At 39.0% G+C, this 144,179-nt stretch overlaps 2 protein-coding genes across 2 annotated transcripts in view; both read right to left on the reverse strand.

Annotated features, from left to right (window-relative positions):
- Positions 1–13,560: 13,560 nt before the first annotated feature.
- Positions 13,561–86,831, reverse strand: DERA (deoxyribose-phosphate aldolase; the record flags this gene model as incomplete). The annotated part of the gene is made up of 8 exons (XM_079714976.1): positions 13,561–13,691; positions 13,998–14,147; positions 18,593–18,705; positions 76,484–76,618; positions 78,834–78,929; positions 82,425–82,572; positions 83,701–83,798; positions 86,705–86,831. 8 exons carry the CDS (start codon positions 86,829–86,831, stop codon positions 13,635–13,637), a joined length of 924 nt encoding a protein of 307 aa, XP_079571102.1. The 3' UTR covers positions 13,561–13,634.
- A 39,450-nt stretch (positions 86,832–126,281) lies between these two features.
- The window catches only part of STRAP (serine/threonine kinase receptor associated protein), an 18,798-nt gene continuing 900 nt past the window's right edge, over positions 126,282–144,179 (reverse strand). The window contains exons 2-9 of the mRNA XM_079715556.1: positions 144,092–144,179; positions 137,863–137,944; positions 136,982–137,054; positions 134,253–134,349; positions 133,441–133,578; positions 129,995–130,131; positions 128,182–128,331; positions 126,282–126,897 (exon numbers count right to left, since the gene is read on the reverse strand). The exon at positions 144,092–144,179 is cut by the window's right edge and continues 48 nt beyond it. Coding sequence (XP_079571682.1) covers positions 126,770–126,897; positions 128,182–128,331; positions 129,995–130,131; positions 133,441–133,578; positions 134,253–134,349; positions 136,982–137,054; positions 137,863–137,944; positions 144,092–144,179 — 893 coding nt within the window. The 3' untranslated portion in view covers positions 126,282–126,769. The remainder of the gene's footprint in view (positions 126,898–128,181; positions 128,332–129,994; positions 130,132–133,440; positions 133,579–134,252; positions 134,350–136,981; positions 137,055–137,862; positions 137,945–144,091) is intronic.

Consider the following 144,179-nt stretch of genomic DNA (forward strand, 5'->3'; position numbering starts at 1 on the left):
TCTCTTCCAAGAATGCCTGTCTCTGGTGGCTATATTGGGATTTGAGGGAGCTCAATAAATTATAACCTTATCCAAGTTCTGAATAAACTGAGAGACAAAACAAAAAAGCAAACAGAGAGAACCAAGTTACCACCTTTATTACCAATGCAGCTGATTTTGAAGAGTGTAATTTACTAGATGGCAACAGTGGGCTTTCCCATATTCCACCCCCAGAACTTTACAGACCCACCAGCCAGAGATACACGGTGCTGGACAACAGCAGCTCTTCCCATATAGAGCCCCCTGCTCCATTATTATATTCTGAGAATGGAGAAAGGGCTCACTCCCAAGAGGAGAGGAGGAATGACTGGAGCTACAGTCAAATCCCCAGTTCCTTATCCAATAACCAACAATCAGGTGAATCACTCCATGTTTGCTCAAGAGGGATGACTCAGACGAGAAACAACAAGTGGTAGGCTAGTGGCTTACTTTTATACAAAAGAAAACAGGAATGGGGATGAAGAGTATCTCCCACTCCACCTACACACACACACACACACACACACACACACACACACACCACAAAAACATTCTCTACCTATAAAATCCCTAGTCATACTCAAACATTACTGTATGAAGCTTTATGTAACTTCCTGACATAGTCTCCCCTCTGCTTACATAACATTTTGTACATATAAATAAATTCAACAAGTGATATTAAGACCATAACAGGCAAGGGACAAAGGATACAAATACAAACAAGGTACTATTTCTGCTTTCAAAAACTTGGGGAAACAATATCTACAAGAGCAGCTCCAATATACTCTCAGATTTTTATCCCCTACGTTCATTCTGTTGACAAATTTGGAAGCACAAAACACACAGGCACCCTTTTTCTATGGAATAATTTAGGCATGTCATCGCAGCATCTGAAATCTGTCTACATCATTTGACCCTCGCGAATCTGTACTTGACTTTCACGATGCCCCTGAAATCTTTCCAAACTACTTTCATTTCCTATCAAGATCAAGCCACACCAGTGCCACCAGTAATTATCCCCCAAACCTAACAATTCATTTTTTGTCCTTCCCATTTCCCTAGTAATTTTATACTTGGATGGATGCCTTTGTGTGTTTGTGGGTTTTGAATTTATAGCTATAATGGTAGAAATCTGCAGTAACACAGCTCGTTATATAAGGATTCGGAAACAACATGGGCCACATCCCAGATCTAAGACCCAGCAGTAAATATAATAAAAGCCTGATATAACATGTTTAACCTATAAGGAGGGCACTGTTTCTGTCCCTGAACAGCTCATTATAGAGATTCTACTGCCTTGCTATTCCTCCCCGTCCCCATGGCAGCTTGCAGACTGCTTGAGAGCACTGTCATTGGCTGGATGGTTAGATTAAATGACCTTTGGGGGTCTGTATTTATCCCCTGAAATTCTATAATTCTAGTGAGTTTCCTTTCCTTGGAAGTACGGCACAAAGTTAGCGTTTTACCAAAGTGCCTGGCACATACTCTGTCACTGTAGTTAAAAGTACAAAGCAGAAACTAACACACCATTGTATAGCAATTATACTCCAATAAAGATGTTAAAAAAAAAAGTACGGATGCTGGAGCCAAGAGTAACTGGCCTCCCATTCCAGCTCTGTGTGCGCCCTTGAAACAAATCACTTCATTTCTCTATGCCTCCATCAGCTAACTCATCGATACAATGATGAATATAACCACACCTATCGCATAGGCATATTGTGAGGATCAAATAGTTAATACATGTAAAGCACTTTAGAATAGTGCCTACCACATACTAAGTGTATAATCAACTGTCAATTACTGGTCCGTACCAGCGAATATGTGTTCAAAGAATTCTACAATTCCATGAATTCCCAGTAACTTAAAATATACATTTATTAGGCACTCGGGAAATGCTGGAGAGCGATCTTGGGTCTGAATTTTATAGATTTATCCAAATCCTTCTAAATGCCTGTCTCATTAAAATGAAAAGGTTTTAAATTAGAAAGGCAGTTAGTCTTTTTTGAAAACGAATTCTCAGCATATATACCAGGCATATACATACTGAATCTACCAATAAAATCCTATTATAAGACCATGTTTGCATAATTCTTTTATATTATATTAAAAATACACATATCCATTTTTTTACAGTAGAATCAAGCATCTACAAAACTGTACTATCTCTTCTTCACAAAATCTTGCTGTAGGTGTATCAAATGTTCTAATCAGTCCACCAGGTACAGACACTGACTGCAGTTTAAAAGACATAATCGAAGAGCATGTTAAATAGTTCCATAAAACATGGAAAGTGAAGCTAACTTTCAACCATGGAATGGCTAAAGCAGTAGGTAAACCTGGCACATTTGCTCTTAAGTCATTTTAAAAGCATTAAAACATATTTCAAAGATTTCAAACATGCAATTATTTTTGCTGCCACTCAAAACATGAAATAAACATTGCTTTAAAAAGATACGTGCTTTTTTAACCCATCAAAACAAACAACTTTGAATAAAAATTGCTTTCCCAAATGACTTTTCATACATTTGCAACTCATCCAGCCAGTTTTAAGTCTGAAATTACAGAAACCATTGGTAAAATGGATCACTGTTACAAAAAATTAAAATACATTAAACTCAAGGTGTGGTTATTCTATGAAAAACTCCCCTAAAAATATGTATCATGCATTTACTTTGGAATTTCAGTCACTAGCCAAGCTGTACTTTTGTCTACCTAATGGTACTGATTTTTTTTTATCTTGTGGATAAGCCTTATTTTATAATCATACCTTCCCTGTATTTATCCAAAGTGATAACTATCTTTTAAATTAATTTAACAGGGCTTCCCTGGTGGCACAGTGGTTAAGAATCTGCCTGCCAATGCAGGGGACACAGGTTCGATCCCTGGTCTGGGATGATCCCACATGCCGTGGGGCAACTAAGCCTGTGCGCCACAACTACTGAGACTGCGCTCTAGAGCCCGAGCTCTGCAACAAGAGAAGCCACTGCAATGAGAAACCCATGCACCGCAACAAAGAGTAGCCCCCGCTCGCTGCAACTAGAGAAAGCCCATGCAGCAACGAAGACACAACAGAACACAAAGAGAACACAAACAGAACACGACACAAAGCCTAAATAAATAAATAAACAAATAAATAAATGAAATACACTTACTAAAAAAAAATCTACAAAAAAAAATAAATAAAATAATTTAACAAATAAATCTGGAGCACCTACTCTGTGTAAGGTACTTTGTTGGATACTGTACGGGGTTTAAAGCTGGCTGCAACAGTGTTACCCCTGAGGGTTCCCACTCAGGGTGGGCAGAAAGGCAATGCTGACAAATAGACTGAATTCAAGACAGTCTGCTCTGTCCCCGTCACTTTACAAGTTCCAGGCCATGGGTCACCATGAGGAAGGGAGAACCCACAGGCTAACCACACTTCTGTCCTAGACCATCCCTGCTTGACCTGTTTGCCGCACACCCCCAATTTCTTATTCCGTGACCTCCTACTTTAAAATCTGGCTCCCTATACCCACCCTAGGCTTGTGTGTTTGGTGACACACACATTTAGAGCCTCTTCGCTCTGGTTTCTCTCCACTCTCAAGTCCCAGATTTGCAAAACTCCAGGTAAGAGACCTGCCAGTTCTGCTTTTTCCCTTGGTATCTACAGAGGATTGGTTCCCAGACCCCGCAGAATACCAAAATCCGAGGATATTCAAGTCCCTTATGTAAAATGGTGTCGTGTTTGCATATAACCTACACACATCCTCCCGTACATTTTAAATCAGCCCTAGACTACTTATAATACTGAATACAATGTAAATGCTATGTAAATACAGGTATACCTCAGGTACCGTGTGTTCAGTTCCAGACCACCACAATAAAGCAAACACTGCAGTAAAGTGGATCTCAAACATTTTTGGTTTCCCATTGCATGTAAGTTATATTTACACCACACCATATATTAAGTGTGCGATAATAGCATTAAGTCTAATATGGGGATATATGATATGTATAGCTGATTCACTTTGTTATAAAGCAGAAACTAACACACCACTGTGAAGCAACTGTACTCCAATAAAGATGTTTATAAATAAATAAAGTACATGCCTTAATTAAAAAATACTTTATTGCCAAACAATGCTAACCATCATCTGAGCCTTCAGCGAATCTTAATCTTTCTCTAGTGGAGGGTTTGAAATATTGCAAGAATTACCAAAATGTGACACAGAGACCCAAAGTGAGCAAAGGTTGTTGGAAAAATGGTGCTGAAAGACTCTCTTGATACAGAGTTGCCACAAACCTTCAATTTGTAAAAAACACAGTATCTTTGAAGCACAATAAAGTGAAGTGTAATAAAACAAGGTACACCTGTAGTTGCCAGTGCATGGCAAATCCAAGTTTTGCTTTTTGGAACTTTCTGGTCCTTTTTTTCCTAACATTTTTGACCCACAGTTGGTTGAATGCAGGGAGGCAGAGCCCCTGGACCCAGAGGACCAACTGTACTAGCCTAGACCCCTCCCCACCCCTTACTTCTCCCTCCCTGCAAAACCTGCCTGCCATAAAAGGAAAAATAAAAAGACACAAGGCAATAATTTTATTATAAGGATGACAGAAACCAGCCATTACAGTAGGTTATAAGAGTGAGACATGGCTTCTGATTTTGAATCTTCTGACGTTGCTTAGTGATGGTTTTCAAGGATCCCAGTAGGAGGAACTGGAGCAGAAGGGGCATGTTTATACTCAAAAAAGATCAGATTTGTATTTACCAAAATAGCATATTTTCACACATGTGATCTTCCACCTTTTTTTGTAGTGTCATCATGGTAACAGAGAACTAGAACTTTTTGAACGGCTTCTACATGCCAGGCACTTTCCAAGTTTGGTTTTATTATTCCCCTCCATCTTCTGATGGGGAAGATGTTTTATCTAAGGGTGAGATAGTGAATAATACTAGATGCCTCAGGTGCTACAACTTCAACTCCCATTTCCTAGCACTTTCAGTTTTAGAGTGCAGATTTTAAAGTGAACCAGAATGTGTATTCATCCCAAACACAATTAACAACTCTTCCTCTTCAAATGTAACAGTCATATATAAATTTCAGATCTTTGGCCTCAGACAAAGGCAGCAGATCAAAGAAGGTGGCATATCCATCCATAACTTCTATGGATCAACAGGGGTAGGTGCACAAACTGTCAGCAGGAGTTTTCCTGGACCCAGTTTGGCATAAAGAAAGCAGAGGAGATAGGGCTAAAAGAAAAATCACATAGCATCCCCATATTTGCAGGAAGCAGTCTGTTGTTGAAGCAGTGCCAGAGAACAAGAATGCAATGTGAGTAGCCCGGAAGTCATTGATCTCTGGTGGCTAGGGAGAGTTCAGGCCAAAAGAATTCAATCAAAAACACAATCTTGTGTCATGAAGAACTTATGTGTCTGTGAAGAACCTGGACATGACATCTCTCCCACACAAATCTCTTGCCAGTAGCTGGTCCAGGAAAAAAACCTCATCTCATTCAAAAATGAGCATCTCTGCATAGCTACTACAAGAAAATAAGAGAAGAAAACCATAAAAAGTGGAAGACAGGGGCTTCCCTGGTGGCGCAGTGGTTGAGAGTCTGCCTGCCGATGCAGGGGACACGGGTTCGTGTCCCGGTCCAGGAAGATCCCACATGCCATGGAGCGGCTGGGCCCGTGAGCCATGGCCACTGAGCCTGCGCATCTGGAGCCTGTGCTCCACAACGGGAGAGGCCACAACAGTGAGAGGCCCACGTACCACAAAAAAAAAAAAAAAAAAAAAAAAAAAAAGTAAGGTATGTACCAGGAAAAAATGTTTCCATACAGCAGATAAAAATTTGGGCCAAACATATTGCCATAAACTTTAAAACAAAGAAAAAGACCAAAATAAAGCTACCATATCTACAAAGCAAGAGATCATATCAAATATACAAGAGCTCAGGGAAGATGCGGCAAGATGACAGGAAGTGAAATGTGATTTGGCAGAGCCCAGGAAGCAAATATTTCACTGGCAGCAACCAGATTCTGCTAAAAACGTGGAAACAAGAATGTCAGAAATGGAAAAAGAAGAAGTAGAAAATTCAAAGAAGTAGAAAAAAGGAATCCAAAAGAATTAGAAAAAAGTAATAGTGAGACAGGACTATTAAAAAGGTCTTAACATATGCAATAACTGGTATCCTGAAGAATAGGTAAAAACATCACAAAACAGGAAAAAAGTTAAAGATATACTTCAGAGTAACTTTCCAGAAATATGTCACAGATCTACAGACTGAGAGGGCATGCTGAACCCTAGGAAAAATTGACACAAAACATTCAACACTGAATCACATTTTAGTAAAGTTACTGGAATTGAAAGAAAAAAAAAAAACTGTTATGCACTGAGGCAAAAAGTTTGAGTCAGAACGTTACTTTCCACAGCAACATTTAATGCCAGAAGACATTGGAGCAGTGGTACAAAGTCCTCGGGGATATAAAGCGCATGATTTAAGAACTGTGCACAGTCAAATAGTCATCAAAGAGTAATGAAAATGAACATTTTTGAACTTGCAAAACTCAGGGAATATACCCCAAACCCTTCCTGAAGAAACTACTACAAGCCAAACTTTGAAGAACAGAGGTAAATGGAATAATGGTCCTAAGTATTGACCTCATTTAACTGTAGGACTAAAACTAAAACAATTTTGGCGATTATGGTCACAGAACAGAATTTAAATGTTATAAATGCTAATGATGTAGAAATAATACAGCAAAGGTCTGGAGGGAAGAGGACAGATGGTGGGTAGTAATGTCAACGTGATGATTTTCTCGTCTGGTAGAGCAGGGGATTGAAAGATTATTGAAGCTGATAAATCACGTAATAGATCACGTACGTACATCTCAAAGTCTAAAGAATATGATATGAAAGATTATGTAATCATCAAGAATCAGGTGACTTTGGGAGAAAGTGGAAAAAACTAATTTTACCATTACTCATGTCAGGAAGTCAACAGACAGCTGTCTAAAGAAATACAGGTTTAAGTATTTGGGGAGAGGGGCACTGTCATATATTTATTGCTGGTGAGAAAGAGTGTGAAAAGGACATGATAGGACATCTCTAGACCTGTTGTATGGGCCCAACAGATAAGGGGCAACTTTGCAGGGTTTAGCTTTAGGGACTGACTGGAAGTGAAAATACAGTTGAGGAGAATGAGTCCTTCCCTACCACAAACCATCTCTCCAGTACCAACTTGTTATACTGTAGTTGACAACTATTATGACTAGTGACCATCCAACATCTTTTGAATACTATGTGCCACTTCTCCACAAAAAGGCCAAAGTTGCTTTCCCAGTTTCCTTTACAGCTAGAACAGGCATGTGACTGAGGCTCCAACCATCAGACACAACCACACCGGAGTCTGACAACCAAGAGTGCATCTTTGGCCACTGGGATAAATGAGGGTCTCAGCTTTCAGGGGTGGCAAAGGCAGAGGTTCTGGGTTCAAGTGCCCAGAGGTGGTAGGAGTGAGCCTCCACTGGAGCAGTTCTAAAGAATGTCTTGGGTGTTATTCCAAGCTGGCTGTCTCTGTGCCTATCTGGCCTTCCTAGATATTCTGTAAGGTACATGCTTTAAAAATACTTACTTTCTGGGCTTCCCTGGTGGCACAGTGGTTAAGAATCCACCTTCCAATGCAGGGAACATGGGTTTGAGCCCTGGTCCGGGAAGATCCCACATATTGCGGAGCGACTAAGCCCATGTGCCACAACTGCTGAGCCTGCGCTCTAGAGCCCGTCAGTCACAACTGCTGAAGCCCACGCGCTTAGAGCCTGTGCTCTGCAACAAGAGAAGCCACCGCAGTGAGAAACCCACGCACTGCAACGAAGAGTAGCCCTCGCTCGCCGCAACTAGAGAAAAGCCTGCACGCAGCAACAAAGACCCAACGCAGCCAAAAATAACATAAATAAAATAAATAAGTACAATTTAAAAAAAAACTTACTTTCTGTTCAATGTAGGTAGCAGGGAGTTCTGTTATTTACAACTAAGAACCATGCCTGACTATGTATAGTACTGGCAGAACACACATTTGAAAAACAAAACAAACAAGAAAAACCCAAAACCAAAAAAATTTAAAACACCTATTAACCTTGAAAAGACCAAGGACCTAATGTTTTCATTAGCTCCCAGTCTAGAGATCATGTATACACAGTAACTTCACACTAAGATACCAAGTATCTGTGATATGTCCCTCTCCTAGAACATTATATCTGTTTTAAATATAAGTTACAGAATGGGCTCTGTTAAAATAGGTCTTGGTTTTAAGTGCAGTTATACGAAAAGCATCAAAAGTTAAAGTATTCCGAAGAGGTAAAATCAAATACCGCTGAATCTTACTATCTAGACTTGCTGAAATCCTTTGGAAGATTTCATGGATGATGATTCTAAACTCATCTAAAATGTTTAATACTAATCTCCAAAGCTTGCTTTTAAGCCCAAAGTGCGGATCAAGTTCACTGCCTACTGTGAAAGGATTAAGGGATAATGTTACTTCCATTGTTCCCTCTCTTGTTCTTGGCTATGAAAAGCAATAAAATATACACATTTATCCTGGAGTTTCATGGTAAAGAAGGGCTGCTGCTGGTGGACTTCACCACTGAACGGATACAGTTACTTTGGAATCTAGGAGCTGCATACAGTGGTTCTCAAAGTGGGGTTCCTGAATCAGAGCATCGACATCACCTGGGAATTTCTTGGAAATGAAAATTTTACTGAATTGGAAGCTCTGGGGGTGGCGTCCAGAATTCTGTGTTATAAACTCTCCTGGTATTTCTTTTCTACGCTGGAGTTTGAGAACCACTTTCTTTGGCAGCACAACTAAACCACTCCAATCAAAGGAGAACTTACTTCTGAGGATGGAATAGCAAGATGTACCTTCTCAATTACACATTTCAGAGCACTAAAGGAGTTCCCTAGAACTAGCTTAACTTCACATGTAGCATAAACTCATTTCTTCTTCATTGAGGGGATACAGGACTCTTGCTTACTAAGATCCCATAGGGAAGTTTCTTTTCCTGGGGACTGTTAGACATCAAGTACCCTTCAGTCTTCTCCTCAGGCTAAAGAACCTCAGTCCCTTTTACCTTTATTTAAGACTTTTTAAAAACTCATCATCCTTGTCAACCTAGAGTAAAACATAACCTCATTTCACTGTTCAGTTTAATTGAAACACATTTTCTATCACGGAACCATAGAAATTAATGCCAAAAAACCTAGGTTTCTTATATTCTACCTATGTTTTACAGTATGAGATGTACTTCTTAAAATAAAATATCAAATTTTAGGTCCGTCCTTTCTACATATTCTGATTCCTCCTCTTCACCCCGTTCCTCTTAAAAAAAGTTTTAGTTCATCGTAAGGTCACTAAGTATTTCATATATATTGGATTAAACATTCTAATCCTCATTTGCCCCATTAAATAAGAACTGACCAGATGGACATTCCTCTCTCTCTCCTGAGCAGGGTTTAGTTAATTAAAAATGATTATTTTTACTATGTATTTTATATATCAGCCAGATGTTACCTGCGGTCATTTCTGGAAAGGATCATTTGGTGGCGGTTATAAAATATATATTTTCCTTTGGGAAGCAAGACTCTTGAGCATGATCAGGAAAACAAATGTAGAAATGGATTTCACCTCACACCTTTTCCCTAGTACCAAAATGGGCATAACGTTTCATTTCCTTTGAAAGTAGGATCTATTCAAATTCTTTCTTCCTCTAACTCTGCATCCTGGTCCTATTTATGTTGTGTCAAAAAAGGATCAAGTGGATGGAAGAAAAATTAGTGTTGGTTTTGTCTGTACTAGAAGTGTAAGTTGACTTTTCCAAAGAAACTGATTTGGTTTAAGACATATGTGTGTGACATAGCCACTGTTCTGCTCAATTAGGATGGAGACTCCATTGTGTCACTGTGAGGCTGCCCGTCCAGATAGATATTATAACAGTTCCTGCTTTTGCACAGGTCTCCTTAGGAGCTATAGTTCATGCAAACTAATTTGCCTATATTTCCCATTAGTGCTGAAACAATCCAGAATGAGGCAAAGATACTGTAATTACAAAATTGTTTTGTGATTACACTAGTCATTTTCTCTCCATTGGTAGACCAACTAGAATTCAAATAAGTGCTCCCTATTTTTTCTTAAAAACAAAACAAACAAAAATAACCCACAAAGGGACTTCCCTGGTGGCACAGTAGTTAGGAATCTGCCTGCCATTGCAGGGGACACAGGTTCGAGCCCTGGTCTGGGAAGATCCCACATGCCGTGGAGCAACTAAGCCCGTGCAACACGACTACTGGGCCTGAGCTCTGGAGCCCGTGAGCCACGGCTACTGAGCCCACGTGCCACAACTGCTGAAGCCCATGCACCTAGAGCCTGAGCTCTGCAACGAGAAGCCACCGCAATGAGAAGCACATGCGCCGCAACAAAGAATAGCCCTCACTCACTGCAACTAGAGAAAGCCCGCACGCAGCAACAAAGACCCAACGCAGCCAAAAATAAATAAAATTTAAAAAATAATAACTCACAAAGCAACATTCAACTCTCTTTAAAAAAAAAGTCAATTCTTGAGATCACCCAAAATTGTGAAAGTCTAACAGATTAAATTAGCCACACTATCGGTTAGATTTAGATTGTTGGTCTTCTCCAAGACACCATTTAGAAGATGACTAGAGACAAAAGTTGAGTCTTGAAAGTCTGAAATTCACATGACAACAAACATAATATTTGGTATGGCACAGTGTATGAACAAGTAAGACACTTTTAATTCCAAAGCCCTGGCTCTGTCTTGTAAAATATGTCATGGCATGAGGTGGATCTAGGTTCTGGGCTCGGCTCTGACTTTCTGTGTGACGTTGCATAAGCGACATCCCCACTTTGAGTTTCTTTTCTCATGAAAACATAGAACTAGATATTCTCTAAAGTCTCTTTAGACCCCTAAACTATATGATTGGTTGTTTAAAAACATCTTTAAGGCTTAAATATGCCTTATTGAACAACTGCAGTGATTTCTGTGAGAAGGGCTGGGGGTTGCTTTCATTAACTTAGAAACTTTAAACACAGAATAGGGTGACTCATCTCCTGATTGTATAAGGCATCTGGTCCCCGTGTCCTGAAGTATCCAAATCGGCTTGTAGTAAATCATGGTCACCTCAGAAATGACCTCTTCCTCTTATGTTTTCATAGCAACCAACATTTACTACTGTCTTCCTATTAAAGTCATCTGTGTTACACTTGATTTCAAGAGCCAGGTAAGGGGCAGACATTCCTGATGAAGTGTCTGATAGTCCTTGGAATAAACTGTCCTCCCAAATATATCATTACTTACCTTTAGATCAGGCCATGTTCATCAGCCTCTAATAGGTTTGAGGGGCTCACTGGTCTTAATTTCCTATGTGAATCTATAATTGTCCGCAGAGGTCAATTTCAGTGGATGCCTCATATAAATTAGAACTGAAGACAATGATGCCTGTTCACTTGATCAACTGAAATGACCAGCTGGGTTTAAAGGGAGGAAAACAGAAACCCCTGTGAAATTGGAATAGCTTCAAAGGTAATGGAATGTAATTACTTTTCTGAAAAGTTTCTTCTCCAAAGGTGACTGGCCATTGTGCTGGTGGACCAGCATGTTATGAAGGTGGAAATGGCATTCAGAGCCACTGACCACATCCAAAGGCCTAAGTCAAAAGTTCGCTTTCTGCTAGGGTGTTAGGGGAAAGCAGAATTCCTTTTCTGCTCTTATTTTTAATCATTTCACTCACAGTTAGAGAGGTGCTTTGAGGGATGTGCCTAATTGACTACTGAGAGGCAAATTCTAATTTAGATTGCTGCAAAGGTGTTTTCTCTTTAGAGCCATGTACCATTTTCTTGGATGTGTTATCATTATCTTTAGGGTAAAAAAAATTGAACTCTGAGTGAATCTTGATATCACCTGCATCAACCCCTTTATTTTACAGGTGAAGAAACTGAGGCCCAGAGATGTGAATAGACTGGACTAATGTCACAAAGCTAGAAAGAGGAAGAGGCTGGGCTAGAATTCAGCAGATGAGAAGATGAAACCAAAACCAACTCCTCAGTCCAGAGTTTTCCATTTATGAGTAGCTGGAGACTTATTCAGGGAGGAAAAAAAAGATGCTCTCCGTGAAAATCACCATTTAAGAACACTTAAGTCCTATAATGTGGGAGAAGTGCTAGCAAGCCAAAAAGGTGGAGGTGGGCAGTTGAGAGAGACAGTAAAGGAACCGGTAGCCCACAAAGCAGATGACCATTCCCCATAGCTGACCGGGGGCTCTGTCTACGTGTCTTTGGGTGCCGGGGGACAGTTTTACGTACCTGCGGTGACTGCACAGACTCAGGAGCCAGACTGCCTGCCTCAGCTTGATTCTTGACTCTGCTAATTTTGAGCTCTGTGACCTTTGGCAAGTTGCTTAAGCTCTCTGTGCCTCAGTCCCTCATCTGTATAAAAGGATGATAACATCAGTACTGACTGCTGTGAGGATTTAAAACCTTACTGTATTAACCTTACTGTAACAGAGATTAAATAAGGGTGAAATAAATTGATATACATAAGGAGCTTGGCACATACTAAGTGCTGTTAGTGTCTGCTGTTTCTCTTCTATTCACTCTATCAGAGAAAGTTTCAGAATATAGGCATAAGTTGTATTTATTAATAATGTACTGAGATGCTTTATCTGAGATAAATACCCAAGGACTCTACTAGAACGTCATTGATAAAACCTCTTTATATGTTTAATGGATTAACTTTTCAATATGTGTTATTACAATGGAAAGGTTTTTTAAAAATAAACAACTACAGGAATTTTTTTAATTAAAAAATTCAGTGATATCCATAGTTTCACATAACAATGACAGAAATTTCATTAGCAAAACAATTAGTAAAAGGGCGTATCTGCTGCAAAAATTAAAGACGGATTTTCAGGGCAGGAAATTAGTGCTGAGTAAGTGAATCCTGAAGTCAGTGGGAGAACAAGAGCAGTTCAGGGATGCTGCATTTTCTTTTGCTACAGCATGGTTCTTGGGCAAGTCAACATTTTGCTTCCTTAGAATTTAATGTTGTCAAAGCTATCATTAACAATTTACTCAGGGCTTCCCTGGTGGCGCAGTGGTTGAGAGTCCACCTGCTGATGCAGGGGACACAGGTTCGTGCCCCAGTCCGGGAAGATCCCACATGCCGCGGAGCGGCTGGGCCCGTGAGCCATGGCCGCTGAGCCTGCGCGTCTGGAGCCTGTGCTTCGCAACGCGAGAGGCCACAACAGTGAGAGGCCCGCATACCGCAAAAAAAAAAAAAAAAAAAAAAAATTTACTCAGAGTTCTTAAGAGAAAACCTTCACAAAATTAACAATGGAGATTTTCTAGTAATCAAGACCATTTCAGACATGGCTGAAACGGGGACCATGTGTGTACACACCATGTGTGTACCCGGCTTTTCCCTTTCATTCTTTGAGTTAAATTCAATGGAAATTTTAAGGGAAAAAAGTCAGTTACCTATTCCCTCATTTTTTTAATGAAATAATTTTAGCAATCACACAGAAAAATAGTAAAGGACTTTTCTGGAGTTGGTCACTGATTTAAGACATGGGAAGATCATGATAAGCTGCATATCTTCCAGTCACGTGATGGTATATCTGTGGGGAAAGCAGAGTTTAACTAGTCATTAATTATTGTATTACTATACGTATCAATTAATAATTACAGTATTACATAATAATTTTAGTTAACATTTCATTATAAAGCCCCACTGTTATGCACTCAGCAGAATCTCCATCCAACCTATTGAGGTGGAGGTTTGCTTGGAAGAAGGCAGAGGCTGTGTACAATGAGGTCATCAGATGAGTTTTCATCTCCAGTTCTCACAACCCAATAAGTGCTTTTTTATTTCTTTCTCAAAAATACTTGTCAGTTTGTTCCAAGGACAACGGGTTGCTCCTCACCTGCCTCTCGATGTCCGCGAGCAGAGTGCTGGCACCTATTCGAAAGACTTCTGGCTTCAGCCACTCATCCCCTAGCTCCTCCTTTATAAGAGAGAGCCATGCAAGGGAGTCCTTCGCGCTGCGGATGCCTCCTGCCGGCTTAAAGCCTATCTAAAAGGGGAGGTGGGAAAGAGAGCAATGCTTAGCATTGTTATTGGGTTGCTTTAAAAACTGGTCCTGTGTTGGGCTTCCCTGGTGGTGCAGTGGTTGAGGGTCCGCCTGCCGATGCAGGGGTCACGGGTTCGTGTCCTGGTCCGGGAGGATCCCACATGCCCCGGAGCGGCCGGGCCCGTGAGCCATGGCCGCTGAGCCTGCACGTCCAGAGCCTGTGCTCCGCAACGGGAGAGGCCACAACAGTGAGAGGCCCGCATACCACAAAAAAAAAAAACCAACTGGTCCGTGTTAATACGGGGTCTCCATCCTCTCTTTTCTAAAGCCTATTTTGCGTGTCCCCCCGCCCCGCAAAAGACCTTAGAGCACTGACTCATGCCCATTTACACTATAAAACGACTTTTCCAAGATTAATGGGAAGAATGTCACTGCCTCTGAGACACTAATGAGAGTTAATAACCCTCATTAACATTTCACTTACTGGAAAGTCATAAACCTCAACCATCTAGACCATAGCTGTGAACCTGGGATAAACAAGAGAGGTGTCAATAAACAGGAAAACATATCACAAAAGCCCATTCATTCTCCGTTTCTACCAGGAGGCCAGAAGAAATGTACACCTTTCAGCCCTCCATCCTGAGCTGCAAAAGAGACATATGTGGATTTAAAACAAGAGGAGAGACTCAGTGAGGCCACACTGAACAAACTAGCAGCAACCAGCAAGGAGAGGTGACAGTTACTTTAATCAACTTAACTGCAGGGACTCTCTTTCTAAGTTGTAAGTAGACCAAGTTACATAAAGCAGCCGAACAGTTAAAAAAGCACAGGTGAAAAAGACGGTGTAGGGGACCTTTACAGTTCAGTAGTCTCTGAAGGTGACCACAAAACCGCACAATTTGGCCAATATCTGATGTTTACAGATGATGTCCCTGGGTCCATTCGAAAATGATAAACGTGTCCTATATACAGTAAAACCTGCTTCTTTGGATATACTTGTCTCAAGAACTTGACTATCTGGTACAGTAAACACCCAAAGCCCAAGAACTAAAGCTCAGGCCTTCGACCACTCAGAGTCTGGCTGCTCTGACAGGTGGTACCAGCAGGGGGTGATTGCTAACAGAATGCCAGAGAAGCGACACGATAAATGAATGGTCCCATTATCAACTTGTAAAAAATGATTAAACAGAAACCTTAATTAAATAGAGTCGGGAGACCAGAAGCGGGGGGTTCTTACTCCTGGATAACAGAGCCTGACAGGAAGAAGAAAGACTCCTTTTCTGCAAAGGACTCAGCCAGTGAAAAGCCCCGGACTCCTTGCTTAGTATACGCTGTCTTCCTTTTCCTCTCTATAAAGCACGCTTCTTTCCTTGCCCTGCAGGGACTCGCATGTGGCTCACCATGGTGGCTGATCCAAAATAAGCCTATCTGTGGCGGAGAAATAGCTAGTGGTCTACTTGCTTTAGGTCAGCAAACCCAAGCCCGAAACTCCTAGATAACCGGGACTCCACCACCTCCCTCACATCACATCCAGTGACCCAAGTCAAATCTCACCGATCCCACCCTCTGACCTCGTCTATCTCCACACGTACCTTCCTCTCTACTCTCCCTTCCACTGTTTTAGTTTAGACCCTCATCAGCCCTCACTGGAACATTGGGAGAAGCCTCCTAACTGGTTTCCCTGCCTCGGTCACACGTCACACAGCTAAGCAACAGCCATGCAGAGATTCTAACCATATCTGCCTATCGCTCTGGAGCCCAAGTGACCCTGTAAGAGTGACGGGAGGGACTTCCCTGGTGGTGCAGTGGTTAAGAATCTGCCTGCCAGTGCAGGGGACATGGGTTCAAGCCCTGGTCCGGGAAGATCCCACATGCTGCGGAGCAACTAAGCCCATGCGCCACAACTACTGAGCCTGCGCTCTAGAGCCCGCGAGCCACAACTACTGAAGCCTGCGCGCCTGGAGCCTGTGCTCTGCAACAAGAGAAACCACCGCCATGAGAATCTCATGCATCACAGCAAAGAGTAGCCCCCGCTAGCCGCAACTAGAGAAAGCCTGCATGCAGCAACGAAGACCCAACGCAGCCAAAAATTAAATAAATAATAAAATAAAATAAAATGGAATTTCTTCAAAAGAACAATTAAAAAAAAAGAGTGAGGGGAGGTGTGGGGAGTAGGGGGAGATAGGTAGAGTCAGGTTATTTATTGAGATGAGGCAAAAAAAAAAGAATAAATTTTAGCTCATATTAGCATACATGTTAATCACAGGAGCATTTTCTGTCAATTAGGCAGTGCTGCATATAGATTTTTCTATACAATTCAGTTGTGTCAGCAAATCTATTTGGCAATGTTTCGAAAGACAGTTTCTAACGTAAGTTTATCCTTTTTTTTTTTAAGGGAGAGAATATGGAAAACATAAATCTGCAGTGAAATCAGCTATGAAATATCAAGTCTCTGCTTCTCAAGAGTGACACTAATCATGGTCTGGAAGGCGGCCTGTCACATTTTAAAACACCCCTTAAATCAATGATGTGGAAGCTTCACAGTCTAAGGGCTGCCCGGGCAGCTTGTCAACAATCCAAAAAAATGCCCCTGATTTGCAGATACACACACACAGGTCTTATGTGAAACCAAATGTGATCAAGATGAATATGAATTGACTTGTACCTGTTTCTCAATAAAACCAGGATGAACTTTATTTATTAGCTGAGGAAAGGGGGAATACAATTAAAACGAAAGTAATGAAAGACAGCAAAATGTTCCTCCCTCACTACCCTGATCTAGAACATTGAACACTTAAAACTTTTATTGAAATTCTTGTGTAAGGGCTCTTTTGAGAAGGGGCATGTTCACTTTTGTATAGGTTAACATAGCACACAGGTAACGACTCAATGAATGTTTACTGAAAACAAAACAGGACTGGGTCCCCACTGGAGAATTTTGGCCCCAACTATGGAGCTTATGAAACGCAGAGATGCCTGAAGACTGATCCAGGATTGCCGGGGTGAGGACCCAGGCATCTGGAAGTATAAAAAGCTTCACATCTATTGTGATGTTCTTTGGCTGAGAATAAGAACCACTGATCTAGGGAGTGGTGGTGGTCTCATGTGGGGGGCCAAAGCTGGAGTTCTCATTTTTACAGCTTTTCTTATATATATATATATATTTTTTAATTTGGACCATTGCAGAAAGGCTACCAAGTAGAGGTTACTCAAGTTGGGTTAACTTCCATATGTAGGTCACCGTGTAGATATTTATCCTATTTGTACTCTTCTAAGATATGAAGGTATTCTGAAGGAGCAAATGCTGCAAGGAGTTCATTTCCTCTCAAACCCAGGTACCTTCTTAAAAAGGTCTCCGATTCCAAAATAAACTGAAATACAGTCACATATAAAGTCATCACAACCAACTGGCAAAGGATTAAAGTTCTTTTTTGGGTTTCTATTCAGCAGAAATCAAGAGATTGGTTTTAAAAGATGCCTTTCAGGAAGGGAAAGTCTCATTTAAAAATAAAAATTACCTTTCTCGCCAATGATGTTAAAAAAAAAATCCTTTGAGATAATTTGCAGCTAAACAAGCAACTTGAAGTGAAAAGGAAAATCCAAACTCATTTAAAAAAAAACACCTCATACGCATTTTTCCTTTTAAATTCATGTTTCAAAAAATATGTATTATTTTTCGAAAAGCTGACAAAAGCGAGCATATACCCTCCTCAGCTTAACAGTCTTCCAAAGAGCACCTCCAGCTGCCATAAAACGCAAAAATGGATATTTAATTCAAGAGCTATATAACATCTAGCTACCTTTTCCCTGCTGTTTCACAGCATTTCATTATTTTGTTTAATAAGTTCATCTCCTCGAGAATTTTCTCTTCACCTCATATTATTAAAAGTAATAAGTTTTTCTGGACCGGGGGTTTCCCAACAGAAAAACCAATTTATGTGTGTCCTTCAATAATGACAGGAAAAGATTATTTCCCATTATATTGCATACTTTTCATATCACCACCACAGCTTATCATTCAATAAATGTTACTCTGCAATTCTTTCCATTCCTCAGAAAGTTTAATTTCTGCATTAACCTGTTTTCTCTGGCCAACGCCTTACCAGAAAGCTTCTGTGTTGCAGCAGAATTAGTTCGTTAAGGAACCCATTTAGGAATCTCTCGTCAGTGATAAAACTGTCTTCGGTTAATAAAAGGACACAAAGTGAGTTTACACCTTGATCACACATCCTAACGCCCACACTCATACTCACTTTCTGTGAATCGCACAGTTTCCCCCCGAATGTATTCTTTTGTAGTGAAAGGTAAATTAAACGTTTATCTTAATACAGGTAACACACTCACACCATCTGCCTATAATGCCTATCAAGACAGTTATCATGGCTGTGACAAGTATTGTAAATAAAATTATCTTTACTCCAAAGAAAGATTTGCTGGCAATAATATACCTTGTTTCCAGTTTTCCAGAAGAAATCCCTAATGGCCCGTAGCATGACTATAGCTACTGGGAAGGTGGCATTTACTGTTTCTTTTCCAGTAGAGGTCTTAATAAAATCTGATCCTAAAACAAAAGGAAGAAAAAACTCCATGTTAATTAAAAAACTTATTTTTTACACTTTTGAGTCGGTGGAAGAAATGAGTTGTGTAAATTCTTTTTCCTGAGGAACACGACTTTATTTTTCATCAATTATTTGAAAAACTAAAACCAAATCTCTCTTTAAAATCATTCTGTCCACACTTTTTTCCCCCTGACCATACGATGGATTAAATTAGGCACCAAATGGATTCTCACTGATCCCTGGATCTCTTGTCTCTATATTTCCATATCAGCAATTAAAACCAAGTTGGTTTATTTAATGCAAAACTGAGAGAAATAGAAACAATTTCATGCCCTGTGCTTAGCATCATATATCATAACATTTTACGACAAAACCGGAGGGCCTACTCATATTCTTACGTGTGATAGAAAGTTCACAGTACAGCTGTGACAACACAAGGAGAACCACCATTAGCTGATTCCTATTGCATTGTTCGTTAACGAAAGCTCTGTCTTCCAACCAGTTGTGATTTTCATGAAAGACACCATGCATTTTCAACTTGCAAATATCTTAAACACTTCCTGTCTCTCAAATGTATCTTAAACCTATAGATGTAGGTTTCTGCTGAATAGAAACCCAAAACAAAATAGCACAAGGAGACAAAGAGAGGATAATGATAGTTAAGAGTTACTGAGTGCTGTGCACTATGCACTAATCTAGGTGCTTTATAAGTACTGACTCAATTGATCCTCACAATAACTGTATAAGTACTAATATGATCCCCATTTTTAAAGAGGAAATGAAGGCACAGAAATATAAAGTAACTTGCTTGAGGTCACACAGCAAGGGCAGGGGGTAGGCAGAATTCTAACCAAAGCAATATAGCTTAACCCATGTGCTATAGAGTCTCTAAGAAACTTACTGAGGGTCACACAGTCAGACAGCCAAACACAGACTCCATCCTTCAGGTGGTGAACCATCCTCGCAATGCTCCATGCAGACCACAGATCAGCAGCACAGGCACTACCAGGGAACGTGTTTAAAACGTAGACTCTCGGACTTCCCTGGTGGCACAGTGGTTAAGAATCCACCTGCCAATGCAGGGGACACAGGTTCAATCCCTGGTCCAGGAAGATCCCACGTGCCGCAGAGCAACTAAGCCCGTGCGCCACAACTACTGAAGCCCGCGTGCCTAGAGCCCATGCTCGGCAACGAGAAGGCACTGCTATGAGAAGCCCGTGCACTGCATTGACGAGTAGCCCTCGCTCGCTGCAACTAGAGAAAGCCTGTGCACAGCAACGAAGACCCATCGCAGCCAAAAATTAATAAGTAAATTAAATTAAATAATTTTTTTTTAAAAAGTTTGTTTAAAAAATAAAAAAAAAATAAAATGTAGACTCTCAGGCCCTACACCAGACCACCTGAATCATAATCTTAATAGAAACAAGGTTCTTAGGTGATTCCTGGGCCAGTGCATGGCCCTCGCGCAAGGAATCTGTGGAACTCTATGTAAGGCTAATCTCTGAGATTCTCCCAGGTCTGCCAAAGAAATGGTCAAAAGAAGTGGAGACAAAAAGTGGCCAAAACTTTCCCCTCTGGTTTCAACTGCAAAAGACACGCCCAGGACTACCCTGTGGATAGAAAGGTTCAAATCAACACGCCTTCAGCAAGCACACTGTGTGAAAGGCACAGTGGGAAATATAAACACAAATCATTCAAGCCCTTTCCCTTAAAAGCATACATGCTATGAGCAGGTATAGAGGAAACATAAATCCTGGGTAATCACTTGATGAGCCAGAAGTCAGGAGATCTGGTTTCCAGCTCTGCCAGATACTGTATTTACCTTGCAAATTCCATCGCCTAACCTTTCTCATTTATAAAACATGTCTGGAAATTCTTACTTGCTTCATAGTGTTATATGAAGAATCAAAAGAGACAATCTCTGTGAAAAGACTGAAAACTGTCAAGTGTTATACAAACAGAAATGGAGCAAGGACCTAGGTAGGGTTGCAATCTGTGTAAGAACCACAGGAATTCTGACCTATCCAAGCACGTCATTGGAAGCCTTCTTTCCTTTGGGCCTGTAGGCCCATTTGGGGAAATGGAGATGTGCCTGTCGTGCCTGCATTCATTCAAGAAGTATTTACTGAGTGCTTACTATGTGCTGGATTCTGTACTACATGCTGGGAACAGATCATAACACAAAACAAAGTTCTTGCCCTTGTGACTAGATTCTCTAGAAGAAAAAGACAATAAGCAAAGAACTATATAACAAAGGCCAGGTGGAGTGAAGTGTGGTGAAGAAAAATAATGCAACATAATGAAAAAGAGAGCGACGGATTTAGGGAGAGGTAGCTGTATTTAAATAGTTATCATAAAGGCATCTCTGATGAGTAAAATTCAGAGACTGATGAAGGGAATCTGTGAAAAGAGCACCACAAGCAGGGAAAAAGCAAGTGCAAAGGCCCTGAAGTAGGCATGTGCTAAGTTGATGAATGAGTGAATAAATGGGACTCCACAACCAATGCCTGGTCCCTACAACATCAGAAATAACAAGCAAAGAGAAGAAATGAAAGCCCGCAAATAGATGTAAGAGGTGAGAGGAACATTACTAAACAAGTCACACTGAAACCATGATGTGTTTTCCTAATAGGTGACACTGTCTTCTGATTCACTAGAAGGCTTTTGGGTACAACACTGGATCTATCTGAATTCTTCTAAGCATCTCAGAAGAGAAGATCATTAAGACAAAAGACCAAGGCCATATTTAGAGGCCTAAAAAAAAGGTACGGTCACTTAAAAATCACACCATCTAAAGTTAACCAAAAGAGCCAAACTCCCTTGTGGAGGAGACTGTCTTCCTAATACACCTAGAAGAAAACACCTACCATGGTAGCAATAGCAGCCCAGGAGCTGTAATGGTGGCCTACACATTGTTTGTGCCCCTTTCTTGACTGTATTGTTTGAAGACAGGTGCTATACCTTTCTTGTGCACTTCTGTATCCCCAGAGCGTGACACACATGAGAAGCTTAATAAATTTCGGATGGGTGGATGGGTGGGTAGCCACAGTTACCAAGAAAAAGCAAATTATAATATTTTCCATGTTTAACTGACTAATGGGGAAAGGAAGACAGTTTGGGGTTTCATTCCAGTCCCAGTAACAAAATTGGGCAGGTGGCTTAGAAGAAAATATCATTTTATTTATTTATTTTAAGTTCAGAACAGATTTAGATCTACAGCAACATTACGAGGACATTACAGAGAGTTCCCACATACCCCACACTCAGTTTCCCCTATTATTAGCAACTTATATCAGTAAGGTACATTTGTTACAATTAATGAACCAATATTGATGTATTATTATAAACAAAATAATACTTTATTTAGATAAATAATACTTTATTTAGATTTCCTTAGTTTTACTCAGAATCCAATTACATCCAGGGTACTATAATACATTTGTCATGTTCCCATAGGTTTTCCTCCTGGCTGTGACAGCTTCTTAGACTTTCCTTATTTTGATGACCTTGACAATTTTAAGGAGTACTTGTCAGGTATTTCATAAAATTTCTGTCAACTGGTATTGTCTGACATTTTTCTCATGATTACACTGGGGTTACATGTTTTTTGGGGAAGAAAACCACAGAGGTAATGTGCCATTTTCATCACATCACATCAAGGGTACATATTAACAATATCACTTCCCACTGTTGAAGTTGACCTTGAACACTGGTGGAGGTGGTATTTGCTAGGTTTCTGAAGTGAAAAGTCACTCCTTTCCTATCTTCCATGCTGTACTCTTTGGAAAGAAGTCCTTAGTGTGTATCCCACACTTTAGGAATGGGAGCTGCAAGCCACTTCCTTCAGGGAGGAGCAGTTACATACATTCTTTGGATGTTTTTGCATGGGAGACTTGTCTCTTCTCCATTTATTCATTTATTTATATGAGTATAGACTCAAAGATATTGATTCTTTACTTGGGTTTATAATCCAATATTACTTAATTTATTTTGTTGCTCCAATGGCTCTAGGTTTGGCCATTGGGAGTTCTTTTCAGTTGCTTCCTGTTTTCCTTTGACACACCACCATAATGTGGATTTTTTGTTTTTTTAAGCACTTACTTTCTGGTACTACCAGATGCTCCAGGCTCGTCATATATGTTTTCCACCCCAGTCCAAGAATAAGCCATTTCTCCAAAGAGCCCTGGTTCCTTTTATTGGAAAACAGTGTTAGAAACTAAGATCTTGGTGGTGGGTGTACTCATTGCTATTGTAAGGATCTTGCTTTTAGGCCTTCTCAGCTGACTGAGCAAAGAAAAATGTGTGTGTATATTCTAACCCATTTATATACACATATATAGTTACAATTCCATATTTAACTATCTACGTTTATATTAAACTAAAGACGAGTTATACTGATGCCTCCAACTCTGACCCATTACAAGGATTGTTCTAGCCCTCTCCCCTTGCTTATCTGTAAACTCCCACCCCAACAGTGAGAACCTGGTACCCACCATCCATGATCCATTTATTTAATTGTGCACATCCAGTATGCATGTATCGTGTTCTCTGAATTGTTAACCACACCATTATGGAAAACCACTGCATCAACGACTGTCTAGTGCTAATGTGCAGTTTCATTGGCCTCTAAGCTTTACAGACTAAATTCATTTATAAAGATATGTAGCTCAGCACCTTTTCTCCCACCTCCTTCAGTGAGGCTGTTTTGTACATTTGTAATACAGTTTGATTCTTTGGCCACAGTGTACATTCCATCCTGGAATCCCCTGACCCCCTAAATGGCTGTGTTCATTTGCATACATTAAGGTTCACTCGTAGTGAATCTTCTAATGGTTTTGAAAAATGTATAGTGTTATATATCCATCTTTACAGTACCATACAGAATACTTCCACCACTCTAAAAAATCCCCTATGCTTCACATTTTCATTTCCCCCTTACTCCAGCAATCACTGAACTTTTTACTAACTCAAAAGTTTTGCCTTTTCCAGAATGTTATATAATTGGAATCACGCAGCCTTTCAGACTGGCTTCTTTCACTTAGCCACATGCACTTCACATTCACTTCTGTCTTTTCCTGGCTCATTTCTTTTTATTGATAAATAGTATTCCATTGCATAACTGTTCCACCATTTGTTAATCCATTCACCTATTAAAGGCTATCTTGGTTGCTTCAGTTTTTCACAAATATGAATCAAGTTGCTATAAACATTCATATGCAGGTTTTCGTGTGGGCATAAGTTTTCAAATCAGTTGGGTAAATAACTAGGGGGGAAATTGCTCGATTTTACAGTAAGACCATATTTAGCTTTGAAAAAAGCTACCAAATTATCTTCCAATGTAGCTACACCATTTTGCATTCCCAAAAGTAACGAATGAGAGTTCCTGTTGCTCTACATCTTCAGTAGCAATTGGTGGTGTCAATTTTTGAACTTTAGGCAATCTAATGGGTATGCATACAGGTCAAGTACAGATTGTATTTTGTTAGATTAGATTATACCTAAGTATGTCAATTATGAATTACTATTGTAAATGGTAGTTTTCTTAAATTTCAAATTCTGTTTGCCCATTACAGTAAACAGGAAAGAAACAGACTTTTGTATATTAATCTTGTATCACGAAACCTTGGTAAACTCACTTAGTAGATTCAGGAGTTTGTTGTTTTGGAGAGGTTTTCTCCATAGACAGGGAGGCCATCTACAGAGAAAAACAGTTTTATATCTTTCTTTCTGTATTAATATCTTGTGGCTATTATAACAAACTTGGTAGCTTAGAGAAAAAGAAATTTATTCTCTCACCATTCTGGAGGCCAGAAGTCCAAAATCAAGGTGTGAGCATGGCTGCCCTCCCTGTGGAGGCTCTCAGGAGAACATGTTCCTTGTCTCTGCAACTTCTTATGGCTGCCAGCATTCCTTGGCTGCATCACTCTAATCTCTGTCTCCACCTGCACATTGCCTTCTCTTCTGTGTGTGAGCTTAATATTCCTTTGCCTCTCTCTTATAAGGACGTATGTGATGGCATTTTGAGTCTACTTGGATAAGCCGGAATAATAACTTCATTTCAAAAGCCTTAATTTAAACACATCTGCAAAGGCTCTTTTTTCCCCCCCCAAAAAAGTAATATTCACAGGTTCTGGGGATTAGGATGTAAACCTATCTTTGGGAGCCATTATCAGTCTACCACACTTCCCAATCTTTATACATTGTATTTCCTTTTCTTGTCTTATTGCACCAGCTAGGACTTCCAGTAAAATGTTGAGTAGGAGTGGTGAGAAAGAACATCCTTCCCTGTTCTTAGAGGGGTCTTAGGGGAAAAGCATCCAGTTTCCCAGCATATTAGCTGAAGTCTGTTTGTAGATATGTTTTATCAAGCTGAGGCGGTTCCCTCTATTCCTAGTTTGCTGAGAGATTTTATTATGAATAGGTGTTGGAATCTGTCAAATGCCAAAATTGTACCAATTGATATTGGCATACATTTCTTTTTTTAGCTTGATATGGTGGATTACATTACATTGAGCCAGACTTGCATATCTGGAGTAAATCCCAGTTGGCTGTGGTATATTATTCTTTTTATACACTGGGCTCATTTTGCTACTATGTTATTGAGGATTTTCACATCTATGTTCATGAGTGAACAATTATCTATAGTTTTTCTTTCTTGTAATGTCTTTATCTAGTTTTAGTACTAGGATAATGATGGTCTCACAGAGTGAGTGTTCTCTCTTCTATTTTCTGGAAGAGACTGTGGAGAACTGGTATTATTTTCTTCCTTAAATGTTTGGTAGAATTCATCAGTTAAACCATCTAGAGCTAGTACTTTCCTTTTTGGAAGGTTTTAATTATTTTTCTTTAATAATTATTAAAGTATTAAATATCCTTATATTATTAAATAAATAAGCAAATTTATTATTTTATAACACTCTATAATTAAAACATTTTATAAAATAAATAAAATTAAAATAACATCATTAATAGGCATAGGCCTATTCAGACTATTTCTCTCTGTGGGAGTTTTGGTTGTTCATATCTTTCAGGAAATTGATCCCTGTAACCTACATTATCAAACTGTGGGCAAAGAGTTGTTCATAGTATTCCTTTATTGTTCTTTTAATGATCATAGGAACAGTTATGATCTCTTGTTTCTGATATTAGTATTCTCTCTTTGATTCTTGGTTATTCTGACTAGACGTTTATCAATTTGATTGATCTTTTCAAAGAACCAGATTTTAGGGTTTTAAAATTTTCTCTATTGTTTTTGTTTTCCATTTTATTTCATTTCTGCTCTAATTTTTATTTCTGTTGTTCTGCTTGCCTGAGACATAAATTATGGTTCTTTCTCTATGTCCTAAGATAGAAGCTGAGATTATTGATTTTTGATCATTCTTCTTTTCTAATATATGCATCTGTTATAAATTTCCTTCTAAGCTCTGCTTTTGCACCATTTCACAAATTTTGATGAGTTGTATTTTAATTTTCATTTAATTCAAAAGAAATTTTTAAAATTTTTCTTGAGAATGTCTTGAACTATATATTATTTAGAAGTATGTTGTTTAATTTCCAACTATTTGGGAGATTTTCAGCTTTCTGTTATTGATTCCTAGTTTAGTTCCACTGCAGTTCAAGAACATACTTTGTATGGTGTCTATTCTTTTAAACATTAAAGTGTGTTTTAAGAGCCAGGATGTGTCCTTTCTTGGTGAATGTTCCATGTGAACTCGAAAATATGTATTCTGCTGCTGTTGGACGGAGTTCTCTATAAACATCAATTTGATTATGTTGATTAATAAGGCTACTCAGGTCAACTACATCCTAGCTGATACTTCTGCTTTCTTGAGCTATCAACTACTGAAAGAGGGGTCTTGAAGTCCAGTTATAATAGCAGATTTGTCTATTTCTCTTTTCAGTTCTACCAGATTTTGCCTCATGTTTTGATGCTCTGTTGTTAGGTGCATACATGTTTAGGATTGTTTAGGATGTCTTCTTGGAGAAATGACACCTTTATTATTATGCAATGTCCTTCTTTGTCCAACCCCTGAAAATGTTCCTTTTTCTGAAGTCTGCTTTGTCTGAAATTAATACCCCTACTTCTGCTTTACTCTGATGTTAGCATGGTATATCTTTCTCCATCCCTTTACTCTGAACCTTCAAAGTCTTTATATTTAAAGTGGCTTTCTTACAGATGACATATAATAGGGTTTTATTTTTTATAATTAATTATACCTTTTTCTATTTGTTGTATTTTTTATTAATTGTTACACCTTTTTCTACCTTCTCTGGTTTTAACTGAGCATATTATATGATTCCATTTTATCTCCTCTCAGCATATCAATTATACTTCTTTTGTATATTTTTTTAGTGGCTGCCCTAGAGCTTTCAATATACATTTTTAACTAATCTACCTTCAAATAACACTATATTGCTACACAAGTATTGCAGTTACCTTTCAACCAAGTATTCCTAATTTCTCCCTCCTATCCCCTATAACACTGCTATAATTCATCTTCACTTATCCATATGGTATAATCTTTAAACAGTTATCTTTTAGATCAACTGAGAAAGAAACATAATTTCTTTTCGTTCTTCACTTATCCTTTCTCTGACAGCCTTCCTTTTTAATGTAAATCAGAGTTTCTGACCTATATAATTCTCCTCCTTCCAGAAGAACATTTTAACATTTCTTATAGGGCAGATCTGCTGGCAATGATTTCCCTCAGTTTTTAATATGTCTAAGCCCTTCACTTCTGAAGGGTAATTTCACTGAATATAGATTTTTAGGTTGGTGGGCTTTTTTCCTTCGATACTATAATTATTTCACTCTATTTGCTTCTTGCAGACACGGTTTCCAGTGAGAAGTCCACTGGAATTGTTTCCTTTTCCTTTTCTCTGGCTTTTTTCTGAAATTTTCTATTTGTCTTTGGTTTTCTTCAGTTTGAACATTATATATCTAGATGTAGTGTTTTTTGTTTGTGTTTATCTGTTTGTTTTTGGTATTTATTCTGCTAAGTGTTTGAGCTTCCTGGATCTGCAGCTTGGTATCTGTCATTAATTTTGGAAAATTCTTGGCTATTATTACTTCAAATATGCTGTCTACTCAATTTTCTCTTTCTTCAAGTATTTCGGTTACATGTGCCACACCTTTTGAAGTTGTTCCACAGTTTTTGAATGTTCTGGTTTTTTTCATCCATTCTTCTCTTCACATTTCAATTTAGGAGATTTCTTTTGACCTATCTTCATAGTCACTGATTCTTTCCACAGCCCTATCCAGTCTACTGATAAGGCATTCTTCACTTCTGTTTCAGTGTTTTTGATTTCTAGCATTTCCTTTTGAGTTTTTCTTAGGGTTTCCATCTCTCTGTTTATATTACGTATCATTCCTTCATGTTGTCTACTTTTCCCATTCAAATCATTAACATATTAGTCATAGTTATTTTAAATTTCTCTTTCTGATAATTCTAACATATCTGTCATATTTGACTGGTTCTGTTTGTCTCTACAGATTTTTTCTTGCCTTTTAGCATCTCTTGTAATTTTCTTCTTTTTAATATTTTTTAAATTATTTATTTATTTACTTATTTATTTATTTATTTATTTTTGGCCACACTGGGTCTTCGTTGATGCATGCAGGCTTTCTCTAGTTGCGGTGAGCAGGGTCTACTCTTTGTCTCAGTGTGCTGGCTTCTCATTGTGGTGGCTTCTCTTGTTGTGGAGCACGGGCTCTAGGCACGCGGGCTTCAGTGGTCGTGGCACGCGGGCTCAGTAGTTGTGGCTCGTGGGCTCTAGAATGCAGGCTCGGTAGTTGTGGTGCATGGGCTTAGTTGCTCCACAGCATGTGGGACCTTCCCAGACCAGGGCTCAAACCAGTGTCCCCTGCATTGGTAGGCAGATTCTTAACCACTGTGCTGCTGCAGAAGTCCCTCTCTTGTAATTTTCTGTTGAATGCCAGTAGTGACTTTAGCTAATAGGAATTGAGATAGATAGGACTTCAGTGTGAGATTTTATGTTAATCTGGCTAAGAGTTGGGCTGTGTTTAATGTCTGTTGTAGCCACAGGTATTGGAGACTTCAAGTCCTATAACATCCTGGTTTTTGTCTCTCATGTTTACTTCAGGCTTCCTAAGTCTTCCTACTTAGAGAAAGGCTATGTCTTTTAGCTCTGTCAGCCGTAATCCACTGGATTACTGGAGCCCTATTGCTGTGATAATAGTGTATGGGAGAGAGGAAGTATTTTATAGTCTTATTAAATTTCAGTTTTTAAGTGGGCCTTTGTCCTTGGGCTGTAACCTTCATAAGTATGTCTTGGCTTTTCTCCCCTACTTTGGTGAGGTAGGAAGACTACAGTGAAATGCCCTCCCAGTAGGATAAGGTTCTAATAAAGTCTTCTGCCCTAGAAAGTGGACCTTTGACAGGGAGAATGCTCTGGGCATATTTCATAATGATTATCTTCCCCTTCCCCTGCCACAGCCAAGAGAGGATCTTTCTTGGCTCTTCACTGTGAGAACCTGGGGTTCCTGGAGGGAAAAGCCACAAAAGTGTGGGGGCCACATGCAGCCTCCAGCACTTTTTCAAAATTACCGTGTAAGTGTTCCTACCAGTTTATGGCTCTAGCGGGTAAGCAGATCTCAGCTGTGACTCTCAGGATCTTCCTGTCTCTACAGATTTCAAGGTGGCATTTTGTCCTGGAACTTAAACTCCTTAATGGGTCTGAGAAAAGTCACTGATTTTCAGTATACTTGGCTTTTTCTTGCTTCAAGGACAGTTATGAGAGTTTCCAAGCTCTTCACATGTCAAAGCTGACACCAGAAGTCCTTAAATTTTAATGCAAGACTTTATTGCCTGGAAATCACATATGGATAAAGATACAAATTATATACAGCATTTACAGTGTTTTGGACAGACGCCAAGTAAGTATTATAGTCAACAAGAAATGGGAAGGTTCAGATTCACTTAGCAAAAACAAGGGAAGGTTTCATAGAACGGGGAATTTGGAAGAGACCTTGAAGGAGAGATAAAATGTGAAGATGAGAGGGCAGATGGAAGAAAACCACCATTAGAAGAAACGTCAAAAGCATAGAAAGTGCAAGACACATCCCAACAATAATAAATGGATGCATCTAAGGAATCTCTGTGAGGGACAGGGAGCAGAGAGACAGGGAGTGGTGATATTTGGGGCGCGTGTGTCAATGCGTGTTTTAAAAACTGACTGTAAAAATCCGTTGATCACCTGAGATCAGTGTTTAAGATACTAAATTGGGTGTCTGTGCCGGAGAGGTTGAGGAATGACAATTGAGAATCAGAGACCACATAAGAGATTCAAAAAGCAGGGAGGTAGGCACCCCTGGCTATCTCTTTAAATCCAGGAATAAGGCCGAGCTTTAATTACACAAAATACTTTAGAAAGTACACTCGTATTTTACAACTGTCAAAAGAACAATGGATTTTCCAGTGGGACTAGGTAGGCACACACTTTGTTTTACTTACTTTAATATTGCTTCCCTTGCCCCCTCTGCTAAAACAAAATTACCTTAGAGAAATAAATGCTAGATTTCGAATTACCAACACCACAGAGCACCACAGATTCTCCTCAGAGCTCATGTAAATCCAACATTAACCAAGCTCACCTCTGCTCAGCTTGGGGAAAAAACCTTATGAGAATATGAGAAAATATCTCACAATTAAAATAGCTGTCCGTATAAATGTTCTTTCATCAGTGTCCGTAATTTCAATGAAATAACTAAACTAGGAGATGAAAGGCCTGAAAAGTCAAAAGTAACACATTAAATAGAATAGTATTCAAATGTGATTGGTTGAAATTAAAATTAATAACAAATTTATAGTATGATATTATATTGTATTTTTTTATTTTCCTAATTTGAAATCTCTAGCACAAGACTTTTTTCGTGGTCTAAAGCAACTCAAAGCTTTTCTAAGGCCTATAATTGCAAGTCTCCATGGTACAGTTTCATTAAAAACTTTCATTAAGCAACAGCTGCCCTTGTATACGGTCTTCTAATCAATTCGGTCAAACAGAATGACTTCTAATCAGCTGTTGATAAAAATAGAAGATGAAATTCTAATTCTAATAGATTAACCACAAACTCAAGACAGTCTTCAAAATCCATCTAGCTCTATTCTCCAGTGGATTTAATGACTATTCAGCAACTCATTACTAAATAGAACAAGATGAACATTTTCCAGTTCATTAAAGAAATGTACTATGTATTTTTGCATTGTCCTCATGATTCGTTACAGGGAGTCTTAATTACAAGATAATGGATAATGGTTATTAAATGCAGACTGCAGTAATGAAGCTCTATTCATTTGCGAACCTCAGAGACTGCAAAGAGAAGAAAATAAAATTACTAGCTTCAAAAGATTAACGGATCAAATTATTATTCAATTTTGAAAATCTCATTCAGACTTCATAGAAACAAGAAGAGATTAAAAACTAGTATTAAGACCAAAGTAGTACATTTAAAAAAATAATATCTTAAGGCTATTACTGCATAATAAGCTTCAGATGTGATTATTAGAAAAACATACAGCTAACAATGGGAAAACATACATTTTTATTTCCTGAACAAATCTTACTTATGAATAGGAAGTTACTGGTAGGATCTTAAAGGGCGTCTTGGTAAACATGGAAGATATATGCTACTAGGCTACAAAAGAACAGCACAAAGGAAGGTATTATGAACATTTTATTCCTCACTAATGAAAAATAGGATTTAAAATCAACTGTCGCTTGAGAAAGCTTGTCATTAAGTGGAATTCATGCCAACCCTATAATAAGAGTTTCTGGGCACATTATTCATTAGCACCATGTTTTCTATTGCTCTGTAAGAAACCACCGATTCAAGTTAGCAAGTGAGTTTTGTATGGTAATTCTGACAGTAATTTATACTTTCAATCTGCAATGGGACACTTAAAAAAAACAAACAAATGTACTGTACAAAAATATGAAGCACCCAATTAAAACCATATTCTTAGATATTGTATTCTTTCACTCATCATAGGCTTGAAAATAACTTGGGGTGAGATATAAAGATCCAGTCTATGGCTGAAGAACTGGCCAGAGTAAGGATGGAAGCAGAAGGCCCCTGTGGAGATATCAACATGGTGCTCCTGCTCAGTCTGGAAGTACACTACAAAGCCATCCTTATGTGATCCAGGGATACTGGCTAATCTTGTGAAAAGTGGCGGAAATGTTTTCCAGAAGAAAGACGAAAGCCTAAGAAGGAAAGAAAAAAATAGAAACACAAGCTCTCTCAGTTCTTTCCCTCAATCTGAAGAGTGAGCTCTGGAAATACTTCTCATTTGGTCCAGTCCATCACATGAAAAAAGCAACAGAGCATCACAGTTAAGCAGTAAGGCATGTTCAAGCAGAATGGCAATCAGAAAGCAACCACAATCTCAGAGTTGGAAAATATCTCAAATACCCTAAAGGTAAGATTCGCTCATGATAACCACATTCCTTGCAGTTGCCTTCCCCTCAATAAAAATTAAAATGTGGCCATTTAAAACAATGCAGAACAGTATGATTCAAATGAAATGCAAGGTGGGAACTGACTATATAATCCTTGGTAATTGACAATAATGTCCCTAGGAGAATATTCTAAACAATTATGGTAACCATACAAAGATATATGGTAGAATGGCTTGACACAAACAAGAGTCCTTGAGCTATGTCTAATATGCCAGAAGTTTCCTTTCACTTCTAAAACTTAGGTTACTTAAAATGAGTTTTAGAACTAGAATAATGCTAGGATGAGTAACCAATCAATGCAAATAACATCTATTTTATAGTGGATTTAAATTGTGTAATTTTTCAAACAACTCTAAATAGTTTTTTTTTCCAATTTGATCAAAGGATTATTTAACTCAAATGTTTATAAGACCATATTGTCAGCATTTGGGGCCAAGATGGGAAATGGGAAACAGCAGAATATCTCCTAAACCAACCTCTAAACCTCCTCCAATTCTACCATTGTATTAATGCTCCTGAGGATGTTTCCACATACAGTCAAGAGTTCAGAAATGGGCTTCCTAAAATCATGCTGTCCTTCCTAGTTTTCACCTCTCTCTTTCCTTCTCCCTCTTTTGAGTAAAGTTACCAAGGAAGGAGAGTTGGGAAAGTAAACCCTAGAAGGTTATGTTGTTAAAACAAAAGGTTCTGAAATTAGATAGTGGAGGTGGGTTGCACAACTTTGTGAATACACTAAAAACCCCTGAACTGCACCCTTTCAAGGTGAATTTCATCTTATAGGAATTACATCTCAATTTAAAACAAAAAAAGAAAACAAAGGATGTGTGATAATGACGGAGAAAGGAGGAGAAAAAGGAAAACTAGTACAACTATACTCTAGGTAAAATTATCAAACAGTTGACAAATTGAGTACATATAATCATTTGTACCCTCACCCCTTTCCTGAACTCACATCTAAAGGCTACTCCCAGTCATCTCCATAAGTAGTTTCCCACTAGCTCCCAAGTATGACATCCATAAACCAGGCCTCCTCTCTCATCGCCATTAATTACTGTAACATAACATTTAGCCATCACTGGTCTAAACAGATGTAGTTATCAATTGGTAATGCTTTACTCTGTAGATGAGGTTAACCAAATGAACGACATTCATTTTATTGAAGCATTAAACAACCTACAGCATCACGAATGAAGGAAAATACTTCAAAACACTTATCATTATAGTTCCTTAAATTTTTTTTTTAAAGAATGGTACCACCACTGAGAATTTCACGTGGGCCAAAGAGAGAATTTTGTTTAAAAGACCTTTTACGACCAGCTCAGTGATGCCTTCTGGTGTCACTGACTCTTATCCTGGACATAGTCTAGGACTGCTTTGTCCAATATAGTAGTCACTAACCAATGTGGCTACTGAGCACCAGAAAAGTGGTTAAGTCCAAACTGGGATGTGCCATGAGTTAAGTCCAAAAATACTCATGGGTTTTTGAAGAGTTAATACAAAAAATAAAATGTAAAATATCTCACCAATAATTTTCACATTGATTATACACTAAAATGATATATTGTGGATTTATTGGGTTAAATAAAATATATTTTTATAATTACTTTTACCTGTTTCATTTTACTTTATTAGTGTAGCTATCAAATTTCTTAAAAATTATTTCTCTCTATAAACAGCACTAGTCCAGAGCTTCAACAAGACACCAAAATTTGTAATCACCTTGCGTAGGCTACAATTTGATATCCTTTTAAACTAATATTCTTTAAATGTTGCTTTAAATTCATTTAGAAAAAAAGGCTTAATTCTGCCTAAAAGTAGAATAAGAAGATCCCTGGTAACAGCACTGAACTACATTCTCTCTTGTCCAAAAACTTTGGTTCTGCCCCTCCCGATGTGAATACTTCACTCAGCCAAACAAAAACTCTGTAATTGGGCTTCCCTGGTGGCGCAGTGATTGAGAGTCCGCCTGCCGATGCAGGGGACACGGGTTCGTGCCCCGGTCCGGGAAGATCCCACATGCCGCGGAGCGGCTAGGCCCGTGAGCCATGGCCGCTGAGCCTGCGCGTCCGGAGCCTGTGCTCCGCAACGGGAGAGGCCACGACAGTGAGAGGCCCGCATACTGCAAAAAAAACAAACAAACAAACAAACAAAAACTCTGTAATTAACTGGACCCATCCTCCTTAGAAAACAGAGAAGATCTGTTTAGAGAACAAAAGAGCATGTCCCTAGAATGTCTTAGGCCCAATCCCGATCACACATTGTAGAGGAATTCTAGTAAACTCTATTTTCTCTGTCTTGAATGTTTTCAGTGTTATAAATGCCTTTTATGGATTAGCACCCCAGGAAACTGGCCAGGTGACTAGTCCCTTAATCCTGTCTGAAACTGGCCTTGTTTTTAGTTTTCAAACATACGGGAGTAACTCTAAAACTACACTTACAAACTCATGACAGTGCTCAGTCCAACCACTCTATCCCAACCCTTCGATAGCCATCCAACTAATATTTACTGAGCACCTACTATGTGCTAGTACTGTTGTAAAATGGAGGACACAGCAGAGTACAAGACAAGGCTTTCCTTTATGGGGCTCTGCACCATTAGTGGCAACAACGACTTAGTTATATAAGTTATACCTGTTTTTCTCTTTCTCTTGGTCTGGCTACCTAAAAAAATGTTCTATCTGTCTCCATCACATTACCCTCTTTTTCAGAAAGCTGGTGGCATTGTGAGAAGAAAAAAAAAAAAAAGAAAAAAAGGAGATTCATGACATTAGGCCAGTAGCCTATCTATGGTCAAAAGGAGATGCCAAAAATATGCACAGGCATTGTCACTGTAGAGGTATAATAGTTTGGATAAAATAGTAAAATGTTTTAGAGTCAATATAAGATGAAAACATCAATCTATAGATCAAGTTACCAATGCCAAATGCCTCAAAATCAAAATGCTATCCTTTTGGGCCAGCTACAGCTGAACTTATGATGTAGGGATTTATTATGGTAAGTAAATGTCCCCTACTGATATAGTAGTTTTAAAGCCATCTTATCTTAAAATGACACAACCATACCTAACACATCTTTTTCTCCTTCCCATCTGCTGGGAGGGAAGAGGCAATACAGGGTAAAATGTGATTTGGTATCACTATACTTTGGCAAAGAAGAGTAAAATGAAGAGGTGTTTTAACAAAATAACAGCTGAATTTCATTCTGATTGCACTTTCTATTGTCACTAACAAGTTTGGAATATATAGAATATATATTAACATTAAAAGTCAGAAATGCTTGTGTGGAATCTATTAACTCGAGAGAAAATTACTCAAACTGAAGAAACGGCTGCTTAAAATGGACTCAGAAATACATTTACTGAACAAAAGCAAGCTAGAAAATTAGGCTACTTTATCAGGATTAGAAAGTGCTATGAATTTTAAACACAAAGCTTTTTAAAACAATGCAGAGGGCTTCCCTGGTGGCGCAGTGGTTGAGAGTCCCCCTGCCGATGCAGGGGACACGGGTTCGTGCCCCGGTCCAGGAAGATCCCACATGCCGCAGAGCGGCTGGGCCCATGAGCCATGGCCACTGAGCCTGCACGTCCAGAGCCTGTGCTCCGCAACGGGAGAGGCCACAACAGTGAGAGGCCCACGTACCGCAAAAAAAAAAAAAAACAAAAAAACAATGCAGAGCATATTTGAGATTATCATATCTCAATGTCGTCATAAATCTTTTGTTTTTTTTCCAACAATTGATGATAAGTATGTAGAGTGACTTTTTACAGTGACCTGTCTTTCATAAAAGAAGTTGTGTTAATTTTTCTAAGGGGTGTTATCTCTAGGTGACTGTTTCACTGTACCTGGAGATTCATCTGCTTCCCATTAGCAGATTCATAGATGGGTGAACCTTGAAAAGCTCTGAATGGGAAGTATTTACCATGTGGAGCTCTCTGGCCAGCCACCTGGGTTATGCAGTTAGCACTTACCAACCACTTACAAAGACAATGCCGCCTCTGTTCACAAATTGTTTTCAAGTTTAAATTCTCGCGCTCTGTTCACAAATTGTTTTCAAGTTTAAATTCTCGCTATTTTTCAACTAGTCACACCTTCATTTTTATCTTTATTCCTTTTCACTCAGCCACCACCAGAGACCTTGAGTTGTCAACAAAAGACAGATATGCTGGTAAAAGAAAAAATGACAGAGCCCAGCAGATCTCATCTGTGGGTGAGGGTCTAATCGGAACGGGTCACCATAAACTTTTGCCAAGTCATATGCACCATCAGGATATTAGGGTCATTCACAAATTCCTGAAAACACACCAGGCAGTGAAAAGGAGGAAGAAGAAGTCTGTGAACTGGGCAGGAAGAATAGTTCTGACCTAGACTGTGTGAAAGTCATGAGTTAATACAACGTGTCTGCATGCTGGATCCATCTTACATATTAACCAGAACTCATGTAAGACCTCCCTGGATGCCACACGTTTTTTCCCCCCCGCAAGGCACTGCTTTGACAGGGAATAAATAAATATATATGCTCATATCCTGTATTCCCCTCATGGCAGAAGGGCTACAGGTTCCTTTTCCAAAACTCTCAAATAGAAATTGCATATAACCACATGATAAGAATGTGTATTTCAGACAAACAGTTTACACTACACACTAAATACAGGGGCTTTATCTGTCTTTCACAAAACTTCCTATTACAAAACTAATAAGTCTGATTTAAGGCTGCTCCTTTTTTAGGAGATCTCCTCCCACAAAAAGCAGATTAATAGTTTCTTAATATGTATAGGTTAGGTCTTCATCTACATTCCTTTTAGACCTATATTTAAAAATTTTGACACGTATTTAATGTTTTTAATACTGCCTGTATAATTGCCTTGAGTGTAGCATTTATTTCCTCCCCGTAAAGTACGTTTTATCATAGATGTAATTTCTCCCAGGTATTTCAGGGGAGTTATTAAATGTCAAAATTCAAAGTGAATATATAGGTAACTTTAAAATGTAAAACCTCAGTGAAGAAAACATTTCAGCTGTTAAGTTGATTACCAAAAATGGGAAATGGGATTCACCATGATAACCTATAAGGGAAAAAGGCATTTAGAAAATTGGGTTAGAGACAGCTAACAATGTCAGCTTATGCTGGAGATCCATTTACATGTGCTTCTGCCACAAATATCATAAATTTATTCTTGAGAAAGAATAAGGTTCTCTGGGTTGACTTGGCCCAGGTTTTTATATTTAATACATGGAAACAAAAGAGCACAAAAAATTTTAAGTATGAGGAGCTAAAAAGTGTTGAAATATGGAATGAACAGGTAAGACGGGTTTAATTGTGGCATTTTTCATTTCAAAACCTTCAACTGCTTAAAGAGTAAAATCCTAGAATTTCTGCTCTCCAGGATCTGAATTTAGCCTAATAGTCCATTGTTTCCTTCTGCTGCTCGCCCTAAAGTATCTTGAACTCCAGCTAATTCTGATGATGATAATATAACAACAAGAGGAGGAGGAGGAAGTCTTTTTTTTTTCCTGAGAACTTACTATGTGCTTGGATTTATGTATCTATTCTCATCTAATCTCCACAATAACTTGAAAGACAGGTACTCTTACTATCTCCATTTACAAATGATGAAACCAGGGGATATAGATATTGAAGAAACTGTCTAAGACAACAGTTTTTAAGTCTCATAAATGGGGACTTCCCTAGCAGCACAGTGGTTAAGAATCCGCTTGCCAATACAGATGACATGGCTTCAAGCCCTGGTCTGGGAAGATCCCACATGCCGCAGAGCAACTAAGGCCGTGCGCCACAACTACTGAGCCTGAGCTCTAGAGCCCATGAGCCACAACTACTGAGCCCACGCTTAGAGTCCATGCTCCGCAACAAGAGAAGCCACCGCAATGAGAAGCCCATACACCATAACAAAGAGTAGCCCCCGCTCGCTGCAACTAGAGAAAGCCCGCGCGCAGCAACGAAGACCCAACGCAGCCATAAATAAATTAATTAATTAATTATTTTTAAGTCTCATAAATGGAGTAACACAGCTTTTCCTAACTCAAAGTCCAAGCGTTTCACCACTACACACTTCTACCTCCTAAATCAGACTCATTATTGTTTTGCAGAAACACCCTCTACCTTATCAACTTTCTACTCTCCATATTTTCTCTCCGTCAAAATCCTACCTGGCCCAGTTCAACTGTTTCCTTCAATATGAAATGGCACTGATACTGCTTTCATCCCATTTTGAATGTAAATGTGATGACTGGAGCTGTGGCAGCCATCTTTCAACCATGAGGGAAAAGCCAAGAGAATAAGAGAGGCACCAATCTTGACAATGATGATGAACCAACAGCAGTGGCTGGCTACACCTCCAGACTTCTTGTTACATGAGAAAAATAATTCCTTATTTATTTGAGCCATCGTTGTCAAGTTCTGTGCTATTTGTAACACTCCATCCTAACTGATGCAGTCTCTAGACTATTTACTTTCACTCTGCTGACCTAGAAATTCAATGGTGCACTACATCTTACATCTGTTAATGTCACTCCCTCTGCAATCGCTCTCTGCAGCCAAGGACACAAAGTATCACCCCTTACACATGCTCTGCTCTGTGGGGCTGAGACCTCTAGGAAACTACCACCTATGCCTATCCGGGCCCCTAACTCTCCACTCTATCCACACGGGCAAATCAGACAGAAGGAGTCAGAGTCCAGCTGAAAAAAAGGAAGGAAAAGTAGCAGGTAAACAGGGATCCGAGAAAGCTGTCAGGAATTACTAAGAAAAGCTAAAAGGACAAAGTCACAGAACAGCAGAGATTTCTGGTGGAGAAGCAACCACCTAAGAGACTCGTGAACAAAGCCTCTATACACCAATCCGTCTGAACAAGTTACTGAAGAAACAGACAGAAAAGAACTTTTATTAACAAAGAGAAAATACAAGGCGCTTGAGCAAGACTAAAATATGGAGGAAGGAACTAAAATTCAAGTCTTTAAATCTAACTGGAGAAGATGCTGGAAGTGAATAAGCTGAGAAATTTCTCTATGGGCCTTCCCCTCAATCCCCATCCGAGTGAACTACACACCTACCCATCATCGTGATATTGACCACATCTCGGTGGCACAGCGGTCAAATCATAAATTTAATAAATACAAAAGCTAAATGAATTCAGTGCTAGGCAAGCTTTAATAAAGCGTAATGTCTATACTGAACGTAACTAAACTCTTCAACAGCTGCCTACTTGTATAAATAAATGGCTTTTTATTTCTTTCATCTCCTTAATAAACACTTGCACAGCACTTACCATGTGCTGGGCATCGTCCTAAGAGCTTTATAAGTCACCTGACATATCCTGAAAAATAAATCAGTTATTTGACACTTCAACCTTCAACTGAAGCTATCTTGCTGAGGAAGTTCAGGAGTCAAAGGAGGAGACATATTTGTAAAGCTAAAGTATCCAAGAAGAAATCTTGAGAAATCCTTGGCGGCAGCACAAAGCTTCTGCTTCTGGTTCCAAGGAACTTGCCTTGACCTAGTCTGTCCCAGCACAAGTACTTGTGAATGACTGCTGTGTTCTAGGCTGTGCTCAGCGATGATTAATACCCTCCTTTCTGAGAAAGAGGCAGGCATATGTGCTGGCTGGTGTGTAAACAGTGCTGGGGAGCACAGAGCAGTCAACAGGTGCAATCAGGGTGCCGCAGCAGATTTGCCATCCACAGGGGTTATAACATGAGGAAGTGAATGGCTGAGGTTTCTGTCCTCGGCCGGTGGTGAAGTCAGAGGAGCAGTGAATGGGGAGAGAGCCAGTTAATTCCAGCACATTCTACATTAGGGCTTTCCACTAACTCACTGGTGAAATTTGCATGTTGTTTTTCTGATTTTAGTCCTCGTTTCATTCAGTTTAAGCAAATTTATATTAAATTTTTTTTTCTGCTCTCCGTTTCTAAGCTTTTTATTTAGTCAGAGCATTAACGTAAAATATCTTGATTGGCAACACTGTTGCAGCCTAAGGAGAAATTTTCTCTTTTCTTGAAGAGTTTCTGATTTTGGTTGGACAAATGTCCTGACATCTCTTCAGTGGGAGGTCCCACCACACACACACACATACACACACACACGCGCGCGTGCGCGCGTGCACGCACACAGTGAAGAAGGGATTGGGGACTGTAACCTCAGGTTTCAACTCAGTGGATTTTTTTTTAAGTCAAATATTTTCAAAAAGTCCACATCCAGCGCTCTTCTACTGACTAGTTTGGCACAAGTAATGTACACAGTTACTGAACCTGTGGCCTTCTGCAAATGGATTTAAATTTTCATAGGCTTAAACTAAAAAATGAGGCTCTAAGAGGGGGATTTCAGACATTAGCCACATAAGCAGGGAGGGGGGCAAAGTTTAAAGAGATTGCACGGGACGTTTTCTAAAACTGGACCACTTACACTGCAATGCTTACGCTCCCGCAGTTAATGTGCACTGAAATCTTTTCCCAGTGCCACAGCGTATAATCTTCTGTGTCTACAGGACCTCACAGAACCTAGTAAGCATTCACTGACTCTATTCTTTGGTTCAATATTAATAATGATACACAAGAAAAACTTTGCCACACAAGTTTTGTATGATGGGTTTAAACAAAAACGCAAATCTGTCCTTTCTGTGAACTTTCGAGGTCTCTGCTAAGCACGTGTGCACTGTGAATGGCTTACAGGGTACATATAATGCAATGTCCCCAAAGCTGTCTGACCATGAGACCCCTTCATCAGAGTAGTGTTCAATGAAATAGTGTATCTCCCTAAATTCTAGCTTTGCTTTCCTTATTTAGAACTCATTTGTTAGGGATTTATTGTGTCTTCCCCCAAATTCATATGTCAAAGTCCTAACCTAGCCCAGCATACTGGAATGTGACTTAATTTGGAAACAGAATCACTGCAGATATATCAATAATTAGTAACTGGAGTAGGGTGGACCCCTAATCCAATAAGACTAGCGACCTTGTAAAAAGATTGCCATGTGAAGACACACTGGGAAAATGCCATGTGAACATGAAGGCAGAGACTGGGGGGATGTTTCTACAAGCCAAGGAACTCCCTCAGACCACCAGAAACTAGGGGGAGGCATGGAATTGATTCTCCCTCTTCACCCTCAGGAGGAAACAACTCTGCCGAGACCCTGCCCTCAGGCTTCTGGCCTCCAGAACTGTGAGACAATAGATTTCTACTGTTTAAACCACTCAGTGTGTGGTACTATTACAGCAACCCTAGGAAACTGATATCAGAATCCATTAAAAAAAAAAAAAAAAAGACATCACATGCACAGGTGATAAGAAGTGGGTCTTGAACGGTTCAAAGACTAAGATTAGGTCACTTATGTTTCAGAACAAATCCAAACAAGTCTCCAGGGTGTTTCACCAGGGCGAGGTAGGAGACAAATAAAGAGATGAGAAAGGATGGCACAGCCAACAAAGCAGCACTGGGCTGTGCAGAGCATTGGATGCAGAGGAAGAGAAGAGAAGGATGGGCTGTCCTGCCCAAGACAAGGTGGAATTTCAGGAATTTCAGGAGAGGACAAGGAAATAGTCACAGGCAGGGAGTAGCTAAGGAGGTAGGAGAAGGGGAGAAAAAGGCCACTCCCAGAGGGCAGCAGGCTCTGAAGAGCCATGGTGTCCTCATGTCCTCTGCCATTGTGCTTGCTAGTTCCTGGTTGTGCATAAAAGCCACACTGAAGTCAAGGTTATATACACTGGGTCCTACCTGGTATTTACTCCTCCAACTGGAATCTCTCTAGCAAATAATTCAGAGTTCATAACCTTGCTGTTAAAAAGTGCCCAGTAACAATTATCCTACTTTTATTTGATTGGACCTATTTGGGGCACTAAGGAAAGGAATGTTTTGTCTGAAAAGTCCACACTGGGATTTCCTTTCTAAGCTCCCAAAGCACCTGAACTCTTCACAAGTCTCCAGCCAAACGCCTCCTCCCCCCATTTCTGACCCTGGGGAGCACTAGACACAGCATTCAGTGTTAGTATTCTCCTACTCACTATCTCGTCCTCTTCAGAAGACTCTTCCTCTATTACCATTTACCCTGTTCTTCTCCTTCCTCAGCTGCATTTTCCTTCTTCCTACCTACTAACACCGTTCAAACAGACCTAAATTCAGGCAAATCCTCTGGAAATTGGTGGGGTCCAGTAATCCCATATGGGTGTACAATTACCCGAAAAATGATTGAATACATCCTTTTTTTTTTAAACAACTTTACTGGAGTATAATTGCTTTACATTGTTGTGTTAGTTTCTGCTGTCTAACAAAGTAAATCAGCTATACATATATATATATCCCCATGTACCCTCCCTCTTGCATCTCCCTCCCACCCTCCCTATCCCACCCCTCTAGGTGGTCACAAAGCACTAAGCTGATCTCCCTGTGCTATGCGGCTGCTACCCACTAGCTATCTATTTTACATTTGGTAGTATATATATGTCCATGCCATTCTCTCCTTTGTCCCAGCTTACCTTTCCCCCTCCCCGTGTCCTCAAGTCCATTTTCTACATCTGCGATTTTATTCCTGTCCTGCCCCTAGGTTCTTCAGAACCATTTTTTTTTTATAGATTCCATATATATGTGTTAGCATACGGTATTTGTTTTTCTCTTTCTGACTTACTTCACTCTGTATGACAGACTCTAGGTCCATCCACCTCACTACAAATAACTCAATTTCATTTCTTTTTATGGCTAAGTAATATTCCATTGTATATATGTGCCATATCTTCTTTATCCATTCATCTGTCGATGGACACTTAGGTTGCTTCCATGTCCTGGCTATCGTAAATAGTGCTTCAATGAACATTGTGGTACATGACTCTTTTTGAATTATGGTTTTCTCAGGGTATATGCCTAGTAGTGGGATTGCTGGGTCATATGGTAGCTCTATTCTTCATTTTTAAGGAACCTCCATACTGTTCTCCATAGTGGCTGTATCAATTTACATTCCCACCAACAGTGCAAGAGGGTTCCCTTTTCTCCACACCCTCTCCACCATTTATTGTTTGTAGGTTTTCTTGAAGACGGCCATTCTGACCAGTGTGAGGTGATACCTCATTGAGGTTTTGATTTGCATTTCTCTAATGATTAGTGATGTTGAGCATCCTTTCATGTGTTTGTTGGCAATCTGTATATCTTCTTTGGAGAAATGTCTATTTAGGTCTTCTGCCCATTTTTGGACTGGCTTGTTTTTTTGATATCAAGCTGCATCAGCTGCTTGTATATTTTGGAGATTAATCCTTTGTCTGTTACTTCATTTGCAAATATTTTCTCCCATCCTGAGGGTTGTCTTTTCGTCTGGTTTATGGTTTCCTTTGCTGTGCAAAAGCTTTTAAGTTTCATTAGGTCCCATTTGCTTATTTTTGTTTTTATTTCCATTTCTCTAGGAGGTAGGTCAAAAAGGATCTTGCTGTGATTAATGTCATAGAGTGTTCTGCTTATGTTTTCCTCTAAGAGTTTTATAGTGTCTGGCCTTACATTTAGGTCTTTAATCCATTTTGAGTTTATTTTTCTGTATGGTGTTAGGGAGTGTTCTAGTTTCATTCTTTTACATGTAGCTGTCCAGTTTTCCCAGCACCACTTATTGAAGAGGCTGTCTTTTCTCCATTGTATATTCTTGACTCCTTTATCAAACATAAGGTGACCATATGTGCATGGGTTTACCTCTGGGCTTTCTATCCTGTTCCACTGACCTATATTTCCATTTTTGTGCCAGTACCATACTGTCTTGATTACTGTAGCTTTGTAGTATAGTCTGAAGTCAGGGAGTCTTATTCCTCCAGCTCCGTTTTTCTTTCTCAAGATTCTTTGGCTATTCAGGGTCTTCTGTGTTTCCATACAAATTGTGAAATTTTTTGTTCTAGTTCTGTGAAAAACGCCATTGGTTGTTTGATAGGGATTGCACTGAATCTGTAGATTGCTTTGGGTAGTAGAGTCATTTTCACAAGGTTGATTCTTCCAATCCAAAAACATGGTATATCTCTCCATCTGTTTGTATCATCTTAAATTTCTTTCATTACTGTCTTATAGTTTTCTGCATACAGGTCTTTTGTCTCCTTAGGTAGGTTTCTTCCTAGGTATTTTATTCTTTTTGTTGCCATGGTAAATGGGAGTGTTTCCTTAATTTCTCTTTCACATTTTTCATCATTAGTGTATAGGAATGCAGGAAATTTCTGTGCATTAATTTTGCATCCTGCTACTTTACCAAATCCACTGATTAGCTCTAGTAGTTTTCTGGTAGCATCTTTAGGATTCTTTTTTTTTTTTTTCCTTCGGTACGCGGGCCTCTCACTGTTGTGGCCTCTCCCGTTGCGGAGCACAGGCTCCAGACGTGCAGGCTCAGTGGCCATGGTTCACGGGCCCAGCCGCTCCGCGGCATGTGGGATCTTCCCGGACCGGGGCACGAACCCATGTCCCCTGCATCGGCAGGTGGACTCTCAACCACTGCGCCACCAGGGAAGCCCCTAGGATTCTTTATGTATAGTATCATGTCATCTGCAAACAGTGACAGTTTTACTTCTTCTTTTTCAATTTGGATTCCTTTTATTTCTTTTTCTTCTCTGACTGCTGTGGCTACAACTTCCAAAACTATGTTGATTAACAGCGGTGAGAGTAGGCAACCTTGCCTTTTTCCTGATCTTAGTGGAAATGGTTTCAGTTTTTCACCACTGAGAATGATGTTGGCTGTGGGTTTGTCATATATGGCCTTTATTATGTTGAGGTAAGTTCCCTCTATGCCAACTTCCTGGAGGGTTTTTATCATAAATGCGTGTTGAATTTTGTCGAAAGCTTTTCCTGCATATACTGAGATTATCATATGGTTTTTATCCTTCAATTTGTTAATATGCTTTATCACATTGACTGATTTGCCTACACTGACGAATCCTTGCATTCCTGGGATAAACGCCACTTGATCATGGTGTATGATCCTTTTAATGTGCTGTTGCTTTCTATTTGCTAGTATCTTGTTGAGGATTTTTGCATCTATGCTCATCAGTGATATTGGCCTGTAGTTTTCTTTCTTTGTGACATCTTTGTCTGGTTTTGGTATCAGAGTGATGGTGGCCTCGTAGAATGAGTTTTTGAGCGTTCCTCCCTCTGCTATATTTTGGAAGAGTTTGAGAAGGATAGGTGTTAGCTCTTCTCTAAATGTTTGATAGAATTCACCTGTGAAACCATCTGGTCCTGGGCTTTGGTTTGTTGGAAGATTTTTTTTTTCTTTTCTTTTTTGGCAGTATGTGGGCCCCCCTGCAACATTGTGGCCTCTCCCACTGCGGAGCACAGGCTCTGGACACGCAGGCTCAGCAGCCATGACTCACGGGCCCAGCCGCTCCACGGCATGTGGGATCTTCCCGGACCGGGGCACGAACCCGTGTCCCCTGCATCGTCAGGCAGACTCTCAACCACTGCGCCACCAGGGAAGCCTCCTGTTGGAAGATTTTTAACCAAGGTCTCAATTTCAGCTTGTGATTGGTCTGTTTATATTTTCTATTTTTTCCTGGTTCAGTCTCGGAAGGTTGTGCTTTTCTAAGAATTTGTCCATTTCTTCCAGGTTGTCCATTTTATTGGCATAGAGTTGCTCGTAGTAATCTCTCATGATCCTTTGTATTTCTGCAGTGTCAGTTGTTACTTCTCCTTCTTCATTTCTAATTCTATTGATTTGAGTCTTCTCCCTTTTTTTTCTTGATGAGTCTGGCTAATGGTTTATCAATTTATCTTCTCAAAGAACCAGCTTTTAGCTTTACTGATTTTTGCTATCATTTCCTTCATTTATTTCTGATCTGATCTTTATGATTTCTTTCCTTCTGCTAACTTTGGGGGTTTTTTTGTTCTTCTTTCTCTAATTGCTTTAGGTGTAAGACTAGGTTGTTTATTTGAGATGTTTCTTGTTTCTTGAGGTAGGACTGTATTGCTATAAACCTCTCTTAGAACTGATTTTGCTGCATTCCATGGGTTTTGGGTCATCGTGTTTTCATTGTCATTTGTTTCTAGGTATTTTTTGATTTCCTCAATACTATCAAGGCGGCGGAAGGATGAAAAATGTTCTTAGAGACCTAATTAGAAATACAAATTCATGTCTTTCCAAAAAAAAAAACATTGTCACTTGTCAGTTAGGACCTACAGAACTACTCCTGCAGAGCTAAACTTCAGTTATTCTGTCTGTTAAACTCAGGCCTGGCAGAGAGACCAAATAATCACTTATGATCTTGTTTCTATGGGAATATAGGTTCAGAGTTCCCAACAAGCCATCTGTAACTACAGGGACAATCAGCCTGTTCATCGTGGAGTATCTTTGTTAAAGGTTTTTCCCCTTGAATTTGAAATTCTCTCTCTGAATAATTTCTAAACTATCAGGGTGAGTGGAAAAAATTCTTAACACCAGGAAACCTAGATTCCAGATCAGAGTCTCTCATTCCTGCCTACACAGTAGACACACCAGGAGAAGTTTTAAAAAAGTACTGATTCTCTTGGTTTCATTCAAGACCATTAAAATCAGATTCTCTGGGTGGTAGGATCTTTTCAGCAGTTTATGGAAGAAGCTCTTCAAGGATATTCTAATTTGCAGTCCAGGTTGAGAACCTCGTTCTAGACTGTGTTTTGACTTATTTGTTCTGGAGTAAATTCCTTCTGAATCTGACTTTTCTGGATCTTGGTTTTCTCACCTACAAAATGAAAGCTTTGAGATGAACAAGATTCTTTATAATCCTTTCCAGTTTTCAAAGTTAGAACTTTTATGAGTTAATTTTTTAATGTTTAGTTGCTCTATTTCTCTTGGCTTATCTGACAATGTACAAGTCAAGAAAAAAACAGATAAGAATCTGCAAAGACCTTTTAGTGACTGAGACAGAAGGAGTTGCAGGCAAAATTCCAATTTGAAAAGTATGTTTCCCACACACTCAACTAGTTCCTGGGAGGACAAAAGTTACATATACAATCACTCGATATTATAGATTTTTTTAGAGCCATTATGTTCAAATTTTTAAAAAGGAAAAGAAAAGAAAAAAGTTTCCATACTATAATATTTCACTCCCTCAGATATGTAGTTTTATCATTCTAACAATGACTTTTTTGCACATGCTTCCATTAAAGCCATGACTGCAGAATAAGCTGATGATTTCAATAACGCCCCCTCACTCCTGAAATCTTTTTATTCAATAGCTCACTGAGCAATTTAACATACAGGGTCCCTAATTTCTTTATTCTAGGGATGGCATTATAACCTTTGTCCTGCTTCAACCAATTTTTCTCTTAGTTAACACATCTTTCCAAGTTTAAAATATATTTTTTTCATTGATTTGGCTTATAAAGTAAACCTAGAAACTTGCAAATATTTTTTGAAAAACAAATAAAGAAATGCAGAAGAAAAGAGAACACAGGAGAATTGCTTGCTCCATTTTATAATATTACGGCACATTGTGTAGTCTTGTGTCAGTATTTATTATCAATCATTTAGTTTATGATAGAGAATAACTTTTGATTACTGATGCTTGTAGTATTATTCACTCTGTGTCTTGGACTGTTTGAAGATCTGTATTTTTATTACAAAGTCCAATAAAAATAAAGTGAAAAGCCCATAGGTCCCAAAACTGATTCCTGGCTTGTGCTGTATGTCACTCCTTTCCAATCTAAAAAGTATTTCCTTCTACTGTTAGTCTCTGTTTCTTGCTCATAAGCAAATTTATCTCCTAATGCCTCATTCTTTATTTTAGCCATTAATCTCCCATTGAGAACCTTACCAAATGCTTTTTGCAGATAAAAATATTTAATATCTACTAGATTTCCCCTATCCACAAAGCCATCCAACATTGCTTAGAGGGAAAAATCAATCTTTTGTACCTGAATTTAAGTTTGCTGGTTTGACTCAAAGTATTTTTCTCGAACTTCTTCAGGTCTTTACAGGAAATAATAGAATCACAGTGCAAGAACCCCACTTCCCTTGTTATGGGTTGAACTGTGCCCCCTAAAAATATATGCTGAAGTTCCAAACCCCAGTACCTCAGAAAGTGACCTATTTGAAAATAGCATCATTGCAAACACAATTACTTAAGTAAAGGTAAGGTCTTACTAAGTAAGGTAGGCCATTACATGATGGGTGTCCTTATAAGAAGAGAAGAGATGCAGAAATACACAGGGAGAAGATGACCATGTGATGATGGAAACAGGGATTGGAGTGATGCATCTATAAGCCAAGGAATGCCAAGTATTGCCAGCCAACACCAGAAGCTTTCTAGCAAGAAAGGATTCTCCGCTACAGATTTCAGAGGCAGCACGACCCTGTGGACACCTCGATTTTGGACGTCTACCCTCCAGAACCATGAGAATAAATGTCTGTTGTTTTAAGCCACCGAGTTTGAGGTACTTTGTTATGGCAATCCTAGAAAACCAACACCCTCCCTCTTTTCCCATTAATTCCATATTTGGGGGCCCTGTCTATCCTGGCTTGAAATCTACCCAGAAATTTCACACACACACACAACCTGCGTGTGTGCATGCGTGTTAAATATTTTTTCTCCTCTAGGATCAGACTCAACTCCAAAGGATCACATTTAATGTTTAGGTCCAAAGATTCACATAAAACGTTCCTTCTTCTAGGATCACACTTAACTCCAAAGCAGAAAGCACCCCAATGGTTGCTGAGTATCATGTATCTAACACTGGCTCCATCGGGCTGTCGCCCAGCCTGTGCTTTGAACACCTCCTACCTCCTGACGTGGCCCATCCAAGTTCCAGAATATTTGAACTTTAACAAAACTCTGCTTTATACCAGGCCAAAATCCATCTTCCTATAACTTCTAAAAGATGATCCCAGCCCTCCTACCTTGGAGTAATAGACAACAATCATGCTTTTTCATCATTTTTTGTGTATATATGTGTGTACAAGTATTTGAACACAATACCACAGCCCCAGTGATCGTGCTTATCCTAAATAAGACGCCCCCTGTCTTTTCCATCACTCTTCATGGGAAGGTTTCAACTTCCCTCATCCCATGCTGGGACATCCCTCTATACACGCTCCAATACCATTCCCGTCTTCCACACCCTTCCACCTCATCCCTATGCTCCTTCATTCTTACACTGTCCTCAGCCTTGACCTCTCTCCTTCTCCTTCCTCAGGTGGACAAGAAAAAGGTCCACTTCCACTGTCCCTCCCTAGCTGTTCCCTGGGCACCCCAGGGAGGGGAATCTGAAAACAAACAAGAACCTCAGTACAGAACTCAAGTAGCAGTTGATAAGCATGACCCTGCTCACATGCCAAGTGTATCATCATGGAACCATCAGCAGCGTAGGTGGACACAAAATTACAGTGGAAGCTGCCTGAGGTCAGGGTCCCCTTGCAACCTTCCCTTTCATTTCAATGAGGATTTGCTGTGGGCCTATCATAGGCGGGGCTCTAGGCTTGCTTTCAACTTGCTCTTTCATGTGTACTTCATGTCCACCACCCCCTAGAGTTTTTCTCCAAACAGTCTATTGACTTATTTTTCTTGTCCTCAATAGAAAAGTACAGCTCAATATATAAATCTCATTCAGTGACTCTAGAAAGACATCTGTGCCTCCAAAGGTTAAACACAGCTTAAACATATCTTACATAATTCAGATCAATTGCAGGGTGGAGAGCAGAACTGCACGATAACTAAAGCATGGAATTTGGAGTCAAGAGTCCTTCAGAATTCTGCCACATCCTAAATGCGTGGTCTTGGTCTAGTCACTTAACTTCCGAGCTTCAGGTCTCCAGCCACTCAACGCTGATAAGGTACCTCCCCTACTTCCCTCTTAAAACAACTGCAAAAAGAATTCAGTAAACTACTAACTTCACATGATTTACTAACCTTTATTCACAAAATCATTCAACAAATATGTTTATCAAGTATCTACCTGGTACAAAGTACTGAGGGACCCATTCAAGGATTCCAATTTCCCAGCATTTAAGAGTTTGCTAAAAGATCAGTAACTACCTGGCACAGACATTAAAAAGTAACAAAAGTTAATGTGTTAGGAATTAAAGACAAATGAATAACAGAATCTCAGAGACATGAGCAACTAACTATAGATCTCACCTCTCTATATCGTATACCAGAATTTCATTAAGAAAAATCCCTTACTTATTCTTTTGCTGAGAAAATACAAATTTCTTTTAAAAAAATGAATTTTATGCATGTTGTTTACAAATATATCTATTCATGTCCTTGTACCTGATAACCTAACCCATCAATGAGCATTTTCTAGGCACTTGTTATTTGCAAGCCTTTGTGCTGGGAATTTCTCTAGGCAAGCCAGGTCTGTAGAAGGCAGTTATGTGCTTTTGGAATAAGGTGGGTTACATTTAAAAAAAATTTTCACACAGTAAAATTTTACACAGGCGTATACAACACAAAAAAACTAAGCTTTCAAGCTTTCCCTTTTTTTTTCCCCCCTCCAGAAGCCCATCCATGAACAGCCACAGAAAATGCTCTGTGCTTAAATGTATAGACTTAACCTTTTATAAAAATGACATTCACAGACCAAAATGCACCATCAGTAGTTCCTGTACTGCTGGGAGGCCAGAAAACATGATAACTCCTCTCTTCTGCAGTTTTTTTATTTTGCACTCAAGAAAGGATGGGGAGGGCATGGGTGAGTGAAGGTAAACTTCCTGATATTTTTGCTTGGGGCCTTGAATTTAAATTGACTCCTTGAATGAGATGGCAAGTTAATTAGTTTTTACCCTGTAAGTGGTTTAATTTTCAGGGCTAGTTTAAGGAACTGTAAATAAATTTACACTTTAAATTCTTTACCTCTTAACCTAATGCACATCTATATTCTTATGCTTTTTTCCCCAGTGATAAACTTTCAACTGAAGCATACTTTCTCATAAATTAAATGCTTTCCTATGAAAGGAAAGATCTTACTTAAAAAACAAAAAAACAAACAAACAAACCAAAAAAACAAGCTGGAACACCCCAGGGGTCTGTATGTGCCATCTGGATCAATACTCCTTGAGAATACAAAGATTTGCAGCCTAAGATGAAGGACTCAGTGTGACTTCTGACAATCTTTAGAAAAATAAATCTACATGGTCTTTTATTCTACTATTTGATTCATATTTTTAAATTTTTAAAATGTTTTTAAAATAATCTTAGATGTTAATTTGCTATTAATCACAGCATTCTTTTAGGATTTTGGTTTCCTTTAGTCATAGCAAGTTTCCCACTATTTTTCCCCTTTATTTTATTTACTTAATGGCTTCCCTCCTATTTTTGTCTATTTCTTTGCTTCATCTCATTGTTTCTGTACTACTTTGATCTTATTGGGTTGAATTTCGAGTATTCCCTCCCCTGGTTCCTACTTTTTTCATTTTTCATTTCCTATATGTTACAAAATCCCAGCCAAGTTCAAAACTCATTTTGCATTCCCTTCAAGGTCTGCTTTTCTCAAGCCCCATATTTTTATGTTAGTACTCTTCCCACAGATCTTCATCAGCAATTCAAACCTGATGACATTATGATTGCATCTTTAGTGCTTTTCTACTCCAACCTTATTTATCATGCCTGCATTATTTCCAAAGATAAGGTCTAGCATAACTTCAGAGCAGAGCTTGTTAGCTGTTGCATGTGTGCAAACAGTCCAGGCTACTGAAAGATAAAGCCACTTTTCTACATTCCAGCATTATTCTTAATGGGTGCATTGCTGGGCTGAAATCCCTTAGCAGGTCAGCTTTTGACTTCTCTTTTCTATAAGCATGTTTCCCTTTCTATCTTACTTCCTATCACCTTGTTCTTGGCTTGTTTGATGAAAAAAATATGGCTCTCGTTTCTCTTCCCTGATTATTTTCCCTTCAAACTGTTTATTCCCACCTCACCTTCTCCTTTATTTATATTTCTCTCACCACATTTCCACTAATGTAAAAGTAAGATCCATTTTCAATGACCAAAAAGCCAAGGCAAAAAGTTCTCCTTGGTCTTTTCCTTGCTTCTAGAACATTCTGAAAATCCTAACAAAACTTTTATACATCATACCACTGCTTGGATTGCCTAAGCCATACTTTGTATATATAATCTCCTTGTCAAAGGTATACATTTTCTTTTTGTTCAATTAAAATAAAAACTCTCAAAATAACATGTCCAAACTCTACAAGGTGGTGGCACATCTGGGAAGATGAATCTAGACCTAATCTAATCTAATTTCACTTTGCCTATTTTCACTCTTCCTTACCTCTGTCTGTCATTTTCACTGACTCATTGGTGTATTCTGAAATATTTCCTTAGGCTCTCCTAGATGTCAGGCAGGGTAGCAATCACAGGGGAATAAAGATAAGTAAGATAATTCTTGGCCTCAAGGAGGCTCATAGTTTTATTAAAAAAACTAAGAGGTAAAACAACTGATGGTGATACTACGTGACAAATGCTACTGGTATTTATATACCAGTATTAATTCTCCTGGTATTACATACCTAAGAGAAGGACAGTATGAACAATTAATTCTGCCTTTAAAGGATCATAGATTTGACAGAGTATGAAAATTTCACTTAAATCTTTAAAAACAGCTAACAGGAGGGGAGAAGGCTACAAGAGACACAGAAAATGATATAACAAACACAGAAATACCTGGAATGTTTACAAATAGCAAAAATGACCATACAGAATAGCAGCAAAGATATCCTTTTAACTGATGTTCTTATTTTAACATAGAAGAGTACCTACCTCATAGAGTTGTTGTGAAGGTTAAATGTAAATATATATAAAGCCCTTAAAATAGTACCTGTCACACAGTAAATGCTCAAGAAATGTTACCTATTATTACTGTTGTATTATAGATTATATCACATATATTTCATCTATTCAAAATATTTTATTTATTTACTTATTTTTTTCTGGTTCCTGGCTTGGTTCTGGATCATTGTGGCTGCTGAATAAGTGATCTTATACATGTCTGAAGAGCTGAGGTGGCTGCTACAGCTTCCATTGTAAAAGAATCAGGAGCAATGACAACCACAGCTAAGAACTGTACCATAAGAAAAATAAACTGGGCCACATCTAATTGTGATTCTTAACGAATCAGATATTTTTTGCACCTTTCTTTTTTAAGACAGAGTCAAAAGCCAGCAAAACAAGTTCATACGTAAGATTCATTGAACAATCTTACTAATACAGTAAGCTTTGGGATCAGTACAGAATGTAATCCAGCTCAATAGCTTTTATCTCCTACAGTTACACCAAAGGTCATATACATTACTTCATTTGAAGTTATAATCAGATTAATTTATTTGTTCAAGGTCACAAATTCTGCAAGATAGAACAAGAGTCCAGGTCTTCTAACTCCTATGAACATGGCTCCTTCCCCTAAAACATTTTGAGAGATTCCTAAACAAGATTAAACCAAAAGTAGGCTACGAATCACTTATTTGAGCAAAAATGTAAACACACCCTGGCTAAGTTTTTACTTACAATGATGTATGATACCAGACTGACGTAGTTATGTATGTCCACCTTTCTCTCTTTAGAGAATTGTGTTTGAGAGAATAATCGAAATGGCTATCAAAACTGTTATGAATGTAAATGACAAACCCCTTTCCTTTTGAGATTTATGATGCTAAATTAATGGGACAACAAAAGCCATGAAGAATTCCAGACATGAGAGAAGAAATGTTACCAGACTTGCCCTCCTGCTATAAATAACTATATAACTGAGCAAAATATATAAGGCAACTATTTTTAGGCATTGGGAAATTGGCAGCTCAAGATACAGACCTTAAGATAATTAAGATATACAAATAAGCAGACAAGGACTTTAATCAGCTGTTACAAATATGTTCAAGGATTTTAAAGAAAGAATGATCTCAATGAGTGAAAAAATGGGAAATAGCAGAAAAATTAAAATTTTAAAAAAGAATAAATGGATTCTAAAACTAATAATGTTCAGGAGCATAAATTTCAACGGATGGGCATAAAAGTAAATTTAAGGTGGAAAGTAAGGGTCAATGAACTTGAAGAAAGATCCACGTATATTAGCCAAGCAGAAAAACAGAGGCGGGGGAGAAAGATTAAAATTAAAATGAATAGGCGCTAGTAAGCTGTGAGACAATATCTAAAAGCACTCAGGTGCTTAGGTCCTAGAAGGAAAGAGAGTGGGGCAGAGAAGTCTTAAAACAACAACCTACAAATCCAAGAAGCTCAGCAAACTACAAGCAGGATGAATACAAAGAAACCCACACTTAGACACCTCACAGTCAAATTAGTGAAAAACAAAGATAAAGAGAAAATACTGACTGGGTATTTGATAAAACATTACTTATAGGAAAACAAGAAGAAACAGAATTCCAAGAAATGGAATGATATGGTTAAGTGCCGAAGTAAAAATAAAACTGTAACCTGAAACTCTATATTCAGCAAACCATCCTTGAAAAATGGGAGTGAAATAAAGACATTTTCCAATGAACAAAATCTGAGAGAATTAATCACCAGCAGACTACAGGAAGGATAAAAGATGGAAATGACATGTAAAAGACTAGTTTTACTTAGTTTTTTTTCCTTTTAATTTCCTTAAAAGACAAATGACTGTCAAAACAAAAATCACATCATTTTGAGGAATAGTTTATAAACAGTTGGAAGAAGAAGTACATTAAAATAATTCAAAGGACTCATGAGGGTGTAAATGGAACTGCTGTAAGGTTTTTACATTTCTGCCATTTGAAGTGTAAAGTGGAATACAGGCATACCTTATTTTATTGTGCTTTGCTTTATTGCGCTTTGCATTATTACACTTTACAGATATTGCATTTTCTACAAATTGAAGGTGTGTGGCAACCCTGCATCAAGCAAGTCTATTGGCACCATTTTTCCAACCGCAGTTGCTCACTCTGTGTCTCTGTGCCACATTTTGGTAATTCTTGAAATATTTCAAAAATTTTCATTACTATTATATTTGTTATAGTGATCTGTGATCAGAAATCTTTGATGTTACTACTGCAAAAAACATTACAACTCTTTGAAGGCACAGATGATGGTTAGCATTTTTTGCAATAAAGTATTTTTTAACTAAGGTATGTATATTGTTTTTTTAGATATAATGCTATAGTACACTTAATAGATTATAGTACAGTGTAAACATAACTTTTTTTTTTTTTTTTTTTTGCGGTACGCGGGCCTCTCACTGTTGTGGCCTCTCCCGTTGCGGAGCACAGGCTCCGGACGCGCAGGCTCAGCGGCCATGGCTCACGGGCCCAGCCGCTCCGCGGCATGTGGAATCTTCCCGGACCAGGGCACGAACCCATGTCCCCTGCATCGGCAGGCAGACTCTCAACCACTGCGCCACCAGGGAAGCCCTAAACATAACTTTTATATGAACTGGGAAACCAAAAAATTCATGTGATTTGCTTTATTGCAATATTCGCTTCATTGCAGTGGTCTGGACCCAAACTTGCACTATCTCTATGGTACATCTGTAATGTTAATTCTAAGTAGACTGTGATAAGTTAAGAATGCATACTGTAATTTGCTAGAGCAACTACTAGAAAAATACAAAGAGGTTGAAGATAAAAAGCCAATAGAAAAAATAAAAATGAAGTGCTGTATCTGATGAAGCCAAAAGGTGGCAGGAAAAGAGGAACAAAAATAGATCAGAACAAGGAGGAAGCAAATGGCAAGATGATAGAGTTAAATCTTATCATATCAATAAATATGTGAAGTGTATACGGACAAAACATTTCAATTAAAAAGCAGAGATCACCACAATGAATTTTTTAAAAATCTGTCTCTAAGGGATAACTTTAAATATATAACCACAGATGGGTTGAAAATAAAAGGATAGGAAAAAGATATACCATGCAAATGGTAAGCACAAGAAAGCCGGTGTGGCTAGATTAATATTAGACAAAGTGGGGGCTTCCCTGGTGGCACAGTGGTTGAGAGTCCTCCTGCCGATGCAGGGGACACGGGTTCATGCCCCGGTCTGGGAAGATCCCACATGCCGCGGAGCAGCTGGGCCCGTGAGCCATGGCCGCTGAGCCTGCACGTCCGGAGCCTGTGCTCCGCAACGGGAGAGGCCACAACAGTAAGAGGCACGCGTACCGCAAAAAATATATATATATATTAGACAAAGTGGACATTCAGACAAAGGTCTAGTACCAGAGATAACAAGGGACATGTCATAATGATGAATATGCTAATTCAACAGGTAAACATATCAATCCTAAAAGTGTCTATATTTAACAACAGAGCTCCACAATAAAGTTAGAAAAAGCTGACAAAACTAAAAGGATAAGTATACAAGTCCACAATCATATCTGGAAATTTTAACAGCCCTCTCAGCAATTAATAGAAAAAGTATACCAAAGTGAAACCAAGCAAATCAGATCTAAAAAGTGTGATCAACCAACTTGAGCTCTTTGAAAAGACTAATAAAACTGGCAGACCCCTAGAAAGACTCTATTTTCTACCAAAATGAAACAAAGAACAACAACAATAACGACAACAGAAAACAAAAATGACCAATATCGGGAATAAAAAAGGAGACATAACCATAGACCCTACAGACATCAGACTAATAAGAGAATATTACAAACACTTCAGACCAAAAATTTAGCAACTCATATATGTGTGCAATGAAAAGCCACTAAGCAAACTCCTTATACATAGAACAACGTGACAGATCTCACAGCTATTACCTCAGGGGTAGGGGAAGGGGAACAAGCACAAAAGAGTACATACTATATAAGTATAGTGTTCTAAAACTGGCAAAGCTAATCTATGGTGATAAAATCAGATCAGTTATTGCACCTGGAGCAGAAGGTAAAAAGAGTGGAACTGACTGCAAAGGGGAACAAAGGATATTTCTGGTATGATGGAATATACAAACTGTCAAAACTCATCATATCGTACACTTAACACTTGAACTTAACTGAATGTAAATTTACCTCAGTGAAGTTGATTTTGAAGAAAACAAAAAGTTTTAAAAAATACTACAGAAATAGGATGAAACATGAGTTTAGTCCATAAATTTTTTTAATTTAAAAAATCTTTCAAAACATACTTCGTTTATGTTATATACCTTCTTAACAAAATAGGAAGCATAAACTGTGGGCCAGGAAGTGCATGATACTTCACAAAGATGTGCCTTTAATTCATGATAAGATCTAGCACAGTGCCTTGGGAGACAGCTGGGTTACAACTGAAAAAGCAATACACCTGCAGCCAGAAGACCTGGGTTCAAATAATGACTTATGTGGTCAATTAGCTTTGAACCTTAGGCAAGTCTCTCCATCTTAAGTTTCTTCATCAACTACAGGGCTGGTGTGAAGGTGAAGAAATATTATTCTAAAGTATCTAGTAAAAACACCTCACAGACAAAGTCATATTACTCACAGTAATAGATGAAGAAATGAAGGAGATAAACAATGACGTGGACATGGATACAAGCCAACAGGAACAGGGGAGAGTGTGTTTCTAGTCACATTTCTGTCTGTGGCTGCGATGGGTGGGATGGAGGATGGAACAGAAGTGTCCAAGCATGAGGACCTAATACCATGTTCCTATCCTATGCAGTAGGTGCAGGGAGTAGGAGAGGGTTGGCTGCCGGCCCAGAATGAGTAGACTTTCACTGGGACCTGGATCACGGCATTCTGGGCTAACTCCCTTGTTCTGGTGAGGAGAATGAAAAGGGAGGCTACTTGTCTACCTGAGACTCCCATGGGCTTTGCCCAGGTTCCTGAGAGTTGCAGCATCTTCTATTACTGGGGGCCTTTGAAACGCCAACATAACTAATGACCCACCGTTTAAAGTGTTCCACTCTTCCCTATCCTTGGGTTTTCAGAGATTTCGCTCTAAATAAAACAAGCAGAGCAGAGATCTTTTGGATACAGCAGCAGTGACCAGAGTAACAGCTTCATTAATGCCTAGTTGGCTGATTTTCAGTAGAGTTCCAGGGAACGATGCTTCGTCTGAGTCTTCAAAAAGCACACGAGCAGAAAAATCTAGAGGGTGACCACAACAAAGGCCCAGATTTAAGACCTGAGAAGTCACGTATCTTCCAAACATGGAGCCAGTAGTAGGGCACCTAAAAATCCAATACTGAGTCACAGTGTAGTATGATAAGTTATCTGATAGAGGTTTTAACAGAACACTATGAGGACATGCAGAGGGGATAATAAACCAAGTGGTGGGGGAGGAAGCAGTATTGGGGAAATATCCTCGAAAAGAGTGACAACTATGCTGAATCTAAAGATGTTCAAGAGTTATTTGGGCAAAAGGCATTCCAGGCAGGGACACAGCAGGTACAAAGACTCCAAAGGATTGGATGGTGCCATGTGCAGAGCACAGCGGGTAATTCCATAAAGCTGGAGCATATGGTATGCAGTGAAAATGAGGTGATGGCAAAGGCACAGGCAGGGTCTTGAGAAAGACCTTTTTTATTTTTTTTATTTCTTTTTCTGGCCGTGCCACACGGCTTGCAGGATCTTAGTTCCCCCATCAGGGATCAAACCTGGGCCCCTTGCAGTGGAAGTGTGGAGTGCTAACCACTGGACCACCAGGGAATTCCCTGGGAAGATCCTTTTTTAAAGTCAGGCTGAAGGAATTTATATTGTATCTTGAAAATGAAGAGGAGCCACTGAAGAATTTTCAGCAAGCAGTACCACAACCAAATTGGCATTTTAAAGAGATCATTCTGGCAACAGTGTGGAGAACAGATTGAAAGGGGACAAAAGTAGAGACAGGGAAAACTAGTTAGGAGACCGCTGAAGTGATCCATGTGGGGAATGACAGTGGTCTAAGAGAGCAGCACATAGAATGGAGCGAGGACGTATTAGATACGGTAAAAAAGTAGAACTCTCAAGACTTGTTCACTGATTCATATGAAGGTGAGAAAAAGCAATCCAGCATGACTCCCAAATTTCAAGCTTGGGCGTATGACTGGCTAGACATGCTGTTTGTAAAGATAAAGAATAAGTCAAGCTACATTTCAAAATATAAAAAACAATGACACTGCCTTAAATTTAAGAAGAAAAAATTAACACAAACAAAGCACAGGCTGCCTTAGACAGTATGGATATGGTCTCTGAGAAAAATCAAACCTTAAATTCACACAGAGGAATAAATCAGTTAAAGAAATTTCTGTCTAACATATGTTGATGAATGAATAATCAAAGAATAATACAGAAGGCAATTCACTAACAAGAGAGCCATCTACTGCCTTACAAGGATAGTGCAGTGATAAAATGTCACCAAAAAATGTGGAAGAAAGCCAAGTTTGTGAACATTTCCCATTGCACATGTATTCATAAAGTATCTGACGCCCCACCAAAACAAACTCCAAGTGGTTAGCACTTGCAGCTAATAGCCAAATGCTCTGACTCACTTATTTCTTCTAAAAACATCAATTCAATATATACCATCATTTCAATATAAAACCTGGCTTACCTGCCATCATTGCTATCATGCTGGCTTTATAGACATTCGTAAGAGATCCAAGTTCTCCTGTTGCTAAGATGGTTTTGAGATGAGCCTCCCCACAGGCCTTGCGAAACTGACGAATCTCATCATACAGGGCTGGGGAAGGAAATAATTGAGGCAGTTACAAAGCAGGCAAGTGATAACATAACTTGGCAGCCGTTCAGAGCTGGTAGAACCCATCTCAGATTTAGGAAACATAAACCATTTGTCACTTTCTAAAAATCACCCCAATTTAATATTGCCTCAAGCATTCTGTTGCAGTTCACATCCTGTTACAAGGAATGCTTAGTTTGCTATCATGAAACTCTTTCTATGCCCTGGCCCAAGGTCCTGAGCCATGGAGCTTTTAAAATATCATTATAATGACATGGAAATTACAAATAGTTTTTGCTGCTTCCATATGATGGTTACTTAGAATAAAAAAGAAATCCATCTACCAGATACACAGGGGTATGCTCCTTTGCAAACTAAAGAAAAAAATCTTCAGGTCCTTATTAATTCTCACATTCACACAAAATAAGTTATCTTGTTGGAATATAAAGCAGGCCTTTCCTGAGAGCTCGGCTAATGGTAATAAAGACATAAGAGCTTGCCCCACTATCTGCCAGGGTATGTGTCTATATATTGGACTAAAAAGTGTTGAGCCTGGCCAGGTAGTGATGGATGTATGTACACAAATCCAGCTGTAGAGGAATTCAGAGATGCAGCTTTGAATCTATTAACCTCTGACGCCAATAGCACATTTGGCTTTCTAGAACTCCATATAGCACTCTGAAAGCGGCTGGGTAAAAAAAAAAAAAAAATTAGTCTCAAGTCAGCAAACTCAGTCAAACCATGAAAGTTATAACAAGATAAAACCTGTCTTCTCAATGCTAGAAAACTTGAACTTAACCTGAACCTCGACAGTGAAAACTGAACACAAATAAAGGCAAGGATTCTATCACAAGATGCACAGTAAAGTCCAGTGTTTGTTGCCTCCAAGAAGTACCCACAGGCTTTTTAAGAAAGAATTGAATATTTTCACAAATCCCTAATAATCAGTAGTTTTGAGTATTAGAGACCATCTGAGATGCCACACCTCCCACCTTACCCTGTGAGTCCCACATAAATTATGAGAAAATCATCTTACCCACACATCCAATATGACAACATGTGAGAATGGTATAAACAGCCAAAGACTATGTGGCAATAACAATTTATATTCTTTTAACTCAGAGTATGAATCTTGGATGGAATGACATTTACTGAGTTACCAAATCTAAAAAGAGAAAGTTGTCCTCTAAGAACTAATGACAAGGAAATCTCTTGATCTAAAACTTCAAAGGCTAGGGACTTCACTAGTGGTCCAATGGTTAAGCCTCTGTGCTTCCACGGCAGCGGACAGGGGTTTGATCCCTGGTCGGGGAACTAAGATCCCACATGCTGTGCTGTGTGGCCAAAAGAAAAAAAAAAAAAAAAAAACTCAAGGAAATCAAAACATAACTAGAAACAAATGACAATGAAAACTCGATGACCCAAAACCTATGGGATGCAGCAAAAGCAGTTCTAAGAGGGAAGTTTATAGCTATAAAAGCCTACCTCAAGAAACAAGAAAAATCTCAAATAAACAATCTAAACTTACACCTAAAGGAACTAGAGAAAGAAGAACAAACAAAACCCAGTTATCAGAAGGAAAGAAATCATAAAGATCAGAACAGAAATAAATGAAATAGAAACAAAGAAAACAATAGCAAAGATCAATAAAACTAAAAGCTGGTTCTTTGAGAAGATAAACAAAATTGATAAACCATTAGCCAGGCTCATCAAGAAAAAGAGGGAGAGGACTCAAATTGATAAATTAGAAATGAAAAAGGAGAAGTTACAACAGACACCACAGAAATACAAAGCATTCTAAGAGACTACTACAAGCAACTCTATGCCAATAAAATGGACAACCTGGAAGAAATGGACAAATTCGTACAAAGGTATAACCTTCCAAGACTGAACCAGGAAGAAACAGAAAATATGAACAGACCAATCACAAGTAATGAAATTGAAACTGTGACTAAAAATCTTCCAACAAACCAAAGTCCAGGACCAGACGGCTTCACAGGTGAATTCTATCAAACATTTAAAGAAGAGCTAACACCCAACCTTCTCAAGCTCTTCCAAAAAACTGCAGATGAAGGAACACTCCCAAACTCATTCTATGAGGCCACCATCACGCTGATACCAAAACCAGACAAAGATACTAAAAAAAAAGAAAATTACAGACCAATATCACTGATGAATATAGATGTAAAAATTCTCAACAAAATACTAGCAAACAGAATCCAACAACACATTAAAAGGATCATACACCATGACCAAGTGGGATTTATCCCAGGGATGCAAGGATTCTTCAATATATGGAAAATCAATCAATGTGATACACCGTATTAACAAACTGAAGAAGAAAAACCATATGATCACCTCAACAGATGCAGAAAAAGCTTTTGACAAAATTCAACACCGATTTATGATAAAAACTCTCCAGAAAGTGGGCATAGAGGGAACCTACCTCAACATAGTAAAGGCCATATATGACAAACCCACAGCCAACATCATTCTCAATGGTGAAAAACTGAAAGCATTTCCTCTAAGATCAGGAACGAGACAAGGATGTCCACTCTCACCACTATTATTCTACATATTTTTGGAAGTCCTAGCCACAGCAATCAGAGAAGAAAAAGAAATAAAAGGAATACAAATTGGAAAAGAAGAAGGAAAACTGTCACTGTTTGCAGATGACATGATACTATACATAGAGAATCCTAAAGATGCCACCAGAAAATTACTAGAGCTAATCAATGAATTTGGTAAAGTTGCAGGATACAAAATTAATGCACAGAAATCTCTTGCATTCCTACACACTCATGATGAAAAACCTGAAAGAGAAATTAAGGAAACACTCCCATTTACCATGGCAACAAAAAGAATAAAATACCTAGGAATAAACCTACTAGGGAGACAAAAGACCTCTATGCAGAAATCTATAAGACACTGATGAAAGAAATTAAAGATCATACCAAGAGATGGAGAGATATACCATGTTCTTGGATTGGAAGAATTAATATTGTGAAAATGAGTATACTACCCAAAGCAATCTACAGATTCAATGCAATCCCTATCAAAGTACCAATGGCATTTTTTTACAGAACTAGAACATAAAATCTTAAAATTTGTATGGAGACACAAAAGACCCCGAATAGCCAAAGCAGTCTTGAGGATAAAAAACAGACTTGGATGAATCAGACCCCTGACTTCAGACTATATTACAAAGCTACAGTAATCAAGACAATATGGTACTGGCACAAAAACAGAAACATAGATCAATGGAACAAGATAGAAAGCCCAGAGGTAAACGCACGCACTTATGGTCAACTAATCTATGACAAAGGAGCCAAGGATATACAATGGAGAAAAGACAGTCTCTTCAATAAGTGGTGCTGGGAAAACTGGACAGCTACATGTAAAAGAATGAAATTAGAACACTCCCTAACACCATACACAAAAATAAACTCAAAATGGATTAGAGACCTAAATGTAGAACCAGACACTATAAAACTCTTAGAGGAAAATATAGGAAGAACACTCTTTGACATTAATCACAGCAAGATCTTTTTTGATCCACCTGCTAGAGTAGTGGAAATAAAAACAAAAATAAACAAATGGGACCTAATGAAACTTCAAAGCTTTTGCACAGCAAAGGAAACCATACACAAGATGAAAAGACAACCCTCAGAATGGGAGAAAATATTTGCAAATGAATCAATGGACAAAGGATTAATCTCCAAAATATATAAATAGCTCATGAAGCTCAATATTAAAAAAACAAACAACCCAATCCAAAAATGGGCAGAAGACCTAAACAGACACTTCTCCAAAGAAGACATACAGATGGCCAAGAAGCACATGAAAAGCTGCTCAACATCACTAATTATTAGAGAAATGAAAATCAAAACTACAATGAGGTATCACCTCACGCCAGTTAGAATGGGCTTCATCGGAAAATCTACAAACAACAAATGCTGGAGAGAGTGTGGAGAAAAGGGAACCCTCTTGCACTGTTGGTGGGAATGTAAATTGATACAGCCACTATGGAAAACAGTATGCAGGCTCCTTAAAAAACTAAAAATAGAATTACCATATGATCCAGCAATCCCACTACTGGGCATATACCCAAAGAAAACCATAATTCAAAAAGTCACATGTACCCCAATGTTCACTGCAGCACTATTTACAATAGCCAGGTCATGGAAGCAACCTAAATGCCCATCGACAGACGACTGGATAAAGAAGAAGTGGTACATATATACAGTGGAATATTACTCAGCCATAAAAAGGAACGAAATAGGGTCATTTGTTGAGACGTGGATGAATCTAGAGACTGTCATACAGAGTGAAGTAAGTCAGAAAGAGAAAAACAAATAACATATATTAACGCATATATGTGGAACCTAGAAAAATCGTACAGATGAACCAGTTTGCAGGGCAGAAATTGAGACACAGATGTAGAGAACAAACGTATGGACACCAAGGGGGGAAAGCGGCAGGGGGATGGGGGTGGTGGTGTGATGAATTGGGCGATTGGGATTGACATGTATACACTGATGTGTATAAAATTGATGACTAATAAGAACCTGCTGTACAAAAAAAAAATAAAATAAAAAATTTAAAAAAAGAAGGCTAATGTGCAGTTAACGTATGATTTAATTAATGATTTTTCTTCCTAGTACAATGTTGCCATCAAAAGCAAGCTTAAGAGTGAAACAAATGTGGATTTAAAACCCAACTCCGTCACTTCCTGTGTGACCTCAGGCAAGTTATTTCTCTCAGCCTCACTTCCATCCTTAAAGTGTCAATAACAATATTTATTTTATAGGGTTATATGAGGATTAAAAGAGAAGATATATATACAGTACTTCACACATTGCCTGTCTTACTGTAAACACTCAAAAAGTTTAATCATTAAGCTCAGAATTCTAGTAAAATGAATTTTCACTAAGTGTTGTATGATAAAAGTCAAATCGTGCTGCATGGCCTGACCCAGCCAACTCTTTGTACTGCACCGAAATTTTGTTATACGGATTAGTGCTTACAACCAGTGAGCCATCAGATAAGGCTTGAAAATATTTTATCACAGCATTTGTTCAAGTGAACTTTGGCCTGTATAGCGAAATTCTTAAAACATTGATCCTGAGCATGTTTATGAACAAAATTACCACCAGCCTTTTTCTGAAACATATTACCTTTTGACCCAGTGAATTTCTTCACCTACAGTTAAAATTAACCAGAAAAACCAGATGTATTTTATGACTCAATTATCAGCCACCTGGAGTTTACGCTTTTTAATCCATGATCCAAACAGAATGAACCAAAAATGGTCACTTCAAGCTTAATTGGATTTAACAAATATGGAACTAGTGCCTTCTGATTCTTTAACTGCCAACTCCTCAAATCATTTTACTGACCTATTTCACCAAATAACAGGATCAAGGTTTTCTGAGCAAATAACTTAAATCTTTAAAGATCAACATTGGGAAAGTTGTTATTTGTTTCTGTTACCATTTTGCCCAGAGTATACCAGGACAATTACATCAAGAAGCACACACCTTGGGGCTTCCCTGGTGGCGCAGTGGTTGAGAGTCCGCCTGCCGATGCAGGGGATACGGGTTCGTGCCCCGGTCTGGGAAGATCCCACATGCCGCGGAGCGGCTGGGCCCGTGAGCCATGGCCGCTGAGCCTGCGCGTCCGGAGCCTGTGCTCCGCAACGGGAGTGGCCACAACAGTGAGAGGCCCGCGTACCGCAAAAAAAAAAAAAAAAAAAAAAAGAAGCACACACCAAGTCTGGCCTTATTAAAGCGTCGCCTGGGCTCCATCAAATGAATGCTTCTCCTTGGTCCTTTGAATCTTACTGAGTGATGCAAAGATGAAGAACAGTTAGGGATTTTCATCAGTACTGCAGCATCAGCAATGGCAGCAGATACAAGAGTCCAGTGGCCACCAGCCAGCAGCATGGTACCCGTGCTGGCCGGTGGAAGCCACACCGGCAGTGGCCCTGTAAGCAGACTCTTCCTGTGGCACAGCTGGCTTATTCTCAGCTCCCCACTCTTTCATGGTCCTGCTTGTTTTTTAAGTGGTTCTCCAGGCTTCCCACTGATTCAGTGAGCTTCTCTACATCCTCCTAATAAATCCCTTTTCAGCTTAATCAGAATTGTTTTCATTAGTTTTTAACCCACAACTCCAGTATAACACATACAGAAGACTGGGGAAGTATGGTGTAGTAGGTAACAGTGTGGGTGCTCTGACGGCCTGGATTCAGATCCTATTTCTAAACTAATTTGTTGTTTGATCTGCACAAAATTACTTAACCGTTGTCTTGGTTTTCTCATCTGTAAAATGGGGATAATAGAGGTTCACATATTTTGTGGAGTTATTTCGAGCATTAAATAGGTTAGCATACATTAAAAGTTCTAAGGACAGTATCCAGCACCTGGTTAACAATCAGGGAATGTCAGTCACTTGTTCTCCTGCTGCTGGTAGCGGCGGTGATGCTGTTACAGTTTCTGCTGAGTGCTTATCACGTTCAGAGCACAAAGGGACTGATAAAAGCAGAGGACACCATGATCTACGTTTCCTAAAGAAGGTAAGATACGACCTCTTTGGGGCACTAGAACAGAAGTCTAGTTTACTATATCACAAACTTCTTATAGCTTTGTTTGTTTTAACTCAGAGCCCATGCTCCTTTGGATAGCAGAGACTGCTGGTATAAGACAGTTTTAGCTACTTGCTAGTCATGTAAACTTGTAGGAATTACAATTTTTCTAAGCCCAAATTACTTAGGGGGCTTCAGTTTGCTCACATATTTTGGGGAAGATTAAATAGAAGAATACATGTAGCTAGAAGAGTACCAGGCATTTGCTAAGCATTTAATTATCCCATACTAGTTTTCTGTATTTTTCCTTATGTAGTTTCTGAAATCCAAAAATAACTTTAAAAAACAAATCAAAGCAAGTACTGTCCTAATACTTATAAAAATATACTGAGAATTTACAGATCTTACTTACAAAATAAATAAATAAATAAACCATTTCACTCCAACACACACCATGGAAGCCACAAGAAGCACAGGTAGTTTTGAACACCTGGCATTGCAGTAATAGTCACCCTGGAAACTAGATAAATGCCATATGCAAATCAAAGCAACTTGATGGCTGAAATGTAACCTAGTCAATCTCAAATCATAATGTCCTTTACCATACTCAACTTTCACTTTCCTTTCAATATGAATAAGCAAAACAATGGAAAAACTAATGGGTGGGTTTCCTCCTACATCTGCAGGAAAGGACAGCAGCAAGATGTAGATTTATATAATTGCTACAGGACTATATATGTGGAGGAAATTACAAGTGAAGTAATAAGTTCAAGAGATCCTCCTTCCAAAAAATTCCTCATTAGGAATCATTACCCAAAAGAATTAAAAATCCTCCAAGTTTTCAAAGCATCTTCCTTCAAAAATTCTCAAAGTGTTTTCTACACATTGAGAGACGCTCTTACCAGTGAGGGTTGGGAATTCTGGAAAACTTGGTAAGCACAGCCAGCCTGAGTATGCAGTACTGGGCCAGGGAGACAGCCTGCACGGTCAAGAGATTGTTACATACAAGGGAATTGAGCAAATAAGTAACTATACTGATGAAAATGGGAGGAAAATTTCTCACTGACAAGAAAAAGAGGCATAAATATAGAAAAGGAGAGGGCAAGAATAAACCATGTGCTGTTGGCTTGTAATGGAAGTTATCCACGTGAACTCATGTTTCTAAGACAGATAGATAGAGAGATACAGACAGATGTATGCGTGTTTGTATGTGTACTGTATACATTCACATATTTTGTAGAGCTTTCCACTGAGAAGGCCTAGAAACAACAACCCTGTAGCAATGAGTACACCTAGCACCCAGATCTTGGTTTCTAAATACCAGCCTTCAATAAAAGGAAGCAGAGCTCCTTGGGAAAATGGCTGATTCCAAGCCTGGGGCAGAGAAAGCTGAAAATAAGCAGGAAATATCTTGTATAAGAATTACAAGGAAGGTCTTAGAGAAAAACGGAAACATGTCAAGAGGACAGAGGAGCCAGTCTGAAGCAGCTGCCACTTGCCAAATCTGGGACAATTTGAGTACAAAAATAAATAATGACAGTAATGGATTATAACCAACTGAGTAAAATAGGCATCCATGAGTTCTTACAGAGAGGAAGAAAGGGAGGGAGGAGAAGGTAATGCTAACTAATAAGTATAGAAGAAATGATGGAATTAGAAAATCACCATTTGGCAACTATCGGAGCAATAACTGAAAAATTATCAATGAACACTAAAACAACTGAGTAAAAGTTAGATAAGGAACAGGATATTAACATAGTCTCAAAATATCTCCATTCATAATGGATGTTAATTACCTATTAAAATACAAAATACTTATTAATTTTACAATGGAGAAACTCGGCAGAAACCATATTAGCCAAGTAAAAAAGTAACATCATCAATAATGGGACAAATCAACATGTTGGGACTCCTGAAATAATGCACTGAGAAGAACAGAGCAAAAGTTCAGTGTTATTCCTGTCAAAAATACCTAACTTGAATCTAATCATGAGAAAACATGCAACACACCCGAACTGAGGTACACTTTACAAAATAATAGACCTCTATTCTTCAAACACAAGGAAAGATTGAGGACTATTCCAGATTGAAGAAGCCTAAAGAGACATGTAACAATTGAATTTGGACCTAATTAAAACATTACTAGGATAATCTGAAAAACCTGAACAAAGTCAGTGGATTTAATTGTAGTATGATAGTGCTAATTTCTGGACTTTGATGGTGTACTGTGGCTTCATATAAGAGCGTCCTTGTTTTTAGGAAATACACACTGAAGTATTTAATAGTAATGGATCAAGAGCTCTGCAACTTAATCTCAAATAATTCGAAGAAAAATTATATCTATATCTCTATCAATCTATCTATCTATCTATTGATATCTATCTGCATACACACAAAGAGAGAGACAGAGAGAGAGAGAGAGGGAAGGCAAAAAGATAAACGGGGTAGAATTTTATAATTGGGGAATCTGAGTGAAGAATAAACAGAGGAGTTTTGTGTACTATTTCTGTAAGTTTTAAATTATTCAAAAACAAAAGTTAAAAAGTTACAACAAATGCTGTTGTAATTTATTTAGCATCCAGGTTTTTTCTCATGGGAGGGCTTTTGAAACTATCAACCATTCTACTGTTTTGTAAAAAAAAAAAAAAAAGTGTGATCATATGTGGCACGTATTATTTTATAACCTGCTTTTTTTCCCTTTGATATATCATAGACATCTTTCCAAATTAATAAATACAGGTCTGTAGCACAATTTTTAATGGCTGTATAATCTTCCATTGCATGGTCATAAATAATGTATTCAATCATCTTTCTATTATTGGATATTTAAGGTTTCAGATTTTTTGCTCTTATAAACAATACTTAAGCAAACACCCTTATAGTTAAGTCTTTGCATACATCATGACATATTCCTTAGAGCATTTATTAATTTTTCTGCTCACATACTCATAATACATATTCATTGTTAAAAATTCAGGGCTTCCCTGGTGGCGCAGTGGTTGAGAGTCCGCCTGCCGATGCAGGGGACACGGGTTCGTGCCCTGGTCCGGGAAGACCCCACATGCCGCGAAGCGGCTGGGCCCGTGAGCCATGGCTGCTGAGCTTGTGCGTCCGGAGCCTGTGCTCCGCAACGGGAGAGGCCACAATGGTGAGAGGCCCGCGTACCACAAAAAAAAAAAAAAAAAAAATTCAAACATTACAGAAACAGAAAATTCCCCACTTAAAAAAAAAAGCAAGAACAATTCTTTCACGTACCAGAAAAATAATAATTTGGAAGACTATTATAAAAGATAACTGACAAATGAAAATGGAATTCAAATACCACGACTGCAAATCAGTCAGAATAATGCAAAATTTAACAAAACACACACAGCAGAGAAGTGGCTGGCATAGTGATGTCACATTAAAAAACCTGATAATAAATGTTTTGACTTGTAACGAGGTTTTCAGGAGTAGTGAGAGTGGTTATACGAGAAACCCAGGATGGATTACATTGTAGATGCTTAATCAATACAACGGCACAACCAGCAGAGATGTGGTCTCTCCTGTCTGTCCCATCTCATCCCTCCTACCGGAGTTACACTGAGGAAGAGAAACAGAGGTCATAGCCTGACCTTCAGCTTGTCACTGCCAGTGGGAACAATAAGCGGGGCTGTGCTGGTGGAGGGGTCCTTGGTAGAACTCAGAGAACTCAGCCACTCTGGGAAAGGCCTGTGTGCATGAGGATGCTGATCCAAGGGGTGGAGGGGCTCACACTGCATCAGTTTTAAACAGCATCCAAAACAGGGTGACCACTGGCTCTACCTTCTGCCTCCCCGTGTTAGCAGGAACTCTCATCTAAAGCATTCTACTTTTCTCTACCTAAAATTGTCCTCTTTCTTTCCAGCTCCCACCTAAAAGGAAAACAGATTCCTAATTTTGTGGCTGCTGGCAACTTGTTAAGTTTTCCGGAAAAAGCACTGCTGTAGACATAGAAAACTATGTTAGTGAAGCTTTCATGTATAGGAATTATGAACTGAGTAAGAATCCAAGTGTTTAAAGACAATATCTCCTATCTAAAAGCCATGAAGTAGATTTCCCTTTATATTTCAAGCTATTCAAAGGCACTTAAAAAATAATTGTTAACGAACATATCAAAGCAATTATTTTTTGAGTACCAGAAAGATGTTCAACACTGCACATGAGTGGCCTGAAAATAACTCTTAAGATAATTATATGTACAGTCAAACACTTAATATAAAATTATATAGCAACCTTTTAATCTAAAAAAGCCACAAAATGTTCAAGAACAGTTTTCATCCACTAAGGCAACTAATTAATCTTGTAAGACTAAAACAGATGAGCTAAAACACGAGGTAGTAAAATAACCTGCAAGAGATAAAACACACACATTTTTGTCAACAGTATTTGAAGTTCTGAAGAATCATAGCATTAAAAATAATAATAATAAAATAAAAGCATACAGCTACCGTAAGTATCTCCAGATTTTTTCGTTTATAAACAACCCTCAAAACAGAAAGCACAGATTATGGGTTATGTGATTCCTCCCCAAAAAGTGTCTATAGATTTAGAGATTGCTTTTCTCATAAGATACGATGATTAACAGCACTCCAAAACAAAGAAAAATCCTAACTTCTTTTAAGAGATGTTCTTTCTACCACCCTTCTTTTGTAAAAATAAGCGAATAAGAAAAATAAATTGTTGCCCAGAGTCAGGATTTTCAAGATCTACTTGCATGCAACACAATGATCGATACTGTGGCTTTGGCTGGAATATTTCATTCTCTCACCCTAAAGCTCTTGAGAGTCATGAGACATGTACTGAACAAACCAAATTTGGGAAAGCAAGTGAAAGCTGAAGAACTGAATGGGGTAAAAAAAGTACGTGAGGCTCTGGATACAGAAGATAAACAATATTTCCAGTTGTGATTCTGAACACACAATGCTGGAAAACTGTCACAGGAGTAGCCATCTCTGGAGTCATGTGTGCTGGTGTTCCAGTGTGGAATGGGTTTCCAAAAGCTAGTAAAGCCAGTTCTAGGCCCTAATAAGCTCAAGGTCCTGGAAGATTCTTGAATCTGACAGCATTTCCATGTCACTGGTAATGTATTAGGTAAACATATGCAGCAGACAGAGAGAGGTCATAAACAAGTAAAAAATGAACACCTTTGTATATTTACGGAACATGGAATGCATTTAATTTTCAAAACCTGCTCAATAAGGTTCATAAGATGATGAACCTCTTCTGGTGAATTCTTTCTTCAAAGAACTGTTTATGGAACGCAACTGAGGTGTCAACTTCAATATCATGATTAAAAAATACTGTATTACAAGTCCTTATCATTGGAATAATACACACAGACAATGAAAACACCAAATATAAAATCACAAGCCGTTGTAGCTCTAAAAGACTGCAGAAGTCCTTACGTCTTATCCCCTCACTGGTAGCTTATTTAAATGGACGCAGAGAGAAGTGAAGTATCTGCCCAAGGACTCAGTGTAAATTGGCCAAATTATAAATACTAAAACCCGTGTGAGTGCCTCTTCATTAACTCAATGCATGTGCTGTGTCGATACTTCCCTTGACAACATACTATCCTTATCAGGAGGAAGAGGGGGAAAGAGAAGAAACCGCAGTTGGCAAGGAGCGATTCATCTGGGCCAAGCAACGGGATAACCAACTTACGCACATTGTCTAATTTAATCCCTATTATGACCCCATGAAGTAGATACCGCTATTCCTATTTTACAGAGAAGGAACAGAAGGTACAGGGAAGTTAAGTAACTTGTCTAAGAGCAAACAGCTACTGACGACAGCACCAGAATTCCAACCAAGTTCTGTCTAATGCAAAGACCCTGCACAGACCAACTATTTCGGGTCTCCTAGAGTGACCCCCACTTCTTCCTCCACAATGTATCCCTTCTGGGTATGTTCTGGGTCTGTGACTCCAATGACAGTTGACCCACCTGGCCGGCTAGGTACCCCCCCCGTCCCGGTACAGCACAGGAGAGCTGCTCTCTTCATCTCAGAGCACAGTCTTCCCAGGGAGAGGAGAACTATCCGCCCAAGAGCACAGAAGTAGATGTCTTTCCGGCTAAACGCACCAGAGTTAACACTGTTCCTTAAGCCTCCTGTTCACAGCTAACTGCAGAGCCAGGTTAAATAAATGGCAACACGTGGGAGATACGATTTGTACTAATTAACCAATATGTAAATCCAGCAATGCTTCGATTATGCGGCACCTAAACTATGTAGAATCAAGAACTAGAAGTTTTGGGGGACTTCCCTGGCAGTCCAGTGGTTAGGATTCCACACTTCCAATGCAGGGGGCACAGGTGCAATCCTGGTCGGGGAACTAAGATCCCGCATGCCACTTGGCAGGGCCAAAAAAAAAAAAAAACTAGAAGTATATTAAAAACAAACAACAAAAAAAGATGCTCCAAGTTAGTGCTTCTCCTTAGGACTATGGGATGGCAGGGGAAGAAGGGGTGGAATTAAAATCACCTAGAGTGGGCTTCCCTGCTGGCGCAGTGGTTGAGAGTCCGCCTGCCGATGCGGGGGACACGGGTTCGTGCCCCGGTCCGATAAACAATTGTTTATTGTTTATTTTTAATCATGTGGGGAAGACCCCACATGCCGTGGAGCAGCTGGGCCCGTGAGCCATGGCCGAAGAGCCTGCGCGTCCGGAGCCTGTGCTCTGCAACGGGAGAGGCCGCAACAGGGAGAGGCCCGCGTACCGCAAAAAAAAAAAAAAAAGGCCCAAGGCTGTGAAACTATGGGAGGAGGTGGGAGCTACAGCATGGCCCAGGGACTGGGTTCAGGAGGAAGGAGAAGAGGAGGAGCAAGGGAAGTAGATTTGATGCAAGGACAGTGAGAAGTTCCTGCGTAACAGATTCTATTTTTCCTGAGAAGCAGCAGGTAGGTTGTCTGCCAGTACTTAAGGAGCTTCAAGGTGGGTGAAAAAGTTAGAAGTTTGAGGAAGTAGATTTTAAATGGTCGCCAAGGAGAATCCAAGAAGAGGAATACAAGCCCTCTCCAGTCTCCCCTTTGAGTTCATACCCTAAACTGTGGACCCTTGTGACCATGAGAAATGGTGAAGATACACTCTGAATGGCCAGGTTTAGAAAACAAGATTCTTTCTTTTGTGCTTTAACCAGTGTCCTACACACCTCAGTGCACAGAGGATCCTGGATTAGAAGGTGTAACAGCCTCACAGATACTTCCATCAGTAAATTCCAAGAAATCAATGTTAGGCTCATATTTTAGTAAACAGCTAATATTAAAACACGACACCGAAAAATACAATATGTAATCAAATTGAGAACTGAAATTAAGATAAAACACTGCAGTGAAAAAAGGCCTAAGACATTTGCAGGTTTCTAGTTAGAATTAGATTCTAGTATTAAATGTTCCTTTTCAATTTGTTTTGGGTCAAGAGGTTATTAACACCATAAAAAGAGTTAATAGAAAAGTATGGTCTGGGACAAAGACGTGTTATTATATTTTGCATGAATGTCTGTTATTGGGAAATTATCAGTTCTTAAAAACAACCATTCCTAGTTCATTAAGGGAAAGGCAATTACATCAAATCTCATCTCCTATTGTATTTTATTTTCCAATTAGTAGTATTCTAGAGACAAGAGCACAAGTTATAATATAAACTACACTTCTATGTCTGTAACTACTTAATAAAAGACAAAGGACATAGTTTTTTATCCAACTAAATGACATAGAGTGTATTTCTAGATTTGTTTTAAGTTATTATGCTTACTCATTTTTTTCTTACTCTAGGCCTTAAATCTTAACTGAAATCTATGACAAGGAACAGACAAGCAGAATCAATACACAGGGACAAGGGACATCTACTTAAAATAAGCCATTTAAGAATGATTGCAACTGCCCAAGGCACACATGAATTATAAGAAAAGGACCAAAAATCAAAAGCACAAAAAGATATTTGTGAACTGTCAAGAATTTAAACCTGGCAAGGCTTAAAAAATGTTGGTAAGTACAGATGGGAGTATCAGGCAATGGGAATGGCCTGACATTTTTTTTCCTAGATCCTTCAGAATTGCTGTACTAGTGACTGGATTCTCCTGGAATACAGGGATGCTCCTAGGGGCTACTGGAATCTCTGAGATGACCTGCCTCATAGCTCACGGTCCAGACAGCTGTGCCTTTTGACTTCATAAATCTTTTTATTTAAACACTTGTTGTTATTGTTGTTTTGCCTCAACCTTTGCTGTGAGGCTTTTTATGATCACATCCTGTTTGACTCACGCAGCCCACTCTCTTTCCCTGCCAACTCCTTTCCGTTAAGGCACAGAAATGTGCACCATCTAACATATTAAGTATGTATGGGGGGACTTCCCTGGAGGCACAGTGGTCGAGAATCTGCCTGCCAATGCAGGGGACACGGGTTTGAGCCCTGGTCCGGGAAGATCCCACATGTTGCAAAGCAACTAAGTCCATGTGCCACAACTAGTGAGCCTGCACTCTAGAGCCCACGAGCCACAACTACTGAGCCCGTGTGCCACAACTACTGAAACCCGCTCACCTAGAGCCCGTGCTCTGCAACAAGAGAAGCCATCACAGTGAGAAGCTCGCACACCACAATGAAGAGTAGCCCCCGCTTGCAGCAACTAGAGAGAGCCTGCACGCAGCAACAAAGACCCAGAGCAGCCAAAAATAAATAAATTTAAAAAAAAAAAGAATGTATGGGAATGTAGCTAATATTCCAAGCCAAAAGACTACCTTTTCCAGCTTCACTTGCAGCCAAGCCTGGCCATGGAACTCACTTAGGGCCAATGAGGTGTAAGCAAAGATGGTGTGTGAGATTTGGGGACAGGACAAGCCCCTATTTCCTGTTGTCTGGGAGATGAATGTAAAAGCTGGAGCTTCAAAAGCCATCACAGACAATGGAGTGTCCTTGAGTATGAGGACAGAAGCCACACTCTTTGGAAGTGGAAGATAAAAGTAGTCCAGGTCTCCAAGAACTTTGTATTTCACAAAACCCCTGAAATACCTACTTCCCAACTTTATGTGAGAGAGTAAATCCTTGAGCGTTTAAACCACTGACTGAATCTTTGTTGCTCTATAACCAAAAGCAATTCTTAATGGATAAACAATGGAATTAGAATTTACAGAAGATGAGATAGATGGATTGATGGATAGTCATAGATATCTATGAGATATTGGCAAGACCAATAGGTAAGTTAAGAAAAAATACATTAAATATAATCCTATTTTTAACTTTTTCACTTTTTAAAAATTTTTATTTTAAACTTAACAGAAGGATGGGAGTTGCATGTGTGTATATGAAGAGAAAAAAGTTTGGAAAGTTGTGCACTGCAGTGTTATCAAGGGTTATTTGTAGGGGATGAGATGATGTAGAACATCCACTTCTTTATTACTGGTTAGAACTTTTGTTTTTAACAGCAAGAAGGTATAACCTTTGTAATTAGGAAAAAAATATGCCAATTATTTGATATTCACATATCTAAAGAGACAACACATTATTCTGGCTTTATCCTATGACTGTGTTAAAAATTTTTAGTTAAACTACTTGTTACAATGATTTTTTTGAAATACATAATTGTACTTATTTTAGCTATCAACAATCTCTAAGTATACAAAATACATTTAAGGCAGAGGTAAAATCAATTCCTTCAAAAAAATAATAGCTTGTTACTGGAATGGGAAATGTCCTATTGTAATTGACATGATAGTAAATCATGAATCTCGAAGATGAATATGTAATAATACCCAGAGGAGCTACGTTCAAGAACAGGAGTAAAAACAGATTTAGCAGACTAATTAATAATTCCACATCCTCCAAATCCACAAAGATTAACATAAAAAAGGGAAGCTTCCTCCATCATATTGAAATAAACTCTGCATAAAAGACTTGCCTGGAGTGATTTTTGTATTGAGTAGCAAAACAGTAGAGAATAGAATAAAGTTAATAATCCACTGCATGGAAATAACTAATCACCTAAAGGGATCTAAAAAGTTCATGCAGGTGGGCAGGATGAGCAATCTTGGTTGAGTTTTCTCAATTCACCCTCTGATCTAGTGACTTGTAATCTAGAACAGTGACTTCCACACCATGCTGCCTCTTATCAGATCCTTGCCATCTGACTGACCAGGGAAGAACCAAGTCTCCCTCTTGGGTAAGGATGTGTGTGCACTTACCTTCCCACTGGCCTGTCAGCACCAAGGTCCTGTTAATTACCACGTCAATTTCTGAAGCTCCATCTTCCACAGCCAATCTGATCTCTTCTAATCGTGTTTTTAAATGAGTCTGCCCAGCTGGAAAGCCAGTGGCCACTAGTAGAGAAAGAAGAAAAAAAAAAAAAGAAAGGAAGGAAGGTAGTGAGGGAGGGAGGGAGGGAGAGAGGGAGGGAGGGAGACAAATTTCAATTGGTCAGTATCTCATCAAAGAATTTCAGACCAAAAAAATTAGCGTTTAGACCAAAGCATGAATGACACTTCAGAACTTCATGCCTACCTTGCAAAGTGAAGTGTAAAGAAACTGAATGCAACTTTATATAGTACTGACGTTAGGATAAATATTAGTATTATGTCCTTTGGAAGACCTGAAATTAAGTTGCTACAGAGATGCTCATGGGGGTGCTTTAAGTAAATAGCAATTAAGAAGATATGTCATCGTCAAAGTGAAAGTCATAAGATAGTAGCTACAGCCCTGTCTTGATGGACACTCGTTAATTCTGGATCCTACTCATGACCAAGTTGGCTATCACTGTCATGATTTACTCATTCACATTTAGAGCTGTTGTAACCAAATTGTAATATAGGTTCCTCCCACTGCCCATTTTAAAATGAACAGCCAAGCAGATGAGAATAAAGGGGAGATGTTGCACGATGGAAAAGCACCTAATTCGTCCACAAAACTGGGGAAGGGGTAAACTGGGAAGAGCAGGGCCACACATAAACAAAAGGAAAATAAACACACAATGACACTTTGGAAAAAGTATTAACATTTTTAACATGCTCATCATTAATTCCATTCCTGTGTCTGAAGATAACCTTTCATGTTTCCTTGATGTTATTAAATTCCTTGGGTATGTTACCTTAGAGGAAAGCATGTTTCCCTGTTGTATAAAGGAAAAGCTGAATTGACTGAGGCTAATGAAAAATGAAGGTTGATAAAGGTGTAGCTAGCTGCCAAATACTCTGGGAATCTTCACAAATAGGTTGTGTATAAATACTGTATAGTCTGTTTCTTTTGATGTATCCCTAATAAAATAATGATTTTCTTAGCTTCCTTCTTTAAAGCACCAGGATATTCCTCTAATACCTTTTAAAAGGAGAATCTAATTTTATAGGTATCTAGCCATATGTAAATACACACACACACATACAGGGAAGCTTTTAGTAAAACTTTTCCCTCCCTCATGCCTCGTTCTCCTACCGCATCTATCTTAAGTCAGTAACTCTTTTTTCTTTTTAATATTTATTTATTTGGCTGCGCCGGATCTTTACTGCCTTGTATTGCAGCATGTGGGATCTAGTTCCACGACCAGGGTTCGAACCCGGGCCCCCTGCACTGGGAGCACGGATTCTTACGCACTGGACCACCAGGTAAGTCCCTACATCTATCTTAAGTCAAAAACTCTTGAACACACTCTCTTTTCTTTATCTTTCAGGCTTGGGGGTGGCTCTCATCATCTCCCACGTGGCCTGTGATGAGTCTAACTAACTCCATTTCTGTTCTCCACCTCTCTATAATTTGTCCACTACCACCCCCTAACTTAACTACGTCATGAGGCGGATCATGGTATGTCTCTGCTTAACATCTTTTGGTATCTTCCCCATCACCAAAATAAAACCCAGATGCCACGGCCTGGTATGGTTTCCCCGTGGAATCTGACCCCAATCTACCTCTCCAGCTTCAACCCCCAAGCTCCGCCTTTGTCCTACCTTAGGATCCAACAACTGCAAACCCCTTTCAGTTCCCTGAACTGTGCTACTGCACCTTCACATGTGCTAGTTCCTCTGTCTAAAATGCCATTCCTTAGCTTATCAACTCTCTAAACTCGTCCTTAACCTTAAGACCCAATGCAGGGGTCTTACCATCTCCTCTATGAAGCATCCGCCTACCCACTGAGTGTCATCAACCTCTGCAGAATAAATCACTACCCACTCAGAGTTACAACTCTACCTTCTGCATATCTTTGTTATATTTTACATATAAATAATATTACACATGTTACAATTTTTTTTAAAACTTGACTATTCCTCCTAAACAGCTAAGTTTCCTTTAAGGACAGAGATACAGTTCTATATTCTTAGGAATTAATACATATATAATATAGGCATACATATATAATATATATATAATACATATATATATAATACAGGCAATTAATAAATTTGAAAATAATAGATAAATACAACCAATTAAATACATAAAACTAATTAAAATCGTAGTATAAAACTACAGAGATAATACCCCGAAGTGTCTGAGTTGAAGAACTGGAAACATGTTGATAAAAACGACAACAGAAGCCACAAATTTTACCTGATGCCACTGGGATATCACAGCCTGCAGCCTTCAGTGCTTTTACTGCATCACATACCCGGGCAGGATAAACACAAACGGCAGCTGTAGTAATGCCTATGAAGAAAGAAATCATATCAGCCTAGTTTATGTGAAGTTCAAGTCACACAATATGCTTTTAATTATTATTTATACTTCAACATTGGCAGAAATCAAAATGAGAGAAAAAATAATTTCCCTACGATGCTGCAACAAATTAAAAGGTTTTTACTTTCCACATTCCCTTCTGGCTCTTGACAACATGGATCATTTTCTCATCATCACGGTTACAGAATAAAAAATATATATATTTTTAATTCTATTATACTTTTTAATTGAAGTATAGTTGACTTACAATGTTGTGCCCATCTCTGCTGCACAGCAAAGTGACTCAGTTATACACATATAGACATTCTTTTTTTAATATTCTTTTCCATTATGGTTTATCACAGTATATTGAATAAAGTTCCCTGTGTTATAAGGTAGGACCTTGTTGTTTATCCATCCTATATATTAATAGTTTGCATCTGCTAATCCCAAACTCCCAGTCCATCCCTCCCCCATCCCCTCCCCCTTTGCAACCACAAGTCTGTTCTCTATGTCCATGAGTCTGTTTCTGTTCTGTAGATAGGTTCATCTGTACCATATTTTAGATTCCACATATAAGTGATGTCACGTAATACTTGTCTTTCTAACTTAGAATGATAATCTCTTGTTGCATCCATGTTGCTGCAAATGGCATTATTTTGTTCTTTTTATGGCTGAGTAGTGTTCCATTGTATATATGTACCACATCTTCTTTATCCATTCATCTGTCAATGGACATTTTGGTTGTTTTCATGTTTTGTTTATTGTGAATAGTGCTGCTATGAACATAGGGATGCATGTACCTTTTTGAATTATAGTTTTGTCTGGGTATATGCCCAGGGGTGGGATTGCTGGATCATACAGTAATTCTATTTTTAGTCTTCTGAGGAACCTCCACACTGTTTTCCATAGTGGCTGCACCAACTTACATTCCCACCAACAGTGTAGGAGTGTTCCCTTTTCTCCACACTCTCTCTAGCATTTGTTATGTGTAGACTTTTTGAAGAAGGCCATTCTGACTGGTGTGAGGTGATACCTCATTGTAGTTCTGATTTGCATTTCTCTAATAATTAGTGATGGTGTGCATCTTTTCATGTGTCTACTGGCCATCCATATGTCTTCTTTGGAGAAATGTCTATTAAGGTCTTCTGCCCATTTTTCAATTGGGTTGTTTGTTTTTCTGTTGTTGAGTTGTATGAGCTGTTTGTGTATCTTGGAGATTAAACCCCTGTCTGTTGCATCATTTGCAAATATTTTCTCTCATTCCATAGGTTGTCTTTTTGTTTTTGTTGTTGTTGTTGTTTTCATGGTTTCTTTTGCTGTGCAAAAGCCTGCAAGTTTGATCAGGTCCCATTTGTCTATTTTTGTTTTTATTTCTATTGCCTTGGGAGACTGCCCTAAGAAAACATTGGTACAATTTATGTCAGAAAATATTTTGCCTATGCTCTCTTCTAGGAGTTTTACGGTGTCATGTTTTATGTTTAACTCTTTTTTTAAAAAAAATATGCAATGCTTCATGAATTTGCGTGTCATTGTTGCACAGGGGCCATCCTAATCTCTGTATTGTTCCAATTTTAGTATATGTGCTGCCAAAGCAAGCACTAGAATAAAATATTTTTGATACATTGTTCTTGGAGGTTAACATAGTGCCATTTGTAAAAAATTCCTAAATAGTAAACTTGGTGGCCTTGATCCAATGAAACTATTTTATTTCATGCAGATAATAAAATCCAGGTTTTTACAGCATTCAAACAGGACAGTGGATGAAGAAAAATGTAACTGCACCTTACAGGGTAGTACAGGCAGACCCTGGAGATAGTGCGGGTTCAGTTCCAGACCACCGCAATAAAGCGAATATCACAATAAAGTGAGTCACGGGAATTTTTTGGTTTCCTAGTGCATATAAAAGTTACGTTTATACTATACTGTAGCCCATTAACTGTGCAATAGCATTATGTCTAAAAAACTTACATACCTTAATTTTAAAATATTTTATTGCTAAAAAATGCCAAAGAATTACAATGGTAACATCAAACATCACTGATCACAGATCACCATAACAAATATAACAATGATGAAAAAGTCTGAGTGGCTTCCCTGGTGGCGCAGTGGTTGGGAGTCCGCCTGCCGATGCAGGGGACACGGGTTCGTGCCCCGGTCCAGGAAGATCCCACATGCCGCAGAGTGGCTGGGCCCGTGGGCCATGGCCGCTGAGCCTGCGCGTCCAGAGCCTGTGCTCCACAACGGGAGAGGCCACAACAGTGAGAGGCCCGCGTACAGCAAAAAAAAAAAAAAAAAAAAGTCTGAAATACTGCAAGAATTATCAATATGTGACAGAGACACGAAGTGAGCAAATGCTGTTGGAAAAACAGCGCCGATAAACTTGCTCAATGCAGGGCTGCCACAAACCTTCAATTTGTAAAACACATAGTATCTGCAAAGTGCAATAAAACAAGTTACACCTGTTTAGCAAAACGACATTTAACTAATTCTATTCCCTCTTTTGCAGAAAATAATAAAATCTGGATCTGAAGCCCTCATTTTGAGGAATAAGATCTTAAATTGAAAAATCAAATAGCCACTGTAAAACAATAGCATAAGACTCATATAAAGCTGTTGCTTTTAAGTGGTATAAATGGTAGGTGTTTTATTGTCAACTTAAAAGAAAAATACTACTTTTCAAAAGCTGTAGGTTTGTTTAGGTCTATAAGTTATCTACAAACTATTTGGGATAAAATACCTGCATTGGGCCAATGCAGCATCTCTAGCTGCATTCATTATAGACAGGCACCTGGGAACCACGAAGGATCCCTTCATGGTTTAGATCTGGTTCCTAAAACCAGCCCATTGAGTAACAACACACATTGTCCTGGAAATACCACTTCGCCTTCCAGGTCTCAAGTTTCCTCATTTAGAAACAAGGGCATTGACTCTTAAAATCTCCTCCATTTCTAAAATGTTAAGGTTCTAAACTTACGGCAACTTTAGAAAGTCTTTTCTTTCATGTATACGAAGAGAGTGAGTGTAACTTTTTTTCAAAAGATCTAACCTCATATACAAGCTTGCAATATTTCCCATTTGTATTTTATTCTCAAAAGTATTTCATTTACTCACAGAAAATACTTTATGTATGAGGTGTGATTATTAAGTAATGAGCCTGGCTTTTTCATATGTGGCTAGGGAATCAGAATCAGTACTTGAGAGTCACTAGATAGAAAACTTCCAAAACTGAAGAACTAGAAAGAAAAATAAAGAAACTCAATACTGGCAACTTTAATCCATGATGGGAAAGAACTGACCTAAAAATGAGACTCAGATTCTTCCTCTGCTGCTTTTCAGAGAAGAATCTCAATTATTTCTCTATGTACACAATTCTATCATGGATTTTATTGCTACCATCATTTTAACAGCTGAATCTTAAGTCCCCTTAGATTTAGTGACTGTTATTGTAAAAAAGGTAAACACCAGACAGACTGTACACATTACCTTTATCGTGCATATTTAAAGCTTTTAAGAGATCTTCCCGGATTGGATACTTGGCTTTATAACAGAGCCTTTGAATGTTGGAAGATGTGTCATCGCCCGAAAGTGTAGTAAGATCTATAAAGGTAACAGCTTTCAGGAGCCAAGCAGCCTGGTTTGAAGAAAAGTTAAAAACAAGGTTTAAAAAAATAATTAATCTCCAACCCAGTTAGTTAGTAAAGAACCATTAGGCACATATGGGTGCTAAAATCTCTTGTCTATGCTGTTCTAAGGCATATGCTCTGATATATGCTCAAGAGCGACCAAAAAGATGAATGTTACATAGAATAAAATAAAAGGGGAGAAAATAGCTTATAAATGTTTTTCTCCCATAGATAACCCAAATTGAAATCCTTAATAGATCAAGTCTCCCCACATGGGACTTTTCCATTTCAGTCACAAGGAGCCTCAGAGGGCCACCCGCTAGGGGAGAACTTGAGAACAAGAGTTTCTATCGTACATTTTACCTCCAGCCTGGGGTCTAGAATGAGACACTGTAAAAAGAGTCTCCATCTTCTTTGTTTTTTGTGTTTTTTCAGTTTAATCCAATTATAATTTTTAAACAATATTCATATTTCACAACTCATTCTGATGAATGCCTTTTATCTTTTCAATCAGATTATTTCTAAGGATGAGCAAAATGTGACCTGTCATCCTAAAGGATTCAATCACTTGTGAAACAGACTCTGAATTCCTTTTAGTCCTGAGATGCACAGCACGTCTTTCGTTGGTACACACTGAAGAATATGCTGACCACAAGTACTCTATGAAACATCACTTTTCGAATTTTGAAAAATGATTTAGGAAAATTAATAGTATGGTAAACATGATGGTCAAAGAAGGTCAACTCATACCTCAGGGCCTCAACAGCGGACACACCAGGTTTAGGTGTTACGGTTTTAAAATTAAAATAGAAGCCAACCAAAGAAGGTATGTCTAAAAAACTGAATAAATACGTTGAGAAAATATGCCATTTAATTCACTCATGAATAAAGATGCCTCAAATTCATTTGTGGCTTTGCCACTCAAGAGTGATAAGATTTTTAACTTGTTTGGATAAATGTGTTATCTTTCTCCAACCCATCATCATCATATATGAATTATTAAAATAAGTCATGGACAGCTGCAATCTTTTAAGTTTAGATGCATCTTGAGCAAAATTCAATCTCGTGGCGTTGAGGGAAGGGAAGGGACCAGGGCTGTAAACTACAGGGAGAGAATTCTCAGGAAGAGCCCTTACTTGCCACTCCTTTTTCACGGGTCTGCGGGCCTGCAGTTGCTCTGCACGCCTCAGAACTGCCGGTTGATTCACCTGTATTTTGGAGATCCAGCTAAGGTCTAAAGGCAAAAGAAGAACACTTTAAAAGTTTTATTAAACATACTCACCTGCTTTTACATGGTTCTTGAAAGGATAGATTTATCACTAAGTAGCAAAGCTCTTTTAAGCCTTCTATTTCTTTTTTGCTGAACTACAAATAACTAACCTCGTTGAAGGAAGCCCAGCCATGAAAAGGCCTACTTCGTGTACAATCAAGTACATTTGGAACTAGAAGAACCTGTACTGATTCATTACACAGGTATGTCTAACCATGGCGGAAAATGTGCTACTCATGCCACGGGCCTCACTTCTGCCAGCAGAGACTTATTTGTGAGTGTCCAGTCCAGGAGAATGAATGGTTAATAAACACATAGGTGAGTTAATATTGGGGCTTAAAGGAATCCTTGATCACTACCTCCTTGCTGATAAAATTAATAACTACTAGATGCTGACAGGATACAGTCCATTCTTTCCTCAAAGGAGAATTTTTCCAGGTGTATTAGAAATTAGTGCACTGGGGCTTCCCTGGTGGCGCAGTGGTTAAGAATCCACCTGCCAAGGCAGGGGACACGGGTTCAAATCCTGGTCCGGGAAGATCCCACATGCCGTGGAGCAACTAAGCCCGTGCGCCACAACTACTGAGCATGCGCTCTAGAGCCCGTGAGCCACAGCTATTGAAGACCGCGTGCCTAGAGCCCGTGCTCTGCAACAAGAGAAGCCACTGCAATGAGAAGCCCGTGCACCACAGCGAAGACCCAATGCAGCCAAAAATAAATAATTTATTTTAAAAAAAAGAAAAAAAAAGACTGCTGTGGGAAAGGTGATTCATTAGGAAACATGTCACAATTACACAATTCTTTATAATGTGATGGAGAAAACTGCTGAATGCATACTGTACTATGTAACAACACATATCATAATAGTAATAAAGTATTTGCATCCACCTCAAAGATAAGACCACCAAGAAAACCAGTTTCTACAAAGACATTCTCTCATTTTCATTCAATTCTTCTTATCAATATTAACAGTATAGAAATTCCAACTTAGAGTCTGAGTGATTAATAATGATATTCTTGTATCACTGAAGAATGGGAGTTCCCTGGTGGCCTAGTGGTTAGGATTCCCAGCTTTCACTGCCATGGCCCAGGTTCGATCCCTGGTCAAGGAACTGAGATCCCACAAGCTGGGCAGTGGGGCCAAAAAAAAAGAATTTTTAAAAATTAAATAAATAAATATCACTGAAGAAGGAACAAAGTTTGAGCGCTTTTTTTTCTGGTTAAATTATTTTGTTAGTCAAAATCTTGTAACAAAACAGATTTTTAATGTTTCAATCCATCTGCTCCTTGAAGACACTTTATGCTTTCCAGCTTGTCTGCTGACCCAGCTTCACAGAGGAAATGGGAGTCTACGGTCAGGGACATGAAATCTGCCGCTTCTCCACCCAAAGACTGATTTGCGTCTAGGTAGAGCCCTAGAGAGCCAGACCAGACAGACACGCTAGACTCTTCCCAATTTATCTAAGACCTGTAACAACCCCTCTCTACCCAAAGGCTGGAGAGGCCTTTTTTTTTTTTTTAACTACTAATAATGGTGATTAGGTTCCTGGTAAAGATTGTTTCCCTGCCAACAGTCAAAATTACTGAAGGAGTGGCGTGAAATACAAGGCTGACCGCCAAGCCACTGCTGACAGTGGCCAGAAGAGGGAAGCCTAGGCGGTAGGGCAAGGCTTTGAGGGATGGTCCTTTATCAGTCACACGACACCTCCTAGAAGCACCCCTCCCCACCCCCAGGCCCTGCTGCAGGAGGGAGGTCTCAGGCCACCCCCGGACTCTTCACCATCGGGCTCCATCCTCTCTCACGTGCCATTTTCTCCCTCTCCACCCACCCCAACCCTGAGGCACAGCCTTCCTAAACTCCTGGGAGTTCACTGACACGTCACATCGTGTTCTGTCTCTGGACCTGTGTGTGCTGTTTGCTCCCTCCGCCTGGAATGCCCTCCGTTATCCTGACAGTTCCTTTGCCACCTTCTCTGTGAACCTTCCCTGAACTACACAGGTTGAGCTATTCCTTTGCTTCTTTGTGTTTCCATGCTTTCAATACTTACAGTCCATCTTTAGTGCATTCTGAATAGCACTGATTTGTCCAGATGTTCGTATTCCCAACAGATTTTTTTTTTTTTTTTTTTTTTTTGCGGTACGCAGGCCTCTCACTGTTGTGGCCTCTCCCGTTGTGGAACACAGGCTCCGGACGCGCAGGCTCAGTGGCCATGGCTCACGCGTCCAGCCGCTCCGCGGACTCTCAACCACTGCGCCACCAGGGAAGCCCCCCAACAGATTTTTAAAACTCCAAGCAAGGTACCTGACACACAGGTGGCATTCAAGAAATAAACTAAGGGTTCCCAAAGACCAGAAATGATCTGGGCGATGTCTTTCCAACTTGCTTCTTCTTATTTTTGTTTTTTTTTTTACTGCTTACTTTTCCCCCCCAGCCTGGTTGAGGTATAGCTGACAAATAAAAATAGTATATATCTAAGGTGTATGTCCTGATAAATGTACACACGGTGAAATAATCACCACAGTCAAGCTAATTAACATTATCTATTGCTTCACACATTTACTGTATCCTTTTTTCTTTTTGTTTTTTATGTACGCTGAGAACATTTAAGATCTACTCTCTTAGCAAATTTAAAGTATACAATAGAGCACTGTTAACTATAGTCACATTGCTATACAAAAGATCTCCAGGAATTCCTCATCTTGTATAATGAAACTCTGTACCCCAATTGCTTCTGATTAAAGGCTTTTGGATCTCCACAAAAGAAGGTGGGACTGAGGCAGGAATGGAATACCTGAGGACATTACCCTTAAAAACTAATTTTTAGTACAACTCCTCACCAAAGGTTAGAACCCACGAGGCCTGCCCTCACACGTTTCAGACACCACTTGACAGAGAGGTCCCTGCAAACCATCTCTGGGAGAATGTAACAGGATTACTTCTCCCACAGTATCACTGCTAAAAATATCTTTAGTGGTCACAAAATCATCCAGCCCCATAGTTAATCCAGCCACAGAATTTGCCTCTGTGATCTCCCATGGTAATGAATTATATAAGGGACTATCCCATTTTATTAGCACTGAATTTGCTACTCCTTAATTTCATCAAATAACCCTTGTTCTCCTATTATGGGGTCTGGGGAAAAGAAAGAACTGACTGGCCTTTGTTATGTCCTTCACCATTTTTAATATTTTATTCGAGTACCCTTTAGCGTCTTTTTTTCCAGGAGAAGTGATTCTAAGGCACACAATCTCATCAGGATCATAGAAGCTTCTCTTATGGGGCCAGGAGGGGTTTCAAGTACATGGGCCTTTGGGGAGAAAAGACGTGAAGCCACAATTGGAAGGTGATGATACTCCTTTCTGAAAACTCTCCCAAGAAGAAAATCCCAGTGTTCCTCTTAGTATGCCATTTTGGTGGCTTTCAGGCCCTTCTTTCAGTTATAAATTTGTTCTCAAATACTCCTCTCACAATTTTTTATTATTATTTTTTTTCCTATTTAAGTCTCAGTGGGGACAGAGATCATTTTCCCTGCAAACCTACTTCGTAGCCTTTCCATCACTTCCATTTGTCTTCAGGGACATTCCTGTACTTCTGTACAATATTCCTAAAATGTGTAACACCAATGACAACTCCATGATAGGAGGCTTATGTTGTACTTTGATTTCACCTTTGTTCTCAATGGAGAAAAATCAATTGTGATAACATCAAGACTTGCCCAAATTTGGAAAAGAAAAATTAAACCTCCCATGTTTTTACTTCTCATTCTTTCTGGGTTTTTACATTGAATTGTACCACCCAAATTTGTACCTTAGTGTTGTCTCCAGTCATTTCTTCATATGCACTTGTGCAGTACATTTTTTTAATTAATTTCTATTGGAGTATGGTTGCTTTACAAGGCTGTGTTAGCCTCTACCGCACAACACAATGAATCAGCCATAAACATACAGATATCGACCTCCCTTTTGGACTTCCCTCCCATTTAGATTACCACAGTGCATAAGGTAGAGTTCCCTGTGCTATACAGTATGTTCCCATCAGTTGTCTATTTTATACATAGTATCAACAATGTATATGTGTCAATCCCAGTCTCCCAATTCCTCCCACCCCACCCCTTTCTTGTGCAGTACATTTTTAATCCCAGAGTCTATTACTGAGAACCCCTTCCTACTGTAGGCACCCAGATGTCTATTATTTCTGTGTTGTTTATTTTCAATTCTAATTTGCAACTTCCCAGGAATCAGTTACAAGTGCCTAGCACAGAAATAGGTGCTCAATAAACCCCTTGCATCACAAGAAATTTATTTTTTACCTCAGACACTGAAACTGGTGAAGTATCAACTTCATCATGTCTAGTCTTTCAACCTTAGCCTTGGTTAGCTTTGTTAAAAAAAAAAAAAAAAAAAGGAACCCTGAAGGTCAGTATATGCCAGATCCAGCCAAGCTAAGAAGATACGCAATTTACATAAGTGAGGAGACTCAGCCTTGCCCAGGTCCTAAGCCATAAAGATACAAGATAGAGACTGTGCTGGGAGCCTCATCTTTTCCAGCAGATGGGGTCTGGAATGAGTCTTCTTCCCAAGGTCTAGTCTAGCATCCAATAAACCCTGGGTGAGCCCTCCAGGGCATCCATGTCCCCACTGGACATTAGCCAACTCTTCTAACGTTCTACTGTGTAAGCGCAGTCCTTAGAATCCAGGTGGACAGTCCAGAAACTAAAACAGCAGCAACCTAGCAGCTTATACTGCCACAGCCCACAAAGCCTTGCTACTATGGTATCTCCCCACAGCAACTCTGCTCCTAAATCTCTAAGTCCCAACCCACATACATTCACCAACCAGACCATTCTTAAGGTTACTGATCCAAGCCCAGGTGAGTGATGAGTTTACTACACCCTCTGAAATACTTCAGTTAGACTGCTGGCACCAAGTTGAAGGCCAACTTGATCTACCAGTTGGTTTCCTCTGCACCAGTCTTGTCTATTCTCTGCTTACACTCCTCTTCCATCAGGCGGTCTTGCAACCCCAGTTACATGGGTTATACACTCTTTCAGAATACATCATCACAGAGAAAGATAGTTCGGGTTCATGTGACAAGGTGTGTGCGTTCCTGCACCTGGCTTCGCACAGCAGTGTCACATCAGGATTTTAAAGCTTCCTCACTTTCTTTTTATCCTTCATCCCTCCTTGAGACATCAGCCATTTCTCAACTATTGCTGCTCTTTAGTAATCAGCTGCTATTTCTGTCAATTATACTCCTCGATTTGTTAGCTACTGTCAGCAGGTTACTCTGGACACTGAAAGGAGAACCCAATCGTTTATTGTGGCACCTAAAATACTGTTTGGTCCAGTCCTCAGTTGGCTATTTCAGCTCCACTTGTTCCCAGGATGCCCATAATCACTTGGTTATCAGCCTCAAAAGCTTAGCAGCAGTTGGTGGCTGCAGTTACGTAGCTAGATGAACATAAATCCTTGGTGGAACGAAGTGCCCCCATGCAAGTCCTACAGCCTCTCCACTTAGCGTTTCCTCAGTACAGGCACTGTGCTAAACGGTGTGAGGAATGCAATGGCAGTAAATAGGTTGTTCCTCTCCTGAAAAAGCTTGGGGAGGAAAGGAAGTGAATAATACAAAATGTAAGCCCACACATGAGAGCAAAAAGCAATGCTTTCAACCAGCGGTTCCCAACTGATCCCACAGGTTCCATCAGTTAGGAATCTTTCAGTTGAAAAATGATGAAAACTGGGCTTCCCTGGTGGCGCAGTGGTTGAGAGTCCGCCTGCCGATGCGGGGGACGCGGGTTCGTGCCCCGGTCCGGGAATATCCCACATGCCGCAGAGCAACTAAGCCCGTGCGCCACAACTACCGAGCTTGCACTCTAGAGCCTGCGAGCCACAACTACTGAAGCCCACGTGCCTAGAGCCCGTGCTCCACAACAAGAGAAGCCACCGCAATGAGAAGCCCGGGCACCGCAACGAAGGGTAGCCCCCGCTCGCCGCAACCAGAGAAAGCCTGGTGCAGCAACGAAGGCCCAACGTAGTCAAAAATAAAAATAAATAAATAATAAATAAATTTTTAAAAAATTTGGTTATTGTCACAATGGTATTATGGTATTGCAAGAAAATACCTTTATTTCTTAAAGATGCAAAAACTGTAAGTGAAATGTCACAATGTCTGTACTTTTAATTTAAAATGTTTCAGAAAAAAAACTGCCGAAGTACACAGCAAATTATTAGCAGCTCTTAAGTCTAGGTGATTGGTATATATGGGTGTTCTTTATATTAGACCTTCTGCTTTTTTGAATGTTTGAAATCTTAAAAAAAAAAAAAAGAAACTATATACAAAAACAAGCTAAAGGGCTTCCCTGGTGGCGCAGTGATTGAGAGTCCGCCTGCCGATGCAGGGGACACGGGTTCGTGCCCCGGTCTGGGAAGATCCCACATGCTGCGGAGCGGCTGGGCCCGTGAGCCATGGCCACTGAGCCTGCGCATCTGGAGCCTGTGCTCCGCAACGGGAGAGGCCACAACAGTGAGAGGCCCGCGTACCGCAAAAAAAAAAAAAAAAAAAAAAAAAGCTAAATAAATAACACAACGAATAAGGGAAACCAATGTAGTCAGCCTCCAAAATCACCCTCTGTGATTCTTATCTCCCAATATTCACGCTCCTTCCACAATGAATAGGACTGACCTCTGCGACCAATAAGATATTGTAGAAATATCAGTGTGTGACTTCTAACAATTGGTAACAAAACACATTGAGGCTTTTGCCTTACTATCTAGGATCTAGGAGAAGTCAGAGGCCATGTCATAAGGACACTCGAGCAGCCCTAAGGAGAGGTCCACATGGCCAAGAACTGAGGGCTCTCACCAGTTGCCAACACTAACTGCAAACACTGGAGGGAGACGCTTTGGAAGTGGATCCCCAGGTCCAGTCAAACCTGCAGGTGACTGCAGCCTGGGCTGATAACTCGACTGCAGCCTCCTGAGAGACCCCACACCAGAACCACACAGCTAAACCACTCCCAAATTTCTGACCCACAGAAACTGTGTGACATGATAAATGTTTATTGTTGTTTTAGGTCATTAAGTTTTGTGGTAATTTACTTTATAGCAATAAATAACATAAGAAACCAATATGAAAAGCTTGTAATAGCAAACTGCTTCACAAGTACAAAATGGCAGACTAAGAACTATTTTTCTCCTTCTCAAACGTCAAAATGTAAATATTTGACATTCCACTAACACAAATATGTAAATCAAATTACACTGAAACTCACTTATATAGGTATGTAAAAACTAAACAATACATTTATGATTAGAACACTTTACTGTATACATTATGCCCCGCTAGCTCTGCATGTTTGTGCCCTCCCTCTACCCCGATTCATATGTTGAAACCTAATTCCCCAAGTAATTGTATTTGGAGGTTGGGGCCCCTAGGAGGTGAAGAGGTCATGAGGATGGACCCCTCATGAATGGGATTACTGCCCTTATAAAAAAGGCCCCAGAGAGATCCCCTGCCCCTTTCCCTTGTCAGGTTACAGTGAAAACACAGCCACCAACGAGGAAGCTGGTCCTCATCAAACATCGAATCTGCCGGCACCTTGATCTTGGACTTCCCAGCCTCCAGAAGTGTGAGAAATAAATTCCTGTTTCTTATAAGCTGCACATTCTATGATATTTCTGCTACAGCAGCCTGAATAGACTAAGACATACCTCAATTAAATGTTTTTAAAAATGACAGTGAAACTCTGTAGGTTAAAATAGCATAGCAATGGGTGCCCATGTTTTTAAATTCACCTCAATTTATTTACAAAGCTAACATATTTTTCACTTTTCAAAATTACCTTTAACTTGATGTCCATCAGTTATTTTTCTAAGCTCTCCTGCAAAGAGTTCTGTTAGCACTGAAAATATTATTTGCCATTATAAAACTGGTGTCAACCAATGACTGACCTCCCTGGGGAACAAACAGCAGCTATTTCCCTTGTACTCTTTTCTGCTATTGTTTAAACATGTTGAAATCTATGAAAAAAGCAGTACTTTTTACTCTGTTGGCATTTTTCTTAAACTCTTAGGGGAAGCATTATCAAAAGGTTTTTCAGAAACTAAGTATTTCTCCAGGTTTCCAGTAGGAAGCATTTCATTAACTAGTTCAAAGAACTGTTAACCTGCCAGGTTGGGACTGTATAGTTTTTCTCAGCAGTCCACTTATCAAAGCTGTTTGAGAAATGTACTCTTGGCTTGAACCAAAAAGTAAAAGACAGAGGCGGTTAAAATATTCAATAGTTCCCACCCATTTTGTTTTTAATTTACTAGAGTTCCAAGTGAATTTACTGTAAAACTTTTAACAGCATAGTGGTAACATGACTGAACCCACAGGCCATCTACTGAGGCCTTGTACTAGGCTGCCACGTTAGGAGCTTCAGAGGAGCATGACGGGCACCAGCTCTGGATACACAGCACTGCCCTGGAAGAAAGGAATTCCAGATTCTGGTTCTGTGCTATTGGCATTATTGGATTTGGAGTTGGAAAACCACAGACAACTGTTTATGGAGCACTGACTGTGCTAGGCACTTTTACAATGTTTTTATAGTAAAGCTGGTGTGATGATATAGGTCTTCACTGATTAACTTACCCACCAGGTTAGAAAGCCATCATTGCCAAGGAGGAAAGAACCAGCCAGCTTGGTGTGACAGTCATCATTCAATGGATCTGAGCAGGAGTGGTAAACAGAGGACATGACAGTACAGAAAAGGGCAGGACACTGGGTTCTGGCTCCAACTCTGTCACTATACTCCGTCACTCTGAGAAGGCTAGGCCGGCCAGGGAAGCTTTCAACAATCCTACTTGCCCTGATAGATGAGCAGAAATTAACTGCAAGTCAAGGAGAGGGAAGACATTTCAAATGGGTATAATAGGAATAAAGACCAATATAGGAACGGTGACGGTCTGTTCACAGAACAGTAACAATGACCAAAGTTGTGTTTGGGAGTAAAGATATGGTGGCATAAGGTGGCATAAGGTGGTAGCAGGTCACAGAGAATCTTGAAATTTAGACAGAGGCATGAGGGAAGGGATATGGGAACAGATGTATATGTATGACTGATTCACTTTGTTATAAAGCAGAAACTAATTAAAAAAAAAAATTTAGACAGAGGACCCCACATGTGAGATTCTGCAGAACTCCTGTTAATTGATTTGATCAGCTGGTATGTAAGACAGAATGGAAAGCGGGGAAAACTACAGCCCAGTTTCTGCCAATTCTGTATAACGAACATTTACTTCTTTCAAAACCTGGGAGGAAAAAAATAAGTTAGTTTAAAACAGTTGAAAGAAATAGTTAAAAGGAAAAAAAAACAGGGCCAAATGGGTAGGCTCTTTTGCCTTTGGTATCAAATTACAATGTCAAATACAGATGTAAGAGATACTCAGAACAAGGATAACTTAGAACACATATGCATTCTCTAAAGCAGACTGAGAAAACTTGAAAACAGATCATCGGGAAAATAAACAGGAATCTGAATTCAAGTCAGCTATAAACAGATTTAGTAAGTCCTATCACACCAGGTGCCAAAATTAGTTAGATAACTTGCAACCAAGAGATGTGAAAATAAGAGTAGAAATAAGGACCTTAAGTCTTATTCTGCCTTTTTAATGAGCAAACAAGGGGCACGGTGCTATGGAAGTTTAAGAGAAAGTGAGGGTTTGCTGGTGGGGGAACTAAAAAAAAAGTCACATTGGAAGAACTGCACCAACGGCTATGAAGAGGTAGCGATGGAGGTGGCGGGTAGCTGAGAATGCAAAGAGCAGAATCTGAAGCAAGACCCTAAGGTGGAAGAACTCAAATTTAGTTCAGGAAGAATCAAACTTTTCTTTCTTTTCTGAAGAATCAAGTACATATCAGAGAGAAACAGAAACAAAGCCTGAAAGATGAAGATTGGTAGACTGAGACAATTATATCTAACTCAACAGAAAAACGGGAGACATTTCAAAGTTTTAAACCTGGGAAGTGTCATTATAATCTGCCCTAGGATTCTAAAGGCAAATTCAAAAGTTCTTGCAAACCATTAGTTTGCTATCTGAATAGTTAGGTACAAGTAATAGCTAATCTAAATTTCACCATCTACTTAAAACTACTCTAATTGGTCATATTACCACTAAAAAAAACAAACAAACCTCAAGTGACATCTAGAAGACAAAGTCAACAAGCAACTTAAGACAAATTAACAAGAAAACTTAGGACTAATGTAAACATTCAGCTCTTCACAAAGTCCAACTTCTCACACCCAATGTGGTAGGTTTAAATCCTGACTCCTAAGCAAGAATTTCATTTAGAACCTCACTGCCTTTATTTACATATCTGAAAAAGACACGGTATTCATCAGTTAATATAACTAACCACCAAAAGAGGGATTCCCTTCAATCTACAAATCGCCTTTGGTATTACATCCCTGGTGCTATTTTTCTGATTATATAGACGGTTGTTAACAAATTGACCACTTACTTGCTCCCCTTTCCCAAGTAATACTAATATATCTACTCAAATTTATAAGCCCTCTGCCTAGAATACTACTCCCTCATTCTCACCTGGCAAGCTCCTTTCTCATCCTTCAGATATTAGTTTAATCATTCTCTATGAAGCTTCCCCTGACACCCCATATACATTAGGTGCCCCTAACAACGTGCTCTCTCAACACCCTGTACGACTTCTGCTGTCAAGATTATCATAGAGAAAACAGAAGGAACAGTGACAGTTGAAATCCAGAGCTACCACCAGCTCCCTTCCCTTCCTCTACCCTCAGAACACGAGCAGTCTAGCCTCTGTTCCCCCAGGCAAAAGACTGGAGGATTCAACTCTGCAGAAATGGACCAGGCCAAGAAGAAAGACCCAAAGTTAATGAACAGCTGGGAGTCTTTCCATGAAATGTCCCAGCAGGATCATCCTATAGTTGATAAGCCCCACTCATGCCCAAAAAGCATCTAATGAGCTTTTTACTGATACAAAAATCAGAGGAATTTTCCAAGGACAACACTCATTTCTCACATCAATTATAAGTAGTCGGGTGGGGAGGCCCCCAAGACCACCGTCGGGTTTGATAATTTACTAAAAGGACTTCTAGAACTCACTGAAAGCTAAAAAGCTGTCAATATTATACTCACAGTTACGGTTTATCACAGCAAAAGAATATGGATTAAAATCAGCCAAGGAAGAGACATACGAGGCAGAGTCCAGGAGAGTTCCAAACACAGAGATTCCAGCTGTCCCCTCTCAGTGGAATAATGACCAGCTTTAACTCCTCTTGGCAGCAATGCATGGTAATATGCAGAGTACTGCCAACAAAGGAAGCTCATCTGGGCCTCGGCATCCAGAGTTTTTATGAGGGTTTGGTCACAAAGACATGGTTACCGTGCCCTGATACCCATGACCCAAAGCATTCACCATGAACCACATTGTTAGGTCATCTGGTGTGGCCCCAAACCACTCTTATCAGGCAGGACATTTCAAGGACTTCGAGATTACCTCCCAAAGCCAAAGGCAAAAACTAGAACTCTCTCTCTTTTTTTTTTTTTTTGCGGTACGCGGGCCTCTCACTGATGTGGCCTCTCCCGTTGCGGAGCACAGGCTCCGGACGCGCAGGCTCAGCAGCCATGGCTCACGGGCCCAGCCGCTCCACGGCATGTGGGATCCTCCCGGACCGGGGCATGAACCCGCGTCCACTGCATCGGCAGGCGGACTCTCAACCACTGAGCCACCAGGGAAGCCCCTAGAACTCTCTTTAGATAAGACTAAATTCTCTCTAGTAATTCTCTAAGTTCCATCCTGTTACAGGCCGACCTCAGAGATCCTGCAGGTGCAGTTCCAGACCACTGCAATAAAGTGAATATCGCGATAAAGTCATACAATTTTTTGGTTTCCCAGTGTATATAAAAGTTATGCTTATACTGTACTGTACTCTATTAAGCGTGCAATAGCACTATTTCTAAAAAAATGTATATGCCTTAATTAAAAAATAACTATTGCTAAAAAAATGCTAACCATCATCTGAACCTTTAGTGAATCGTAATGTTTTTTGCTGGTGAAGGGTCCTGCCATGAAGCTGATGGCTGCTGACTGATCAGGGTCGTGGTTGCTGAAGGTTGCAGTGGCTGTGGGAATTTCTTAAAATAAGACCACAATGAAGTCTGCTGCATCAGTTGACTCTTCCTTTCACCAACGATTTCTCTGTAGCATGCAATGCTGTTTGACAGCATTTGACCCACAGAAGAACTTCTTTCAAAATTGGACTCAATCTTCTTAAACCCTGCCGCGCCTTTATCAACTAAACTTATGTAATATTCTAGATGTTCTGTTGTCATTTCAAGACTCTTCACAGTATATTCACCAGGAGTAGGTTCCATCTCAAGAAACCACTGTCTTTGCTCATCCATAAGAAGCAACTCCTCATTCGTTCAAGTTTTATCATGAGACTGCAGCAATTCAGTCACATCTTCAGGCTCCACTTCTAGTTCTCTTGCTGTTTCCACCACATCTGCAGTTACTTCCCCCCGCTGAATTCTTAGACCCCTCAAAGTCATCCATGGGGGTTGGAATCATCTTCTTCCAAACTCCTGTTTATGTTGCTATTTTGACCTCTTCCCATGAATCATGAATGTTCTTAGTGACATCTAGAATGGTGAATACTTTCCAGAAGGTTTTCAATTTACTTTGCCCAGATCCATCATAGGAATCACATGGCAGCCTCACAAAATGTGTTTCTTGAATAATAAGAATTGAAAATCAAAATTACTCCTTAATCCATGTGCTGCAGGATGGATGTTGTTGTCAGCAGGCATGAAAACAACATTAATCTCAATGTACGCCTCCAACAGAGCCCTTGGGTGACCAGGTGCATTGTCAATGAGCAGTAATATTTTGAAAGGAATATTTTCTTCTTCTGAGCAGTAGGTCTCACTGTGGATTTAAAATAGTCAGTAAACCGTACTATAAACAGATGTGCTGTCATCCAGGCTTTGTTGTTTCATTTATAGAGCGCAGGCAGAGTAGATTTTGCATAATTCTCAGGATTTCAGAATGGTAAATAGCACTGGCTTCAAACTAAAGTCACCAGCTGCATTAGCTCCTAACAAGACAGTTAATTAGCCTGCCCTTTGAAGCTTTGAAGCCAGGCACTGACTTTTCCTCTCTAGTTATGAAAGTCCTACATGGCATCTTCTTCCAAAATAGAGCTATTTCATCTACACTGAAAATCTGTTGTTTAGTGTAGCCACCTGCATTATTTGAACTAGACCTTCTGGATAACTTGCTGCAGCTTCTACATCAGCACTTGCTGCTTCACCTTGCACTTTGATGTTTTGGAGATGGATTCTTTCCTTAAACCTCATGAACCAACCTTTGCTAGCTTCAAACTTCTCTTCTGCAGCTTCCTCATCTCTCTCAGCCTTCACAGAATTGAAGAGAGCTTGGGCCTAGTTCTGGATTAGAATTTCACTTAAGGCAATGCTGTGGCTGGTTTGATCTTCTGTCCAGACCACTACAATCTTCTCCATATCAGCAAAAGGCTGCTTCGCTGTCTTATCATTTGTGTATTCACTGGAGTAGCACTTTTAAGTTCCTTCAAGAACTTTTCTTTGGCATTCACAACTTGATTGTTCGGTGCAAGAGGCCTATCAGCATTCCTCTCTCACTAAGCTTAATCATTTCTAGCTTTTGATTTAAAATGAGAGATGCGCGACTCTTCCTCTCACTTGAACACTTACAGGCCATTGTAGAGTTATTAATTGGCCTGATTTCAATACTGTTGAGCCACAGGGAATAAGAAGGCCTGAGGAGAGGGAGAGAGATGGGGGAACAGCAGGTTGGTAGAGCAGTCAGAACACACACAACGATTATTGATTAAGTTTGCCATCTTATATGAGTGTGGTTCGTGGCGCCCCAAAACAATTACAACAGTAACATCAAAGATCCCAAGTCACAGATTACCATAACAAATATAATAACAACGAAAAAGTTTGAAATATTGCAAGGGTTACCAAAACGTGACAGAGAGACAAGAAATGAGCAAATGCTGTTGGAAAATGGTGAGGATAGACTTGCTCGACGCAGGGTTGCCACAAACCTTCAATTTGTAAAAAGCACAACTTCTGCCAAGTACACTAAAGTGCAATAAAACAAGGCATTCCTATATTTCATTTTCCCTCTATTTCAGAAATGTCATTAGAAAGTATACCATTATACTCCGAAAAGGCGCAACATCTCCCTTCTATAGACCACCAGAACTTACATTCTGGACTCAGACTTAACATATGGACTTACAATATAACTGACATTTCACCATATCCCAGACGCTTTGCTTTATAGGATAGCAGAAAAAAATCTAAGAAGCAAGAAGACAAAAAGTCCTTTACATTTTCTTTTACACTCTACCTAGCCTATTTTTTGCCTTTATAAAACAGACACACTCTATCAGCCTAAATCAAGCATTGGTTCTTCAGTCTCTATACCTGTTACTTTTCCATGCAAAGCAAGTTAGGAACCTTCATGGGCTCATATATGCTTGTCGAATTTGGAAACCACATGTTTTTCAGACAAATTAACATCTTAAATAAATTTGTTAATAGTTTCCCATAATACAAGACACTTCATTGCCAAGATCTTGGTTTTACCACTCTACTGTACACTCTCATAAAGACACATCATAAAACTTACTAAACCACATTTGGATTTCCAAATACTTAGCCTTTCAATTCAATGTACTCTGAGAAAACTTCTAAACAGTTTCTCCAAGCCCCTAAGTGTGCCTAATGTTCAGAAGCAATCGTTAGACCTCAGAGAAATTCATCAAGCAGCTGGAAAACTTTGGCCCCCTATTGGTAAAGATCCATCTCTCAGTCCTTTGAGAAGATCTGATTAATTACTCTAGGAGCTAAGAGCCTCAGAGAAAACCTATTTAACTCTTTCCTCTCGATGACAGACTTGATTACAGACTTTCCTAAATTAAAATCTGAAAGCATCCCAAAACGCTCCGGGCATTTTATTTTTTTTAATAGAAAACATTATTCATAAAGCTGCTACCCATGCTGGACGTCGTGCTAGTCACACAAGCTAGAGTCTGCAAGGATCCTTACATGCTAGAACAGACCTGCACACGACTAATCCTATCAAAATATCATAAGCATAATTTAAAGGCTACATGATAGAACTAATAATAATAATAAAAACTACTTCATTTAAATTTAAATAAGTATGTTAATCTCCCCCCAAAAAAGAAAGAATAAATATGTTAATGGAAGTTTATGAGTTCATATTATTCCTGACACTTCACCTTTTAGGCAAATACTTTTTAAATGACCTCTGGAGAATCACTACAATTTTGCTATTAAAATTTGTTTATTTCGATTTTGAAACCAATGTCCACTTTTACCAAAAAATATCGCCGTTCTCAAGTAATAGTGTATGAGCACTTGTCTGTGATTAGTTACCTAAAATAGTCATAGGATGGCACCAATGAGACTTATCCAATAAACACTCTACAGTCTGGCTATTTATCAGTTTTCAAAAACGCTGATTGCCAAAATAAATAAATAAATAAATAAAAATTAAAAAAATAAAAGAACTTAGGATGGATAAATTCCCATTGGGGGGAAAAGCCCCTAACGATAACTACCTTTAAAATTTCCATATGAAGGGAAGCAAATCACTATGAAGGTAGTACTGAGTACAAACTTCAACCCCATTACACTCTAGCATACACTGGCATTCTGACATTCTGGCATTCTGGCATTATATTCCAGTTGGCAAATATCCTTGTTCACAATCAGTTATTCTTCGGCACTGAGGTCAGAACTTTCCAACATTCTTATTATATCCTGTGTAAAGAGAAGGGTAAGTAATCCTTATTGTGGCTCACAATGTTCCAGGCACCATGCCTGCTGCTCTACATGTAATACCTCATTTAATCTTCACCCTGTGGCCTAGCTTTTATTCACCATGTTTTTTTAGGTGTGAAAACTCAAACATCATGGGTAGAAGAATCAGGATTTGAATCCCAGGCAGTCTGACTTCAAAGGCCAATTTCCTTTCAAAAAAGTGGCTATACTGGACTTCCCTAGCAGTCCAGTGGTTAGGACTCCACACTTCCACTGCAGGGGGCCCAGGTTTGATCACTGGTTGGGGAACTAAGGTCCCACATGCCATGCGGTGCAGACAGAAAAAAATTTAAAAATAAATAAAAAGCTATACTTCACAACATATATATTTATTTGCAGAAAAGTTTAATCTAGGTGGTCTCGAACTACATACCCAAATTCTCAAACTGGGACAAGAGATCAACCTTTGAACCCAAAGTGAACTAAGTTTTGAAAGAAAAATAAAAATTTTAAAAATAAACATTTATTGCATAGCTACTGTACGTACCATACATGCCTTCTATCACCTTCTCACTACCTTCTTATTTACAGAAAATATCAAATGCTTTCCACATCCCTGCATACCACAGTCGCCCGCTCTCCAGTAATGCCTTTATCTGTGTTTAAATACATATATTTAAACACATGCAGGAGGAGCTTGGGATGTAGGTGTACCCCTAAAACAGCAGGCATCTAACATGTGCTAAAATATGGATAAAGAAGATGTAGCACATATATATAATGGAATATTACTCAGTCATAAAAAGAAATGAAATTGAGTTATTTGTAGTGAGGTGGATGGACCTAGAGTCTGTCATACAGAGTGAAGTAAGTCAGAAAGAGAAAAACAGATACCGTATGCTAACACATAGATATGGAATTTAAGGAAAAAAAAAGCTTCTGAAGAACCTAGGGGGAGGACAGGAATAAAGACGCAGACCTACTAGAGAATGGACTTGAGGACATGGGGAGGGGAAAGGGTAAGCTGGGACGAAGTGAGAGAGTGGCATGGGCACATATACACTATGAAATGTAAAACAGATAGCTAGCGGGAAGCAGCTGCATAGCACAGGGAGATCAGCTCAGTGCTTTGTGACCACCTAGAGGGGTGGGATAGGGAGGGTGGGAGGGAGACGTAAGAGGGAGGAGACATGGGGATGTATGTATATGTATAGCTGATTCACTTTGTTATACAGCAGAAACTAACACACCATTGTTAAGCAACTATACTCCAATAAAGATGTTAAAAAAATAAAATAAAACACCCTGACTGTAAGCAGACAGGGCTCCAGTTGACACAGCCTTCCAAAACCAACAAACCAACCCCGTCATGTTATGGAGCACCGTGACTGCCAACAATGCCTGGGAACCTCTGTTCAAAACTGAATTCGAGTGGCAATCACCACGTGCTGATTCAAAACACTGCTTCCCGGGGCTTCCCTGGTGGCGCAGTGGTTGAGAGTCCGCCTGCCGATGCAGGGTACACGGGTTCGTGTCCCGCTCCGGGAAGATCCCACATGCCGCGGAGTGGCTGGGCCCGTGAGCCATGGCCACTGAGCCTGCGCGTCCGGAGCCTGTGCTCCGCAATGGGAGAGGCCGCAATGGTGAGAGGCCCGCGTCCGAAAAAAATAAATAATAAATAAATAAATAAATAAATAATAACATTTGGAGATTATCTATAGATTTCCTGTCTACCTTCATTGGTTTCCAATTAAGACTGGTAATTAGCAGTTGGTCATATATGGAATGTGAGGTTATATGAAGAATAACAAACATAAGTATGAAAAATTAAAAATAAGTATATAAAGAGGCAAGGTAGTTCTGAGGTTAAGAGCAGTCTCCCAAGTCACACAGACTAGGGCTGAGTCCCAGCCCACCACTGTTGCCAGCTATACGATTATAGGTAAGATGCCTTACCTCTCAAAACCCAGCCCCCTCACTTTGTAAAATCAGGATAAAAATGGTACTGACTAGGGCCTCCCTGGTGGCGCAGTGGTTGAGAGTCCGCCTGCTGATGCAGGGGATACGGGTTCGTGCCCCGGTCTGGGAGGATCCCATATGCCGCGGAGCGGCTGGGCCCGTGAGCCATGGCCGCTGAGCCTGCGCATCCAGAGCCTGTGCTCCGCAACGGGAGAGGCCACAACAGTGAGAGGCCTGCGTACCGCAAAAAAAAAAAAAAAAAAAAATGGTACTGACTATATAAAATTGTTGGGAGGAAGAAAGTACAGGCTAATGCATGTACTTAGCTATATGACTTTGTATATTTTAAGTACTCAATCAATATTAACTTTTATTGTAATGGTATTCATAGTACCATCTTCATGAAAGCAAGAGCATCTCCCTTTCAAAATATTCTAAGCAAATCAAGTTTAACTTTGTCAGCATGATAATGATCAAGTAGTTCTGTAACAATACGGTGTTCTAGAGATAAATATCAAAGTAGTAGGGGCAAAATGGTATGACGTCAGTTTGGATTTACTTTCAAATACTATAGCAAAAAGGGGGACTAGTAAAGCAAGTGCGGCAAACTATGACTGTTGAAATCTAGGGGATAGGTATATGGTTCATTACCGCAACCTCTCCATCTCTACGAATGTTTGAAAACCTTCATAATAAAAAGGTAAAAAACAGTCAATTGGTTTGTCAACAGATATTTATTAAGAACACTCCAGGAGCTCAACACAGAACTGGTGCCATGAGACAAACTAACTATTGTTTAAAAAAAAAAAATCAGGCAAGCAGTAACTGTACCTTTCTGGCATGTCACCAAGAAGCACAGGCTAAGTAAAGAGAAGGGCTCTGATCTGTGAATAGAGATCTCACAGCATCACAGATGGCGTTTATGCACCCAACTTACTGGAGAGCCTTAGCCTTTCTTAACCACAGTTCCTCATCTGAACCAGAGAACAAATAATAAATCTGAGTGACTCTCATTCTTCCCAGGAGAGAACTAGTACCCTTCCAAATGCATCAGAGAAAAACTGTTTCATTATACATGATGCCTTAGGCATTAAGGCTTAATTCTCTTGCAGACCCCAACTGTGGAAGGCCACTGGAACCTCCACTCAGAACCCTCTTGCTCTTAGTTTTCTCACAATTCTAGAAACCTCGATGCTCTTGTTTCTAGCCTAGTGCATATTCAAAACAGCAAATCAGAAGGTGGAGATCTCCATAGCAGAAGAGTGACGTCCTGATCACACGAGAGGAATCAAAAACTTTATTAGAAATACACTCAGGGCTTCTCTGGTGGCTCAGTGGTTGAGAGTCCGCCTGCCGATGCAGGGGACACGGGTTCGTGCCCTGGTCCGGAAGGATCCCACCTGCCACAGAGCAGCTGGGCCCGTGAGCCATGGCCGTTGAGCCTGCACGTACGGAGCCTGTGCTCAGCAACGGGAGAGGCCACAACAATGAGAGGCCCACCTACCGCAAAAAAAAAAATATATATATACATATATATATATATATATATATATATACTCAGTGAACCAAAAAAGCAGAGCAGCCCAGGCACTTTAGAGAAAAGTGGCTCTAAAAGCCTCAGGAGTCCATTTATACCTTTTATTACTAAAAGTTAATATTTACTGAGTACTTACGATACAGAGTACTTACAAGGACTTAACATGCTTGTAATGACGATCCTCCAAGTCGCTAAAAAACAATTAAGTGTTACCCAGTGCACTCTACTTCACACAGAGGCTAAACCTTCAGAGTTCTGCTTCTCCACGGTATGATAGTGGGAAAGTTTAATTTCATTCTATTTATACATTTTTTTAAATTTCTATGATGACTATATACTACCTATTAGACAAAAACATCTTTTAAAGATTCTTAAGTTTAGGAAAATTTCATCCTAAATGGCATAAATTTTAAACATTTTTCATTCATACTTTGAAAGAGTAAAACCTCCACACTGATTCATTTTCCAAAAAGTTTTCAGTTAGGTATGCCTCTTATGTAGGAGTTATCTTTGGTGTTAAGGAACAGGTAATCAGCATGGTGAGAAGCAAAGTTACAGAGAAAAAAAAATCAAAATAATTTAAAAGACATCTACTAAACAAGAGGAATAAGAGAAGGATTCAGGAGAGTGGAGGGATTTAAGCTTGACCTCCAAGGGGGACGGTGTGGGTAACAGGAACAGGCCAAATGATCCAGGATCCTCAAAGAGAGAGAGCAAAATGTCTGGGCTTCGCACAACAGGCATTGTAAGTTGTTAGAAGAGGCACTAATGTGTCTTTATTCATTCACTTAACAAACATTAATAAAAACAATTACAGGCACCATGAAAACCACTGTTCTATGTAATATGAGGGACACAGAGACCCAACAAACACAGATGCTAGCCTCGAGCAGCTTATTATGTAAAGCATCACTACAACATGCAAACACAGGACAGAAATCAGTAGGTGCCATAAGACAAGGCAAAGGACCTCGGGAGATGAGTAGTGAACAGCAGAGGAAATGAAGCAAGCCTTTAACAGAGGAGGTGAAATAATGAAAGCTGTATTTTCGGAAGATTACTGGAATAATGGCTACCATTTATTGGTCACTCATCAAGTTAAGCGTGATGTAACTATATTTCTCATTGAATATTCACACTAATTCTGCCACGAAGACATCAGGTCCATTTTATAGATGAGGAAAGTGAACCTCAGAGATTAAAGTACTTATCCAAGGTCACACAGCACATGTCAGGGCTAAGATTCAAACAGGTCTCTATGATTCCAAACTCAAGCTATTTCTACGATGTTATATATAAAATCTTTAGTGAAAAGTATATTTACTTAATTCAACTATTTGACATGCAACTTTAACAGATTTTAACAGACATTTCCACTTCCAGTCTTGTAAGAATTCCTATGTGGCTAAACCCATTCATCACCTCCTGACAGCACTATTTTTTTTTTTTAATATATGGTTCAGTTACTTAAAAGGATTCATTCTTTTCTTTTAACTTTTTATTTTATATTGGAGTATAGTTGATTAACAATGTTGTGTTAGTTTCAGGTGTACGGCAAAGTGATTCAGTTATACATATACATGTATCTATTCTTTCTCAAATTCTTTTCCCATTTAGGTTGTTACATAATATTGAGCAGAGTTCCCTGAGCCATACAGTAGGTGACAGCACTATTTGATTGTCCCCCCAATTCAATTACGCCTTTCTACTAAAGACCGCAATTACATTAATGTGACTAAGTCAGATTTTATATTTTTCATGAAATGGAAATACATCTTAAAGGAGCCAAGTAATCAAAATAGCAAATATGAGAAGATAAGCGTAATTTGTTCTATTTGAACAAAAAACTGTATGGAAAAGTTTAATCAAATATGGATTTTCCTGGGGCAGATGAGAAAGACCACTGTCATGACTTAGATATGCGATAGAATGAGCGAAGTGTAGGAACAGAAGAAAAGAGGAAGAGGTGAATCTACAAGGTACTTTTTATGAATGAAACACTAAGACTATGATCAATACTCTGCCATGCAGAGGAATGAATACAAAATAAAAGGCTCTGCTTGCATGAAAGGCTTGTGAAGTCCAGATGTACATTCATGAAACATCTAGAGAGAAAGAAAATACATAATAATGTATTTCATTATGTCCAATCATCACAGAATGCGGGGGGCGGGGGATAAAAACTGATCACTGGAACTTAGAGCCTTGAAAGCCCGGGAGGACTGTGATGACCAGAGAAGGAGGGAAAGGTATGAATTCCAAGCACAGCGACCATCGCAGACCTACAGTTCCACAGAATGGTAACTCTAAGTAATGACCAGAAGACTCAAAGAACTTCAGAACCAGAAGGACTCTCAGAGATCATGTGTCTGTATTTTGTTTTGTTTTCTCAATAGACTTCATTCTCTAGAGGTTCCCAGCAAAACTGAGTGGAAGAGACTTCCCATTTACCCCCCGCCCCACACAGGTATACCCTCCCCATTATCCATGTCCCCCGCCAGAGTAGCACATCTGTTACAACAGATCAACGAACATTGATACATCTGTTACAACAGATCAATGAACAGTCATATGTCTGTTTCATCAATTTGGAAAGCACAAGCCAGGGCAATGGAGTCCCCTATCCAAGGTCACATGGCCAGATGCTGTCAGAGAAAGGACCAAAATGCCTGGGTCCCAATACGGTATCCTCTCCTGATAAACCACAATGCACTGGGTGAACCATACATGGCCAAGTACAGATCCCCTGACATTCACTACACAGGATGCCTGATTTCACTGGACCTGTAAACGTACTCTTGTCGGCACCAAAACAATTTAACTCTCTTTCAGAAGCAGAGAGAAGTCTGCTTTTTCCCTGAGGCACTTTTCGTATTATTAGCACCAATGCCTAATGTCTAGACTCTACATGCTAATCACTAAGTCTCACCAGCTTCTCTATTTTATGTAGTTACTGGCATAATATTACAACCAGTCAAACAATATTCATCTGCAGAATGAAACTGTGATTTTTTTCTTCCCGTAGCCAGATCCATGAGGTGTTTTCACTGATAAAACCCATACGAGATCTCTGCCTCACGCAAGAGACTTTCCCACAGTATTTTTAAATGTTAGTAATAAATATCAATACAATGTTGACGGGTTCATTGTTTGAAACAGGGCAACTGCATATCCCAAGGATGAGCAAAGTCTGCTTTCCTTGGCAAGAGTAAAGCTCTGTGCTTTCCCAGTGACACTTCAAAGTTTGATGAAGAGAAGTTTCTCAAGGGCGGGGCCTCCCAACTTCTGTGGCCCTCGTCTGGATAGTGCCGGGTACGCACTAGGTGCTCTACATATATGTGCTGGATGGAAGGGTTTGAGAGTATAATAATAATTACCTCCTGAAGAGTCAAAGCTTTTTGAAAAAGGAAAATAAACTCTGCTTATAAAGATACAAGACTAAAATACATTTCTTGTTTCTTTGGAAAATTATCATAAGCATTTCAGTTTCTCCCTAAATACTGAAGAAAAAAGATCTCCCCCCAAAACGCCAAAATATACAGAGCTGGAGCTACTTTGCCAAATACAAATATATAGAGGATTGTCCCCTTCCTCCCCGAGTCCACAATACAAACTTAATAATCTCCAAGGAAATATGAATATGTTTTCTCCCACCGGAAAACTAACTAAATTACTCCTTCTGGTGGACAACATCACATTTGCGGGCATTGGGATCTTCAGGGTCTGCCCCCTCCAGTCTCTGAGGCCATGGAGAAGATACTCTCGGATAAGTTTCCAAAATCATCATCAGGACCACTGTTTGACTATGTTTTTCCATTTAGCCACTGGCATTATTTGAATAAAATATGCTCCATTTCAGATACAATGCACTTTTCAGATATATACACCTACTTAACTGCCTTACACTCCTGATTTTTCTAATATGCCTTCACAATATGCTTTGCACATTTGGTGACATATTTCGACTAGAAAATAAAAGGCTAAATTGTCCCCAAGTTTGCTTGCAGAAGCTTTGGTAACGAAATATAAAAAACTATGACATATAAAAGATATTAACGTAAAGGTAAAAGTGACAGAGAAAGGATTTCTCAACAAAGTAATCCAGTCGTCCCTCGGTATCCACAGGATTCGTCCTGGGAGTCCCACGGATACCAAAATCTACAGATGCTCAAATACCTTACAGAAAATGGCACAGTACAATCAGCCCTTTAGGGATGCGGAACCCGCGGATACAAGCCAACTGAATACAGTAACGGAAGATTCCCTGAAACTCTAATTGATCTGGGTCACTCTGGCTTACTGCAGGGTTCTCAATCTGCAGTGTTCATGAGAACCATCTGGGGAGCTTGTGAAATGTAGATTCCTGGGCTCCTCCTCTCATACGGGTAACGCAAGCTATTGTGGAGCTCAGGAATCTGCATTTTTAACAAGCATCTCAGGTGATCCTGATTCAGGGCCAGAGCCCAGCCGAGCTCCTACAAAGCTAACGGTAAATGGAGGTAACGCAAATGTATTGGAATAAATCAGCAATGACAGAGCCTGAGTCTCAAGTCCACTACTGCCTCTAACCAGCCCTGTGACCATAGCTTTACCTTCCTTAGGTCCCCATTTACTTGTCTGTAATACAAGGTATTATCTGTGAGACTGATACCTAAGATGTCTTCCTGCTGTGAAACTGTGACATGTTTAAAAAAAAAAAAAAAAAAAGGTAGCTTTATAAATGCGGACACTATTTATTTCCCTAGGAAACAGTGTTTGACATATTCTTAAGTAATGTTTATACAAGGATCTCTACATCAGAGATAATAGTCTGTAGACCTTAAACATGCCAGACACCTAGTTCAATGCCAAATGTTAGACACTGAATGAAATCACACACTTACACACACACAAACACACCTCTATGCTGTGGCCATGGGGCAGGAGTTGTGTCCACTAGGTGTTCAGTTGCAAAGCTTACCTGAATCTGAATTACAAGAGCAGTTAATTTGAATATTTTTACCAGACATTAAACACCACAATCTTGACATTATTAACCACATTCCAGGAGAACCAAAGCACCACTTAAGTGGCACCTTTTTACGAAGTAATTACCAGAGGCTGCTCTTATCTCAGACTTTGCTTTAGGGGAAGTAGGCCTGACTCTACAAAGACAGAAGTTGCAGCCGGGGAGAGTCTCAACACTTACAAATCTGTATAGTTTGCTGGAGCGGAGATGAAACATTTATCCTTCTTGTGCGACCACTTCGGTTTCCAGGGAAATGACTATTCATGGCTGAGGCAGGCAGAGGAGAGGTACATCCACAGATGCACACACACCACACACCAACGTTAACTGAAAAATTTCAAAGTGCCTTTTTATGCCTTTAACTCAAAGATGAACACATTTCAAGGTGACCCAATCCTCCAGTGACAGGCGTTTTAAAGGGGCCAGCGCTCTCCACTTAAACAATTTCTAGTGACACGTCTAAATCGCATCCTCCAGGGCTCTCTCCGCTGTCTCGTTGACTAATCTTTCTTTCCCGGCAGAGGTATCCCATTTCAAATGAGCGCCTGAACTTCGTGTTCCCTCCTAACAATTAAAATCCACAGAGCTCAGATGCTTTAAAAAAAAAAATTTGTTTTTTTTTTTTTAATTAGCAAGCACCATGGAAAACTTTTAATTATTTAATTATACAACAAACCCAAATGATTATAGTTCTGTTTACCAAAACAGTATCAGAATAATAAAACACAGACTCATCACTCATGCTTATAAGCAAATGGTAAAAGACGTCTAAGGTAAAATCAAAGTTTGAGTTCAGAAAAGGATGCCCAATTTAAAACCTAAAAGCGTAGACGATCATTATATTGACTCTGTGGATGAATTTCATACATAGAATACGAAGGGTTTTTTTCTTCTTTCTTCACTAAAATATCACTGTTAGCCATTACAGAATGAGATTACATCAGAAATCTGAAAATTGGGTTCCTATAGTTAATGAAACATGCCAGGCTGTTTTGGGTAAGTTCCTTTGCAGAAACTACTCCCTGTCAAAAACATCCTTTCCAAAAACCTCCCCTGGACTATCTGTAAATTCCTCCATTAGTTTCCAATCTGATTACTTCTATATGGTCACCTGTATCCTCCTGTGATGATGTACATGACAGTGTCCCTTCATTGACTGTGAGCTTCAGGAAAGCAGAGACCAGGCTATGGTCACTCTGGTATCCCAGCCATTACCATGAGCAACAAGTAACCAGTGCCAGGAATAGCAGGAACCCTACTTTGTTTGGGGTTTTCTTTTTTAAATGTGTATAAGTTTATAATACATAAGAATAAATTTTTTAAATGCATTCTGGTCCCCTCCCCTCCTAAACAACTGTCCTAACCCCCCACCCCGGGAGGGTGGGAGTCATTTGAGCCAGGTCAGGAGGGGGACTCACTATGGCCCACAGTGGGCTATGGGAGCCCAACAAGCTAGGGGGGCACTTAAGCACGGGGGGTAGGTCAGAGTCCAATCACAACACAGAGGGTGTCTGCACAAAGGGAAGGGGGAGCCAGACATGGAAGTCGAGAGAAGCAGGAAAAGGAGGCTATCTACATGGATGGGCAGCCTGGCCCAGAGAGCCATAGACCTGCTGGGGGCTATCAATGTGGGCAGCAGCCTGATGCAAGCAGTTGGAGCCCAGGCTGGATGAAGGTAGCCAACTCAGAGTGTCAGAACCTGAGTAAGTCCAGAAGAATGTCTACTGGCCATGGAGTATGTACAGCCCAGCATGTGAAGGGTTTCAAATATGCAAAGAGAGAAAAATGGAACAAATCCGTGGTATTGTACTGGAATTGGAGGAATCAGTCTGAACTCCTGGTTTTCACTATATAGAGAGATATAGATAGATGGTAAGTAGACAGTTACAGAAGTAAACATGTGTGTATGTGTGTGTGTGTGTGTGTGTGTGTACACATTCTCTAGCTCTACCAAGTAAGGGGATTCGGAGCAGAGACATTCCAGTCACCATGCGCATACCTACCGCCCAGATCATGGCATCTAAATACCATTATCCACTGAAAGAAACCTTCCTTGGAGAAAGAGCTGACTCTAGTGCTGGGGCAGGGAAAGTATAAGATGAGCCTGGGACACCTTGTTAATCCAAAAAAGAATGAAGTACTTCAAAAATAATGGTACACGTCAGACAGCGAGAGAAGCTAGGATGAAGGGGCTCCCCTTAGCAAAATCTAAACAATTTGAATATTAAACAATAATAGTAACAATAACAACCCATTTGGAAAAAATAGGAAACCTCAAATATATACTAATATAAACAAACATAAATAAATTGAAAATCTGCAGAGAAACAGGGTACTTAAATAGTTTCAAAGTGCCACCACACAAAATACATATGAATTACAAAGGTTAAAAAGTAACTTTACAGTGGTGAAGCCTAGGAGACAGCACCTTAATCGAATAATCAAAATGAACACCATCAATAATGAGACAAATCAATATCATGTGCTACCTAACAGGATGCAATGAGAAAAACACAGCATCATTTCTGTGAAATTCCTGCCAGAGATGCATAATCTGAATCTAACCACGAAAAAAACACTGCAAACAGAAACGGAGGAACATCCTATAAAATAACTGGCCCGTATGCTGCAAAAGTCAGTGAAACACTGAGCAATCATTTCAGCCTGAAGACTAAAAAGACACGACAATTAAAGGCAACATATGATTGTGAAACGGATCTTTTTGAAATAAAAAACTGTTTGGACAACTGGCCAAACGTGAATGAAGTTGGTGGATTGGATGGTAGTAATGTATCCATGTTAAAGGTCTCACTTTGAGGACTGCAGGGTTGTTGCAGCCTTTGAGGAAACTGTCCTTACCCATAGGAAATACTCAAGTATCCAGGGGTGGTGATGCATCATGTCAGTCAACCGTGTTCCTCAGGTGGTTCAAAGGAAAAAGTTCTTTCTACTGCACTTACAACTTTCCTAAAAGTTTGACATTGCTTTAAAGTTAAAAAAAAAAAAAAAAAAAAAAGGGCTTCCGCGGTGGCGCAGTGGTTGAGAGTCCGCCTCCCGATGCAGGGGACGCGGGTTCGTGCCCCGGTCCGGGAAGATCCCACATGCCACGAAGCGGCTAGGACCATGAGCCATGGACAAAAAAAAAAAAAAAAAAAAAAAAGTACAGCAAAAAAGTTTTGTTATTCAGGTTTATAATCAATACAGGTTTCCCCTACTATCTGAAAGTAGAAGGCTCCTAGGAAAACTTTGGTCAGCCGAACTGGCACAAAGTGAAAAGTATCACCCACTTTCCGAAAGTTCTCATTATGCCATTTCACTTTTATGGAAGACCTATATTAGTAGGTCTAGTAACTTTTCGTAAAAGCAAAAATTCTTTTGAATTTCTTTCCGTTAGTGAAAACAGGTACTAATGCAGGCATTTCATAAGTATGAGAGCTGGGGTTTTCAAAAATACGAAGAGACAAGAAAAAGAAAACAATCCAACCAATAAAAAAAAACCCTGACCACTTGGAGCTCACTCCCAGGTCCCCACCCCATGATGCTCTGAGGCACATCAGCGCACCTACCTGAAGAAATCCCAGAGGAAGGCTGGCTTTAAGATGCCACCCCAGAAAATTTCTTATTCAGTTACATCTAAGCTTACTCTCATAATCCACCAAAGTTTGGATATTTCCATTCTCCCTCAGGATAAACTTCATCTTCCCCCAAACAAATTGCAATGGTTAAGATGTGGGTTATGCAACAAGACCTACTGTATAGCACAGGGAACTCTGCTCAATATTATGTAACAACCTAAATGGGAAAAGAATTTGAAAAAGAATAGATACATATATATATATATATATATATATATATATATATATATGTAACTGAATCACTTTGCTGTACACCTTTAACTAACACAACATTGTTAACCAACTATACTCCAATATAAAATTAAAAATTAAAAAAAAGATATAGGTTATGGTAATAAAACAAAAATCTTTCACATAGACACAGGCAAATCAAAGCTAAGAAAGTCACAGTAAAATTACTCACTAGCTATCGACTTGCCTTCTCTTACATCACAGATCAAGTGCCCCAGGCAGCACCAATAGACCAATTGCAGTGGGGAAGCATGTAGTGTTAGCACCAAACCATCTAGGTGTGAATTCTGGCTCTGCCACATTAGCTCTGCCTAACTGGCTTTTGGCAAGTTACTTCAAACTCTCTATACCTCAGTTTGCACATCTGTAGAACAGAGATCATAATAAAATCTTCACAGGGCTGTTGTGAAGACTAAATGAGATAATGCAAAAAGCACTCAGTATAGTACCTGGCACAAAACTAAAGCTCTATGGTAACCACCATCATTATACCCAGCACCTAGGCATAGTGTCTAGTGTTAAATAAAGAATTATTGTGCAAGCAACCCATGCTTTGCCTAACTTAAAAGTTTAAGATTCCAGTCAAAAAAAATTTTTTTTAACTTTTCTAAGATAACTTTGCAGTGGAAAGATCACCACCACCAAAATCAGAAGCATTCTACACCAAAGTTATGCCTTAGCACAAGTGGCAGAAATGAGCTACTTACATTTTGATTCTCATCTAAGTTCTTAAAGGGAAAATAAAAGTTATAAGGCCAAGAGGGCCAGAACTCTGTTATGGCAACTCATTTAAGGTACAGTTTAGGCACAACTATCTAATTTCTTAAATAGACAAAACTAAATGCAAATTAACTGCATATCACATTTGCACTTATTTTAATTGTAGTTTTGGCTCGATGCCCAGCTAGGGATCGGACCTAGCTCTGTGAAGGCAGGGACTACCCTTGTCCATCTTGTATCCCCAGAGCCCAGGGTAATACTATCCAGTTCACAATCGGTACTCAGTAACTACTTTTTGGATGCGTAACAGTGCTTTCGTAAAATACAAAATCCCCGTTTTCCTTCTTGGTTTGGCAACTAATCCAAAACTGATCTCGTTTATCTGTATTTTAAGCAAATAAACTGCCCTTTCTGTTTGTTCTGACTTGGATTACAAAAAATGCCCCTACAGAGCAAAACATTCCTCAGTAATCATGGTCCCTGATCATTCCAGTTGTGGATATATGCCTAAAACAATCTCTTTTTACTGCAACACAGGAAACTCGTAGAATTGTCCCCATCCCGTCCCAGTTAAAAATCAGTTTTCAATTAGATTTTTTCTGTTTTTCAGATATCTTTGTAAATTTCCTTTCTGAACACAAGACCTTACAGATATACAGACAGATACAGAGCAGAGACCCTTAGAAGTCACCTAATACAACACCCCCATTTTCCAGATGCCTCCAAAGAAGCCACACTGCCAACATGCTTCGTAAGCCTCTTGAGATCTCTTTAAAGACAGAAGTAACAAAATTGAATTGTAACGTTATTCAGAAAAGAGGGAGAAGGTAGAGACTGCACAGCACCTGTCCACACACAAGGGCCCAGGTGGACACCCCAGTGTTCCCAAGCAAGGAGTAGTTCTAAATTCACTCCTGCATTCAGCAGGCATGTTTGTGGGCCTTCCGTGTACCGGACACTATCCTAACTGCCTGGGATACATCAATAAAGAAAAGAAAGATCGCTGCCCCTGCTGCACCTACATTTTAGGCAAAACTTAACAGGCATCTAGCAGAATAAGGAAAAGAACATCATCGGTCCATTTTAATAGAATGCAAAGGGCCAGAAGCACTCCATAGAGCCATAAAGATCTTTAAGCCAGTGGTTCTCAAATCTGAGTGCATTTCAGAACCACTTTAAATCCACCAGAATGCCAGGCCCCACCCCCAGAGTTTCTGACTCATTAAGAGATCAATGTGGCCTGAGAATGTGCATTTCTAATGAGCTGTCACCTAATGTTAATGCTGTAGGTCCCAGAACCACACTCTGAGAACCGCTGATCTACTGTTCAAAGAAAGCGAGTAGCTTGGCCAAAGCCACAGGCTGGAGCTAGACCAGATTTAGGGTTCTTTTTCCTTCTGATTCCAAACTGGTCAAGCCTTCTCCATAGGAGGACACAGCTGTCACCTACCCACTTAACGGCAAACACTGCCCAAAGAGGTTCTTAGCTTTATGTATAAGTTGGAGAAAATGAGAAATTAATGTTTTAAGTAGAAAATATCTTAAACATAGGATTGATCACTAAACACTGACATAAAAATGAACATTAGAGGGTCTGTTCTTTCTTTCTCAGGTCCAATGGGTCCATAAAAGAATGTTTTCCTTGAAGGTTTTATCATGAGGGTCAGATTCAGTCTCAAATGAACCTATTTATTAAAAAAAAAAAAGTCTATTAACTAGAAGTATATACATGCACTACAATATAAATTAGTGACTGTATCAGTAATAATTTTAGTTTTTTGTTCTAATTGTATTTTCTAAAATTTTTACAATAAACATGAATCCCTTCGTAATAAGGGAATAAAAGTTTATTTCTTTAAAAAAGTTAGTGTTTATTTTAAAAAACTTTTAATTAGAAAACTATAAAAGGCATCAACTAATAAACTGCATAAATTAATACTGAATGATTTTTTTTCCTAGTACATAAATATTTCAAATAATTTATTTTAGGCCAAATCTCTGTCTGGATTAATGATTAATACCAGTGAAGGAAAAACACCCTTGAAATATATCTGATGTTATTTAAACAAAGAGAATAAAACAAAACTATGATCATTTAAATAGCTGCATAAAAATCACATTTACTATTATTCTACATAGCAATTGATTTTTGTCTATACTGTTACTTTTCAACAAATGAATGGATGTGATTCTAATTCTTGCAAATAAAGTTTAAAAAGTTCTATGTCAACTATACCTCAATAAGAAAGAGAAAAAGGATTGTGTTTCTTGAAAGAAAAATAAACTGCTAAGTTTTGGGGAAATAACAGTGCATCAAATGGCGAACAAAGTCACGCAGCCATACCCTGAAGATACCAAGGTGACTAAGACTCACAGCCCATCCCTATCCCCCATACATCATCTTTCTGGATCTTCCAATCTAGGGAACTCCTTTATTACTAAAGTCCACATTCCAAAGATAGAACTAGAGTTTAAAATATAACCTGCTAAAGGGCAGTGAGTAAAGGAGAATCAGTTCGGTGAGGAAATCACCTGCCTTTATAAAGACAAGCTCTTACCATTCGACAAAAGTTCTGGACCATCTCATGAAGCCTAGACTCTAGTTAGAACAGTCACTTTTAAAGAAAAAAGTGTACCCGTATGACTTACATACAATTTATAGCTAATTTTCTCAAAACTGGCCCCTAAAAACAGAATTCTCCTTTTAATACTATTACTGTACATACTTACCTGGTACATTGTGAGTACCTAGTAAACTATTATATACTTACTATATATATATAATACTTATATACTTACTACGTACACACAATGTGCCAAACAATTAACATCCTCTCATTTAATCTCCAAACCAATTTATGAGGTAAGTGCTACTATTATAATCATTTTACAGATTAAGAAACTTAAGCACAGAGTGATTAAGTTATTTGCCCGATGTCACAGAGCTAAACTGAAGATCCAGGATACCGATATGCAAGCTATAATACTTAATCTGAGATCCTGAACCTTTGGCTCCATCATGCTTTTGCTATGTTTGAATTGCGAATTTTTCACATTTTGGGAAATCAAAACTAAGTTTTCTTGCCAGAAATATTTTAGAACATCAATGAAATGAAATAAATGAGGAAATAATCCAAGCACTTTTAGAAGTCGCTGTACTTCTAAAAATCATACAATTTACATTAAGTTATATAGTCCAGAGACAACTTTTCCAACAGCACGCTCACTCTGGGGATACGGCTGTGTTAACAATTACCTATGGAAACCCGGCATTAAATCGCACAAGATAATTCTATTAGGAGCGTGGAAGGGAGGTTTTCATCTGGTTTGTCCGGGGGGTCTTTGGGGTTTTTGTTTCTTTGTTTGTTTTGTTTTTTTTGTTTTCGCAATGAGTTGGAAGATAAAAGTCTAATCCTTTCCTATTCCTTCCGCTTATAAATATAAGGCTTGGGAGTCAAGGTTTGCGGGGTCCAGGTGCGCAGGGGCTGTCTCCCAAGTGCGGCGTCTCCCAGGTGCGGCCGCCGAGCCTGCGCCTCCCGCCCCGGGGAGCACGCGCCCCGGAGACCCCTGGCCAGGGCACCGGGCGGCGCGAGGCTCGAAGAGACAGGGGACCGGGAGCAACGGAGAGGGGAGGGAGCGACCGCAGGCTCTTACCGAGCTCCGTACCCCGCTGGTGCGCCGACATGGTAGAGCCCCCACTGCACCGCCGGCTCCCGCACGCCCGCCCGCTTTAGTTCTGCCCTTCCTGCTTCCGCGCGCACGCGCGCGCCGCACGCCCCGCCCGCTCCGCTCTGGGGGCGGAGCCCCCGGCCGGGCCGCGGAGGCGGGATCCCGGGTCCTTTCCTCTGCCGGGAAAATCCGTTGCGCGCATTCCTCGGTCTTGTCCACGAGGTGCGGAGCTCGCATACTAACTCCCGTAAATCATGCTGCCAGAACTCGTGGTGAAACCCTTAAGTTGCTTACTGTACTGAATAAAAGAATTTGGAGACTTTTCACAGTAGGATTACAGAACAAGAAGGGAGAGGATCCTTCCAATTACTGCCTGAGACCAGAGCTCGAGGACCCGACACCTGAAACGGGAGCGGTGATCCCTTAGCCTGGTAAGGGCGGCCAACCAGCAAACTGGGGCCCGGTGCCCTGTGACTTCTACGCTTGGCTTCCTGAAGACTGTGGCCTGAAAAACCAGGGGGCCTAGGAGTGGGAAGAACTGGGGTCTCAGCTTTGCGCTGGCAGCGATTAAGTGTGACACTGGGCCATCAACTGCCCTTCTAAGCTTCATTTTCCTTATCTGTAAGCAAGCACCTTGACAACATTTTTTTTTAATTATTTATTTATTTTTGGCTGCGTTGGGTCTTCGTGGCTGTGCGCGGGCTTTCTCTAGTTCCGGCAAGCAGGGGCTGCGCTTCGTTGCGGTGTGCTGCCTTCTCGTTGCGGTGGCTTCTCTTGTTGCGGAGCACGGGCTCTAGGCGCGCGTGCTTCAGTAGTTGTGGCTCGCGGGCTCTAGAGCGCAGGCTCAGTAGTTATGGCTCACGGGCTTAGTTGCTCCGCGACATGTGGGATCTTCCCTGACCAGGGCTCGAACCTGTGTCCCCTGTGTTGGCAGGCGGATTCTTAACCACTGCGCCACCAGGGAAGTCCCTTGACAACATCTTGGAGCTCTAAAATTCTGATTCTGTGATACTAAGAATTTTTTCAGCCTGACTTTTTTTGTGAGCAGGAGGTTAAAGTTGTCTGGAGTCACTCAACACAGGCTACTAATCAACTCTGTACTCACGGTCAGAGACAGCTCCACTCTGCTGAAAGAAGGAAATCTCTTAGTTATGGCTTGTTTACCATGAGCCAGTTACTATGCTAGGTACTTTCAGAGAGACGATAGCATTCGAATCCCAGAACAATCCTGCCAAGTATGTACTGTATCTCCATTGCTCTACCTACAGACACCAAAGTTATGAACAGAGGCATCCTGGTGTAATGGAACAGACTCTAAACGGGTCCAACTCAATACACCAGCAATTCCACCTAATGACTAGCTGGTTCCAGGAATGTTACTGCCTGTAAAATGGGGATGTTCAAAATAGATTTGACTTGCAAAGGTGCTGTACATGTGTAAAGCATCTAGTACAACACACATCATGGCACATAGTAGGTGCTCAACAAATGGAAGCTACGAATGTTACTGTCAGCTTCACACAGCAATTATAGGCTACATAGGAAAAGTAATCCCAGTCTTTTCCCCCCACACGTAGCTGCCTCTCAGCCTTGTCAGCACAGAGCCATTGCCAAACATTTTGAAAGTGTCTACATCCCATTCATTTATATAATAGCATTTTACCTATTTCTGTCTTCACCCTGAAAGCCCCGAGCTGGCCTAGCATTCACAGCTAGACCACCGTGTTCCCCAGTAGAACGTAAAACAATTTCACAGAACACCAACATCAGCCAAGGCCATTGTGTCCCTGATAAATCAACAAAAACAAGCCCCCTTGTAATCACGTCTGAACATAAAAAATGAACATTGTCCAAACCACAAAAATGACCAAACAGCCCCCTAATCCTGGCTGTTATAAGTGACTGTCACCTCTTTACTTGTCAGTTTTAGCCTCACCCCATTCTTCTTGTATTTTAGATAAGAATTAAAATGCCCTGTCGGAATTATCACCCCTTCCTGCCAGCATCAGTGCAGAGCAATGGCCCACCTCCTTGAACTTTCCCCAAATCACCAAACACAAGCCCAAATCCTATGTCATTTCTGACACCCTCTGAGACATCTCACAGTTCCCCTGGTGAGTATTCTTCCTTATTGCAGCAAGTCAGTAAACCCAAATTTATTCCTGGTGATCTTTGGCTGGAGAGGCCTGAAATCCCTAAAAGATACAAAGACAATAAATGGAATTCTATTTTTTAGAGGCAGATAACAACTCTAAGCCAGATTCCAAGCCATTCATTATGCATTCATGGATAATGTAAATGTATTAAAACAAACTAAAAAAAGCTGTGAGATCCTAATTTAGTTGGAAAACCAGAATCAGGACAGCCTCCTCTAGCAAACATTTTTGCAATATATCTGACAAGAATTTCTCAAGGACTTTTTCTAAAACTGGCCTGTTGCACAGTACTAATCTGGAATTAATCTCTACAGTTTGAACGTATGTCAAATTGGCAGCATTCAGAGACACTAGGGATGGAATGCAAAAAGTGAGGGTTTTTTTTAATGAAGAAATGTTGCTAAGTTTCACTTTGTGGACTTCCCTTTTATATTTATTGCTTTCTGAAACTTCTGAAGTAGCCATCCTTAAGGTAAGGCCTCTCAGCTCTTTGGACCACTACTACATTGGAATCACCCAAAATTTTTTTTCCTGAAACAGATTCTAGGCTTCACCACAGCCCTACTGAATCAGAATCTCTAGGACCTTGGAATCTGTATTCTTAACAGATTCCCTCAGATGATGTTTATGCAAGCTAAATGCAAAGAATCACCGACCTAGAGGCAGAGAAACTATGCATGCAATCTGGAGCTAAAGACCAAACTGGCTCTTACAAGAGTAAAATTGTCTTTATTGTATTCTTTTAACCCATTTTGCATGCCATTCCTTTTTGTGGATGTTTTAAAATAAAAAGTTACCAGATAAATTACTTATCTTCCCACCCCCACTTCTCCTTCAGTGAAAACTAAAGCTCTAAGGATATGTCATATTTATCTTGAAACCTCAAGAACATACCTGGCCTGGGAGACAGGAATAATCCAAAAGTTAAAGGCCAAAGGGCCTGAACTATTGGGTTGGCCAAAATGTTCATTCAGGTTTTTCCATAAGATGGCTCTAGTAGCACTTAGTTGTCTTTAACTTCATGCAAAACAACTTTGTGGGACTTCCCTGGTGGTGCAGTGGTTAAGAATCCGCCTGCCAATGCAGGGGACATGAGTGCGAGCCCTGGTCCGGGAAGATCCCACATGCCGTGGAGCAACTAAGCCCGTGCGCCACAACTACTGAGCCTGCGCTCTAGAGCCTGTGAGCCACAACTACTAAGCCCACATGCCACAACTACTGAAGCCTGCGCATCTAGAGCCTGCACACTGCAACGAAGAGTAACCCCCGCTTGCTATAACTAGAGAAAGCCCGCGCACAGCAACAAAGACCCAATGCAGCCAAAATTAATTAATTAATTTAAAAAAAACACATTTTAGATTGTATGTGACAGCTGTCCTATCAGCCAGCATGCATTTAAAAAAAGACATCAAAATTGGTGAATTTTTTTTAAAGATGTTGGGGGTAGGAATTTTTATTAATTAATGTATTTATTTTTGCTGTGTTGGGTCTTCATTTCTGTACGAGGGCTTCCCCTAGTTGCGGCAAGCAGAGACCACTCTTCATCACGGTGCGCGGGCCTCTCACTATCGCGGCCTCTGTTGTTGTGGAGCACAAGCTCCAGATGCGCAGTCTCAGTAGTTGTGGCTCATGGGCCTAGTTGCTCCTCGGCATGTGGGACCTTCCCAGACCAGGGCTCGAACCCGTGTCCCCTGCATTGGCAGGCAGATTCTCAACCACTGCGCCACCAGGGAAGCTCCAAAATTGGTGAATTTTTGTATACCTATTTTAATATTAAAGATGGAAGAAAAAAAGCAAGATTTTTGGCATAATATGCTTTATTATTTCAAGAAAGGTAAAATGCAACTGAAATGCAAAAAAAAGATTTGTGCAGTGTGTGGAGAAGGTGCTGTGACTGATGGAACGTGTCAAAATTAATTTGTGAATTTCTCCCTGGTCTATGTTCCACAGTCGGGTAGACCAGTTGAAGTTGATAGTGATCAAATCGAGACATTAACTGAGAACAATCAACGGTATACCATGTGGGAGATAGCTGGCATACTCAAAATGTCCATATCAAGCATTGAAAATCATTTGCACCAGCTGGGTTATGTTGATCGCTTTGATGCTTAGTTTCCACGTAAGTTAAGCAAAAAAAAAAACCTCTTGACCATATGTCTGCATGCGATTCGCTACTTAAACGTAATGAAAATGTTCCATTTTTAAAACAAATTGTGACAGGCGATGAAAAGTGGATACTGTACAATTATGTAGAACGGAAGAGCTCGTGGGGCAAGTGAAATGAAACACCACCAACCACACCAAAGGCTGGTCTTCATCCAAAGAAGGTGACATTGCGTATATGGTGGGATTAGAAGGGAGCCCTCTATTATGAGCTGCTTCCGGAAAACCAAACGATTAATTCCAACAAGTACTGCTTCCAGTTAGACCAACTTAAAGCAGCACTCGACGAAAAGCGTCCAGAATTAGTCAACAGAAAACGCATAATCTTCCATCAGGATAATGCAAGACTGCGTGTTTCTTTGATGATCAGGCAAAAACTGTTACAGCTTGGCTGAGAAGTTCTGATTCATCTGCCGTATTCACCAGATGTTACATCTTCGGATTTCCATTTATTTTGGTCTTTACAAAATTCTCTTAATGGAAAAGACTCCAATTCCCTGGAAGACTGTAAAAGGCACCTGGAACAGTTCTTTGCTCAAAAAGATAAGAAGTTTTGGGAAGATGGAATTACAAAGTTGCCTGGAAAATGGCAGAAGGTAGTGGAACAAAAGGGTGAATACGTTGTTCAATGAAGTTCTTGGTGAAAATGAAGGCTGTGTCTTTTATTTTTACTTAAAAACCGAAGGCACTTTTTGGCCAATCCAATACTTGTGTTCGCTTGGTCATACGCCCAGGGCCTACTACAGTATTTGTTAGATGAATGATTGTATATTACTGTTTGTGCTACTTTCTTATAATGCCCACTGTTTTAACAAGTCCAATTTTATTCGACTGTAGTCTTTATGATTTCTTAGAGCAGTCCTTCACAGGTTCCTTAGGTAAAAATTCACTTAGATTATGGACTGTCGACAGTATTTCTAAATCGGATGGGGGAAAGTGTAGAAACAGGGAGGACTAGGGGAGAGTATGAATATTAGAATCAAAATATTTCAGAACTGCAGAGAGACTTCTAGAACATCTAGTCCCTACTTCATGGTGAAATAAGAAAAATAAGAATTATACTGAGTCTTTTATGACGTTTTATTCAATTTAAAGAACAGTCCTGACACTACGCCCTTCACTACCAACTTGGATTTTAAAATGACCTTTCATGAATATTGTGCTGGTAGATGTTTCCATAGCCTCACTTGGCAAAATTAGAGGCAGACCACTCAGTCTTGCCACCGACCCCCACCTAACCCCTCCCCCCACCTTTTTAATCTATTTTTCCACCAAATCCCAAAGTTGGGGAATCACTGATAAATACATAACACTAGCTAATAAATGCTTCGTATGAGTTAAGCCCATTCCATCAATTATTTGATCCCTCCCCACCAAATCTGTTCAAACCCAGGCAATATAACCTACAGATCACACACTTACTGTTCCAACTATTTCTTTGAAGCCAAACTCATTAGACAAGTCATTTAACCTCTGAAATAGTTTCCCATATGTATAATGGAGATACTACCTATCTCCACTGGGTTATTGGAGAGATTAAAAAGTAACAGTATTTTAAAACCAAGCAGAAAATCTAACATAAGGCACTTAATAAATACTATTTCTATACACATCTGTAAACTTTAACCAGTTATTTTCCACTTAACCAAGTTCCATTCTCTCATTAATTATATAAAGTGATTCAACCTATAAAGTATGGTTACTGTTCACTAGCTATCATTTAGATGCATACTCCGGCCTTGTTTCCACAGGTAAATTTGTTAGAGGCCTCATTTGTTTCTTCAAGAACTCTGCTGATTTTAAAGTCACATTGATCTAGCTGACACTGTCAACACTGGCAATTGTGCATCCCTATAGCTAAGCAAAGCTAAGCCTATCTGAGAATGTTCTTGCTCCAGTAATTCTTTTTCTTCAGGAATCCCCCTAGTGTGAGACCCACATGTAACTCGACAGAATCACTGTTTGTCTGATAATATTCAGGTGTAAAACATAAGGTTCCTACAAGAGAAATATTTTCCCTTGGTCTGCATTTTCAATTCCCCATTCTGTTGCTCCATCCTGAACAGTTACATCCATCTGCCTCCACCTTGGTCTTTTCAAAAACAGGCAGCTAAATTAATAATTCCACTGAATTTGAACTATGAAAACATGTAACCTTTAAGTTATTATGGTACATCTTTACTATTTTTTAGACATTAAAACGAATGTGTTGAACTTTTCTGACATGAAAAATTCTCAAGAGAACTGACTGCACTCAATCCTGGTTTCTTAGAAGAAACCTCTAGATGACACGGAGATGTAATGATTCGTAGGATAAATTACTAAAACTTAGGCAGGATTTGAGCTACCATGACGTTAGGACATAGAGAGGAAGCGCCAGAGGAAGAATGGAATGGGAAGCAGGGTGGAGATGGGGAGACTGTATCACACAAGCTCAAGTCTTCCTAGGTTATTGGATCTCAAGTCCGATGAAGCTGTACATGAATTCACTGGAGAGGCAAGTGCTTTGAGTAGGTTCCGACAACATCTCTGAGTCTTCAGTGGGGAGGATGGTCTGCTGCATAACTGAAAGATAATCTTACTGGTCTGGTAAGATCTGGTGCTCATTTAGGGACTTGTTTCAACATCTACTGAGCACTTATGATGTACCAGCCACCTTTCTAAGCAAAGCAATATTGGTGAAGACAAAAAATATACGAAGTAATTTCAGACTGGTAAGAACTCTGAATAAAACAGGACAAAATAGCAAGTGACAAGAGGGTCACAGGACTTGAGACCTGAATCCCAAGAAAGGGTCAGCCATGCATATATTTAAGTAAGAGTGGCTCAAGTAGCAGAAATAGCAAGCCAAGTGAAAAGGCCTTGTGAAATGAAGCCACTGAGGCTAGAGCAGTACAAGCAAGGGAAAAATGAAAAGTCATAAAGGCAGCAAGAGTCAGAAAACAGTAAAAACATGGTATAATAGGAAGACACTATGGATTTAAACAAGAGTCACCCAGCCTCTTCAAGTCCTAAAGCAATTACCTTTCCTACTGTGTAGAAAATGGATGGTATGAGGGCAGGGTGAGGGAGTAGGGGCAAGAGGGAACAGTTAGGAAGGCACTGCAGCCGTCTACGTGACGTGAGAAATAGAGGGAGCCTGGCCTAAGGGTGGTAACAGTGGACATGAGGCAAGTACAGACTCAGGAGAACCCACAGGACTTACATATAGACTAAAAATAGGGATAAGAGAACAGACTCAAGGACTTTAGGTCTTTCAGCTTAGGCAGTGCCCGTCATCAGAATGGGTAACAAGTTGAGGGGGAAATAGGTTTGGTTGAGAAATTAAGATCTGTTTTCCACAGCTAAGTCTGAGACGCTTACTAAAGGTTAAGGTAGAACATCAACTATGCCATTTAACTCTGGTGCTCAGGGCAGCAGGCTGGATCTATGAATTTGAAAGATTTCAGAAAACAATGAATCCCACAGTGAGTTTTCCCTTTGGAGAGCAGAACTAGAAAGTATAGACCAGACCTGAAGCTGAAAAGGAGGAACTGGCAAATTCAGAAGCAGTCACAAAGATTTAAGTAAAACCAGGAGTGTGATAGAAGTTGCAGAGAAGTGAAAAAAATAAAGTATTTCAAAAACAAGGAAGTAGACAACTACTGGATGCTGCTGAAGGTTTAGTAAGATGAGAAAAGTGACCACTGGGTTAGAAACACGAAGGACACTTGAGACTTTGACAAATGCAATTTTCGTAAATATATACTTGAACTTTTTGTTAAATTTCTACTATAGGATTCTACCATTAGAAGCCCTGGTAAACAGACTAATGGCCCCCCAAAGATGTCCATATCCTAATCCCTGGAACCTGCTAATGTTGCCTTACATGGCAAAAGGGACTTTACAGATGGTAGTAAGTTAAGGATCTTGAATTGAGGAGTTTATCCAGGTGGGTCCAATGTAATCACAAATGTCCTTTTAATAAGTTAAAGAGGGTGGCAGGAGACTCAGAGATTTGAAGATGCTATGTTGCCAGCTTTGAAGACGGAGAAAGGGACCACAAGCCAAGGAATGCCAGTGGCCTCTGGAAGCTGGAAAAAGGAAATAGATTCTCTCCTACAGTTTCCAGAAGGAATGCAGCTCTGCCAACACCTTGATTTTAGCTAATGATCATAAGCAACTCTTATTAATCCGGCAAAAGCCAAAACCTAAAATGACTTGACTGGGTAACCAGAATCTAAAAACCTAAGAACTTGACAATTAATACAATATGGTCAACCAGATATCTGACCAACATGAACTCGCTAATCACACAAGTATAAGCTATGGTATGACAGAGCTCCATGGCCTGAAATTCTTCACCTCATAAACTTAAAACAACTTTTACAGATTTCAAGCTATATGCCACCCAGTGATGGTGTAAGTATGCATCTTTATTTTCTTTTGACTTTTATGAAACCTGAATAGAAGAAACTTCCTTTGGTCATAAACTTCATAAATACCAAGCAATTTCAAAATGCCAATCTGATGCATATAAATCTCAACTGTATTTAAGATAAATCAGACTAGGATTAGAGTCTGTGGTACACTGACAATACTGCTGCTGCAAAGCAGAGAACCAGGCATGTAGCAAGTTGACAAGAAAATACCCTCACGCTGAGACCCTGCGTGAATTATCAGTTGGCTCTCCCCATGACACACCTCTCTTGACCCTCTAAGGCAGTCACAGCCTACTGTGCTGTCTGCCACTTTACCAGAAATCCTCAAAAACTTATTTTTTGCTTGGTTATTCCTTTTAAGGAAAGTTATCAAGGGTCATTCACAAGATAGAGAAAAAGCAATTTGGCAGAGATGTTATTCATTTCTCTAAAGTATTTCCAAACTACTAGTTCAATATTCCTTCCATATTAAAAAATAAATGTATCACAAATCTAAACTCAGTTGATTAATTTTATTAAAAGGTTGGTTAAAAAAAAAAAAAAAAAAAGGCTTTCTGAATACCACCTGAACTTAAAAGGATAAAGTAAAACAAACATTGCAGGTCTACAATTACCCCATTTTTATAAAATCTTTCCTATCTATCTGCATATACACATTCAGAGGTACACTCATGTGTGTTAATGTTCACTCAATTTTAATAGATTTTTTTGGGGTAGTGGGATTTTGAGTGATTTTTCTGACATCTTTCTGCTATTTCTGAATTACTTTTTTTTTTTTCTTTTAACCAGCAAGTATCATTTAAATAAGTTATTATTCTGAAAGTTTTTTTTAAAAGGCAGGTCAAGTATCCCTATCCAATCTAGGAGGGAGAAAGGTATATACAACCCTACCAAAGCACATAAAAATTTCAAAAATCCAGTACAAGTAACTGAATTTCAAAATCAGGAAACAATTTATGTTCACTACAGAATCTTTAACCAGCTTGTCTTTCAATACAGTTATGATGTAGAAAAACTTTCTGGCAATTTCCATTTATAAAACTCAAACCTATCAATGCTTCCCAAGAAACAAACACAGTTTTGTTTTAGAGGCATTTTATTTAGACAACTAAAAACAATTAGATGTTCAGAAGCAGTGTACAATGAGAGAGAAATCAAACCAGTTACTTTATCATGTATTCCCCCTCTTCTTTATAACTAAAGCAAAAAAAATGGCTTTCTGCTTTAAGGGAAAAGTCAGAAAAATAGGCCAATATATTTTCCCTCTTCATAATAACATAAACAGCTACAAAAAATCTACCTGTAATAAGAGAAATTGGATGTTGGTTTGCACATATTCATTAAAAAGACAACAGACTATCATACTACAAGAGCATAACTTCATCTGCCTTCAGCTGATACTCTTTCGTTTTCACTTACAGGTATCACCAAGTTGGTTAGTTCCAGCACTGGAGCTAATTCATATTCCTCATTATTTACTGCTCATGTTTGCCTTACGCAGAGAGTAACTCTGGAGGCTGATGCTTTTCTCTGTTTGTTTTAGTCCATAAGTTGTGTACATCTGCCTGATGCTCAGGCCTTAACTTCAGGAGTTGAACTATAGATGGAATCTGAATTCTCTGAAGCAATTTCTTCTAGCTCCTCTTCCCCTGTCTCTGGAAAACTGATCTTCGGCTTTGCCAGCTCACCACTATCTTCTTCTATGAAAATAAAAGCAATGATGATTATGTGAATTATAATATCACTAGCAATTTCTAGCATTTAACAAGCAAGAAGAGTACGCCGAGACTATGCCAAGCGATGAGCTACAAAACATAAGAGGAACAGCTTTCTTAATAATTGTGATTCTAAAAAAGTATGTCTTTTAGATTCATACTTTTAGATCCATACTACAACTACTCTGGGATCATTAACTAAGTATTTTTATTAAAAAACATGTCTACTTTACTAGTAAGAATCACTAAGTAGTATTATTCAGAGATTAAATACATTTACTTATAAGTTCTTTATACTGTCCTCTAGCAAATTTTGCATTAGGAGTATTCCATTCACCAAATGATCTAGGGTAAAAATTTAGGAACAACAACAAAAAAAAACCCCCACACACACACACACAAATTTAGGAACAGAATATATTGTACAACAAAAAAATTTAAACCAAAGACACAGTGGATGATTTATTAGTCACGGGCTTCTCTTTGCTGTAACCATATTATATACTTTAAAATCTATAAAGACAGAAATACTGAAACAGAAACAACCTAAGTGTCCATCATCGGATGAATGGATAAAGAAGATGTGGCACATATATACAATGGAATATTACTCAGCCATAAAAAGAAACGCAATTGAGCTATTTGTAATGAGGTGGATGGACCTAGAGTCTGTCATACAGAGTGAAGTCAGAAAGAGAAAGACAAATACCGTATGCTAACACATATATATGGAATTTAAGAAAAAAAAAATGTCACGAAAAACCTATGGGTAAGACAGGAATAAAGACACTGACCTACTAGAGAATGGACTCGAGGATGGGGGAGGGGGAAGGGTAAGCTGTGACAAAGCGAGAGAGTGGCATGGACATGTATACACTACCAAACGTAAAATAGGTAGCTAGTGGGAAGCAGCCGCATAGCACAGGGAGATCAGCTCGGTACTTTGTGACCACCTAGAGGGGTGGGATAGGGAGGGTGGGAGGGAGGGAGATGCAAGAGGGAAGAGATATGGGAACATATGTATATGTATAACTGATTCACTTTGTTATAAAGCAGAAACTAACACACCATTGTAAAGCAATTATACTACAATAAAGATGTAAAAAAAAAACTATTAAATTTTATAAAAGTGTAAATGAGTTTATTTGCAAATTACGATGACAATAAAATGTCATTTCTTCCCAGCAAAAAAAAAAAAAAGAAAAAAAGAAATACTGAAACAAAATTAACAGTGCAAAATGATACAAAATCATGAATAAAAATTCTTACCAGGAAGCACACATTTCCAAAGGCCGTACGTTTTTCCTACCACAGTCTGCCATAGTCTCAACGTTCCATCTTCAGAACCACTAGCATAGAGTTCTCCATCAGGACTAAACCTCACACAGTGAATGGGACCAAAGTGTCCTTTGTAGGATTCTGAAAAAGAAGAGAAGGGCTTTTAGATAATTTAATACTTAAACATGACATTTAAGTATTGATATACTAGAGAAAATATTGTCTACATTATTGGGAAGATGTGAAATTCATGAGGGCAAAGTCAAAGAACTATACCTAATTAAAAATAAAGTGATTCTCATCACAAACTGGTTCATCATGTCTACCCTATCTCTGTAAGATTACTCCTTTGCAATCCTAGCACACACTATGGTTTCAGACTGTCTCTAAAAAAATATACATACAAAAAACTGAGGCGTCATGTCCCAATAAAAATAAAGAAAGGGAGTAAATGAAAACCCCTCTAAAACCTACAGAGAGCAGATCTAAAGTCTGTGAATTCAATCCCCATTTCCAAACCCCAAACTCACTGTCTGTTTAATAGGGAACCAATTCTCATTATGACTATAGAGAGCCACCAGATGGAGCTCTTTTACACACTGCCTCTTCATTTCCCAGCCGTCTACCTAGAGTCCACTAGCCGTTCTGTCACACAGAACATGAAGATACAGGATCAATGCTGATCCTATATGGAGTTTAAAGAGAAAATGTTCAGATTAGTAGTGGTGTTGTTCTGTTTAAGGCACATCCTTAGTTATGAACTTTTCTCATTTACTTTCTAATGCCTTATCACCTTATCAGTTTTCAAAGCTGTTTACTAGACCAGTGATCCTGTTCTGTCTCCATGTCTATTCAACTCAAGGACACTCACGCACTAGCTTCGCCCAGAGAATATCATGATCATGTTACCAGGAGTGTAAAAAATTATCATGAGAATAGAAAGAATATGAGATTTTGGAATAAGAATGTCGGGGTCTAAGGTTCAGTATTCACAAATTGTGACCTCAGATACCAGGCAAATAATTTACTTCTCTTTTTCAGAGCATAAAACATGTGGCCAAAACATTCTAAAACTTTGAAAAGTGACATTAAATAAAAACAATGGGAAAGAATCTCTTATTTCAAAGTCACTTATAGGGACTTCCCTGGTGGCGCAGTGGTTAAGAATCCACCTAGCAATGCAGGGGACACTGGTTCAATCCCTGGTCCGGGAAGATCCCACATGCTGTGGAGCAACTAAGCCTGTGCACCACAACTACTGAGCCTGCACTCTAGAGCCATGAGCCACAACTACTGAGCTCAAGTGCCACAACTACTGAAGCCCGCATGCCCTAGAGCCCACACGCTGCAACTACTGAGCCCGTGCTCCGCAACAAGAAAAGCCACCGCAATGAGAAGCCCACGCACCACAATGAAGAGTAGCCCCTGCTCACCGCAACTAGAGAAAGCCCACGCACAGCAACGAAGACCCAATGCAGCCAAAAATAAAATAAAATTTTTAAAAAAGTCACTTACATTCAAGCAATAAAGGATGAACCATAAACAATTAAAATAGATTCTATTTAGTCTATTCACCAAGGTTTGATTTACCCAACCCAAATCCATCAGTTTTCCCAAAGAAACAAAAGATAAAATTGTCTTTTATTCTTTGTGTATAATTCTAACAAGTTTAAGTTCATTGGACGGTAAAGCAAGACAGCTAAAAGCAAAGCAGCAGCTAAAAAACTGGCTGAGGTGTTAATCCCTGAAACCTAACATTTGATCAAGGTACCTACATCATTTTAAGAAAAAGAGGACAACTCACCTAATTCTTCTCCACTATTATAATCATACTTATAAAGTTTAAAATCTTCACCCCCTGCAACAAGAAATTCTTTCTCAGGATGAAGAGATGCAGAATTGATGGTTGCAGGAGCTTCAAAAGACTTAATTGGGTCCAAACTAGAAAAAAATTTAGATAATATTTATAAATTTTTAATATTTAATAAATAATATAAGGAAACAATTATACATTTAAACTGTTCCTAAACTCTGAAACTCAAGGAATAATCCAATATTCATTTGGTCAAACACAGTGATGTTAAAAAAAAAAAAAACCCTCTAGGTGTGCAAAAAAGGGAACCCTCTTGCACTGTTGGTGGGAATGTAACTTGGTGCAGTCACTATGGAAAACAGTGTGGAGATTCCTTAAAAAACTAAAAATACAGTTGCCATATGATCCAGCAATCTCACTCCTGGGCATATATCCAGACAAAACTATAATTCAAAAAGCTACATGCACCCCTATGTTCACAGCAGTACTATTCACAATAGCCCAGACATGGAAACAACCTAAATGCGCATCGACAGATGAATGGATAAAGAAGATGTGGTACATATATACAGTGGAATACTACTCAGCCATACAAAAGAATGAAATGATGCTATTTGCAGCTACATGGATGGACCTAGAGATTATCATACTAAGTAAGTCAGAAAGAGAAAGACAAATACCATATGATATCGCTTACATATGGAATCTAAAATATGACACAAATGAAATTACGAAACAGAAACAGACTCACAGACACAACACAGACTGGTGGTTGCAGGGCAGGGAGGAAGGGATGGAGTGGGAGTCTGGGATTAGCAGATGCAAATTATTATATAGAGAATGAATAGCAACAAGGTGCTACCGTAGAGCACAGGGGACTATATTCAATATTCTGTGATAAACCATCATAGAAAAGAATATAAAGAAAGAATGTATGTATATGTATAACTGAATCACTTTGTTGTACAGCAGAAATTAACGCAACCTTGTAAATCAACTACACTTCAATTTTAAAAAAAAGAGTAAAAACACCTAAAAAAAACCCTCTAAATAATATTAGCAAAAAAATAAAAAATTCAGAAGGATACTATGCCCAAGTGAAGTTCGTCCACAAAATACAAAGATACTTCCATAGAGGGATATCCACATTTTGTGCAGTGAATGCCTTCCTGAAAATGACTGGGTTGGCTAATTAAAACAGTAGGGCTAATATACTGGGATTTTTGCTTTGAAAAAAATTTAATTCTGCATTGTCTAATTTTTCTAGGACAAGCGTGCATTATCTTTGTAAACAGAAAAGTTTTTACAGTAAGTAATTAATATAAAGGATTACTTGTATATTATTTTCAACCGCTGAGAATTTATAAGTTTCTGCAACAGGAAAAACCTTTAATACTGTGAAATACAGAACTGCTAAAAATGGACCAGTTTTTAACTATTAGGCTATAAAACAATAACTAAATCTGAGACTACAGCTACATAACAAAAATCAATGCATAACAGTAGCATCACCTGAATATCAATGAGTTTGGACCTCGGCTCTTTTCCAGTCTAACCCTAAAAATCCTGAAAGGCTTCCAACACACAACATTAGAGTATTTCAGCTCTGAAATGTTGCCATCCTATTCCCATCATCACACACTACAAAGCATGAAAATTAAGGCTGACTTACGCAGGATCACTGAATAGCAAGTTTCTGACTTAAATGTTAGAATATTTTAACAGGCCAGCAAACCTCCACCACCACCATTTCAGGCAACGTTCTACAACAGGGCTGCACGCTGCCCAAATCCAGAAGCAATGAACACAGTTGTACAATTTAATGGTTCTGAGCAATTACATTATTATTATCAATAACATTACTATTATCATCAATTCACTGTGTGTGTATGAACTCTTTTACATTCTTAATTGCTCATCTCCATTATGACTGCCTTCTCTTTCCTTCTGCCATTCAATGAAGCTTAGCTCTGCAGATGGCCCTTTAGAGGAAAGGTTAGGACTGCTGGTCAGAGTATAATGTGGTATATTCCTTATGGAAATCAAGTAAGTGGCATGTTTACTAAGAATTTTAAACACATTGCCACCCTTTGTTTTGTTTATTTCAAACTTTATTTAGGGGTTCCATTTTCACTCCTCAATAGATTTTCTGTATTTCTCACATGCTTCTTCACCCATTAGTTCATCTAATTCTGAAGGGTTTACTCAGTGTCGTCTTGATCTTCACAATAAGATTTATTGACAAGTCCTGGTTTTTCTGCAAGGGCTTCATTAATTTCACTTACTTCTCCTGATAGAGGAGAACAGAGTTCACTAGCAGCTTTCACACTTTACAAAGCACCAAACTCATCTTGTTTGTTCAACTGTGTTCCAACTTCAGGCAGACTACAGTAAACAACATCTCCCAAAGCTTCCTGTGAAAAACTGCTGATCCCCACTGTTCCAACACCATTTTCTGTTGTCACGTTTCTCTGTGAATCTACCCACTGGAGAGCAGAGTGCACAGCGTGTGGAAGGCACCCACCCAAGGCCATGGCAGGCAGGGTGACAAAGCAGCACGCAGGCTGCAGACTGCTCCAGCCATGACATTCCTAACCTTTGAACTGATAATTCTACTTACAGGATTCTCTTGTAAAGAAACATTCAAGAGATGTACCACAAATCTCACTGCAGTGTTAAAACAGGGGAACTGATACATGATTTAGTATAACCTATGATGCAAAACACCTAGTAAAACTGTTTGCAAAGAATTTTAATGGCTAAGAGTATTTTAGAATAAAAAAATAAAAATTATACTCATTAGGGTACTAGTAACTAAAGAAAAAAACCCACACTAATACACACACACACACACACACACACACGAAGAAAAAAGACTAGCAAAAAATATAGCTATCACGAACCTTCTGGCTGTAGGACTGTAGGTTTTTAAAAATTATATTTTCCAAATTTTCAACTTCAGCATTTAATATATTTACAGTCACAAAAATTAAGTCTGTTTTTTTAAAAAATCATTAGGTCTATACCATACTTGGAAGCAGAAAAAAAAAATCACTAATTTCTCTGAAATTTTAAAGTGAAATAAATAGCAGAATCAAGATCACAGAGGTTTTATAGAGTAATGAACAATATAAACTACAGCACCAGTCTAGTGATCCTTTTAAGAAAAATACTGATTATAAAGTGGTGAATTTTACCAATAAATGTCCTAAATATCTGGAAATTAATTTGATTAATTCCTCTGATTAAAGTATACCAAATTCTTAAAAAACTCATTATTATCGGGTATGGAAACACTTGCCTCCATATTACATAATATAGGCCAAAATTTGCCTTTAAAAGAGTTAAATACCTTAGCATATGCCTTCCAATTTTTAAGTACCTTAAACTGCCCCTGTATTACCAGAAAAGAAAATGAAGGTATTTCTTAGACATACCTTACTGCACTGTGAAAAGCAATAGATCGTCCATAAGTTATTACCAATATCTCTCCCTCAGGAATATATTCCATACTACTAACAGACATACTAAAATTTAGAGATTTCACTTCTGTCATAGTAGCATGATCCCAAAGGCTGAAGAAAAAAAAGAAAAAGAGGACAATAAGGAGGTATTTACTCATTTAAGAAAAATGCTTACAGCTTAAATTACATCTGCAAATTAACCAATGAAATAAACACAATTGTAAAACAACCTCTACTCCAACTCATAAATTACAGATGACACTGAGAAATTTGGAGATCCTATAAAACATCAAATTATGTGGTAGCTTGTTGGTGAAATCAAAACTAATACTTTAAATATACTTCCCAAATGATTCAGCAAAACTGTGCTATTAAGACACTCCTAATCTAATCAATTTCAGCAGTTGCTCTAAATAATGGTTCTTACACTTGATTTATGTGAGTCTGATAGTTATCTTTCCACAGAAAAATACATTAGGTGTCAGCTCACAAAACTGTGTATAGAATTTCAGGGGTTTACTGGACACCCTATGGCCAGCCTGCCCACTGACCCGGGTTAAGAGCATCTGCTTATAAAGGTGTCAGTAGTCTTAATTGTCTTGTGAATTCTGCTCTATGTTTACAACAGTAAATGGATAGCTTCAGAAAAATCTGACCCCTGCGCAGCCAAAGCTGTAATGTTCAGACACAATTCTTCCTACATAGTAGTTATAAAAAACTTTCAAATATAAGCTCTAAGGTCAAATATCTTTCAAACTTTAAATTATTAAAGAAGAATTACTTACCGAACAGTTTTATCATCAGCTGAAAGGATCTGTTTATCCTCACTGCACCATAGAGCCTTTTTAATACCAGAGGTATGACCACTGATTTCCTTAGGTTCTTAAGACAAAACAATTTAAAATACATTTGTTAATATTTGATTTTTAAAACTAAGCAATATTTGAACAACTATGTAAAAAGAAAAGACAAACTATGTTTTAAATTAGACTGCAACTTTTCAAAGCCCACCACAATTTAAACTTGATGTTTACCTAGGATACATTTAGTTTTTCCATACTGAAACAAAAATTTATCTGTGTGACAAGGAACCCAAGAACTATACATGTAGATGGGACTGAACACACCACTCCCTCCAGCCTACTTTTCTGCTTTTGAAAGCACTGCTGTACTTCAGTGAAATAAAAGAATAACAAAGGTGGCATAATTTAATAAGAATATGGACCCAGGAACAAGACAGCCTGAGCTAATTCTAGTGCTATCACTAATGCTAGGACCCTCTTCCAAGCCACTGTTGGCAGAGAAAAGCATCAAAAAGGTGGGAACCTGTCTCTGTTCAAGACTTTCCAAAGACTTAAAAAACAAAACAAAACCACTTGTTATCTCTGGGCAAAAGCAGAAGTTGGAGGCAATACCATTCAACACAACTTTGACTTTGGGCAAGTCACAACCTTTTGAAGACTACACTTCTTCACTGGATTAACAATAGTCACTATACCCTGAATTTGAGTATAAGAATCAAATGAGAATATACATTCACAGTTTCTTTTTTTTTTTGCCCTTTTTTTTCCTTTTAAAAAAACTACAGTTACTAGAGGTATTTCACATTAAATTCCCCCAAGCGACAATCTCTCTATTCCCAAAGTTCTGTGTGTGGGAATTTGGAGGCTGGCCAGTGGTGGATATGTCCAAAGAGACAACACTACACCAGTACTATGATCCCAACTTACTCTTTGGCTGCATGATGTCTGTGTGGATAGCAAGAGCTGAATGCAAAACACAGAGAAGACACTGCTACCAAGACACAGATGAAAACCATGCACACGTTACAGCAGCCATCATCTAAAGTTTCTAATCGGGTTTCTGACAGACAGTAAAAGCTCAGTTAATTGCTCTTCTTTCCAATGCAAGACAGTGGAAGAGCGAGCCACTTTCAAAAGGCAGCTTTGAGAAACGTAAAAGAAGACGAAAGTTGTCTACCTGAGCCCTGAACTATCTTGCTGAGTCAGACAGATACACTGATTCAGTGAGGTCAGAGTAGTTTGCTATGTTTTGGCATAAAGTTATTAGAGAGAATGAAAAGAAAAATTACCAGGTGCCAAAGGAAAATAATCCACAAAGGTAGTGTGTTTCCTCACCTTAGAAGTACTTTTAGAAAAGATATTTCAAGAACAACTGTTTAATTTCCAATATAGCTTTGACTTTCTTACAAACTTCTAAAGTTTATTGACTTATGAATAAACAGTAGTACCCAAGATACAAAATTTAAGAGCCTAACTAATATATAATAAATAAAACAAAATTCTTTTTGTCATATTTTGGTAGCTTTTAAAATACATAGTATGTGACTAGAAAAGCACTGAAATACTACAAAATAGAGGTGAATATCTGACTAGGGAAGAAAAGGTATAACTTACAACTTCTGTGCAATGAGAGAATTCATAAAGGAAATGATAGGTTTTACCACCCAATTTTTTTAAATGTGCGTACCATAAACCTTACTGACAAAATTTAAAAGCAAATAACTAATGAGAATACAATAAAGAAACTTTAAAACGAGCAATAAAAAGATGTACAGGTGCTTAGTTCACAAAAGAAGTACATTAAAATGGTATTCAACAGTATTTTAATCTCATGAATAATTTTTCAAGTGCACATTAATAAGACAGAATTATTTTTCTTCTATTAAATTCACAAAGATAAAGCTAGTTATCAGTGTTTGCTAGAACAGGTTAGCTATAGATACATTTTTATACTTCACTGGAGGGCCCTTTGGTAGTATCTATCAATGGCTTCCAAGCGTACCTCCTTTTTGTCCCAACAATTCTATTTCTATGTAGGTATCCTACAGAAACAATCGTGGAAGTATATGCAACTAACTATAAGGATGCTGAGCACAACACTGCTTATAATCTTTAAAATTTGTAAATAACCAAATAAGCCATAATAGGAGATTGGCTAGTTCACTTACCCACAGAATAGAGAGCCACACAGTCATTAGAAAGAATGAATAGAATATTTAAAGACATGAAAAAACTATTATTACAGATTTTTAAAATTCTTCTGAATAGCTAATATACCCATGTGGTTCAAAAGTCTAAGTATGTATACACACTGAGAATTCTTACCCTTCTCACCTTCTACAGATAATAACCACTCCTTCTAACCAAAAGGTAGTTAACACTGTTATACATCTTTTTAGACTCAGTATCATAATAAAAATTTACCATGATAAATTTTTAAATCGTACGAAGGCTATACAAGCACAATGTAGTAAATAAATCAATATTTCAAAAGATATCTGTATTAAAAAAAGAACTGGAAAAACATGAACCAAAAGCTAAAGACGTTATCAGCAATTAATAATACTGGATGATGGACTATACTTTAATTTTTTTCTTTGTGACTATCTTTATTTTCCTAATTTGAGTACTAAACATGAATTCCTTTAATCAGGAAAAGTTACTTAAATTAAAAGAAAACAAAACCACAAATATGTATAAATTACACTTACCTGCTTCAGGTTTGTTCATGTCATATATGCGTAACAGTTTATCCTGTCCCCCGGTTAACAAGTAATTACTATCCTGAAAACACACATAAGTAAGATCTTACTAGATTAACCATTTTAAAAGCTACATCTCTTTGAAACTTCAACACCAAACAGAATCCAAATAAGGCTCACAGATGTCACAAGGAGATGCATACAGACCAATTACTCCTGAGAAAATACTGTAGAGCATTTTTAATAGCCAAAGCCCTGTAAGCTTCCCAGTTCAAATGTCATACCACCTCCACATGGCTTCTCTTAGTCGGCCCTGATCTGGCTGCCTACGGAGGAGTACATCTGTGATCATCTCAAATTTATCCTCTCCCTTCTGAAAGTGGCTGGGAAACATTATTTGGGCTTTTCAGATGTTTGTTGCTATTGTTGAAGTATTGATACAAGAGTTCCAGGGTTCTTAAAAGCCTCATAGGATCAACTAAGAAGAAATACAGTTGAGTTGAACAACGAAGGGATCAGGGGACCCACCCTCCCCAGAGTTGAAATCCACGTATAAGTTATAGTCAGCCCTCTATACATGTGGTTCCTCCCACATGCGGTTCCTCCACATGCGCAGATTGCACAACTGTGGACCATGTGATACTGCAGTATGCAGTATTTATCAGCGAAAAAATCCGTGTTAAGTCGACCTAGACAGTTTAAACCTGTGTTATTCAAGAGTCAACTGTAAAGGTGTACAGTTTAATCTACAGTCAAATCAAATATAAGCCGATATACACTACATATTCTCCCAGAAAACCAAATATACAAACCAATCAAATATAAAACCACTGTCATATCCTATAATAACAGCAATTTAACTTCCTAAAACAAATTCCATTTTCTGATACCTGCGTAAAATCCACACTCTTGACAATGTGTTTATGAGCCAGGGTCATCAATTCATCTCCTGAGACAGCATCCCACACTTTGCTAAAAATAAAAAGTAAAATTAAAAGATAAACATGTGGTAATTTTGACAATTAATTACCAAATAAGTAAGATATTTGAAATGATAAGATAAAAACAATATAACAATCTAATTTTGACAATGGAAAATATCAAATTTTAAATAAACAAGTTTCATGAACCAATCCATCCTTACTTTCATTTTAGCCTGTAGCCATAATATCCTTTTAGCAAGACTGTAAACACTTTAACCAGTTCAGTTTCACCTTTCCAATTTTTTTTCTCTATTCTTTACTCTCGTGTATGAGAAACAAGAAATGAAAAACAAGAAGCCCTTTAAAAGAACTTTACAGGAGAATGAAAAGCCTTGACAGAGGTTACGTGAAATTTTAAAACAAGACAGCAGAGAAGAAAATATTCTCCCCATCTCTTCCTCAAAGTTGACTCTTAAATTCTCAAATCCTAGTCCAATTAACTTCCACACAAAGTAACAGCCTTTGATTATATAATGCTAATGTTGAGATGATTTTAAATCTCTCATCTGTTATTTTCCCTAACCCAACCCAAAATATATATGTGATTACACACACATCCATATGTGTGTGTATATGTTGGGGGATAATGAGGAAATAATAGTTCACAAAAATACTGTAAGGGGTTCCCCAAATAAAAAAGCTTAAACAGTAAAGAAGAAGAAAAAAAAAACAATTCATTTTAGGTCAGAAGAGGTCATTGAAAAATAAACAAGAAAACTTTCCACGCAGGAAAAGAAACTTATGAGGAACAAGCTACACTCCCTAAAGATTTCCATTTTAATGTAATTGACATTTATTTTTAGGGAAAAAGTGAACAATGAAATAGTGGAGAAAGAAAAACAGAGAAAAGCAAGGAGTATCTTTTCTTCATTTACTCATTAAACACACAATAAATATATCAAGTATGTCACTCTAGACTCAGTACTAGGGCACAAAAGGGAGAAAAAAAATGATCCCAAAGAAAGTTCCTGCCTTAGTAGAGCATTAGCTTTAGCTGAGATGAAAAAAAAATCCATTAAATAATACAGTTAAGAAATATAATTAAATGACAAACACACATGACTATAGAAACACAAACAAAAAACACACCACTAATTACGCCAGAAAGTCCAGAAAATCTAAGCATCAAAACCTGTAGCCTTAAAGAGCACGTAGAAATATGCCAGGGGAAAAAAATGGGAAAGGCCATTGTAGATAAGCATTAATAGCATGTGCAACGGTAAAGAAACATGAACCATCTAACAGGAATAAATGCTGATGATACAACAGAAACCTTGCAAATTATATACTTGAGTCATGAGTGGCTGAGTAAATATGTTCTGAGAGAAACAATGTCAACTATGAGTGGTACTGCTACTAAACTCTCAAATACTAATTTCTCTTTGCACAGGAAACCTGTTCTAATCTCTCCCGTTTCCAATTCAACTCTCTTGGTCCAACCCTACTTCCCCAACCTCATTTTGTATTATTTCTCCTAATCTAGTCACACCAGGTTATAGACCATTCCTCAAACAAGCCATGTATTTTCTTCCAGGCTCCTCTGTCTTTGCTCATATTGTTCTATTAAGCATGTATTTTATATTCTCAGCTATCACAGTTCTACTCATCCTCAGGGTTCATCGCAAATGGTATCTTTTCACTAAACCTTCTATTCATCTCGCCTCCATTAACCATTCCTTTCTGTTTTTTCCACAGAGCTCAGCTTATACTGATTACTGTGTTTAATTTTGCTTTGCTTTTACTTTTGTTTACATATGCTTACTCTTAATCACAGGGAAATCAGCGATAAGAGTTCACAAAGATTAGACTGCTGCAATAACAGAAGGTGTCAAAAGTGAAGAAAACATCAAATATACCTGAAATCTCTATCCTGTTCATATGATGCCATGTCTCAAAGGAACTCTGGGCAATGTCCTTAGAAATACTACTTTCAAGTATATTCAATCATCTTCCGCAAACTCCTTAAAATCTTAATATGCTGCTTAGACCATGTCCATTCACTGGTGAGGAGGAAGGCACTGGAGTGACTCTAATAGCATCATCCAGAAGGCCCATGTATCTAGTTGTTTTCCTCCTATTTAGAAACACTAGTAAAACTGAGCTCCGCACTCTCGACAGAGCATGTTCTAGTCACTTGTACTAGATCTACTTAAGCCCTCTCTGGACAGAGCACAGGCATCTTCTTTACTTTTGGCACTCTCCAGATGAGGACCGTAGAGGGACTGAGAAGAGGATCAGGAGATGTAGTGCTAACATTAGCTCTATGAATTAAAAGATATAAAGAGGATGGTGTTTCAGGGACAGTGTACACATCAGCTGACTCGACTGCCCGAATTACCTCAAGTTAACATTCTAAACTGACCCACGGACTGGCTCTGCTGAATATATTTTCTCCACAAGAAATAGGAACAAAATCAATCACCTAAAAATAATTTATACCAACTATGATTAATCAGGTAAGCTGGGGAGCTCTTTAGTTGGGTCAAGTTCCATAACAGCAGACCCCATACAAGTCGTTAAAAGAGAAGAATATAAACAAAGAATGCACACACTCCCACACCTCACAGACAGACACAGAGCAATTGAAGGGTAAGACTCAGCGTCCATTAACCGAGTACCTACTATGTAACAGACACTATGCTAGACTCCAGATCTCTCTGATTTGCACAAAAATCAGACTTACACTCATTTTACAGATGTGAAAACCGAAGTTTAAGAAACATCCCATGATCAAACTGAAAATACACAGCATGGCTAGCACGTAAACTCAGGCCTGGCTAATGTAAATGCTTACATCTTTCTCACTATATGATGGCATCTGAGAGCCTTAACTGAGGGGGAAAACACCCAAAACTATTCCCTCTTGTCATTTAAATCTACTCAAACTTCCTTGCATGAAACCAAGAGGTTTCATGGCTTTAGCACAGAAGTTCCAAAATAACACATGATTTTGGTCTAGTAGGGGTGGTAGCTACCAGTGTTACCTTACACGTGTAACACTTACACAGTTATTAGATTTTAGGCAATATTCTAAATGTTAGAAACATATCAACTTATTTAATATTCACAACCAGAGGTAGGCACTATTACTATTCTCATTTTTATAGATGATGAAACTGAAAAAAAAGAGATTAAATAAAGTTCACAAGGTCACAGAGCTATTAAAGGATGGAGCCTGGGTTCAAACACAGACAATATGGCCCCATTAAAATTAATGCTTTTAATAACCACTTGTAAACATAGACCCTGAGACCTGAAACGTTAAGAAAGCACAAAAGCAACACTGAATACCCAAACACAGACAAGTCCTCAAATGAATGGTTTGGGCCATTAACGCTGTTAGTGACCTAAACAAAGATAGCTGTGCCTCTGGCAGCAAGGTAAAATCCTGAATACTCTTTTCAGAACTCTCTTAAGTAGTTAAACTGCCATATTTTTCACACCCTTTTCTCTCTCTATTTCAGAGTAATCATCACATGAACAGTAATTTCTATCTAATGCGCTTTATTCTTTTCCAGAGGACTGGCATTACAATTTGGCTAAATGTACAAACAAGGAGTCTTCACTGATTTTACAGAGATGGGCATCCTTCCTAACAAGCTTTTGCACAGGTCTCTTAAAGATCAGAACAAGACCGTCCATCAAGCAGAAGGAGAGAAAGCATTTTGCTCATGTAATTAACATTCTTAGGGCCAGATAACACAGAACTGAGACTAACAGAAATATACTTGTCCAGAACTGCAATTCAGAAGCTTGTCTCTTTTAATGCTAATGTCTATAGTGTCTAAAATCTTGTTACATTTATTACCTAATTATATTTAACTTAAAATACCACTTTATTAACTATTAATTTACCACCAAACTGGGACCTAGTTTCAATAATGACATTTTTAAAATCCACTTACCAAATATCTGAAATCTAGAGCTTTTAATTCCAATTTTCTATCTCTGTTATAAAATCAATGACATTCATTCCCAATGACAATGTTCCTACTGGACTGAGCAAAAAACAAACTTTGGAGGAGTTAAAGGGGAAAAAAAAAAAAAAAGCTGAACTCATGGCAGACACAAATGTCTTAGAAGCAAAACCAAGATCTGTAATTCGTCCATTCTTTATCCTTCTACTTTACAAAAGTTCCTTAAGTTATTTATTTGACAAACATCAAGTACTGAACAAACCAGGGATACAAAAAAATACAAAACATGGCCCCTGGCCTCAAAAAGCAATGACACTGAAGTCAATAAGTACTGTAAGAGCCAGAAGTTTAACACAGGGAACAGTGTGAGCAAAAAGAAGGAATGGGCACCTTCACCTTCCAACACTCCACAAGTCTTCCTTGTCTGAGAATCACTTTTACTTCCTATTTTTCACCTCCCATAATTAACAATCAAAGGAGTCTCTGTCACATTATAAGCACACATGCTGACATCTACAGCAACATTTGAGCTGAAGCTGTTGACATTAAAGGACTGACATAAAACCAAGCAGTTCCTTATTTTATCAGAATTTCATACAATCACAATAGGGCAGCGTGCAAAGCCTTACAATGGTTATTCATGAACATAATAACATCTATTCATTGAAGGCACAGAAAAAAAGTTCATACTGACATTTATAACTTTTCTTACTGCTCTCTCATCATCCCAAATTTAATCCCACATAAGCATGGGATTATATCTCCCTCTCATTTAAAAAATTTTATTTTTAAAAACTTACACATAGTAAAACTAACTCCATGATATAGAGGTCTACGAGTTTCAACAAATATATAATCATGTATCCACCACTCAATCAATCTGCCTTCATTTTTCATAATAAACTTAGTATGTTTAATTTGCTTAATACAAAGGAGCAACAAACGCATTTATAATTGCTCCCTAGTGTGAAATTGTTAAAAAAAAAAAAATCAACAAGACCACTTTTATTCTCCAGAGCCTCAAATCTTTTAAGAGTATTACATGTGCAATAGCCCTTGACACTGCCTTCCTTAGTTTAAGCATTCAAGTGCCCGCTAAATCACAAACACAATTAGGAACTAGAGGTACCAAGGTTATATACGACACATGCTCAGATGGGGAAAGTGGGTCACTGCAAATCACTTTAATAACATACGCAAACGCCAAAAATCAGAATAGGTAAGGTGTATTCTGGCCACAATATTAGTATAACTAGACTGTGGGGCATATGGCGTGCAGTGCCAGATGATGATAATGATGAACTAGGATGAGACCAAATTTTCAAGAGCCAACAAGTGAAATTTAACCTTTAGGCCAGTGGTTAAAGGCTGCACATCAGAATCACCTAGAACTTCAAGGAAGGAAAAGAACTGATGTTCGGGACTGCACCCCCAGACCAATTAAATCAAAATTTCTAGACACACGCATCTGAGTATTTTAAAAGCTTCCAATGTACACCCAAGATCATGGACCACTGACAAAGCACAGGGAAGACAAGAAGATCATGAGATAGAGAAGTGACATGATGACATCTTTATCTGTGTTCACGAATACAACTGGCAGCACCAGGGAGGATGAACAGATGGGAAAGGACAAGTGGTAGGACCTAAACTACTAGGGCAGTGGCCGAGGCATAAGAAACAATGTGGTCAGGAAACATTCTGCTGGTAGAATCAACAAAGATGATAATCTAGATGGACGGGAAAAATCAAGAATGATTTGGATTTCAGCCTTAAAAAACTTAAAATATGAAGAATAATTGAGTTGGGGAGTTTTAAATATGTCTAACAAAAATGAGAGTGAAATTGGGCTAAAAACGTGGGGTCATTAGCACTAGGAAGTCATAGGAGTCAATGATACCACACAGCCAGCACATGTGGGGCAGTATTTGGAAGCATGACCACCAACAGTCATTATCTGAAGTGTCTGTTAATAATGCAGATTCCTGGGTCCCAATCCAGACATGCAGAATTTAGTCATTTAAGTCTCTGAACATTTTGAGAACCATTTAAGAGAAAGAAGCAGGCAGGATCAGGGTGGAATTTTGGTGAGATCAAACACCATGTGTTCTATATGGCAGACAGTGAGAATTCCATGAATAACTTGTATTGAAGTTTTGATCATTTCAGAACACAATCCACAGACAACTCCAAAGGTGGCCATTTTTGGCGGCACTTACGCTGTGAAATCTGCAGCTGCTGTAGCTGCTTTGGTGGCGTCGTTATTTAATGTTGCACCCCAAACAGCACCCTTATGACCCAAAAATG

Source organism: Hyperoodon ampullatus (assembly GCF_949752795.1).
Source record: "Hyperoodon ampullatus genome assembly, chromosome: 11".
NCBI classification, from domain to species: Eukaryota; Metazoa; Chordata; class Mammalia; order Artiodactyla; family Ziphiidae; genus Hyperoodon; species Hyperoodon ampullatus.